Raw genomic sequence first — 144,179 nt, forward strand, 5'->3', positions numbered from 1 at the left:
GGGTACCTGGAACACAGTAATCACTTAATAAATGTCTTATCTATTTATTTATCTAGACATCATTATAGCAGCATATACTTAAGAGTTAGAAGGGACTTTAAAGGCCACTGCTCCAACCCCTTCATTTTACAGATGAGGAAACCCAGAGAAGTAAGTGACTTGTACAAGGTATAGGCAGTAAGTAGCAGAATTGGGAATTGATCCCAAGTCCTCTGACTTCAAATCAAGCTTGCTAATGCTTTTCATCTTAGACATACTGAATTTGAGGTAACAGGAGCACACAAGGAATTTGGGATGTTCAGTGAGAGTTCAGAGACACGGGGGCAGCTAGGTGGCACAGTGTATAAAGCACCAGCCCTGGATTCAGGAGGACCTGAGTTCAAATCTGACCTCAGACGCTTTACACTTACTAGCTGTGTGACCTTGGGCAAACCACTTAACCCTCATTGCCCTACACACAGTAGATGCACTACAGTTCATAGAGCCCTCACCTTGGATTCACAAGACTTGGGTTTGAATCTTAGTTCTTCCATTTAAGTCCTATGTGACAAGGACCATGATTTAAGAAAACCTCAAAGGACCAAGCTATGATGCAATGTGCATTTTTTTTATCCATAAGCAAAGAAAATAGAGATAGCAGGATGAAAAATTTTATTCCGAAGTAAGAATATGTTTGTGTTCATTGATGTAATCGGTCCTTCTGGTATTAATCACTATGGGCTTTCATTTTCTCATCCAAAAAAATAAGGAAGTTGGAATAGATGACCTCTAAAGTCACTCCCAGCTCTAAATCCACAAACCGGTAATCGTGCTAAGTTCTCATGAGAGGCATGGGTGGCAAATGTATAGTTGGCAGTCATTCAACCGGGTTTAAGTCAGGAGAGTTAATAAAATCTTCAAAGGAGAGAGTACATAGAAGGGGAGGGGAGCTCGGGAATGGAGGCATAAGGACTGAGTCTTGAGGTCCCAGATAAAGGAAAGAGGAAGAAAAATTGAAGGCACTAAATGAGGCAGAGGATTGGCCATAGAGGAAAGAGGAGAAACGAGATAGGCGAGAATGAAGGAAGAAAATGGAGGAAGAAAATCAGAGAACATGCGGCAGAGACAATCGTATTGAATATCACAGAGTAGTCAAGGAGAAGCAGAGCTAAGAAAAGGTTACTGGATCTGGAGGCTATTCAATAGACCAATTTCAGAAGAGTGATTGGATTAGAAAGCAGCTTGCGGAAGGCTAAAAGAATGGGTGGGTGGTAAGCAAGGAGAGGCAATGAATACAGACCATTCCTTCTATGAGTCTGAAAGGAAAGAAAGAAAACAGTAGTTCAATGGAACAAAAAGATCCATATCCAAGCAAAGACTGACCCTGATTACTGTCAATAATGAATCTTGTAAAGTTACATGTATTTGGTTTACCCTACTTGAAGTTTGTTGTTGTTCAGTTGTTTAAGGCATGTCTGACTGTTTGTGACACCATTTGGAGTTTCTTTGGCAAAGAAACTAGAGTGGTTTGTGATTACCTCCTCCAGCTGATTTGACAGATGAGGAAACCGAGGCAAAGAGGTTTAAGTAACTTGCCCAGGGTCACACATCTAGAAAGTATCTGAGGCTGGATTTGAATTCAGGAAGATGAGTCTTCCTGACTTCCAAGCCCAGCATACTATCTACTTGTACCATCTAACTGCCAAATAACAATCTAAAGTTATAATTGTGTAAAATATGGTAATTGGTTCCATCCCAATGGAACTGTGTAGTATGAATTTGAATAAAGCAACCGCTTCACAGGATTCATTATTCTCACTAATTGGGATGTTGCCGTACCTTGCTATAGGTTGGATAGAAAAGCCTACCTGCTCTATGGAGTTAAAAAAAAAATAACTTGACTTCTATTCATCCAATGAATTTCTGTAAAGCCCTGACTACCCATCAGGCATTGTGCTAAGCCCTGGAGAGACAAAGGTCAAAATTAAACAGTGCTTATTCTCAAGGAATTTATAAGCTACTGGGGAGAAACAACATGTATATGTATAAATAAATGCAAACTATATACAAACTACTGGAAAACAAGGTAATTTGTGGGATGCAGGGAAATACTATCACCTGGAGGAAACAGAAAAGTCCTCATATAGGAAGCTACACTGGAGCTGAGCTAAGTATTTAAAAGAATTTGAGGAAACCTAAGTCCAGTTTCTAATAATCTACAGGTGACAGGTTCTAAATGCAGCCAGTACTTCTCCATTTTCTTTTAATCTTTGGGGAAATGTTAAAGTCATGAGCAGAAATTTGTAGGAAGCAAGGAATTCTAAGAGATGGTGCCAAGAAGAGTGTACATTCCAGGCATGGGGGGGATGGAGGAATGAAGGGAAATGATCTTGGGAAGGGAGGCTGGATCCGGATTGCAGAGGGCTTTAGATGCTAAACACAGAAGTGTGTCTTTTGTCTTAAAATCTGCTGTTAAAAAGTATGTATAGGGGCGCAGCTAGGTGATGCAGTGGATAGAGTACCAGCCCTGGATTCAGGAGGACCTGAGTTCAAATCCGGCATCAGACACTTGACACTTATTAGCTGTGTGACCCTGGGCTGGTCACTTAACCCTCATTGCCCCACAATAAAGAAACAATTAATTAAATAAATAGAGGAATGGATAGATAAATAAATAAATGGTTTGATAAATAAGTGGATGGAAAAAATAAATGAATGAATGAATGAATGAATGAACAAATAAATAGGCAAATGAAAAAAACAAAGGGATGGATGGATGAACGAATGAAAGAAAAGTATGAATCATAGTGGACACAGAAACTTCCCTCCCATAGCTGCAAAGAATACATAAATAGCCTCTGGTAAGTCACAGACTGCTTGGCTTTGTCGAGTCTTCCACTGACACACAGGAATGTGAGGCAGAAGCTGTGGGTATGGCAGCACCATTATCCATCACCACTCTATTCACCGAACAAAAGCAAAGCCTGGAAACAACCACCATTCATAATGTCATCTTTCAAGGCAATATTCACAATTGTACTTTTAACTTAATAGTTTAAGTTGGAGAGAAAATGTGATGTGCTTAAAGTTGTTATTTGTTTTTAAGAAAAAGATAGACAGAATGTGGGAAGAGTTGAATAGTATGTATTGACTCTGACATCAAAGCAGACACTTGATCCCTAAGACAGCCAGGTTAGGTGTAGCACTATCTACAGATGGATGAATTTAGTTCCCCAGAGGCATGCCCCTCCTCAGAGCATAGCAGAAGTCACAGCCAAATTTCAAATAGGGTAATAATCCCCAGCACATGGAAGTGTACTGATTGGCCCTCAACCATTTCATAAAGAGTTGGGGCTCGAGTCCTGTCCTTCAGTTCTTAATAACAGGCTGCCAACAACTTTTAAAGCAAGCAGGAAGGAACGGGGGAGTGAACGCGTGATCAGTGGAGGAGATACTGTATATTTGGAAAATTCCATTTACAGATAAATAGCCTCCTTCTCTCCTTGTATTAAATCCCCTTCACAGATTCCCACTCTAGGAGCCTGGAAAGCAGTAATTAGAATGGGTAGGCTGAAGAAGTCAACTAAACTCAGATTGACAGACATGCCTACCAGAGGAGGCATCCCCTGAGCTTCATTACTCCAACAATAATGTCTTTATTTACAAGCATATTGTGCTCAGCAAAGCTTTTCAGTGAGGGGAACAGAGCACACAAAGGCGAGCCCACCACTGCAGCAAACTCCTAATTTGCAGATACCAACCCATGCGATTGTGATTTCTATCAAGCCCTCAGAAAACCAACAGAACAGTGCTCAAAAGCAGGCCCCTGGCAACTTAGCCACGTGCAAGGCCCCAGGAGGGTGAGCAGCTGCGTGGATGGAGACCAGGGCATCTCTGGAATGGAATCTCCTGCGGAGAGAACGCAGTCTGAGTCCACTTGGCCATGCAATGAATTTGCCTCCGAGAGCAACCTGGGAACCTCTGAAAGCAATGATGTATCCGTGTGTATGTGTGTGTGTGTGTGTGTGTGTGTGTGTGTGTGTGTGTGTGTGTGAGAGAGACAGAGACAGAGAGAGACAAAGACAGAGAGAGACGGGGAGAGAGGGAGATGCCTTAGTGTGTCTTTTAACTCTCAGATGGCTGGTCTTACAAGTCTTCTAACCAATTCAGGGGATCTTGTGTGGAACAGAGGGGTTCTCTGATGAAAGTTGTCCAAATGCTTTGGGGAGAGTCAGTGAGAGAATTTTATAGGTCCTGGCATTTTGTGCTTGTATGTGAGTCTCTGTGTTTCAGTCATTCAGTCAATTAATTAATATTTATTAAGTGCTTACCATATGGGAGGCACAGCACTAAGCACTGGGGATTCAAAAGGAGGCAAAAGACAATCCCTGCTCTCAAGGAGCTCATAGTCTAACAGGGAGATGGAAAGTAAACAAATATGTACAAATTAGCTATATACAGGATACATAGGAACTAAGTAAGAGAAGGAAAGCACTAGAATTAACAGGAGTTGGGGGGCAGCTAGGTGGCACAGTGGATAGAGCACCGGCCCTGGAGTCAGGAGTACCTGAGTTCAAATCAGGTCTCAGACACTTAACACTTACTAGCTGTGTGACCCTGGGCAAGTCACTTAACCCCAATTGCCTCACTAAAAAACAAAACAAACAAACAAAAAAAAAAAAAAACAGGAGTTGGGAAGGGCTTCCTGTAGAAAAGGGGGTTTGGGGTGGAATTTGAAGGAAGCCAGGAAAGACAAGGAGGGAGAATACTCCAGATATAGGGAAACAATTAGAGAAAATGCAGCAAGCCAAGAGAAGGAGCCAGAAAGCCTTTGTCACTGGATCGAAGAGTGCTGGGAGGGAGCTGGGGAGAGCAAGGTGTGAGAGGGCTAGATTATGAAGGGCTTTGAATTCCAAACAGAAGATTTGTATTTGATTCTGGAAGTGATTGCAAATCACCAGAGTTTATTTAGCAGTGGGGTGACATGATCAGAAAATGACTTTAGTGGCTGAATGGAGGATGAATTACAGTGGGGAGAGACTCGAGGCAGGCCAACCCACCAGTAGCTATTGCAATAATCCAGATGTGAAGTGGTGAGGTCCTGCACCAGAGTAGTGGCAAAGTCAGAGTAGAGAAAGCAACATATTCAAGAGATGTTGCAAAGATGAAACCCGAGACCTTGGCAACAGATTGGATTTGGGGGTTGAGTAATGGTGAGAAAGCGAAGATGATGCCTACGATGGGAACCTGAGGGATCAGGAGAATGGTGCGGCCCTGCACAGTAACAGAGAAATTAGAAGGGTGGGAAAATTTAGGAGAAATGCGTCCAGTTTGGGACATGCTGAGTTTAAGATGTTGATTTAAAATTTTATCTAATTCATGATGTCTAAAAGGCAGGTGAAGATGAGAAATCAGAGGTCAACAGAGAGGTTAGGGCAAGATCCAGGAGATTTGAGAAATGTTAATAATAGAGGGTAATTAAATCCTTGGGAGTTGATGAGATCACTGAATGAAATAATATAGCAAGGGACCAGGACAGGACCTTATAGGATGCCTATGGTTAGAAGGCATGATCTAGATGAGAATCCAGCAAAGGAGACTGAGTAGGAAGAGTCAGATAGGAAGAGAATGAATAAAGAATCATGTCCCCAAACCCTGGAGATATGTTTGTGTGTATTGGAAGTGAGGGAAAGGAGGGTGGAAGGGAAAGGGGGTGTATTGTTTAAAATCTAAATGTGGGTCCTAACCTGCCCCCCCCAGTTTTGGGGGGGGCAGCTGGCTAAAATCACTGATAAATTCATCAAGAGTTTAGGCTTTTAAAGATTTATTAAAGTGTATTAGAAGTTAGTGAAGAGAGAGTCAGTATAGCCAGAGAGAAACCTTTGCTTTTCCTTGTAGTCCACGTGAAGTCCCTCACCACGCCAAAGTCCTGAACGGAAAGGGGGTCCCTCCTGTTCTCCATCTGCCACCACCAAGCCAGTTCCATACCAAAAAAGGCCGATTCAGCCAGCGAGCCTCACCTTCCTACTTCCTGTCTCCCTCCCCAAAAGGGGAGGTCTTTCAAGCTGATTGGCTGAGGGTTGTCTCCTGCTGATGTCAGTAGTCCACAGCCTCTGAAAACAACAGCCCACTCAGGGCCAGCCAGGCACGGTCTCGATTTAATCATTCTTAAGTAGATACTCAGTCAGTTTCTCAGTCTCACCCAATTCAAATAATTCTAAATCAATCTTCAGGTGGGGCCCCTGGGCCCAAATCCCATTATTTTATCACATTCACCCCTGTGCTTCCTTAAGAAACAATTGTTTCCTTAATGAAGCAATAACATTAGATACTTATGACTAACAAAGTAAAGGGAATGAAAAGAGAGAAAAGAAATTGAGCAATGGGGCACATTAACAAAGGCTAAAGGGGCACTCCCCTTTGAGCAGGAGGACATTACAAACAGAAAAACTAAAGGGGGCATTCCCCTTTAGTAAGTGAACTTTATAAACAGTGTATACAAGGGGGGGGGGGAAGGAAAACAAAAAAATGTCCATTTAAGTCTTTGGAAGTCTTTTCTCAGATGATTCTTGGGATGTCCTCTGGATGTAGTTGTGGAAAGGAAGTTTTTCAGGTGTGGATGCTGAAGATCAACTAACAAGTCTCAGCTGTAGAGTTTTGGATATGGTTGTAAAGTGCCGCAGGTGTTTCAGATACTGGTAATAAGCTGGGAAAGTTTCCTACAAAATTGAGTTTAGCACAACTTTAAATAGTTTTGCCCCAGAATAGCTATCCCAGATTAAAAATACTCAATGTATCTGCATCCACTCAAAGCAATAGCTCATGAGCCCCCACCAATGGGCTTATTTTTCTCAGGACACAATTAATTCAAAGGTAAGGCATTTAACGAAATAGTATCATAAGAAGATTTGCAGTAGAATACCACCACCACCACCCCATCTCCCTACCATAAATCTATGGTGTACTGCATCATTCAGTGATGTGAATATGGGAATCACTCATGAGGAGTATGTATGGAATATGAGTATAGGGGCAACTTTTACTTTTATTGCAGGACCCCCTCATGTTTCCTGTTAATGTCATTATGCTTTTCTCACTAAGCTTTTCTGGAGTCTCTGCTATGCATGTGGCTCAAGTGAGATAAACTCCTCCCTGCTGCTCATAGAGACAATGCTATGTAGAAATTATACTACTACGTACATACTTGTAATCTCTACATGGTTATAAGCACTGCCTTGTCTTATCCTCTTTGCTGGACACTTTACTGGACTTATCCCTGTATGGTCAGCTCCACCAACTCGGCTTCACCAGGTTTGTAGAATATAGTAGCTAGAACCTTTCCCTCCAATGAAATCTTTGATTTCCCTAGATTGTCCTTTCCTTCATTTTCAAACTTATAAGAGTAGATTGATTATTATACTCACCTATTTCATGCCTTTCAAGGTAACCACAGGGAAAGAATATGTTGGGATTTTTTAAATTATTCTTTCTATGTCTGGGCAGAGATAAAAGTCTTCTATTAGAGATAATTTTATAACTTAGGGTTGGATACTCAGATACTCCCAAGGTCCTCTCTGTCTTTGATGCAAATGAATTTGAGTAAGAAAAGATAAGCAAAAAAAATTTTTTAAGAGATAAGAAAAAGATAAAACAAAATAAGATCCACCTGATGGAGGAGGCTAAAGGGGTTAACACATAACCTATCAACTGTAGCTAAAAAGGGTTAACAGATAACCAAAGAAGTGATCAATAGTAGCTAGAAAGCTTAACAGAAAAACTAAGACCTGAGTAACCAGAAGGTTACCATCAACCAACACTATCAACAGAAGCTTAGGGAAGGTAACTAGGGACCATTAACCATTAATAGACATTAATATTCCTAGATGACAGGACACCTAGAAACCAGATCTTAAAGTAAAGGGATACCATAGAGAGACCATCTGGCTCTGACAAGTTTAGGCATGTCTTTAGGAACTTGTGCAGAAAAGACCAAATGTGTCCTTAGGGTCACCTTATGACGTTTAAACCCCAAAAGCACAACCCTACAGAAAAAGGTACCCACCTTGGAGAACGTCTTAGGACCCCAGGAAGTCCAAATTAGGATATGAACCTCCCATGAACCTCCTCAAGGAGGAGATTAAGATAATGAGAAGATAACCTAATTTTCTCACTATAAATATAACCATTTTCCTCTCCCTATTCAAGACATCTCCTTTGGGTGCTTCTCCCTGTGGCCTCACAGTATTATAATAAAACTTAGGAAACTGAGTCACTGAGTCTTGTAATTCTTTTGGGATGCCTCACGATCAATTTGATCAATTAAAATCCATTGCTGCTATCACTACTACTTCACACCCACCTAACCCTTATTTCTTACAAAAGGTAAGTTAAAGAGGTAGTCAGCATTCTTCATCTACCTAATCTTTATTATGTATATCTGATCAAAGCAAAACTTAATTGCTTTGGTGCTATATTTTGGTCAGCAAAACAAATGCTCCCACCCCCAAATTATGCTGGTTCAACCCACAAAAAGTCAGTTCAGGTTGGTTCTGACTGTTTGAGAAGGTGCTATGTATATTCAGTGGCTATGGGAGTATAAGGCTAGGGAATTTTCCATAAACACTGTCTAAAGATAGAGAATCAAATCATCCAAGTATCACCTAGAGAGCCAGGTCATTTCAAGAAGCGAGCTTTCATTTCTAGAGGCATTTTAGTTGCCCACAGACAAATTCATCAAGAAATAAACCCACATACCAGCGCCTTGTTTATTACAATTTGTGAGCAGCAAGTCTGTTCTTCCTATTTCTGCTGGCCATACACGCTGATACAGTAAGCTGTTGTTTGGGTACTGTGGTCTCAGAGATAACACGAAGGTCTTCCTAGACTTTCCACCATTACTGGGGGTGAGTGGGGGAAGCAAACTTCTATCTTCTGAGGGTTTTTTTTGGGGGGGGGGGAAGCAGTGGGAGGGGGGCAGTGGAAGGGGTGGAGTCTGAACCTATAATTAAATTGCATCAGAATAGGGAACTCTCACTGGGAAAACTCTGATTGTAGCTGAGTCATTTTTCTGCAATTTATAATCTTAGAGGATTTCCTAGGATATGGAGAATAAACGATTTTCCTAGGGTCACACAATCAGCATATGTTAGATATAGGACTCAAACCCAGCCTGTTCTGACTCTGAGTTATGCCTCAACACATTACACCACAAAGCTAGCTTATACCTGAGGAACATGACATCAGGAGGTGATGTCATGACTTGTAGTGAATTGGATTTAAGTGAGAGAGGGCTGTGCAAAATCACCAACCTCACTCTCTCCTCCAGAGCTATCTGGGTCCAGTGGCACAACTTACTTCAGGACAACTGGAGATAGCCCCAGATGTTTAAGGCAATTGGGGTTAAATGACTTGCCCAGAGTCATACAGCTAGTATCTGAGATGAGATTTGAATTCAGGTCCTCCTAACCTCAGGGCCAGTGCCCTGAGGGCAAGTTGCTTAACACCAAACACCTCAAACATCCAGGGCCATCTCTAGACATCCTAATGTATATCTTGCCACTGGACGCAGATGGCTCTAGAAGAGAGTGACTTTTGCACAGCCCTCCCTCACTTCAATCCAATTTACTGTATGTCATGATATCACCTCCTGATGTCATGGTCCTCTTCAAGAACAAAGGACAAACAACAACAGCTCATGCCTAAAAATTCCTTTAATAGAAGATTAAATCTTCCATCTTACAACTAGAGATTTTTTTAAAAATGAAATGTAAAAGGCCTGGGAAATGGCACTGTCTGCCATAAATTCATGCTAAAGTGAAGAAGGTTGATATAGAATCTTTTTGTTTTGATTGGGGCAGATATTTTGTCCTTGATAAAAATGGGGAGAGTCATAAAAACATGATAACAATGAAAAGGAAAGTCATGAGAAGGAGACTATATGAATGTAAAAGTACTTCTCAGTTCTACTTAGGAACTGACCCTATCTCCCATGGTTTTAGAAGTCCAGCTTAAAAAAATATATATATATATCCATCAGAAACAGAAGAATCATGACTGTCAGAGCCAGAAGAAGAGAACTAGGAGTTTCATTTCCATACTGTCAGAACTCGATAATTTAAGAAAGGGATCTGTCCTTGCTCCCAATTCCACATCATCATTCATCTGCATTTACCTAATAACCTTGCCTGGTTTCATTTGTTTTAGATTTCTTTTACATCACTTCCAGCATTTGGCATCTTTTTCAGTGGCCAAGAAAAGTTCTAAAAATTATGGATTCAGTGCTATGGAACTATTAAACTTCAATTTGAACATATACAGCATTCTTCTTATATATTATATTTTTGAATGCTGTCATGAATCTAACAACATTTTTTAATCCTCTACTACTTTCATAAACTGCCTTTTAAAAAAAACCACTCATCACAACCATTTAGTAAGAAATATGACATTAAAAGGAGGTAAATTTCCCCTGGATTACACTGTGATTTAGTTGTGCTCTCCCATTAAGTCTAAATCTGTCTTCCAACTGGTGTGAAGTAGTGATGATTTATTCAAGCCTGATGGTAAAGGTCTATTAAAACAATAACTTGAAAATAGTCTTCATCACTAACATGTCACTCATCAAAGAGATTAAGGCAGTCAATTACTACAAAAGACTTTGGATCTATCTGTGAGATATGTTCACAGTTGCAGCCAAAGGGATTAAAGATGCTTGACTCATTTTGTACACCATGAAACCCTATATCAGAGAATCTCAAGGAACTAGAAACATACAGTGAGGGGAGAGAACAGCCAATAACTAGGAGAGTCATTTATAGGTCGTGTACCTTGGAACATAAACATTACATTCAAAGGGAAGAATGTATTTCTTTAGCTATGAAGTGGTTCAACTGTTATGGGGGGAAATAGAATTTCACAAGAAAAGTAACTAAAATGTTTAACCCGTAGGATCATAGATTTAGAAATAGCAGGGACCTTAGAGGTTATTTAGTCCAATCATGTCATTTTACAGATCAGAAACTGAAACCCAAAGTGACTTACCCAAGGTTACACAGGTAATAAATGGCAACACTGAGATTTGAATGCAGCACCTCTGATTTCCTTTGACTCCAAATTTAATGCTATTCCCACTAGATAACATTGCTTCAAATCCAGAGTTACTATTATAAGACATATACTCCCAAATAGATCAAAGATAGAGGGAAAGATTACATATCCACCAAAATATTCATAACAGAATTATTTGTGGCAACAAAAAAAATGGAAACAAAGTGGGTATCCATCAATTGGAGAAAGGCTAAACAAATTGTGGTACATAAATCTAATATTAACATGTCGTGACAAATGACAAATATGAAGTACTTAAAAATATATATATATGGGAAGGCATGTAAACAGATGAAGAGAGAAGAAAGCAGAACCAGGAAAATTATATGCATGATAAATATGCCACACACGCTCTGAGATCTTTCTCCCAATTGGGCGGTTGCTACATTGGTAGAGAAAACTGACATGGTGAATGGAACATTGGACCTGGAGATAGGAAGACCTAAGTTCAAATCTGGCCTAAGACACTTATTAACTGTGTGACCCTGAGCAAGTCACTTAAACTTTGTCTACCTCAGTTTCCTCATCTGTAAAATGAGACTGATGCTGAAACATTTCCATTTTCTTCATAGAGAGGTAGAAGATTATGGGTACATAATTCAAGACACACTATTTGACATGGTCAATATGTTGGTTTGTTTTGCATAACTTTTTTTGTTATGAGGGGAGCCATTGCAATGTTTAAAAATAAAAAGTATAAATAAAATTGGGATTCAAGAGTATAAAAGTGTTGTCAATCATTTGGGAGTATGTCCATCCCAAAAAGAATGCTGTATCCCACTATTGTTATTATTTTCTGAGGGAACCCCAGGTAGACTTGACCTAAATGAAAGCCTTGCTGAGAAAAGTAATGGCATCTCCTATAAAAGTCTGATAGCCAAGATGTATAAGGAATTGTCACAGATAGATAAATAACACCAAGAGCCATTTCCCAATAGATGTAGTCAAAGAACAGGAACAAATAGTTTTCAAAAGAATTGTGAACTATAAATTATCACCTGAAAACATGCTCCAAATCATTTATAGCAAGAGAGAAGCAAAATAAAGCAACTGAAAACTCACCTTACATCTTGAAAATTGGCATAGATTATAAAAAACAGGAAATATTAGTGTTTGACAGGCTGTGAAAAAAACAAGCACACTCATATTCACAATTCTTGGAAGAGCTATGAATTAATCCAATCATTTTGGAGAATAATTTGGATTATATGAGAAAAATGCCCATATTTTTTGACCCAGTGATCCCAGTACTAGGTTCATATGCCAAGAAAGAGACAGAAACAGAGGTCCAAATATACCAAAATATACTAGAACATAGTAGCTCTCATTGCAGTAACAAAGAAGTGGAAACAATCAAGGAATGACTAAAAATAACTATAATATATGAACGTACTGGGATATCATTATACAATGAAAAATTATAACCATGAGGAATGGAATTCAGAGAAACATAGGAAGATTAGTATAAACTGACGTAGTGAAATAAGCAAAATCAAGAGAACAATATATGCAATGACCATAACAAATTAAGTGAAGAAGAGATCACTAAAATAAAATCTTATAACTCTGAGTAACTGAAAAAGCAGTGAAGGTCCCCTGTAACAAAATAAACCTCTTGAAAAAAAAAATAAAGGATTTCAAGAACAGAATGTTTCTGTATACATTGTCCAATGCAGTAACTGTACTGATTTTTTTTTTTTGCTTAATTTTTACTCTTTGTCACAATGGAAGATTCATGCAAGAGAGATTTTTCAAAGGGCAAAAGGGCTTCAGAAATGACTGGTGTAAGGACAAAAGATATCAATAAGATCTTTTTAAAACAAAAAGAAAGGAAAAGCAATAGGTCTGTAATCCAAAAAATAAATATCATTTTCACCCATAATCAGTGTTCAATTCCTCCCCAGAAGTAGGCTTCATCCATATCTATTTGAGCAAGTTTTTGTGAGTTAACAAGGCAGTGTGCAAGAGGCAGTGTGAGAACACTGATCATTTAGTCAGGAAAACCTCTTGGTTTTTGTGAGCCTAGGCAAGTCACTTAACTTCCCAGAAAATCAGCTTCCTTAGCTATAAATCAAGATACTAAGAGCACCTTATACCATATTCACAGTTGTTGTGAAGATCAAATGTAATAATAATGTATGTGAAGTACTTTGCAAACCTTATACTACATGAAATCAGCTATGATTATTATCATTATTATCATTATCTGATAATATCCTTATTCCTTTCTAGCTCCAGGAATCTACACTCTAGGTTCAGTTAATGCTGTAAAGGTACTTTCACTTCTCCCTTCACCTCCATCAGTACTGTTCTCAGAAGGGTCAGAAAATCAAACTTTCTGGAAGCAGATGATAATAACAGTAGAAGTAATTCTGTGCCATAAGCAATTAATTAAATGGATGGCATTCAAAATGCTAAATGTTACAGACAGGATTGTTCTAGTTTCTGATATTCTGCCAAAGCCTCCAGGATTAGTGCCTTTTAATAGGGAGATTTGACTCCAAAGATGAATGAATGGATCAATGAATCAAATATTTATTAAGTACCCATTGTGTGCAGAATACTCTGATAGGTGCTCAAGGAGATGAAAAATTTAGATAAGGGACCAATTCAACCTTCATGAGGGCTATCATCTAGGAGGAAGATTAAAAAGAAAAGTAATAACTAGTATTTATCTAGGCTTCAAGATTTGCAAAGCACAGTGCATGTGTTACCTTATTTGTTCCTCACAGGAACCCTGGGAAGAAGGTGTTATTATTATTCCCATTTTGCAGAGGAGGAAACTGAAGCTAAAAGAGGTTAAATGATTTGTCCAGTGCCACAAAACATTAAGTCGATGAGACAGGATTTGAACTTGGGTCTTTGACTCCAGGACCAGCACTCTTAGTCACTTTCCCCCCTAGCTGATACAAGTATAGATAAATATATTAGAAAGTTGGAGGAGGAAAAAAAAGGAGGGGAGAGTTAGGTGAAATCCAATGAGAAAGGTCATTATTAACCAGGCAGGGATCAAGGAAGACTTCTGGAAGTTGATGACCATATCTGAATTAGGTTTTGAAGAGTAGAAAGGAATTCAACGAGTGAAAGCCAGAGAGGGAAGAAAGCTATTCCAGACACAGAGAACAATATGAACAAAGGGACTGAGATAAGAAATATTTTTTTTAAAAGAGTAGGGTGAGGGGCAGCTAGGTGGTGCAGTGGATAGAGCACCCATCCTGGATTCAGGAGGACCTGAGTTCAAATCCAGCCTCAGACACTTAACACTTACTAACTGTGTCACCCTGGGCAAGTCGCTTAACCCCAATTTCCTCACAAAAAAAAAAAAAATTGAACTCCCACTCCTAAAAGGACAGCTAGGTGATGCAGTGGATAGAGCACCGGCCCTGGAGTCAGGAGGACCTCAGTTCAAATCCAGCCTCAGACACTTTATACTTACTAGCTGTGACCTTAGGCAAGTCACAACCTCAATTGCCTCACTAAAAATAAATAAATAAATAAATTTTAAAAAAATGTTTAAAAAAGAGTAGGGTGATAAAAACTATTCTAATTTGGCTTGAATGTAGATTGAGTGGAAAGGAATACTGTAAGATGGGCTGGAAAGACGGGATAGCATTACACAGCAGACAACCTTCAATGGCAATCAGTCTATTAATCAATAAGTATTTATTAAGCATCTACCATGTGTCAGGCATTCTGTGAAGAAGTAGGGTTGCAAAGAAAGCCAAAAAACAGTTTCTGCTTTCAAGGGGTCTAATTAGGGAGAGGACACACAAACAACTATGTTCAAACAAAGCATGTACAAGATAAACTGGAGATAATCAACAGAGACAAGACACCAGCATTAAAAGAGAGTGAGAAGGGGCAGCTAGGTGGCACAGTGGGTAAAGCACCGGCCCTGGATTCAGAAGGACCTGAGTTCAAATCCGGCCTCAGAGACTTGACACTTACTAGCTGTGTGACCTTGGGCAAGTCACTTAACTCTCATTGCCCTGCAAAAAAACAAAAAAAAAAAAGAGAAAATGAGAAAGACTTCCTATAGAAGGTAGTATTTTAGCTGGGACTTGAAAGAAGCCACAGAAGTCAAGAGGTAGAGATAAGAAGGGGAGAATTCTAGGCATGAAGGGCAAGCAATGAAAATGCCTAGAGTGTCATGTGCAAGGAACAGCAAGGAGGTCACTGTAACTAGATTGTAGAATACAAGATGGGGAGCAAGATATATGAAGCCTGGAAAAGTAGGAGAGGGCTAGACTTTGAAGGGATTTGACCACCAAACACATGTTTGATCCTAGAGATGCTAGGGAACCACTGGAGTTTGTTGAATAGGAAGTGACATGGTCAGACCTGAGTTTTAGGAAGCCGAGTGGGGAATGGAATGGAGTAGGAAGGGAGTTGAGACAGAAAGACAAATCAGAAAGCTGTTGTATGAGTCCAAGTATGTGGTGATGAAAGCCTGCACCAGGGTGGTAGCAGTGGGATAGGAGGCAAGGGGATATATAAAGGCGATGTTAGGCACGTAAAATTGACAAGACTCAGTTATGGACTGAATATGGCGAATAAGAGAGTGTGAGCAGTTGTGGATAATATCTAGATTGTGAGCCTGCGTGATTGGGAGGATGGTGTTAACCTTGACAGTAATAGAAAGATTAAGAAGAAGGGAGGGATTTAGGGAAAAGATAATGAGTTAGGTATTAGACATGTTGAGTTTAAGGGATGTCCAGTCTGAGATGTTGATGAGGCAGATAGATACACAGAACTAGAAGTGAGAAGAGAATCTGATCTGAGAATCATCAGCATAGAGATGATAATCGAATCTGTGGGAGCTGATCAGATTCACCAAGTGAAATAGTATAGACAGAAAAGAGGGCCTAGGAAAGAGACTTGGGGAATACCCATGGTTGGAGGGTATGGCCTGGATACAGATCCCTCAAAGGAAACTACAAAGGAGCAGACAGGTAGGGGAACCAGGAGAGTGTAGTCATGAAAACCTAAAGGAAGTTGTATCAAGGGGACAGCTAGGCGGCGTAGTGGATAATGCACCAGCCCTGGATTCAGGAGGACCTGAGTTCAAATCCGGCCTCAGACACTTGACACTTACTAGCTGTGTGACCTTGGGCAAGTCACTTAACCCTCATTGTCCTGCAAAAAGAAAAAAAAAGGAAGTTGTATCAAAGAGAAGAGGGTAATTGATAGTATAAAAGGCTGCAGAGAGGTCAACAAGGATGAGAATTCAGAAAAGGCCATTTGATTTGGCAATTTAAAAATCATTGATAACCTTGGAGAGAGTAGTTTCAGATGATAAAGTCAGAAGTCAGACTGCCGACAGTCAAGAAGAGAATAAGATGAGAGGAAGTGGAGGCACCAATTATAGATGGCCTTCTCAAGGAGTTTAGCCACAAAAGGAAGGAGATATATACATAATAGTGAGTGGGGATGGACAGATCAAGTGAGAGTTTTTTGAGGATAGAGGAGGCATAAGTGTATTTGTAGGTATTAGAGTAGCAACTAGTATGCAGGGAGAAATTAAAGATTAGTGAGAGTAGGGATGATAGAGGGGTAAAAAAAAGAAAAAAGCATAGAGAAGAAAGCATGGGATAGGATCATTTGTGTGTGTAAAGCGATTAGCCGGTAAAAAGGTTCCATTTTTTATTCAGTGTTAGGTAATAAGGGAGTCACCGAAGACTTTTGAGCAAAGGCACAGATGATGCCTTCCTCTAGGCAAAGCTATTAATTAATAAACAAAAAGCAATAGATTCCAAAAGGTTCTACCTTTATTCTCAGCAGGATCATAACTGGGTTAGACTGAGTGCTGGCATAGCTTCCCTTCCAGTCATGGTGCTCCCAATCCCAAGATTGGTGAACAGAAATCTTCAAATGGGTTCTTTTTTTTTCAAATGGAAATGGGTTCTTTCCTTCTTTCTTTCTTTCTTTCTTTCTTTCTTTCTTTCTTTCTTTCTTTCTTTCTTTCTTCTTTCCTTCCTTCCTTCCTTCCTTCCTTCCTTTCTTTTCTTTCTTTCTTTCTTTCTTTCTTTCTTTCTTTCTTTCTTTCTTTCTTTCTTTCTTTCTTTCTTTCTTTCTTTCTTTCTTTTAGTGAGGTAATTGGGGTTAAGTGACTTGCCCAGGGTCACACAGCTAGTAAGTGTTAAGTGTCTGAGGCCAGATTTGAACTCAGGTACTCCTGAATCCAGGGTCGGTGCTCTATCCACTGCACCACCTAGCTGCCCCTCAAATGGGTTCTTGACTTGAAACTTTTAACCCTAGGGATAGTATGCTTTGAAAAGGATATAAGGTTTTATGATTGCAGAAAGCTGAACTCACTCAATATTGTATCTTTATACATTTGGAAGTTGGGTCACCTGAATCCATCTATTCATAAATAAATATTTACTAAGCATCTACTCTTTGCAAAATACTTTGCTAGTAAGCTATCAAGATAACACATACATAGTTGTTTCAAGCCAGAAGTTTCATCTTTCTTTTCCTTCTAATACTAAGTATCATTTACTAAATATCATACTAAGTGCATTTACAGAAAACTAGTAAAGAATTTACCTTGTGTTCACAGGGCTTTCTCCTTGGTAGAGATGCCCATAAGTGCAATTAATTCTTTACTACCACCTAGATTTGCATTCATGTAGAATATACTTGCCTTGTTTCCCCAAGGAATGTTAACATTGTATATTTCATCATATCATGTCACACATCATACTTTCTCACCACCTCTATTCAACTGAACATTTATATAGCACCTAAAAAGCATTGTATCTTATGTGATAGGAAAAGAAAGACAAACTCCCTCAATGAGCTTACAGTCTAATAGAGGGAATGACCTATACAAAAATAACTATAATACAGTAAGAATCCACTGGAGCTTGGGGCTCACACAGACCAGACTCAATATCGCAGACTTCTCTATAGTAACTATGCCTTGTGCCCCAATCTAGGGAACATAAGAATGTGACTTCTTGAAAAACTTTGACAGGCAGATGAAAAGAAAGGTTCCAGCAACTCACAGAATAATTGAATTTTGCAGACTAAAAGAAAGCCTATTAGGCATCTAGTAAAACTGTCTTCATTTCACAGGTAAGAATACTAAAACTCAAAGGAACTACTTGCCCAGATTTGCAGATAATTAACAGTAGGTACAGCTGCCTAAATCACCTGATTTTCAGTCTGCTGCTCTTACCACCACACTTTACATTTTGAAATTTTTAATAGATAAAAAGACTTGACAACTAGAGATGAAAGTATTTCATGGGCTTGTTTGACAGCTACTTTGTCCCCAGTTCCCCTTCCCCATCAACCACGAAAATACCTAAGTAAAATAGTGATTGAAGCAAAATTTCATTCCCCCCACAGTCCCTGTCCTATGACCACAAAACATCCTGCCAGGAAACTCATCTTGCTCCCTAATTCCTCTCCAGAGTACCCTCCTAGAATGGGCACCATCTCATGTTCCTTGACTTCCCTTTTTCTCTTCCTTCCCCTACCCTGAAATCCATAGTTCCCTAGCCTTAATCCTGCTCCCTAAAGGGCCTAATCTCTGCTACAGTCTTGACAAATTACTTGGAGCTAAGACTCAAATTAGCTGATAATGGCTTGATGCTACCCTCTCTCAGATAACACTTACATGCTAATAGTTCCATGTAGTTATCCCAAGAACTGACTAATGTGGTTATATATGTGGCCCCTTGGAAGGGCCAGTGTGAGAGAGATTAGGGAACAAGGTTCTTTTCACAGTATTCCTCAAATCAAATCAATGGGCAACTGTCTACTCCACTAGCCCAGTCCTCTTTGTTTTCTGTCTCAGTGATTTCATCAGCTCTCAAGATTTAAATTCTCATCTCTATACAGGTGAGTCCCAAATTTACATATTGAGTTCTTATTTTCTCCTAAATTTCAATCCATCAATGCCAACTGTCTCCTGGACATTTCTACTTTGAAATCCTATAAGCATCGTAAACGTATCCACAACAGAACGGCCCCAGAATGCTAATCCAAATCAAGCAGACTCATAGTCAGAGAACATGGATTTAAATCTTTCCACTGTCACTTATTATTTGCGTAACCTTGGTCAAGTCTCTTGACCTTTTTTTTTTTTTTGCAGGGCAATGAGGGTTACGTGACTTGCCCAGGGTCACACAGCTAGTAAGTGTCAAGTGTCTGAGGCTGGATTTGAACTCAGGTCTTCCTGAATCCAGGGCCAGTGCTTTATCCGCTGCACCACCTAGCTGCCCCTCTTGACCTCTTTAGGCTATAGTTTTCTCATTTGTAAAGAAGAGGCTGCACTACTTGGCCTCTAAGGTGGAGATGATCTCAGTAGAATTTTCAAGGCAAAAGAGGATCACAGAAATTAGAAAGTGGCATTTATAAAATCAAGAATCATAGGCTATAAATCTAGAGCAATCTACCTAGAAAAACTCAACAGGATCTAAAAAGATCAAACAGAGATGTTTGGAAAGGAATCCTACTTTTTAGGGTAAGGTAATTGGGGTCAAGTGATTTGTCCAGGGTCACACAGCTAGTAAGTGTCAAGTGTCTGAGGCCAAATTTGAACTCAGATCCTCCTGATTCCAAGGCCGGTATTCTCTCCACTGCACCACCTAGCTGTCCCAGGAATCCTACTTTTTGAAAAGTTTACATCGAGGTGTACCTGTCCACTTCTCTGCCCACTTCCTTTGTTTACACTCAAATCCAGGACCTCATCTCATCCCCTCAAACCTGGGTTTCTGTAATTGCCTCTAAGTTGGCTCCCCTACTTCCTATTTCCATCAATTCCACTTCCAATATATACCTCAGACAAATCTTTGAAATTCTGCTTTTAACAAGTGCGCTGCTATTAGCTTACAATGACAGAAGAGTACATCTCAGAAGCCATGGGGAAGTAGGGGAACTGTACTTTTTGCATTTGGTAAAAGAAAGGGGGGGGAAGGACAAAAAGAAAGTAGGAATGCCCTTCAGCTCCTGAATATTTTGCTTAGTAAACTGGCATCAAGGGAATTTGTTCAACTTGCTTTATGTCAGCGATCCAAGCCTGAATTGAAAACATACTTGAAGAGTGAGGCAGGCTGTATCTGGAGCTATCATCTCTACCCAGAAGTGGCATCTATAAGTGATGCTAACCATCAGGCTATGTTTCCTAAATGAATGGAAGTGAACATAGGGCTTACTTTGTCACTTGCTTTTCTAAAAGTTGCCCACGGTTCTGTCATAAATAGAAGAAATATTGAGGCAATATTTAGAAATTTTATCACACTTATTAAATATGTATGCTACCATTTCAGAATGTGTGTCCTTTCTTTAGTTCTATACAATTACCCTCCGGTAAAGCATAAATTCCTGAAGAACAGATACTATTTCATCCTTTATCCCAGGTGTCTATTACCTTACACATAAAAGGCTCTTAATGTTTGTTCGATTGAATTGAAAGATATTTATTGCACTTGCAAAGCATATGTGGTGCCTTTTCTGAATATCTGTCCCTCCTGTTCTTTTGAAAAAAAAAAAAGAAAAGAATACTTTGTTTTTTAATCACTTGAAAAATTTCATTTTGGGAAATAAATTGATTTCTCTTTAAAATCCCAAGTTTTCAATACAGGGAGGGTTATGGAAAATCAGGTACACTCATTCATTACTTGTAGAATTCCAAATTGTGAAATCTTTTTTGAGCCTAATCTGGCAGTATGCCATAAAAGTTATGAAAGTAATCATACTCTTTGACTCAATAATTCCATTGTTGAGAATATAACCAGGAAGTGTTATCTTTTTTTTAAGAAAGTAATCCATTCAAAGATTTTCACTGAAGCACTATATTTGTAAATGCAAAAACCTAGAAGTAACTTAAATACCTAGGTATAGATAAATGCTTAAATAAATCATGTATGTCATATAGATTTATTTTAAAATATAAGGAATTAGATTGCAATATAGAACAATGCAAGTAACACTACTTCTGGAAACAGAGAATCTAGATTCAAATACCACCTTTACCAATTAGTAGCTGTATGACCTTGAGGAATTCACCTTACCTCTCTGGTTACTCAGTTTCCTCATCTGTAAAATGAGGGGTTAAACTACATGACCCCTGTCAGAAGTCCCTGCCAGTTCTAATTCTATGATTTTGTGAAAATAGTAAAGTCTAGGGGACCTTTATTAACAAGGCAAAGCAAAAACAGCAACCTGCAGTATACATTGTAAACACAGGAAGAAGACAGGTGAATAGGAATGGACAAAGAATACTGATTTGAGACAGACATTTTATGCATTGAAAATTCACTTAATTAAATGTAAGTAGTTATAAAAAAAGGTTTAATTGGTTACATTGGTGTTGAATGTTGCTTATAAAAAAATTTCCTTAATTCTGAATTTCCTTTCTATTCCAGATCCAAATCAATTTGAATGTGGACAAATATCCTGATAACCAGTGATGCTAAGGAAGGTAGCTGGCTTAAGTGAAAGGCGCTGCTAAACCAGAGACAAATTAAGGATCTATACCTCCTTATCTCCAGCCCTACTATAACAATTCGACTTTTCTTCATTGTGTTTTAAAAGGTAAGTGAAGAATACAAAAGTGAAGTAGAATGGAAGGATCCCCATATCTGCAATTAGAGGAGCTGAATTTAAATCCTATCAGTGACATGTAAAAGTTGTGTGCCCTTGGGCACTCTCGGGGTCTGAGGGTCCTCATCTGTAAAATGCGGGGTTAGACTAAATGGCTTCTTAATCTAAGACTTAATGCTATCACAAAACCCACAGATCATGCTTTTGCACATTTCCATTAGAAACACATACACTCCCTAGAAAGGTACTTAAATTCAAAAAGTTTGACAAGAAAAATGTGTAAAACTTTCCTTGGCTAAAAATATCTTGGCCAAATTGCAAATATGTATAGGAAGTTTGTCACTTAATAATAGCCACACAGGCGCTTTCAAATACCTGAAACTAATATAACAATAATTATTATTCACTTGAAAGCTCTGAGCTTGGCATGACTTCTGCATTTGTGTGGGCTTTAGGTGATCACATTTGGTTCTGCCTCACTTCATAGTGAAGCAATGTCACATATAATGAGGTTATCAACCCCAGAAAAACACATAACTGTTGTAAAAGAATATCTTAATCCTGCTAAATGAGTGGTTTGTCACTAATTGGCTGCCGCACTAATTTTATCAAAGTGCAAACATTACTTAGAGGAACCCACCTGTATTTCCTAGGATTAACAGTATGAACTTCTTTTCTGCATCAATACTGCCACCTTCTGGTTATCATAGAATTTTACTTTTATCCTTATGCCATCAAGAATCAAGCAAGTTTGCACAAGGGTGATAATGGAAGGAGCTTTATAGATCACTAACTGTTGCCACTTCATTTTACAAATGAGGAAACTGAGGAACAAATAGATGAAGTGAGTTGCTCACAGTCACACAACTAATTAGTAGACAAGCTAGCTTTCTGACTCTTAATCTGGTGGTTTTTTTCTATTTGCATAACTACTCTTAAATTGTACAGTTTGCTGTCTTAAATGGAAACAGATTGTATAATGGGCCAAAATAGCAGGTCATTCATCATTAAAAAAAACACATTCAATTTCTTTTCCCCCAGCTTTTCCTCCCTCTTTTCACAAACGCTTCTGCCAAATCAGGTATGATAGCAACGTTAATGCTCATATGTCATGTTCTAGAGAAACAAGTGGAAAGAGAAATATAGTATTTATTCAAGCATAATGAAACACTAAGATTAATGTTTCAAAAATATATGGACCTAGTAAAGCAATAGGATTGTATTTCAAATGTATTATTTTAAACTTACAACAAAATTACTTTGAATAGCTTTTTGGCTTGTTTTGCACTAATACTGTTTCTTGATCTTAGGTTGGGTCTGCACCCGAGCTAAGCATTTTGGGAAACTGTTGTCTTTTGTCAAAACAATGGTATAAGATCTTTTAAAAACTCTAGAAAAAGAGCAGCTAGGTGGCACAGTGGATAGAGCACTGGCCCTGGATTCAAGAGGGACCTGAATTCAAATTCAGCCTCAGACACTTGACACTTACTAGCTGTGTGACCCTGGGCAAGTCACTTAACCCCCATTGCCTCACCAAAAAAAAAAAAACCCTCTAGAAAATAATGCCACAGAATGGAGCAGCCCACCAGCAAGCAATCAGAAGGATTTGATTTTTAAGTTCCCTCCCCATACAGTAAAAACAAATTCATAGGGGCAGAGAGAGGAGAGGCAAAGACAATTGCCCTGTTAATATGCTGCCATGCTATATAATACAAGTAGTCCGAGAGCCCTCCCCAAAAAAGGTTTCATATATACCATGATTCATAGCAGCATTTTTTAATAGTTTCAAAGAATTGGAAACAAAGTAAATGCTTATTGACTAAGAATGTAAAGCAATATTACTGTGTTATATGAAACTATGAATATGAGGAATAGGGAGAAACATGGGAAGATTTATATGAACTGATATAAAGTTAAATAAGCAGAACCAGGAAAATAATGTTCATAATGACTACAACAATGTAAAAGTTAGGTACAAGAGCAAAATAATCATAATTGAATGCTGCAAAATTATAATTATCAAGCTAGGTACCAAAGAAAAGATATAAAAAGGCATTTCTTCTTGGCAGAAGTTGGGGATTATTATGAAACATGACATATAATGTCAGATATGTAAGTTACTTTTATCACAGTGCTTTTCTTCTTGTTTTAAGGCATGGCTCCCTGGGGGATAAAGGGAGAAAGCAGAGAAGCAGTATGGTATGTTTGTCAGTGTTGAATTTGTAGTCAAAGGTGCTGATTTCACATCCTGGCTCTGCCACTTACTATGTATGTTTCCTTGGGCAAGTCACTTAATTACTTGGGGGGCTTCAGTTTCCTCAATTGCAAAAAAAGGGCTTTGAACTAGATGACTTCAAAGGACCTTTGCAGCTCTAAATCCATCTTCCTACATATACATTGGAAAATATGTTATTAAAAAACTAAATATATTAATTAAAATTAATTTTAGGATTTATATTTTGGTGTTTAGGGGTTTAATGTGTTGTTTTATTGGTTTTTATAGTTATATGCCTAATTCATCGATCTGTTCTTTCTTGTATTAATATAAGCATTTAGAGATACATCTTCCCTAAGTACTGCTTAGGCTGCATGCCAAAATTTTGACACATTGTTTCTTTGTTATCATTATCTTTAATGAAATTATTCATTGTTTCTATAATTTATTTTTGACTCACCCATTCTTTAGGATTAAGTTATCTAGGCTCCAATTAATTTTTTATATTTTCTTCAAAGACCATTTATTGGATAAAATTTTATTGTATAATAGTCATGAATAGATATACTTAATATTTCTGCTTTTCAGTATTGGTCTGTGAGATTTTTATGCCCTAATATATGACTCAATTTTTGTGAAGATGCCATACATAGCTGAGAAATAGGTATTCTCCTTTCTATTCCCATTAAATATTCTCTAGAGATCTATCTTATCTAACTTTTCTAAAAGTCTATTCATCTCCTTAACCTGTTTCTTGGTTATGGTTAGATTGATCTAGGTCTGAGAAGGATAAGTTGAAGTTTCCCTGCCATCTTAGCCCTCATGTAATCCATTTAAATTTTCCTTTACGAATTTAGGTACACAGGCAGGCTGAGAAGAAGCCCAATCACCCCCTAGGCCATGCTGTAGCACAAACAATGTGTCCTGGAAGCAGTGCTACACTTTAAGAAGGAATAAAAAGCCAAGAAATAGTAAGCCAGGATGAGTAGGCAGAGAAAGCAGAAGACCATAGAAAACTTCTTTGGGGGAAAGGTAGACCACAATACATCCTCAGAAGAAGAAGATAATAACAGGGTCAAAGCTCCAACATCCAAAGCTTCCAAGAAAAATATGAACTGGTCTCAGGCCATGGAAGCTCTCAAAAGGGACTTTGAAGAGAAAGTAGGAGAGATAGAAAGAAGATGTAGAGAAAGAGAGGAAGGAATAGAACAAGAAATGAGAGCAATGCAGGAGAGTCATGAGAAAAAAGTCAACAGTTTGAAAAGCCAAATGGAAAAGGATATTTAAAAACTGTCTGCTGAAAATAATTGCCTAAGAATTAGGATTGAACAAATGGAAGCTAGTGACCTTATGAGAAATCAAGACACAGTAAAGCAAATCCAATTGAATGAAAAAATAGAGGGCAATGTGAAATACCTCCTTGGAAAAACAGCTGACCTGGAAAATAAATCTAGGAGAGATAATTTGAAAATCATTGGACTACCTGAAAACCATGACCAAAACAAGAACTTAGACACCATCCTCCAAGAGATTGTGAGGGAAAATTGCCCTGATATTCTAGAATCAGAAGCTAAAATAGACATTGAAAGAATCCACCAATCACCTCCTGAAAGAGATCCCAAAAGGAAAACCTCCAGGAATATTATAGCCAAATTCCAGAACTCCCAGGTCAAGGAAAAAATATTGCAAGCAGCTAAAAAAAAGGAATTTAAATACTGTGGAGCTCCAATAAGGATAAATCAAAATCTAGCAGCTTCTACATTAAAGGACTGGAGGGCATGGAATATGATATTCCAGAGGGCAAAGGAACTGGGACTACAGCCAAAAATCACGTACCCAGCAAGACTAAGCATCATCTTTCAGAGGAAAACACGGAATTGCAATAAGAAAGAAGACTTTCAGGCATTTGTTATGAAAAGACCTGAACTGAATAGAAAATTTGACTTTCAAATACAAGACCCTGGAGAAGCATAAAAAGATAAACAGGAAAAAGACTTCATGAGGGATATTAAAAGATCAAACTGTTTATATTCCTACATGGGAAGATAATACCTCAAACTCATAAGAACTATCTCAGTAAGGAATTCACAGAGGACACAGGTCTGAACTGAATACGAAGGGATGATATCTGTAAAGCATTTATGTTTTGTTGTTTTGTTCTTTGTGGGGTGTCTTATGTCTGGGGCCGGATTTGGGCTTGGGGCCTCCTGGGTCCAGGGCTGGTGCATTGTCTACTGCGCCACCTAACTAACCCATAATGACATCTTTAAAATACGGTTGAGGTGTAGGAGAAATAGACGGGGGGAGGGGAAAGGGGAGAGATGGTCTGGGGAGAGGTTGTTCACATGAAGGAAATGAGAAAAAAGCTTACAGAGGGGAGGGGAAGAGGGGGAAGGAATTGGGGAGTGAGTGAACCTTAATATTATCAGAATTGACTTAAAGAAGGACTAACATACATATTCAAGTGGGTATAGTAATATATTTTTGCCCTGAGGGAGGGGAAAGAGATAAGGAGAGGGGGAAGAGGGGAAGGAAGGAAGGGCAGATTGGGGGAGAGAGCAGTAAAAAGCAAAATACTTTCAAGGAAGGTAAAGATGTTCTGCGTAACTGTAGAAGTATGACATATTGAATTGCTTGATTTCATAGGGAGGGTTGAGGAGAGAGGGAGGAAGAAATATTTAGAACACAGAATTAGCTCAAAGACCTTAAACTCATCAGAGTTGGTCATGAAAGGAATAACATTCACACCCAGTTGGGAGGAGTAATCTATTTAACCCTACAGGAAAGGGGAAGAGGATAAGGAAGGAAAGGTGAAAAAAAAAAAGGGAGTGCAGAGTAGGGGAGGGGATAGTCAGAAGTAAAACACTTTTGAGGAGGAATAGTTTAAAAGAAGATAGAAAATAAAATAAATATCATGGGAAGGGAATAGGATGGAGGGAAATAGTTATGATGATTGAATATAATGGCAAAACATATGGTACCTACTTTGCTGGGCTAATATGAAGAAAATTCTTTGTCAAGTCTAAGGTACTTTATTTAGGCTATGATGAACAGGATACTATCAGAAAAGCCTGGAAAGACCTACATGAACTAAAGCAGAGTGAAATGTACTATATACAAAATAACAGCAATAGTGTAAGATGATCTGTTGGGAAGCATGTGGTTATTTTCAGCAAGGCAATGATCCAATATAACCCTGAAGGACTTATGAAAATGGCAACCCATCTACAGAGAAAGAAGTGATAGTATCTGAAAATAGATGGAAACACATTTTTTCTTTTTTTTTTCTTTTTTGGTGAGGCAGTTGGGGTTGGGTGGCTTGCCTGGGGTCACACAGCTAGTGGGTGTTGGGTGTCTGAGGCCAGATTTGAACTCAGGTGCTCCTGATTCCAGGGCCGGTGCTCTGTCCACTGCACCACCTAGCTACCCCTGGAAACACATTTTTAAAAAATTTCTTTTCCTCTTTGACAATTCCTCAATCTGAAGTTTGGGTAGTTTTTTTGACTGTTTTCTCTCACAACCTAGCTAATGTGGGAATGTTTTCCATGACTACTCATGTATAACTTATTTTGAAATGCTTGAGTTCTGGTGGGTGGGGGTGGGAATGGAGGAGGAAGAGAAGTTGGAACACAAATTTTTTTTAAATTGATGTTAAAATTTGTTTTTACATATATTTTGGCAAATAAAATTCTATTCAATAAAAAAATAATGTAAAGGAAAAAAATTAAAAATTAAAAAATAAAAATTTTTTAAAAAGAATTTGGGTGCAGGGGCAGCTAAGTGGCACAGTGGATAAAGCACCAGTCCTGGATTCAGGAGGACCTGAGTTCAAATCCAGCCTCAGATACTTGACACTTACTAGCTGTATGATCCTGTACAAGTCACTTAATCCTCATCGCCCCACCAAAAAAAAATAATAATTTAGGTGCAATGCCATTTAGTGCATATATGTTCAGGACTAATATTACTTCATTGTCTGGGGTACCTTTTAGGCAAATGTAACTTCCCTATTGCTTTTAATTAGTTTTAGTTTTGCTTTTGCTTTGCTTAAATCATGATTGCTACTCCTGACTTTTTTTATTTCAGCTAAAACAATAGATTATATTCTAGCCCTTTATTTTAACTTTATGTATATCTTTTTGTTTCAAGTGTATTTCTTATAAGTAATATATTGTTGAATTCTGATTTCTAATCCATTATGCTGTCCTTTTTCACTTTATGAGTGATTTCATCTCACTCATTCACAGTTTTATGATATTAACTGTGTATTTCTCTTCATCCTACTCTCTTACACTCTTCAATCTCTTTTTTTCTCTGTCCCCTCTTTAAGAATCTGTTTTGCTTCTAAATACTATCTTCCTTATTCTACCCTCTCTCTCATTCCCTCCTTTTCCCTTTATCCCTTTTTCTTTTAGTTTCCTCTTGGGTAGATAAATTTCTATATCTAATTGTGTGTGTTTAATGTATATTTTTCCCTCCTTGAACCAGTTCAGATGAGAGTGAGGTCCAAGTATTGCCAATTCTCTCTCAATGTCCCATCTATTGTATATGTTTACATTGTGCACCCCATTTATGTGAGATGATTTTCCCCATTCTTCCTTTTTATTCTCCCACCCTTCTCACAGTAAAAGCTAGGCCACTTTATCTCCTTTAGCCTATTCTTCATCTGGTACTCTATACTTCTAGGACTATAACACAATTAGAAATTTTAGGGGTAGCTGGTGGCACAATAGAAAGAGTGCTGGTTCTGGAATCAGTAAAATCTGAGATCAAATCCAACCTCACACACTTTCTAGCTGGGTGACCCTGGGCAAGTCACTTGACCTTGTTTGACTCAGTTTCCTCATCTATAAAATGACTGGAGAAGGAAATGGCAGACCATTCCAGTACCTTTGCCAAGAAAACCCCAAATGGAGTCACAAAAAGTTGAACACAGCTGAAACAACTCAACAACAATAACAACAAAACACTTTCCATCCACTACTCCTTGTTTGACTCTCTGGGACCAAGCAGAAAAGGTCTAATCCCTCTTTATATATAACAATCCTCCCATCTTCTATTTTTCAGGATAGTTCCCTCCTTGAATAACATGCTCTTAAGACCCTTCACCATCTTTTTTGCCCTCCTATGGACATTGTCTGGTCGACCAACACTCCAAACTGAATCCACATATGATCAATCAAAGCAAAGTGCAGCAGCACTATTACCTTCTATGTTCTGGACACTATTACAATATTTTGATTCTCATGGCATACATACAATCAATGACTCATTTACCTTGTTGTCTACTAAAACCCTCAGATCTTTTTCATACAAACCCTTTTCTCATTTAACAATGGTTCAATGCCAACCCAGTGAGTGTTCTCTAATAGAGTATACTAGGGATATGTCCTTAGCTTTTTGTTAATTAAAATTTCTAGTAGTGACTTGAAAGAAGGTCAGGTAGCAAACATCAAATTTAAAGACAACACAAAGCTAGAAAAAATATATGACACTTTAAATGACAAAGACAGTATCTGAAATTATCTCAACAGATTAGAACAATGGTCCAAATAACAAAACATTTCATAGGGATAAATAGCAATAAAATATACTCAGTTCCAAAACTATACTCAGATAGATTTAATCTTAATTAAGGATCATTTGGAGCATCAAGATGACCATTCTAAACCTTCACAATGACTGAAATATCAAGGAACTGGAATAGAGCTTATGAGACAATATGTGAAGAAGAGGTCAAGATGACTGGGCCAAATCTTTCATAATCATACCATATCCCTGACTTTTAAAAAGATAAAATCCAGCTAGTAGACAGTATAGTATCTTGGAAATAGCGCTGGGCTTGCTGTCTAGAGACCTAGATTCTAAACACTTACCAAAAGCCCATCACATGATGTGGATAGAGCATGACATACCATTTCTGGCCCTCAGTTTCCTCATTAGTCCAATGAGGAATATTTAAGGCCCCTCCCAATTTTAACATTTTGTGATCAATTAGTTTGTTTCTTATTCATCATAGGAGAGTATAGAAAGATTTTATTCATTTGAGTATTCTAAATGTTTGAATTCTGGTTTAATAAATAATGGTAAAAGGTTGGCTGTGACATCACTATGATGGACATATGTCTAATGAGATGAGTGGTAGATCTGTCATAGAAAGATACAGTATAGATTAACATTCAATGCTAAGCTACCCATTTGCAATAGTTCTTCCAAAACATGGGTCCAAATTCTTCAAACCTATTGTAGAATTTGAGGGCCATAGCTCTCAGTTCCAATATAAAATCAAATTTGCCTTGAACTTTATGTGCTCAGTTCATAAACCACAAATTAAAATGCAGTATTAAAGTATTTGAAAAGCATTCCTATGGAAAATAGAATAGACCAAGGGCTTCTTGAACCAAAATTCCAAGGGCCTTTTGTGTCATGAACTCCTTGAGAAGTTCTGGTTTTATTTTATTTTATTTTATTTTATTTTCTTGGAGCTGATCAAATAATTTTATTCTAATCATTTTACATGGTCACTGAATAAGCCTAGAAAATAAATTAGTAATTTTCTTATAGCTTCCTGTTGATACTGTCCTAGTTATTTCCACTACAAATCGTCAGTATCCATGTTTAATAGACCACCTTCTAAACACAGCAGATGTGTCCTCTTGAGTTTTCACGCTTCTGCCTATGTTCCCCCTCTCAGAATATTGCCTTTAAATGTACAAAATAAAATATATATGATTACAATGAAAACCAATTATGCTGAAATATAGTTATAATTTTTTTTAAACCAACAACACAACTTCGCAGACTTCAGATTAAGAACCCACAGAAACAATCCTTTTCTCTTGAGTCCCAGAGGGCATAACAAGGAACAAAGGGTGAAAATTTAAAAGATACAGATTTACATTTGATTTAAGAAAATTAAAAACTATTAAAAAAGAAAAAACTACTAATCACTAAAGCAATTCCAAAGTTAAAGGAGATGTCTTGGGGGTAAAGGTCCTCCCTCAAAAGAGGCCTTTAGGCAAAGGCTAAAAAACCCCTGGTCCCTTATGTTGTCAAGGGATTCTTGATCTGGTTTGGATAGTACTAGATAGATGGCTACTATAGTTGTTCCAACAATGACCAGGTAATTTCATGATTCTGTGACCCTGCCAGTCCCTATGTTGCTACTATTCCACCCTGCTGGTTCTGAAATAAATATGCAGCCTTTCTTTAAGGTCAAGGGTTTTCACTGCCAGAAAATACAAGAAAATAAGGATGTTTATGGGGAGAGTCTGCTTAAAATAATGAATGGAAGGGCTTAAATAACAAGTAAAAACCTTTTAAAATCTCCCCATTTCCCACTCAGTAGGTGTTAAATAACAACCCTTAAAATCCTCTTAAAACCCACTTAAAAATCATTGACTTCTCCAAGGAAATTGCACTGGTGTCCCAGGCTAAGGAATTCTTTTTGATTCCTAAAGTTCAATGTCAATGGCTCACATCCCTTTATTCTTATGGTTACAGGTAAAATCATTCTGGACTTACCAGTTTCTCATAAATAGCAACATAAGTGACATTTTCTCTTTATAATTGATTGCCTTTTCCTCAATTCAGAATACCTGGGTAAAATCATTCTTCATTGTCTCTATTATCTGTCCGTCATGCTCTATAATATAAAGTGACCTATAGAATTATTCTCTGGCATAGTAAAGAGTTATCTTTTTCTGTAAATATACACAGATAAAGTCCTGGTTCTGTGGAGTACCTAACTTTCCTTACTTTGAGAGAAATGTCCTCCATATCTTTTCTCCATCTTCCAGTAACCAGCAATTCTGCCACCAAGGCAACTGACACTTGGATCAAGTGGCTCTCGCTGAGGCAAGTAACAGGAAATACATACATCCCTAAATTAACTCTGTGATTCAACATGCAAAAATAATAATAGAAATAAATAAGAAAAATACATTTGAGTGAAAGGGAGAATGAGTTACTATAATCATGTATAAAAATAGAATCACAAAGTTAAAAGTAGCTTCAGAAACCAGCAGATCCAGTCCTTGGGATTCAGGGCCAGGACTGTGGAAGAGAAGGGAGTGTCAGAATTACTGACCCTCGGTTGGGAGAAGTGTGACCTCTTGAGAAGGATGGGGTAAAGAAAGGCTGATTTGTGTGGAAAGAATAGTGAGAAGGGAAACACTGTGGAGGATGGGGGGGAATGGATTGAAGATTACTTTAAAGAACAAAGGGACAGAGAGGGAACCAGCAGTAAAGTTTCTGCTACAGCCACATTTGCCCTGAATCTGAACCTCCTCTCATTTATTGCTTGGCATCTAAGCTCATATTCCCTTCACCAGCTTCTACCCTACTGGAGAAGTGATTATGTTAAATTTTTGCACCCTTTAAATATTTTTCCTTTGGGCAAAAATCCAACAGCTCTGCCTGGTTAGGCCTCTGCCTCTACCTTACCCCAATCCCAAACTCTGAATCTTCTTCATGTTGAAGGATCTCCTGTTGGAAGGTCTTAGCACCATTTACCTCTAGGACTAGGGGAGTTGTGCTCCTGGCATCCAAACTTGTAACTCAGAATGGATTCTCCATAAAAACAACATTGCAAATAATGATTAGCAGAAAGCGAACAGAATTATTAGTTCTATATGCCAGGTACATCATAGTTTATTTTGTTTTGTTTTGTTTTGTTTTGTTTTTTGGTGAGGCAATTGGGGTTAAGTGACTTGCCCAGGGTCACACAGCTAGTAAGTGTCAAGTGTCTGAGGCTGGATTTGAACTCAGGTCCTTCTGAATCCAGGGTCGGTACTTTATCCACTGTGCTGCCTAGCTGCCCCCTTACTACACTTTTTAAACCTGCTAGAAGTATGGCCAATCCTTTGGCCAGCCAATGGCTATCAGGCCTATCATCTGGTTGAGTTGACTGAGTTCCAAGAAGAGTACAAATGCTTTCTTACACGGGTCCAGAGTATGAAAGGGTTGAAACCTTTACAAAGCAAGAATGGTCCCCTCCCAATTCTCTCCCTTCCTGGGCTACAAACATTTTTTACAAGCTATGAATGCAAACACTCAAAGTCTCATTTTCTCTACTGCCTGTCCCTTACCTCCTTTATTTCATCAAGTGGTTTGGGGAACTACAATGATAAGGGCCCCCCAGTCCCGTGACCAACCCCATACACTATTTAACATAAAAAATTCTGGGGGATGTTCCCAGGGAGTATTTGCAAAGTGGGGGAAATGGCAAAGAATGAAAAAAAATGTTTTCTAACTTTACTTCACTCCAAGGGAAACCTGTTTTGAGATATTTGTTTTAAGAAGTCAAAGGGTTTTCAAAAGTCAAAAGAAATCTTGTTTTTATAAGCTGCTTCAAGGTAAATCCGAAAAAGAAAAGTCAAGTGCCAATATGCTTTTAAATGCTAAAAGTTGGTTGTCATGGTGGCTGTTTTCAGGTTTTTTTATTATTGAAAAGTATAAAACTGGAATGAAAGAGCAAATAATAAGACAAATGAAAATCAGAGGGATATTTTTCCTACATCCCACCTTCTAAAAGTATAGAAAGAAAAGAAAATCAGCATTCACTTTGGGGAAAGGCTTATTTAAAATCAAGCTAATTTTTTTCCCTCTCTCCCTCTTTTTTTTAGCACACTCTGCATTCTCCTTGCTTCAAAGAGAAATAATAATTCAGAGACAAGCCCTTTCCCTATTCCTCTGAGAAGCATGAAGAACAATGACTGAAATGACTTTGAGAGGAGAAGAAAGAACTCCCAGCCAGCAGGGAGAATGGCGACTGCTGTGAAGAAAGGTCTTAGATGAAGGGGAAGCAAAGTTTCTAATGAAAGGGAGCATGAGTATAGAAATGGGGAATGGAGAAGTGTAGAAGAAGGGCTAGGTGAGGAAAAATCTTCACACCAGGTTGCAAATACAGAGGTGCTCCCCTCCTCCAAGAATGTTACCTCTAAGTCCTCTGAAATTCCAATTATGAATGTCTCTTACAACTTCGCCCATCGCTGCTTTCAGATCTAGAAGCATCCCTCTGTAGGATGCATGTACACTATCCTCCATAGCATATCTTTTTAGTTATATGAAAATAACTCTGAAATGCATTCATTTAAGGCAAAAAAAAAAATCTAATGAGGAACAAAGCAAAAACTAGACTTCCCTAAGAGATTAATTTTGTTTCCCTGATTCCATTGTGCTGCAAAAATCCATCCATTTTTTTTCACCATAAATAATAGGTTATTAGCACCCAATTCCCTATTCTTCCCCACATACTCTGCCTCCCCAGATTCTGCTTTCAAACTCAACAAACAGGCACCAATTTACAGGAAGGATTATAAGTCAATTGTTCATTTGTTAAGTCAGTTGTCCTAGAAGTTCAAACGTGTTGTACCATAAAAAACAATGTAGGGGGCAGCTAGGTGGCTCAGTGGATAGAGCACCGGCCCTGGAATCAGGAGTACCTGAGTTCAAATCCAGCCTCAGACACTTAACACTTACTAGCTGTGTGACCCTGGGCAAGTCACTTTACCCCAACTGCCTCACTTAAAAAACAAAACAGGGGGCAACTAGGTGGTGCAGTGGATAGAGCACCAGCCCTAGAGTCAGGAGTATGTGAGTTCAAATCTGGTATCAGACACTTAACACTTACTAGCTGTGTGACTCTGAGCAAGTCACTTAACCCCAATTGCCTCACTAAAAAAAAAAAAAAAAAAAACCAATGTATATAAGGTCATTAGATTTCCAACCCACCCTAAAAAAGCCAGACTATTGCATAGAAAGAAACTCATCAGTGCATTGAACAATTCTTCTATAGCCAAGTCCATTCAGGTTTCTATCTTGTGGGACTGAGGGTTCTACTGATTATGGTTTAAAAAATAAATTTCAATATTTGTAAGATACTGTTTAAAAGTTGCTCCAGATTCTTAGAAAATTTGAAGAAGGAAACATCACAAATACATTTGGAAAGTTCAACTACTTTAAGATTCAAGTATGATTTGCATTGGGCAGCTAGGTGGTGCAGTAGATAGAGTTCCAGGCCTAGAGTCAGAGACTCATCTTCCTGAATTCAAATCTGACCTCAGAGACTTGTTAGCTGTGTGACCCTGGGCAAGTCACTTAACCCTGTTTGCCTCAGTTTCCCCATATGCAAAATGATCTAGAGAAGGATATGGCAAACTGCATGTAAGGTCATGAAGAGATGGACATGACTGAAATGACTGAACAACAATGAAAACACAAGTCAGCATATCGTATTAGACCCGCAATAGGGAAGTTTTCTTCTGTTCACATCCTGCCTCTGATATTTACTATGCAATACAGAACACACATCCAAACTATGTTCTGATGAAGAACTTAATCAATATTCATTGAATATATACATTCATATATGTATACACATGTATGAGGATTGTTGTTGCTTTTTCTTTGTATCCCCATCATTTAGTACAGTGTTTGGACTTTAGTAAGAGCTTAATAAATTTTCGTTATCTGGTTAATACTGTAACCACAAATAAGTAACTCAAATTCTCTGAATCTCACTCATATCTATAAGTTTAAGCATTAAAACACAGCTTACAATCTGCTTTAGAGAAAGATTTTCCACACTGAGTTAAGCCTCTCTCAGCTTTCTAAAGCCAAATTACAAACACATTGGGATCTGCCTTTGAGGGAATTTCTACGTCTAATTCTGACTGACCTTTGGTCAAGTTGCATGACCTCTCCAAGTCTTAGACATCTTTCTAAGACTCTAAAATATAGAGGAGGTGGAATCATCTTTGGAGAGTATTCCCACACTGGGAGTTCTCATATACATGTACCCTTGAGACCATATGTCTATCAATCCAAGGCTTACCTTGAGAACAAGGCAGAGTGAAAGAATGAGATCCTTAAGAAAGGAAAATTATATAAATACACACTAAAAAAAAAGTAATACCAATTATAGGCTGAACTTAGATTTTATATCAGCTAGATTTTAAAATGGATAAATTCAAACCAATACATAAAATGGTGAAACACATAAATATTCTTTAAATATGTCCCCTCTAAATTTTATTATTAAGAAAAAGTTTCGGGGCGGCTAGATGGCGCAGTGGATAAAGCACTGGCCCTGGAGTCAGGATTACCTGAGTTCAAATCTGGCCTCAGACACTTAACACTTACTAGCTGTGTGACCCTGGGCAAGTCACTTAACCCCAATTGCCTCACTAAAAAAAAAAAAAGAGAAAAAGTTTCTCCTGCATAAGGCAGTGAAAAGGTAAAAATTAAGTAATACCAAAAGTACACAATATTATTTTATGTTTCTTAAACTTAAATCTCTTTCTAAAAGTGTGAAGTGAGAAAGAGAGAGAGAACAAGGATCATGAAGATTAGAAGGAAGAGTTACGAAATTGGGGTAAAGGACTGATTTAGGGAAAAATATTTTAAGAAGTAAAATATATTTGTCAGCAGATTATGATAAATAATATTAAGGAATGATGAAAACCGTTGACCAAACACAAGTCAAGTCTATAGGCTTTCATTTTTTGAGAATCTCTGGATGATTAGAAAGGAAACAGAAAAAAAAGCCAGTGCCTTTATCAATATTTTTTAAAAGACTGGAGGGAAAAAAAACCCTACAGACAAGTGAGTTTTACTTGAAAACCACTGGGGAAAAAAATCACAAAATAAATTTACAAACACCTAAGAAAGAACAGCATACTTGCCTTTATAAAAAACAGCCCCTGTCAGACTAGCCTAAATTTGCAATGTGGTGGAGCCTGGCAGATCAAGAGGAAGAGATAAATGGAATCTCTCAACTTTATCAAGACTTTTGATTCTGTTCCACAAAGCATATTCATCAACAACATGAGAAAACACAGTCTAGACCAGTGGTCTCCAAAGCAGGGGCCATGGCCTGAGCTGCTGCAATACATGACCCAAAGAGTTGTGTAACCAATTGGGGGCAGGGAATGGGCGGTGGGGGTGGGGGGGAGACAAGTCTCATCCCACTTATCCCATAATAGTCTGTTGTGAGACAGGTCGCTAATCCAAACACAACTCTCCTGATCCCCCAACATTTTCCCACTCTGCCCCCTCCCTCCACTCGCAAGTTCCCAGTCTCTCCTCTTCTGCCCTGGACCTAGGTCTTTCAGGACAGTTATATTCTTTTTTAAATTTAATTTATTTTTAATTTCTATAACATAATAAAAAGGTTATTGTAGAGAGCAGTTAGGTGGTGCAGTGGATAAAGCACCAGCCTTGGATTCAGGAGTACCTGAGTTCAAATCTGACCTCAGATACTTGACACTTAGTAACTGTGTGACCCTGGGCAAGTCACTTAACCCCCATTGCCCCGCCAAAAAAAAAAAAAAAAGGTTATTGTACATGAAACAGCGAATCTATTATGTACAATTTGTTGTTTCTTTTAGATATATAATAGTTATGTAAATTTCCTTTTTTTCCCTTTTTTCCCCTCCCCCTGCCCTGCCCTTGATATGGTTACCATTAGACACAAATAGGTATATCTATGTAAAATGATTCTATACATACTTCTATTTAGCAGTTCTCTCTCTGCATATAAATAGCATCTTTCTTCACATGTCCTTTATTTAACAGTCAAAGTGACTTAGTCACTCAAAGTCATGCTTAAAACAATATTGCTGTTACAGTCTGCTCACTTTGCTCTTCACCATTACATGCAAGTCTTTCCATACCTCTCTAAGATCATTGAGCTCATTTTATCTTACAACACAGTAGTATTCCATCACAACCATATACTACAACTTGTTCAGCCATTCCCCAATTGATGGGGATCCCATAAATTTCTAGTTCTTTGCCACCACAAAGAAAGCTGTCGTAAACATCCCATTCTCAATCAAAGTTATAATTACAATCTGTGAATTTCACTCCATCTTATTTTTACTGACTATTTTCTTCCTCAGACTCTTTTTACCCTCACCTTATCTTCTCCTCCCACCCTTCCCCTCCCCATCCCACCATTCCTCCAAGATTTCCCCCCACACCCTCCGAATCCCAATCTATACACCCGTCTAAAAGTCCTTCCTCCACCCTATCTTCCAGTTTTCTTACTTCTCTACATGTTCAGAAGACTTCTACAACCTTCCAGATGTCTATACCCTTCCAACAGTTATATTAGGGCATTTATAGTCTAATCACTAACTAGGCAAACAAAGCAGCAGTTTCACAGATACCATTAGGAAAATATACATACACATACATACACACACACACGCATGCACACACACACACGCACACACAAGCTGACCCACATACTCACCAGTATACTTATCCATTGTCCCCCAGATCACCTCATGACCTTGTGGCTTCACCAGAGATCCCCCAGAAAACAAGTTCTGTACTCTGGGACACTGGGCACTCAGTAGGAAGTCCGTTTTTTCCCTTTTCATTTTGGGTTAGAGTCAGTCAAACAGAATGATGAACAGGCATGCTTGGATTGCAATCTGAATTGCACGTTTCATTACATTATCTTAAAAAACAAATACCTTTCTTTCTAATGCCCCTATTTCTGTCAAGGGTACTTCAAGTCTCCCAGGTTTGTAACATCAACGTTATCCTCCATTCCTTATTCTTCCTCACCCCACATAACCAATCCATTTCTCAGGATTGTTAGTTTCCATCTACCTCCATCTGCTTCTCTCCTCTCACACAGACACCAAAATTGTCCAGGCCCTCATCACTTCCCAAATGTACTATTACAATAGCCCCCTAATTGGTCCACCTGCCTCTAGGTTCTCTCCTCTCCAAATTCCTACTCTACAGAGCTGCCAAATTCCCTAAAATTTCCCTAAAATGCGTGTCACTTGCCTGCTCAATAAACACCAATGTCTCCCTATTAACTAGGATTAAATAGTATTTCTTCTTTAGTTTATCCTTTTATTAATTTATTGACTGTATAAGTTTTGTAATGAATGAATGAACGGGATTGATTAAGCACTTACTCTATGCAAAGTGCTATACTAAGCACTATGTATTAATATAGAAAATCAGAAAGTCTCAGCCCTGGAGGAGCTCACATTCTAATGGGGTAAATAATACACACAAAAGACATTTCAGTAGTAAATCAGACAAAAGATCCCATGGTCCTTAGTTTGCAATAGCAAATCATATGGCATTTTTTAATGGTTTTTGCATTGTTAAAATCAGATCCATTTCTCATCTTGAATTCACTTGTCAGTTCCAAAGATTTTGGTATCTCTAGTAGTATACAGATAAAATTTATCAATAAGTGAATATACATATGTTGGGGGAATGCTCAAAAATATTTATTGATGCAGCATATGATCAAAAAAGTTTGGAGATAACTAGTATAGACTTTTTTGGGGGGGCAGGCAATGAGGGTTAAGTGACTTGCCCAGGGTCACACAGCTATTAAGTGTCAAATGTCTGAGGTTGGATTTGAACTCAGGTCCCCCTGAATCCAAGGCCAGTGCTTTATAGTGGTACACAACTACCTGGATGGTTGCTCCAAACAAAGGGGTTGATCAGTGTCAACTTCAGGGGACTTAGTGGTGATCTAGAGTGAGCGTGTGACTCTAAGGAATGTGGACAATGAACCATAAAGCACATTCACTAAGTTTAAAGATCATGCCATAGGGGCAGCTAGGTGGCGCAGTGGCCCTGGAGTCAGGAGTACCTGAGTTCAAATCCAGCCTCAGACACTTAACACTTACTAGCTGTGTGACCCTGAGCAAGTCACTTAACCCCAATTGCCCCACTAAAAAAAAAATTTAAAGGTCATGCCATGGTGCCCAAGAGATGATGTAGGAGAATATCATTATTTTGGAGGACAGATACAAATCCAAAGAAAGTTTAGTCAATTGGAGAACTGGTCAGAACCAACATAATGGGACAGCTAGGTGACGCAGTGGATAAAGCACCAGCCATGGATTCAGGAGGACCTGAGTTCAAATCTGACCTCAGACACCTGACGCTGACTAGCCGTGTGACCTTGGGCAAGTCACTTAACCCTCATTGCCCCACAACAAAAAAGAACCAACATAATGAATTTCACTAAGACAGAGGAAAGAAAAAATGAATTTAACAACTCATATACTTAACTCATATACATAACTTAACTCATAAATGAATTTAACTTAACTCATATACTATGTAACACACAGTACAAAAAGGAGAATAACTGAGCATGAGCAAAAAAGAAAGAGAGAAAGAGAGATCCAAGGGTCATGGGGAGTAGCAAATTGATTAAATATCAGCATAGCACTGTAGTTTAAAATACCATATTTTTTTCCCAAATGGAAACAAAGTAGGTGTCAATCAACTGGGGAATAGCTAAAGAAATGTTGATATATGAAAATAAAGGAATATCATTGTGCCATAAAAATAGTGAAACAATAACTCTCTGATCATAAATATCAGGCAAGAAATAAAACAGGGAAATGCATTCTCACCATAGGTGTTCATCACTGTGATGGAGGACCAGTGTTGAGCCCAAGTAAAAGAGGGTTTCTCTGCAATAGTGAGGTCCTCCCAATGCTATTTGCAGATGATATGCTGGGTGCTGAGGTTCCCAGAAGAGATATAGAAGCACTGAAGAGTCAGGCTTGACCAACCACACAGAAAAGACCAGATGGATAGAAAATGTCTATTGCCCAGATAGTAACATTGCAATGGATGGGCAACCTTTAGAGTCTGCCTCTCAATATATTGAACAGGAGAAGAAGCCCTTTGAATGACCCCAAGCTTCCCACAGAAACAAAGGTCCATCTTTTTAACAACAACATTTTACCATTTTTGATGGCAGCAAGACATGGACTTCAAAAGTTTCAAAAGAATTAAATTGAATGACACATAACATAATGAAAAGATGCATGGTGGGTATGCTACAATATATAAAAACATATATTACTACAATATAAAACAAAATATATAAATATAATATTTTAAATTATATAAATATATAATATATTAAGAAATATATACAATATATAAAACAGCTTCAAAGAAAAACAAGAACAAGAGATGTCATCAGAGAAATATGATTGGAAAACAAAATGGGCTAGTCATGTGGTTAGATCTAGATATGATAAGGAGGTATCTTAATACTTCTGCTGGCACCTTTATGATTTCAGGGGAAAGAGAGGAAGACCTCTGGTACATTGGGTGAGCTCCCTGTAGTCAACTTATAAAAACATATAGAGGGCAGCTAGGTGGCACAGTGGATAAAGCCCCGGCCCCGGATTCAGGAGGACCTGAGTTCAAATCCAGCCTCAGACACTTGACACTTACTAGCTGTGTGACCCTAGGCCAGTCACTTAACCCCAATTGCCTCACCAAAAACAAACAAACAAAAAAGATATAGAAGTGTTACTCAGGAGTCAATACAAAGATGAATTGCTATCAGTATCACTGGAGAAAAATTCTAAATTCTCACAGATCCATGTGAGAAGAAAAAGAAGGAAGGAGGAAGAGGAGGAGGAGGAGAAGGAAAAGGAGGAAGAGAAGGAGAATTCATGGAAATTTGGAAGACTTGGAAATTCTATTGAATATAAAGTCCTTAAATGGTTTGGTGTGGGTAATTAATAAATATTTGTTGATTGATCAAGAATGTAAAACCAACCAAGAGAACAATATACACAATGACTATAATAATTTGAAGGGAAATAGCACTAAAAGACATAAAAATTTAGACTGATACAATGATCAGTCTTGGTGCCAGTAGACTGACTAATGGTGAAACTACACTGGATAGAGAAGTGGTAGACTATACATTGAGCCAGCTAGGTGCACATAGTGCACAGAGTACCAGGCCTGGAGTCACAAAGGCATCTTCCTGAGTTCAAATCTAGCCTCAGATACTTACTAGCTGTGTGACCCTGGGCAACCTGGGCAAACCCTGTTTGCCTCAGTCTCCTCATCTGTAAAATGAGCTGGAGAAGGAAATTGCAAACCATTCTAATATCTTTGCCAAGAAAACCCCAAATGGGGCCACAAAGAGTCAGACACAACTGAAATGACTAAACCATAACAGACTATACGAACATACAATATGTATGTATGAGTACAGTGTTAAATACATATGGATCTTGATATCAGGACACTGAAGATGAGACTCATTTTACTACTTTTGATAGAGAAGTGGTGGACTACAGATGCAGAATATTGCATATGATGATGAACATATTTGATGTGTTGGTTTGTTTTGTCTAATTATTTCTTTCTGATACAACAGGAAAATATATTTCTGGGGAGAGGAGGAAATATAAGGAAGCCAACAGTGGTAGGGGAAAAAAATCACAGCATAGCATATTTAAACAAAATATTGATGTATCATTACAGTACCAAGGAACATAAAGAATTCAGCAGTAAGTTTAGGGAAGTTTCTAAACCTCTAGTAAATGGATCAACAACAACTGATAGAAAACTTTTATAAGTACATAAAACATTTCTTGTCAAAGGACCTTACTACTTCAAATCTATAAACTTAAAAGGCTGACTCTTTCTCCTCCTCCTCTTTCTCCTTTAGTCTAGTTTGCTCCTACTACCTCTGCATTCCTTCTTCTCCTTAAGTCCCAAGTCTCCCCCCCATGGACCAATGAGAAAGTAAAGGTGTGGCAAGTGAAATTGTCCTCAGTAGAGACTACAGATTTATTTTAACCAAACTATATTCTAGTGTGGATTGGGAAATACTGAGTGAGGCTTCAGTTCTAATGAAGGATAGAGATCTCATCATGCTTGAAGGCAGAGCTAGAATTTGAAACTTGGACCTTGCACTCTTTCCACTGGAAATATGATATACACATGTTTCTTTCCCTTTTGCCTTTATATTCCTAGGAACAAGCCCAGTACACAGCACATAGTAGGTGCTTAATGCAGCCTGGATAGTGAATAGAACAAGGAACTTGGGGTCAGGAAGGTTCTACTCTCACCTCAAACATTCACTGGCTATGTGACCTTAGTGAGTCACATAATCTCTCTGAAGCTGTTTTCTTAACCATAAAATGAAGATAAAGCTTCTCTAATGGCTGTTATGAGGATCAAATGAGATACTATGTATAATGCTAAAGCATTGTTTAAATGTTGATGACGATGGTGGTGGTGGTGGTGGTAGTGGTGATGATGATGACGTGTAATATCAAATAATGCATAAAAAGCTGGTTTCAGAGTCAGAAAGTCATAGGTTTAAGTTCTACTCTGAGACATTCTGGTTGAGTAATCCTGGGCAAGTTTGTTTGACTGCACTTAGCCCCAGGAACCTCTCTAAGATGCTAAGCGGTGGAGCATTGACAGAGGAAGTTCCTCACTGTGAGATCCCTCCACCAAATGATCACAAGTGCAGACAAAAATTATCATTATTAACGCTTATGGAATAGTAAGTGCTTGAAAGATCTTTGATTTCATCCAAGTAAAGAACAGTAAAGATCCCAGCTGAATGGTTGAAGTCATAAAATTAATCACCTAGCAGCTGACCAGCAAATCCCTAAGTCTCTCCACACTTACCCCAGGCCAAGCCTCAGATGACAGATACATAGTTTGTCATAGGGCCCATACACAAAGCCTTTTCATCTTGTCTGATCTGCCCAGAGACTCTGTTTCCCTCCCATATCTGTCAAGAACTCAAAGTCACCTCCTCACCATGAGGAATAGGACTGAATAGAGGCATACTCTCTAAATAATCCATCTTTGTTTAGGCACATGTATAATGTCAACACTACATATCCATATATATAGCCTTTTGCAGTATAACTTCAAGTGGGGTCTCTCTTAAATAGACCACCCTGTATTTTCAGTTATTCTGCTTCTTTTCTTCCAAGAAGCTGAGAAGAGATTGATGTCTGTACACACACATGTCCTGTCACATGAACACATGCAAGTATACATAACAGGTTCTTACAAAGTGGGAGGTATACACAATATAAACAGCACTTTTGGAAATGATCTAATGGGTAATAAAATCCCCCTTACTTTCATTGAAGAAAAAGATGAGGAACTTGCCTTAAAGAAACACGTCTTTAAAAATAATCACAAAGATCTGGGCAAAAGGCTAGAAATAATAAATGATATTTTTAAGAAGGAAATTTTTCAGCTATGTTATGAGGGAGGTAAAAATATCCAGCATCAGAGGAAAGCCATGCTTTTTTCCTTGTGTCTCCTAAATCTAAATCTAATCTGAAATTCAATTAAATCAACATGCACTTATTATTTATTAAGTACCTACTATGCATCAGGTTTTGTACTAGTCAATCAATTGGACCAAAAAGGAAGAATGAACTGACACCTCAACCAAGCTGCAAACAGTATTATCGCACACATTTCAACTAAATTAAAGGATTGTATAAGATTTAGAGTTGAAGGAACTTTTGATATCATCTAGTCCAATACCTACATTTTTATAAATGAGGAGAATGAAGCAAAACACCACCATGAGCTAGGTCATGTGTGGGGGTACACATATGAAATGATCTCTGCTCTCAAGGAGTTGACATGCTGGGGGAGGGGGAAGGGATAACAAATATATACATGTATATCACGTGCCATAATGTAAACGTATATACACACATATGATATGTAGATTTAGGTGTAGGTGTAGATGTAGGTATGGGTGTGGGTATAGATAGAAGAATCAGCATAAATGTAGGTGTAGGTATAGATGTGGATATGGGTGTATGTATAGGTATAAGTGTATGTATAGATGTAAATATAGATGAAGGTTTAATATATATTCATAATAGATATTATGGATATTATATGCATCCATATGCACATATAAGCAATAATTAGCAGGAAGATAAAAATTAAATCCAGTCACCAAGAGAGCTAGGTAACATATATTTATTAAGCACATACTATGTGCTGGACTCTTTATACATTATCTCACTTGAGCTTAACAACCCTCTGAGGCATTTTACAGTTGAGAAAACTGAGTCAGACAGAGGGTAAGTGATTTGCCCAGGATCACATAGCTAGCAAGTGTCTAAGGTGGGATTTGAACTTAGCTTTTCCTGAGTCCAAGTTCAATGTTCTATCCACTGAGATGTCTAGCTACAAGAGAGAAAGTGTAGAGAGAAAAGAATAATGGGTCTAAGACAGAGCCTTGTAGAACACCAACAGCATACTATGAATGATGAGCCAGCAATGGGGACTGAAAATGAGTGATCAGACAGGAAGGAGGCAAGATAGGACAGAATAGTGTCATGAAAATGTAGAAGAGAAAATAGGCAGGAAGAGAGGGTGGTCAGGAGTGTCAAATGCAGCAGGTTGAGAAAGATAAAAAATGAGAAAAGTTTGTAGGAATGGCTACTTATAAATCAATGATAACTTTGGAGATAACACTTTCAGTTGACCTATAACGTCAGAAAACAAATTACCAAGGCCTGAGGAGTGAATTAGAGAAGAGGAAGTGGAGGTACTGAGTATAAACAGCTTTTTTATAGGTGTTAATCTAAGAAAGGGAGGAGAGATGGAGCATGAAAGGTCTAGTGATAGTAGAACCAGTGACATTTTTTGTTTCTTTTTGTTTTGTTAAGGATGAAGAACTTTGGGCATGTTTGAAGGCAGGAGGAAAAGAACCAGTAGATAGGGAGAGAGTGAAGATTAAATGTTTAAACACTTATGGGGGGGCAGCTAGATGGCTCAGTGGATAGAGCACTGGCCCTAGATTCAGGAGGACCTGAGTTCAAATCTGACCTCAGATACTTGACACTTACTAGCTGGGTGACCCTGGGCAAGTCACTTAACCCCCATTGTCTCACCAAAAAAAACAACTTAAAGGAGATAGGGTGGAGATGGTTGAGGTTTCAGTCTTCTGGAGGAAATGGTGTCATGGAGCAGGGTAGGGAAGAAGGGTCACCCTATTTTCAGAGATAAAGGAAATGAAGAGGGAGTAGGAGATGATGTCAAAGAATTTTTAGATTAAGAAACAGGGAGAAGAGTGAACTTATGCAAAATAGCCTCAATTTTCCCAATAAAATAGAAGCTAAATCCTTAGCTGAAAGAGTGTGTTGGGAAAGGTGGGGAGGAAGCTGGAAGGGGGAGCTTAAGGAGAAAAGAGAGCTAGTTAAGTATCAGAAATGAGATTCCAAACTAGACTCCAGAATACAATGCTTTATCTACTACGGGAGTGTAAGGGTGGGGCATAGATAGAATGGAGCCATCCTCATTTGACCCCAATTAAAATAAGCAATAAAATGTCCTGGCAATTTAATAAAGTGGGAGCAAATCTCAATCAACCAAACAATCTCAATTATAGCTTTTGCTTCCGTCAACCAAGTAAGCATAGGCTTGAGACTAAAAATCCTTTAGAGCTGGAGTGATTTTTGCATTGTATCTTCTTCGGACATGCTAAGGAAATGTCCTCATACTCTAGGAATCAGCTACAACATATCAAGCTAGTTGAGAGCCAGAGTTGTTCAAGAAATTGGAATAAGTGTGGCATTCTAGTAAGATCCTCCTGAAGGGGTGGGGAAGAGTAGAGAAGGAAAGGTTTTTGTTTTGGCCTTTCCCCATATCCATCCTGATCTTGTGTCCAGAGGAAGCTCTTAAGATATTCATAGGGTCTGGAGGATTGGGGATTTTCCATCTTCTTCTTGGCATCCTAGTGGTGTTCCAAGATGTATTAGCTCTACCAGGAGCACAAAAAGATGCTACGCTGGGCCTACAAGGAATGTCTTGAACACCCCCAGGGAAAAAGGACTTCCAGCTACTGTTACTGTAAGTTACACCTTTGCCATATGTGTTCTCCAAGCTTGAGCCCACTTTCCCTTGGACTCTGTATGTACTTATGATAGTATGACACAAAATTTGGTAGGGGCTGGGGGAGGGAGGAAATGTTTTGCATTAACTCTCCTTACTGTAACACTTTGCTAAATAAACACTTTCTAAAAACATTTTAAGTCTGGCTGACCAAATTTTCAAATAATAATCAAGGTGGGGAGCTCACCTTTTGGAAATCGTGAGCTATAACACTAGAAAAGATTCCCTGCCCCCATCTCCTCAGAGATGCCCCTAGAATCCTAGGGAGACTTTGTAGTGGTACTCTGGGGACTTGACTCATCAGAGCAAATGGGAGTTAAGATAAGAACCCTCAGATCATGTGACATACCAAAATGGATATTTCTGCAATCTTGTCTTCAATTATTTATTTACAGTTTAGTTATTACACTATAAATAACTACTATGGAGTAAAAAAAAAAACCCAAGTTAAAAATCCTCTCTCTCTTTTCCTGCCTGTGTAACCTGGGGCAAGTCCTCAATTTCCTCATCTGTAATAAAGGGGGTTAGACTAGATGATCTCTGAGGTTCCTTCAAGCTCTAGATTTATGAACCCACGAGCCATTCATCCATGAAGAGGTTGCTAAGCAAAAGTAAATGATTGTGCATTCTGAATGAGTGTCATGATCATTAATGACTTTTTAAAAATAGCTGCTAGCATCCTGAATAATAAGTATTCACAAGCTTGTCAGAGGAAAAAGAAAAGCTTTTCATCTAAACACCAAGAACCACTCCCCATGCTGTTGTTCTGCTTTGGTTTGACACAAATGGAATGGGTTTAATCTCTTTTTTTGTTTTGTTTTGTTTTGTTTTGTTTTTGTTTTTTTGTGAGGCAATTGGGATTAAGTGACTTGCCCAGGGTCACACAGCTAGTAAGTATCAAGTGTGTGAGGCCCAATTTGAACTCAGGTCCTCCTGACTCCAGGGCCAGTGTTCTATCCACTGCGCCCCCTAGTTGCCCCGGATTTAATCTCTTTAAACCTACTTTTCTGTGGATTCAACATCACAGTGTCAAGAATGTTCCCTGGATGGTGCTGTCCATTGCCTAATGATGCTCCAAAGGCATCCATGTTGGTTATAAAATGACAGTGATACAGTGGGCTACCTTTTTACATTTTTTACGAATGGCTAAAGCATACCAGGATCTCTTCAAGCCATGATGGCAGGAACGTGGGAATCAAAAGCAGCTACTATTTAGCAACTACAAGAACTTTCAATAAGTAGGACACAGATACTGATAGACCCAGAGTATAATTGGACCCCAATTTCAGAGGACAATATTGTTCAACTTGACAATGTCCATTTCAGTGCTTCAATATACACAGAAAACACCTGTTTCCTGGCTGACTCGCTATCTCATTTCCCCATCACTGACCCTCCTTCTTTAAAAAGATTGGTAATTTTTTCAAAGTTGAGATATTCTGGGTAAAAGCTAAAGTCACAGGGTCAATCCTAGAGCTGAGTGATTGGAGATTTGTCCCAGGGTATCAAAATGTAGTATGGGTAAACACATAGTTAACACAAGCTATTTAAGTAACCAGTCTTCCTCTATCAGACAACTAAATAATTACTTATAATATTATCATGAATTACAAAGCCAATTTGAAAATATGTTTAAGGTATTTGCCCACAGGCACATTTTATGCTATTTGACTCTTAGTGCCAAGATTGTTGGGTAAAGCTCTGCAAAATTCCAAACCAAAACTTTCTTGGATACTTCAGGGCATTCAGGAAGCAAAAGAGAAAAATGTTTGTTCAGGTTTGTTTGTTTTTAAAACATCCCATTTTTGCTTCTAAAGATGAAACTCTTGAATTAAACAATGTTAGATTCTACTGCAGCTAGCCATTTTTCCCATGAACTAGGCTGGGTAAATCTTCCCACGCTACCTCTGACTTGTATAAGTGGAATATAAGTGGTATTTATGTGAACACTTGGTTCCTATTATTCCATTCCATGACCATGTAGAACTGAACAAGTTTTTCAAGGCATTAGCCCATATTTACTCATTAGATGAATGTTCCCCTCATCCTAGGGAAAGGGTGGTAGGCAACACATCCTTCACATTTAACAGAAGCATGGCCTACATCAATAAGGTCTATTATTAGTTTGCACCCAAAATAGTGTAGAAAGATGCCAAATTGTCCACTCCCTAACTCCTACGTACTTCCTCTCAGTCATCCTGCACTCTTACTTTCCACTCTTTGAGCCATTTTAGGGAGGTATCAATTTCCAGACCAATTGCAGACTCTCCTTCCTGAGTCTCTGCAGATTGATTGCATTAATCAGTGAAGGTGGTTTCCCATAGGAAGCATTACTTCAGCATCAATTCCCTGTCTGGTGAATCTGTGAATCAATCCAACTATCCTGGAAAATATTTTTTGAATTATGTAATGAAATTCATTAAACTGTCTATAACCTTTAACCCAGAGATGTCATTGTTGGGCATATGTCCCAGGGAAAGAAAGAAAAGTCTGACATATACTAAACTACTCATGGAGGCACTTTTTGTAATAGCAAAAACTAGAAACAAGGATAGCATCCATCAATTTATCAATAACTGAACAAATTGTGGTAAATAATGTTATAATATACTGATGTTATTTTTTTTAATTGAATATGAGGAAGTAAGGAAAACATGGAAAGATTTATATGAACAAATAAAGAATGCAGGGTGCTTTGGTGGAAAGAGGACAAAAGTTGGTGTCACGGGGCAGCTAGGTGGCGCAGTGGATAGAGTACCGGCCCTGAAAACAGGAGGACCTGAGCTCAAATCCGGCCTCAGACACTTGACCCTTACTAGCTGTGTGACCCTGGGCAAGTCACTTAACCCCAATTGCCTCACCAAAAAAAAAGTTGGTGTCACAGAATCTAAATCACAAGACCTGAGTTAGAATCTCAGCTCTGCCACTTACTGTTTATGTGACAAGTCCCTTTCTGTGACTCAGTTTCCTCATCTGTAAAATTTGGCTTGTACCAAATGACCCCCAGGGTCCCTTCCAGCTCTAATACATAGGTTCTATGATACTTTGAAGTAATCAAGATCAAGAAAATAATATGTACAATTATAATAATGCAAATTAAAGGAACACCACAATAAAGCCAAATAATGAGCAACCGTGGCCCTAAAGAAGAAAAAAGGAAATGCATCTCCCTCCTTTTCTGGGAGACAAAGGGGACCATGGGTACAGAATGTTGTACATGTGGCAAAATACAGTCACTGTAATTTGGTTTGCTTAGCTGTTTCTCTCTATTACAAAGTAATAAGTCTCACTGGGTAGTAGCTAGGGAAATATATATATATACAAAATGACTGCGCTACAAAAATAAAAGGCAACAATCAAATATTAATTTTTAATTAAACTACTAATATTTTGATAGCAAGATTCTACTATTCTCTAAAGTTATTGTCCTCTGTTTCTCTTCCATTTGCTAGCCAAACTCCAAGAAAAAGCTTTCTACATTTGTTGCCTCCACTTCCTTTCCTTTCAATCACTTCTCAACCCTTGCAGTCTCATTTTATAACCCACCACTTGACTGAAACTGCTTTTTCCAGGGTTTCCAATAATCTCTTAATTGATAAATCAAATACATTCTTCTGAGTTTTCATCCTTCTTAACATTTAGCCAAAAATTAACTATCCTCTCTTCTTGGGTATTCTTTCTTCTCTAGAGTTTCATATTTCTTTCTCTTTGTTCTTCTGTGTATCTGGACATTCCTTCTCAATCTTCTCTAGTGGATAATCCTCAATGTCCTATCTTTAACTATGGGTAATCCCCAAGATTCTGTCTTGATCCCTCTTCTTTCACTATAATCTCTCAGTGACCTCATCAACTCCCATTGGTTCAATTGTCATATCAATACAACTAAATACAAGAACCATCTATCCAGCCTCAACTTCTCTCCTGTGCTCCAATCCCATATTACCAACTGCCTTTTGGACATTTCCAACTAGATAGGATGTCCCATAGGCATCTCAAATTCAATAGGTCCAAAAAGGAACTCTTTTTTTTTTTTCTCTAGACTCATCCTTCACTCTTCACTCTTCACTCTCCCTCATCACTCATAACCAATCAGTTACCAAGTCTGGATAATTCTATCTCAACAACATCTCTTATTTATTTATCCTTCTCTGTCTGCTCACACAGCTAACATCTTTTCTGGCTCTCATCATCTCTCACCTGGACTGTTGCAATAACCTCCTAATTTATCTCCCTTCCTTCCTTAAGCAGCTCTCCTCTCCAGTTGAAGTGTTTTCATCTTTATCCTTTCTTTTTGTGCTAATTTTGCCCTTTTCTCTGGTTCTGTTGCATGCAGACAGCGGACTTGAAATTACTTTACACCAGGAACCAATCCCTTCTTGTCCTAAGATAGTCCCAATGCTTCTGAGTAGCCTATAAATCAATTAATCAACTATCATTTATTAAGCACCTATTAGATTCACTTTTCTAAGTGCTGGGCATAAGAAGAAAAAGCAAAAATAGTTCCTGACATTGCTTGGGGGGGGGGGATAAACTTTGGATCTTGGGAATATAAATAAAAATGTTTATTTTTTTTTAATTCCTGCCCTTAAGGAGCTTACATTCTAATGGGGAAGGACAACATATGCATGATACATATATGTATATATTGATGTGAATGTATGAACATAACAGAGCAGACTGATGGTAACCTTAGAGGAGATGGCACTAGCAGCTTGAGGATACCAGGAAAGACCTCCGTGAGGAGGTAGTGCTTGATCTGTAGGGTATGATGTAGTGAGGAAAAAATGACCTGGGAATCTAGAGGTCTAGATTCAGTTCTGGACTCTGCCACTACCTAGTTGTGTACCTTTGGCCATGTCATTTCTTCAAACTGGGCTTCAGTTTCATCATTTGTAAACTAAAGGTGTTAGAACAGATATTTTCCATGGTCCCTTTAGCTTTATGTCCTTGTGATAGAGTGACCTTATACATCAGCAATTCCTTCTGGCGTTAGGTTCTGTATTCCTATGTATTGTGCTGCTATAGCTACGTTTCCTCATAGACCAGGATCAAGATTCAATGGGCAGGGAAAGCTAGGTGGCTGCACTGGCCCTGGATTCAGGAGTACCTGAGTTCAAATCTGGCCTCAGACACTTGACACTTACTAGCTGTGTGACCCTGAGCAAGTCACTTAACCCCCATTGCCCCACCAAAAAAAAAAAAAGAAGAAGAAGATTCAATGGGCCTTTTTCTTCCTATAAAGGCCCCAAAAAAGAAAAATAAGAAAACTAAAGGGAAGGAGAAAAGAGAGAGGACAGAAAGAGAGGAGGGAGAGAGAGAAGGGAGAGATGGAAGAAGAGAGATGAGAGAAAGGAGAGATGAGGAGAAAGAAGAGGGAGAAGAGCAGAAGTCGTGAGAGAAAAGAGAGAGAATGAGAGGAGAGAAAGGAGTGAGTAAAATGAGAGAAGGGAGAGGAGGAAAAGGATGAGAGAAATGGGAGAGAAAAGAAAGAGGAGGGAAGAGAGAAAGGGAAGTGAGAAGAGAGAACACATTGAGAAAGAAAGAAGAAACAAAAGGAGAAAGGAGAAAAGAGATGACAGAGAAGAAAGAAGAGAGAAGAGAGATAGAAAAGAGAGAGGAGGGGGCAGCTAGGTGGCACAGTGGATAAAGCACTGGCCCTGGACTCAAGAGGACCTGAGTTCAAATTCAGCCTCAGACACTTGACACTTACTAGCTGTGTGACCCTGGGCAAGTCACTTAACCCCCATTGCCCCGGAAAACAAAAAAAAAAAAGAAGGAAAGAAAGAAAGAAAAGAGAGAGGAAGGAGTAGAAAGAGAAAAGAGAGGAGGAAGTAGGGGAAGGGGGAAAAGAGAAGGGGGTAGAAGTAAATGGAAAAGGGATAAAAAGGGAGGGGCTTTTTTGCCTTGCTTTGTTTTTATTGTGTTTGGGTGTTGTGCTGTTTTTTAGAATTATTAATAAAATGTTTAAGATAAGATACTCGCATATTGCTACCCAATCTTTCCACCCACAAAATAATTTCTTAAAATGCTGAAATTGGAAGAGATTGCTTAAAACTACAGCAATCATTGCATCTCAATCAGACAATGTAATTTTGTCAGAAGTTCTTTACCAAATAGCCTAGATAAAGTCAACTGGGGAAACGTAGGTGCATTCCTATATCCTAGTTGAGAGGAGAAAAAATAATGGGAAGGACTGCATTAAGAAGCCAGAGGAATTTTGCTGTCAACTATTTCATGCTGCTTCATTCAAGGATAGAAAATATAAGGTATGCTGGCACCGTTGCAGCATTTTATCTGATTTTAATCCAAGCTCTATGCTCAGAAATATAAGGTTTAAAAGTGACTCCTGGGAGCAGCTACATGGCACAATGGATAGAGCTCCAGCCCTGGATTCAGGAGGACCTGAGTTCAAATCTGACTTCAGACACTTGACACTTACTAGCTGTGTGACCCTGGGCAAGTCACTTAGCCCTCACTGCCCTGCAAAAAAAAAAAAAGTGACTCCAAATGTAATGAGAGCAAAACCCCTTTAGGTACCTTGTCTGGGACTCTGACAACCACATCCCTCTAACATTGTGGTGAGACCTTCTTCCCCTCAACCTCTGACACCTCTAATTTCTCCCTTGCTTCACTTTCTGCCATCTATCTTCTGTAGCATGGAAAGAAAATGAATCCTATGCTGCAAAAAAAAAAAAAAAAAAAAAAAAGCTAATATAAAAAGGGATTTGTCTCGATCCAAGCAAAGCAAAAGTCCATGAACATTATTCAGAAAAAGGCAGCATCACACATCATAGCTCCTCCCCAGTGTTGGACATAGACCTCATGAAAGTGCATGACAAAAAGAAAGACTTTCTAGAGCTACCCAAACTATAATGAAGTTCTATATAGCAAAGGTTATATTTAGTGGGTTGGGAAAAGTGAATTGGCCTTCTTTCATAAGATCTCTGATCCATTTATGAAAATGAAGGTTGTCTATGTCTGTTTGACACAATGGAAGATATACAAATGTCCAGAAAAGATAATGACTTTCTTCATTTTACATAATATAATGTTGATTTCAAAAGTTTTTGCCCAGTTCTCTTACTTTGATAGATCTGTGCATTCATTGATAAGGGTATGCAGACTCCCTATCACCTTTTAATCTCACGCAATTCTTATCTTTTTTTTTCTCTCTCTCTCTCTTTATCCTCCACAGAGGATGCATCCAATGTGTTGGAGGCCTTCCTCTGAATCAGGTTATAGTGAGAATATTAATAATGACGTGGCTCGGTTTCTCCAATGGTATAGCAACTAAGTCCTCATTGGGCAAGAATTTCCTGTTCTGAGCACCCACTGTTAATATTCAAATAGACATAGAAAACCTGATTCTTAGCACTTTGTCTTTTCCAAAACCCCACCACCTTCACTGCCAAAATTGGAAGAGGCCACATAGGACTGGAGGCCATATTATAAACTTCATTTGATTGGTTGGTGCAGTAAAAAAAAATAGTCATCTGTGGAGAGGTAAGTCAGACCAATAAATAATCAACAGCCTCTTATTAAGCACAAACTATTTACTGGGCCAACTTTCTAATGATATACCTCACAATAGAATTCACACAATAGATACCATGTTTCCAGACTGGTACTTGAACCCTTTCCATCTTGATAGGACCTGACAGAATTTCAGAAGGTTTGGGGTTTGAAACTGGAACTATCTTTTAGGCTCTTGGCACGGCCTTCAAAAACCCAGTGTTACTTTCATGCCACAAAGCCCTAGAATGGGACGTGTGCTTGGTATGATGGATAGTGACTAATTCTAGAGACAAAGAACCTGGACTCACATCACTACATGTATGTATGACCTTGGGCAAATCATCTAAACAACCTTCTTGGGCCTTATTTTCCTCAACTGTAAAGTAAGCGGAGCATTGGTCTACATCTTAACCTGAGTCAGTCAATTTTTTAAAAATATTTTTATAACTTTATTTCAATACATTTGGTTTCCTTTGTTGTCCTATTTATTTTATGCTTTTAAAAACACTATTTTGAGAAGGATCCATAAGCTTCACCAGACTGACAAAGGAGTCTATGACACTGAAAAAGTTGAAAATCCCTGCTCCCGGTAGTTTCTGAGGTCTCTTCTCCTTCTAGAGCTAGGATCCCTTTGACTTTGAGAGAAGATCTACTCTTCATAAAATCGAGAAAAAGAATAAAAAGAAGAGATCATAGGTGAGCAGCCTGCAACACCATTTGTGAGAAACTTAAAACATTTAAAAGCATATTCACTCAGAACATTTAGAATTACAGTCTGAATAAGCTATAATTTTACATCTAACATGACCAACCATGATAATCTAATGGGGGAAAAAATCAAGTAATAGAGTTTTACATTTCAAAATTAACAGAGTGGCTTTAAATCTATAAAGAGCATTGGAGAAAAAAAGTAATGTCACCTTTTTCCCCCAAAATTTCCTTTCCAGCTGCTGCCTGATATTGTATTTTTCCCTTGTCCCCTCATTCCCCAACTCATTATGGCAGACATGGAGTTTCCCGTGGCTTCCACAACATCCAGAAATTTTACATCTTGATTTAAGGATCGGCTGTTGTTATCACATCCTCAAAGCAGCTCTCCTTCTAACACTCCTTCTTCAGGGGCCCTTTTTTTTCTCAGTGATTTCTTACAGCATATTTTTCTTGACAGCTGCCCTGGCTACAACCTCACAGTTTCTCTTGGCAGCCTCTCTTCCTGTGGCTCCTCCAGTCTCATTCCAACACGGTTACTTTTTCTCCAGGCCCAAGGGGTATATCCTGACGGGAAGTCTGTCAACGGCTTTCAGGTGACACATAATAGGAATTGTTTGATGGGGACTGGATGTGAGGCAGGGCAGAGATTGTCACGTGGTGGTTGTAAAATGTTTACCTTCCATACCTAGAGAATCCCTTATCCTGAATTTTAAATGTGATTTTTTAAAAAATAAGTGCATGCCTTGAAAAGTAGCATAAATAATAGGAAACACCACAGATTTGGAGAAAGGGGACCTGAGTTTCAAAACCAGTTCTGCTACTTACCAGGGGGCTCATTTTGGCCAAGTTACTTCCTGGGCCTCATTTGCAAATCAGAGGGCATTTTACTAAAGGGGAGCTCTTCCAGTCTTGTCTTCTCTGACCCTTTACTGTTTGTGTGACACTCAGCACATCTTTTAACCTCTGTGGGCCTCAGTTTCCTCATCTGTAAAATGAGGAGCACAGACAAGCTGGTACCCGAGGGCCTTTCCAGCTCCCTGTGCATGGTGCATGGAATGTTTTGGCTCAGTGGTATTTGCAAACATTAGAGATAATAATTAAAAGATCCCTTAGATCCTGGGGGATATAGCCTAGGACCCAGAATCCAAGGAGTGGTAATGCTGAAAGTCCAGGGTCCTCAACTCCTATCCTGGGTGGTTTAGTAAGTAGAGAGGGAAGAAAGGGAGGGAATAGGCATGTATTAAGTGCTTACTATGTGCCAGGCAAGTTGCTAAGCTCTTTACAATTATTATCTCGTTCGATCCTCCCAACAAACTTGGGAAGTAAGTGCTATTAGTTTCCCCATTCTATAGTTGAGGAAATTGAGACAGATAGAGGTTAAGTGACTTGTCCAAAGTCATACAGCTAGACTTCCAGATGCAAGGCCCAGTAGTGCCCTATTTACTGCACCTGCCTCGGAGAATTGAACTTTAGTGAGGGAGTCATGGGTTCAAATCTGGCCTTAGATACAGGGAAAGTCATGTAAACTGTCTGCCTCAGTTTCCTCAATTGTACAATAGGGATAATCGTAGGGTCTACCTCACAGCATTGTTGTGAAGATCAAATGAGACTCTGGGGGGCAGCTAGGTGGTGCAGTGGATAGAGGACCGGTCCTGGATTCAGGAGGACCTGAGTTCAAATCCAGTCTCAGACACTTGATATTTACTAGCTGTGTGACCCTGGGCAAGTCACTTAGCCCTCATTGCCCCACAAAAAAAAAAAAAAAAATGAGACACTATTTGTAAAGCACTTAACATAGTACCTAAGACACAGTAGGTGAATAATAAAGGTATGTTCCTTTCCCCTTATCCTGAGAAGCAACCCTTGTGGAGATGAAGCCAGCCAGCTGTTTTCACAGGTACAAAAACTACAGTTAATGAAGATCTTCAAGAAGAGTTCTCACTACCATAGTTCTTTGTTCTAGCAAATTGTTCAACATCAGAAATTCATATGATTTTTATCAGTGGAAGCTACATGAAGGGAGAGACATTACCATCTCCTTTGCTACCACATCCTAAGGACCATAGGCCATTCCATTTAATCTACAGATAAAACCATCCATATGTGTTGTCTCTACCATTAAAAATGTGAGCTCCTCGAGATCAGGGCCTGTCTTATTTTTTCTATTTGCATTCCCAGACCTTAGCACATTGTTTTGCATGTATTAGGTATATAATAAATGCTTTATTCGTTTTTTCATTCCTATTTCTAAACAGTACTATGATTACAGTTGATGTTCAATATATGTTTATCAAATGAATAAAGGTTCTGAGGTGTTCTTATAAATCTACATTAGATTTTGCCTAAAATATCATATTGTTCATTTAAAATCAGACTATATGATCTTTCAGTGCTTGCTCTAGATACTACCATCTCAGACTGGTCTTATCCAATACAGAAAAACTAAATGTCATTGGTGCCAAAAAAGACAGGCATTGTTCACAATATATGTTAAAAACCAACTTTTTCTATTGCTGGCAAGTATACTATTTCTTTTTTTGTTGTGGTTGGGTTTTTTTGTTTGTTTTTGTTTTTTTGGTGGGGCAATGGTGGTTAAGTGACTTGCCCAGGGTCACACAGCTAGTAAGTGTCAAGTGTCTGAGGTCAGATTTGAACTCAGGTACTCCTGAATCCAGGGCTGGTGCTTTATCCACTGTGCCACCTAGCTTCCCCCAAGTATACTATTTCTAGCTTAAAATAGGTGCTACTGAAAGCTTTATCTTCAGGTACACATCCAGAATTTGCATCTTAGTGATAGAAACACTCATTAAAATGAGTTGTTTTATTTTTTCCCCACCAAGGACCATATTTATTTCATGCTCACCTAAAGTGAAGGAAAAATCCTCAGACAGTGTATAAACATGGTTTTGAAATGAACTATTTTGGTGATCCCATGTTTTTGAAAGCATTGTTGTTTTGAAGAAATACAAAGGTACTTTGAATTCCCACAACTTAGTATAGAAAGTGGGGTGGAGAATCATCTACCATCTTTAATTAAGGTACCAATCCAGGTGCTGTCAACATCAACACTTTTACTAAAATCCAAAGACCAGGGTCAGCCTGGAGAAGATTTTTTTATAAATTTATTTTATTCTAAGCAGCCCAATTCCTCCATAAATGCTTTCTAACTACCACATACAGAATCATCATTGGAAACTTCTAGTGATAAAGAATTCACTATCTCCTGAGATAGCCTATTCCACTTTTGAATAGCTCTATTAGAAAGGGTTTTTCCCTACATAAAATCCAAAGTTGCCCGTCTACAACTTCTACCCATCACTTCTAATTTTTCCCCTGGGTCAAAGAGAACAAGTTTAATCCCTCCTCCAAATCCCTTGAAATACTTGAAGATAGCTAAGATGTCCCCACCTAAATTTTTGTAGTTCCTTCAACACATTCAGCAGCAGCAGATCCTGGTTAGGAGTCATCTGAAGTAAAACCAGCTGAAATGCTGGTCTTAGAGGTGTTGAGTCTTGTATATGCATGAAGAGATAGCGCAACTAAACATCAGACCCACAACTCTACATTGAGTTGAGTTGAGACTTGTCTTGAGCATTTGTATATCTTACACATATACCTCAATGCCAATTCATTTTACATTCATTCTCGCTCTTTACCCTTCTTAGACTCTAGATTATTTGTGGGAGAGTATATTCTTAGTTTTGGGGGGGATTCTTTGTAACTATTATTCTTGCTATGTCATCCATACCTTTGCTAAAAAACCAAATGAGCCTACTGGCTGACTGTCAAGGGTAAAAACCTACTGGGGGCTCATAAGCTAATATTTAGGTGGATAGCCACTTACGAGGTTATCCCCTAGAACTCTGGGAATAATAACAGCCACCACTTTGGGGAGCCACGCTGCCAGTCAGTGTGAATTGGGCAAATGAGGCCTAAGATGGGTTTATATCACCTTTACATGTCAAGTTCTTTCATTCAGGCCAACACAATAGGCTATCATTTTTGGAGTGTGATTTTATGCTTATGCTATATCTTCCAGCCTTGAAGACCCAAACTCTTCAAGGTGCAGAGATGATATAAGTTAGAGAGAAATCCATTTGCAAAAATTGCTTTAGCAGTCATCATCTAAACCAATTCCATCACCTCCATGTCATCTTAGCAACCTTGAGAAATGAGAGATCCCCAGGGTTACTTCTGCATGTAGCACAGCATTATAGATATGAAACCAGTGGTTATAAAGTCACATTTAAAAACAACAACAACAACAATACTTCTACTTAATCTTGGTTTGCTGCACTTGGTTGTTTTTTAAAGATGTAATCATTCACTAATCTTGTTTTATGGCTGTTTTCAACCCATACAAAATTAAATGTTGCAGCTAGTATTGCCATTAGCAGCTATCTGAGCAATTGTGCTCTTGGCCATAGACCATACGCGAATTTCCTCCTGTCTTAAAAAATACCAAAGCTCATATTAGTTTTAGATTTTTAATCATCTATTATTGATGGAGCTGGTCAATGATAGGGCTGGGCTAGGTGATGTTTCAGGTTCTTTACTGCTTTTAATCCAACAATCCCATGATGAGAAAGGAAGACAGAGATAGGGAGGCTGAGAAAGGAAGAAATGAGGCTAAGGAGGGGGAGAGAGAGAGAGAGAGAAGAAGAAGGAGGAGGAGGAGGAGGAAGAGGAAAGGGACAGAAGGAGAAAAGAAAGAGAGAGAGAAAGATGAGCCCCAAATAAAATTAACTCTGCAAACGAAAGCCACAACACCATCAGAATCCTGACTTTTCCTGCTGGGAAGAACACCAGAAGAGAAAATTGTACAGCACTAAAACAGAGGTCTTTCTATAAAGTACTTATAAGACAGAAGGGGAGAATCGGGAGACTCAGATAGAAAAAGGGTTTTTCATTGACACTATTTTAAATGACTCTACATGCACAGTATGTTTTTAAAAGTTTACTGATCCCACACTTTAGTAATAAACTCCCCAGGATGCCTGGCAGAGCTTTCCTGCCACAACAGTTTACAGAGACCATCTGTGTCTGTAAGCAGTTTCCAGAATATTCTGCCACCTGACTTGATGGTCTCCAATCTTCCCACTTCTATTCACAAGCTTCTTTTCATTTTTCTTCTGCACTATGTCGAACCAGTGTGCAGGAAAACATTACCCAAACAATACATTTACATTAAGTTCCAAATCCAAAATAGAGTTAGAGGAAGAACCAGGACCTCCTTCCCATGCTATGCCTCAGCAGCAAAATAAAGATTTGATTTTTTATAAGGCAAATAGACTAGCACTTCGGTCATCACATCTCCCACTAGGACAAGTAGGAGGGTGGTAGGTGGGGGCAAGTGGTATATACTTGAATCTGTCTCTGGTGGTCCTGTTCTTTTGTACCTGGTTTGTTTCTGGGTTTTGTTTTTTAAATAAACTAACAGGGATAATAGAGGCATTAATGAATCATCTAGTTCAAACTTAGAGTTTCCTCAAACTCTCCTAACTGCAGAAGTTCACACAACCTTTATACATAATGAAGCCTACTTTGCAAGGAAAAAACATCCCCTTGTTGAATATTCCCTTGCTTAACCCCCTGCCATCAATTTGGGTAAACAATGACACATTGTAATACTGTTTTTATAGGGAAATGACACATAGAAAACACCATCCCACAGACTAATGTGCAGATAAATTAACATTAATGTGCATATTTCATCTTTCCATTGCCTGGCTGTTTACCATCCTAGTCAGATATTGCAGTCTCCCAAGGAAAAGGAGTGCCTGCTTCCTTCCAAGGCAGTTGTTCCCCTACTGCAGAGGCCCGGCTAAACTATCCTAAAGGTATGAGACAGTGTCTTATTTTTAAGAGACCTCCCAAAAAGGAAATTCTGTAAGTTGCCTCAGATACTCACCCCAGTAGAGGAAATTCGAGACAGCCATGTTGAAAATGGCACAATCAGGAAAAATATCAGGCATTGTCTTCTACTAAAATCAAACTTTTCTGTGATTTAGAACTATTATGTTATGTACACTACTAACCTGCATTAGATTCACATTTCATACTAAGACAAGGAGAGTGGAAGGTGGGGGCAAATGATGTATACTTTAATCTATCAAACTGCCCAGGAGATATGTTATCTCTTTAAATGTACTCAGAATCGATTGCCATATTTGACTCTATTGGCTGCTACAATAGACAATTAGATGCAACCTCGTTATAAAATGTGCCAACACTTGGGGTCCTAGAATTTAGAGCTTGAAGAGTCCTTGGGAATCATATGAGTCCATCATCAAGTCCAATCCTCAGTTTGCAAATGGCTAGTTACCTAGAAAGTATTTTAATAATAGAACTTTGAGTATCATGGTGTAGTGGAAAGAGTGCAAGTCAGAGAACCCAGGTTCGAATCCTTCCCTCGGCATTCACTATTTCTATGACATTAGACAGGTGACTTAATGTCTAGGTCTCAGTTTCTTACTTTGTAAAACGAGAGGTTTGGACAAGATGACCTCTAGTGTCCCTTCCTTCCACCTCTAAACCTGTGATTCCATGATCCTACCAAGTTGCTTCCCAAAGCAAAACCCCATGGACCCTTACAAAATATGTGATTAGGAGCAGCTAGGTGGCACAGTGGATAAAGCACCAGCCTTAGATTCAGGAGGACCTAAGTTCAAATCTGACCTCAGACACTTAACACTTACTAGCTGTGTGACCCTGGGCAAGTCACTTAACCCTCATTGCCCTGCCAAAAAAAAAATGTGATTAGGAAGTCATGATCTACCAACTCATTTTGCATTTGGGACTGTTGTAATAGTTCTAGCATTGCTAACAACCCTTCAATTATTTCTTAATACATTTTTATACCATATCTACTTGATCAGTGAGGCAGCTGCACCTCTCATCCTGAGGTCAAATGAACCCTTCTAAAAAGTGATTGTAAACTGGGGAGGGGGGGCAATTCCCAGACAGGAGACTAAGAGTTATACACTAAAATGTAAATGAAGCACTTTCAGTATTAGGACTACCTCAGGGAAGGCAAGTTAGCCACTGTCTTGTCCATATAAGTCAATATAAGAAGCATTTATTAAGGACCTTGGGGTATCTAGAGATGAAAGGAAGGGAAAAAGAAAGGAAGGAAGGAAGGGAGAGGGAGAGGGAGAGGGAGAGGGAGAGGGAGAGGGAGAGTGAGAGGGAGAGGGAGAGGGAGAGGGAGAGGGAGAGGGAGAGGGAGAGGGAGAGGGAGAGGGAGAGGGAGAGGGAGAGGGAGAGGGAGAGGGAGAGGGAGAGGGAGAGGGAGAGAGAGAGAGAGAGAGAGAGAGAGAGCGAGCGCTGGCAGCTAGGTGGCACAGTGGAGCAAGTCACTTAACCCTCATTGCAAAAAAAAGAAAAGAAAAAATATGGGAGTGTTTATCTATGTTCTAGGTTTTAGGGAACTTAGCTGGGGTTTCTAATATATTGCTATTTATAAATTAGAGGCTATAGCACCTGTCTTTGGCATGCAAAGCTCAGGCTCATTGATAGTTTGTCGGGAAGCCTCCTCCCTCCTGCCATGATGAACATGGGTACAAATCCTCACCTTCTAAACCAGAGATCAGTCAAATTGGTATTCCTCAATTAAGGATTAAGAATATCCTTACCTTAGAGATATAAGTCCTCGAGACATTTCCCCTCAACTGATATGTAAAAGAACTTCTGGGTCACATGACCAATAAAATGGAGAACTAGACATTTTTTTCCAAAACTCGCAACTCAAACCTCTCCAAAACAGAAAGTATCTGCCAGGGATAAAGCACTCTCAGTTTTCTCCACCAAACAAGGTAAAAATCTCAGTGATCTCACCTGAAGCCAATATTCCCTACTCCCAAGGAGCACTGCCTCCCCACCCCCTCCCCACCACTTCTCTAGAAAACAAAGTTGCACAAGGCAGACTCATGGGCTTGCAACAGAAATCAAATCCACACCATGACCCACCAGCACTGGCCCCCAGGGCAGTAGAGATCAATCTCCAAGGGTCAATAAATTTGCTCAGACTGCAACAGTCATGTTCTTTGTCACAACCGAATTCTGTAGGAGTGGGGAAGGAGAGAGGGAAAAGATCAGGATGAGTGTCTGACTTATAATAGAGCTCAATTCTCCATCCCAACCCCTCCTTTTCTCAGTGCCATGGAGATCCAAACTCCAAACAGCAGAAATGGGCTCAGGCTTGGGAGACCAGTGCCATGAGACCTGGACCTCAGCAGAGGAAAAGAGGAAACATCACAGGAGACACATCTGAACTTATAGACTTCAGCTCTACAATCAGACCCCACACAGCCACCCATCTACCTCCTCCCAGTGCCTTGGAGATCCAGAAGCAGAAATTTGTTCAGACTGATATAGAAGAGAACTGGTAAACACAAAAAAGGCTAGACCCAAGATAGAACCTGTATGTGGGGAGCTGTGTGGCACTCCCCTAAACCTGACGGGGAAAGCTGAGCATCCAGCAGGGACCAGTTATGCTCCCCCGCCACCCCACCCCAGAGGTCACTTGAGGCAGAGAGACCCAGGCTGATGAAGCCAGAATTGTCTGACCAGTGAGGTAGAGAAGCTTCAAGAACTAGGTGGGGGCGAGGGGGGAGGGAGACTGAACAGTGAAAGTGAAGGGAATGAGCATTTCTATAGAAAAAAATACTGAAATTACCAAAAATCTCAAGAGAAAAAAAATTCAGACCTTGAGCATAAGTGCGTAAACTAACAGTGAAGACATTTACAGCAGAAGGAAATATGACCTCCATATGGAATGAACGCTTTTATGAATAAACCTACAAAACAAAGGAAAAGGATTCAGTACCTGATAAGGTACTGTGGGTTTTAAAGAGAGAACAGAACCATAATACACTGTACCTGAATGATTTAAAAGACAAATAAGAATTATGAGAATAAAATTACTGTCTGCACAGCAGAAATAATTGGAAGAAGAGGAAAAACTTAATCGATAGTGGCAAACCTTACCAAAGAAACAAAGAAAGGATAACTGTTAAGAAATCCAAATATAGGGCAGCTAGGTGGCGCAGTGGATAGAGCACTGGCCCTGGATTCAGGAGGACCTGAGTTCAAATCTGACCTCAGACACTTAACACTTAACTAGCTGTGTGACCCTAGGCAAATCACTTAACCCCAATTGCCTCACCATTAAAAAAAAAAAAAGGAAATCCAAATATAAAGAAGTAAAGGACAATCTAGAAGAAGAGAAGTAAAAAGCAGTAACATTAAAAGAAAGCATACTTTCCATACAAGCAAAACATAATTATCTTGAAGACAGAATGAATAGAGACAACTTAAAGAGGGTAGATATTTCAGAAGAATATGGCTGGGATCGAGAAATTTCCTCATTGGTGGTGATGGTGATAATATGAGTGGCATTCATCCCTCATAATGATAATAATGGTAATAATTTAAAACTAGCCTCAGGCACTTATTAGTGGTATGGCCCTGGGTAATGACTTAACTTCTGTCTGCTTCAATGTCCTGAATCATAGAATGTGTATAATAATAGCACCTACTTCACAGGGTTGTTGTGAGAATCAAATGAGATCATCTTTGTAAAGTACCTGACACATAGTGGGTGCTTAATAAATGCTTCTTCTCTTCCCTTAATAATAATTACAACTCACTAATATGCCATTCTAAGGTTTACAAAGCACTTTATGTTATTCAATATAAATGCAAAAATTATTCCTATTTTACTGATCACTGTTAGAGAAGTAACACCAAACTAGTTGGCTCATTCTATGTCCAAATCTGAATTTACTCATTCTCCTCTGGTTTGGGATCGCTAAAATATTATGTATCGATAAGATTTTATTTGTTCAGCTTAGGTCCCCAGCTGATGGTCCCAAAGATTAAAAGTCTCCTGCTCTGCTCCCTTTCCTTAGGAAGAGGAAGAGGATGGTCTTATACTTTTAATCACATTGATGAACCTCCATTTATATTCACATGGCACTACTTTTTGTGGTAACAAAGAATTGGAAACAAAATAAATGCCCATAAATTAAGGAATGATTAAATGAGATTAGCATATGAATATTGTTCAGTAAAGAAAAGATTGATTTGAGAAATTTAGAGAAACATAGGGAGACCTGTACGAATTAACACAGTGAAGCAAGCAGAATCAAGAAAACAATATACACAACTACTTCAACAATATACATAAAAAGAACAGTAAAACAAAGCTGAATGCAACTATTTGATTAGAATGACCAATCTTGACGTCAGAGAAAAAAATTAAGAAATATGCTTCCCTATATATGAACATAAGAACTTCCTAATACAATGATCAAACATGATTTCTGTCAGCTATGGCCTAACAATGAGCCAATTCCCACAAAGGAATTACCAGACCTCAAACTATATTACAAATCAGTAATCAACAAAACTATTTGTTAGTGGCCAAAAAAATGTATATATCATTCAACAGAACAGATTAATCAATACCCAAAAATAATCAAACACAATAGCCTAGTGTTCAATAAAGCCAAGAATGCAACCTACTAGAACAAGAACCACTAGAGATATCATATACCACAATAAGTTCCAGATGACTTTGAAACTTACATATAAAAGGTCATGCTATAAATAAAATTCTATCCATCCTTTAAGATCCAGCTCAAATGCCAACTTTTCCATGAAGTCACTCCTAATTAATGTAGCTAAAAGTGAAATGATCTCTACTTTTACTATAAGACTATGAATCTCATATGTCACTTACCATTTATCTACATCTTACCACCCCTACTAGATTGTAAGTGCCCTAAAGACTGTGAGTTTATCTTAATTCTCATTCAAATTACTTACAATGCCACATATAAGCATATAAACAACATGAACATAAATGCTGAGTAAAATCTGTTGGATAAATGGAAACTATGTTCCATATTCCAAACAAAATATTTAGAAAGCTTTTTTTCCAAAAGTTTGGTTTTAAGTTAGGAGGGGACCTGCATTATCATCTTTTATCTCCAAGCAGTGAAATATATGTCCTTAATAATAAAGAGGTATATCCATAATTCTTTGCATCCCAAACGGTGACTAATGGGGTGTCTTGCACATGATGTGTACTCAGTAAATGTCTAATGCTTAATTACTCAGTGTGTAATTAATAAATGGAAGTTTACCATTGGCTCTTATAAATGTCAAATCACATACTGTTAAAATATATAGGACTTCCTTTCCTTCACTGGTGCTGAGCAAATGCAAGAGCTTCGGGAGAAAAAACAGATTTGGGAAGTAAGCAGCTGCTTAATAAGATAGTTTCAAACTGGATTTGGATTTCTGGATCACAGCTTAAAATATAGGAATAGTGACTTGTAGGCAAGAGATTAAAGAGCTAAAAAGAGGTGGTAAGAAGTAATATGAATCTAATCAAAAGAGCTTTAAACAGAAAAGCAAGGACAAGGGAGGAAATTATTTTTATCCACTAGCCTAGATACCATAGAAAGTAGTTGCAGGTAGGAAGAAGAATAGCAATGAAGATAACCAGAAATTCACAGAAGATAAACTCAAAAAAGAAGCCAGTGATCAAAAGCCTGGCCTTAGAGGTCTATTCACAAATGCAGAAAGTACAGGTGAAAAGTGGGGTGAATTAGAGAATATAAGAGGTAAATTGGACCTCATAAGTATCACTGAAGTTGAGTGGGATAAGTACTAGAGACTGAAGTAAATGCAGTAACGGTGGATGAGTTTTTAAATGTGGTATAGTACTGTACAAATGATGTGTAGAAAGACCAGCTGTTCTGTTCTGACTAGAAGGCTAAATAATACTCAGTTATTTTGTTGAAGATGGGTATGCATATTAAAGGCAGGACAGTAGAACATAGAGAAAGGTGTTGTCCCATCAGCTTCATCTAGCAGTTTTGTTACCTCCTTCATTAACATGGCTACTAGCCATTAGTGTGGCTATTATGGGAACTGAGTCATGCCTCATTGTCATAGCTTTACACAATTCTTGTGAGGTATCATTAAGAGGACTCCATAAAATGCTTCCTCGAGCCAAAAGAAATTTTCTAACCCCAAATCAGGTAATTGATTGCGGCTAGGAACTTTGAGTCAAGACTAGGAGAAAGGTAGTCAAAAGAGTAGACCTAATATTAGCTGGAAATTTCTCCAGGCTTTTGCTCAGTGCTCATATGGGTATGGTGCTTCACAGTCCTAGCATATACATTTTAAAAGTCTTAATCTCCTTTACCAGGGAGAGGCTTACTAACCAGCAAATCCCAGTCGATGATAGACAGCAGCAGAGAGCCCTGAAAGTTCTGAAGAGCTAAAAATCAGAGCATGTCAACAGAGAACAGGTAAGTGACCATGAGACCAGCAGCAACATCTAGCAGAGATGACATGACAAAGAGAAGAAACATAATGCCTGGCAAAGGCAATTCAGTGAAGAACAAAGAATGATATCCCATATAGACGTCATCAAGCCCAGAGTTGTGATGCTCATCAGAGAACGGTACCCAAAGACATGGGTGACTGCAACAGTGGAGACATGAGTTGCTCAGACAAACATGAACCTTGACCACATGTCCCTAAATGTGTGTCCTGCATGCACATTCCCTAGTCATGTTTCCTGTTGTGAGAACATAATGGGGTTTGGGGACTCCCCAGAGGCCCCCTGCTAAGCCTGGCCTGACCTTTCTTATGATCAGGTTAGGGTCAGAAAGTTACCTCATTCAAAACCACATCTAGGGGTAGCTAGGTGGCGCAGTGGATAGAGCACCGGCCCTGGAGTCAGGAGTACCTGAGTTCAAATCCGGCCTCGGACACTTAACACTTACTGGCTGTGTGACCCTGGGCAAGTCACTTAACCCCAATTGCCTCACTTAAAAAAAAAAAAGTTTAAAAAAAAAAGAACACATCTACATGAAAGCCTTGTTTCCACCAGAGGAGCTGTTCTCTGACCTCAGCACAACTGCACCGAACTACCCTCAAATCCAGTTAACCAATAGATTTGAGTGAAGCTAGCCAATTAGCTTCGAACAATGTGTATGGACAGGCTCTGATCCCGCCCTCAGCAAGCTTGCACAGACACTCACCCTCTTTGGCCTGGGAACTCAATCAGAACAAATATAGCCCATTAGGGTTCCCCATTTTCTCTCTTCTCTCTCTTCTATTTCCTAGCTGGGCTTTCCTATCTTCCAGAGCCATGTGCACTCTCTTTACTAATACTTAATGTGCTTTAATAAATGCTTAATGCCCCAAAACTGGTGTAGTAGCCTCTAATTTCTAAGTAACAAGTATATGATAAACCCCAGCTAAAATTCCCTGCATTTGGGACAGAAATAGGGTGACCACATATAGTTTTACTCGCCACACTATATATATGACTCTTCATGTATATCCCTTGACCATGCATGTTATATATGTACATGACCCTTTATGTATATTCTCAGCCATGTTTTCTCTACAATATAGCCAGGAATATTCCTTTATTAGCACTCTTCATGTATGCCAACCCTCACTAATGGTGTGGCTACTTATGGGACAGTATACCCCATGATTTTTTTTAACTTTGAGCTAATTGTGTTCTTTCTGACTGGCATAGTAAAAGTAAACAGATAATTGAAGATTCTTTTTTTGTTTGTTTTTGGGTTGGTTTTTTTGCAGGGCAATTGGGGTTAAGTGACTTGCCCAGGGTCACACAGCTAGTAAGTGTTAAGTGTCTGAGGCAGGATTTGAACTCAGGTACTCCTGAATCCAGGGCCAGTGATCTATCCACTGTGCCACCTAGCTGCCCCTAATTGAAGATTCTTGAGCTGTGATTTTGAGTGGATGCTGACCCCCTCAAAAATATTTCTAACTTACATTCACTTTCTAGGGACCCCAGGAGATAATTCTGTTGCAAGTATTAAAATTCAGAATGAGCTGAGATTATGAAGGAAATCTAGTTTCAACAAAAAGCTCTGGGTTTTCCAAGCTATATTAGAAGACAGGAGAGAAGCAAGATCTTGTGGATGTCTTGACACTCCTTTGTCATACCACTTGTAGAGGGGATTTCTGTTCACCTATTGACTGAGCAAGATGATCTCTGAGGTCCCTTACAATTGGATCTTATGTGAAAAAGTAAAACATTTTTTAAAGTCAGAAAAATCACAAAACTTAAAGAAAAATCAATAAAAGGAGAGAGAGAGAGAGAGAGAGAGAGAGAGAGAGAGAGAGAGAGAGAGAGAGAGAGAGAGAGAAAGAATCAATCTAAGAGGTAGGAAATCTCTGGATAGTGACCTGTCATCCTCTCATTTATAGAGATGACTATCCTAAAACTTATCTAGCAACAACTGCTTCTCCCTTCTTTCTCTTCATTTCATGTATAGATATATGTGTGTGTGAGAGTGTGTATGTATATGTATATGTATATGTGTGTGTGTGTGTGTATATATGTATTGTGTGTGTATTACCTCTTACACTCATCTTTCCTACTTCCTACCCCAACCCCGTGGGGACAAGCAATTTAGCAAAGGAAGACATCGTAGCTAGGACACATTCACCCAATGGCTTTTTCACCAATGATGGGGATGCCAATGAGCATGGGGTGCAAATGAGAGGTTATTAAGTTCATAATAAAATAAAAAACAATTTTCTGAATCTAGAGGAAATTGCCATAGCCATGACTTGCACTGTGCAAAACAACAATTACAGCTCACATATTTACTGAAGATGCAACGTCTGCTGCCACAGATGAGACTTTATTTCCAGGGTGTGATATGGCATTTGTGTTTGCATTCACCATATAAAAAGTGGGGAATTTTAAATTGAATGTCACTCCATAAGAAGCTCTGGCACAACTTGGTCAAATCATGACATGAGCTGTCAATAAATCAAACTCGAAACAAATAAAGAAAAGTCTCATTTCCTGATTTTTTTCCAAAAAGCAGCTAGAAGGATTTTGTAGCCTTCAAATTTCATCAATTATGTCCTGCTCTTAGAAATGCATTAATTCTCTTTCTCTTGGATCCATTTGTATGTAAAACTCAACATCAGGAAGGAAAAAAAAACGGCAGTGACCTTTGACATTTAGCCTTGGAAATTTGTCAGAATTCACTCTCCTTTTCTTTGAAATAAACTAGAATGAAGCAACACTTATTAAAGAGCTTTTACTGTTCATCTTCTGGAAGGGTCTCGAGTCTCACTGACTTTTTACCTGGCACATTTACTGTACTGTCAGCTCTTGTGAACAGATTGTGAGATTAGCAATTTCCGAGGCAAATTTTCATGTTGTGGCAATCACTTCCCCAACACCCCTCACACACACACACACACACACACACACACACACACACACACACACACACACATACACACACACCCCTCTCACAACAACCCACAATCCCTCTCAATTTTTCTGTTGTCAGGCTGCTCACTTCTTCTCATCCCAGCTGCTCCCTCCACCTGCTTCCCTTGAACATAATTGAATGCCTCCATCTGATGCATAGAGGAAGTCCAACCAAGATAAGGGTAAACTTCAAGGGATGGGTGTTTTCATGATTGAGGTCAAGGGTAGAGGAAGAGCAGTGAAGCCTGGCAGCAGAAAGAATACAAGATTCCAGGCATGGAAATAAAATGGAATCAAATAAAAACGAAGGCACAGGTGTAGTATTACAGAAGGATCTTTTCCTGTGACTAAAGTGTCAAGTCCAAATCCCTTTCCTGGAATAAGGACATTTTGTGGTACAGATATTAGTCTTTTCTGTGGAGGTCACTGGATCCCTGATTAGAATTCTTGGCTAGATTTCAATTTCTTGGTTCCCATTTGGTAAGTGAGCTAATGGGGTGACTAAAACAGTCAATGCACCAGTGGTACATTTGGCCACTCTGACATCTCTGAGGAATAGTGTGTGTGTGTTTATTACTTGCAAAATTAAAGGAGATTTAGTTGTGTCTAATAGAATGGAGTATACACCAGCAACAATTAATAATTGTTCTGTTTGCTTCATTAAAACATGTTACTGATATTAAATTCTGCTAGGATCAGTTTCATTTTATTGTGTGGGGATAAAGTTTGTTGTGGTGGTGGTGGTGGTGGTGGTGGTTGTTCAGCCGTTTTCAATTGTGTAAAATTCTTTGTTTTCTTGGCAGAGATCCTGGAGTGGTTTTCCATTTCTTTCTCCAGCTCATGTTACAGGGTAGCAAACAGGGTTAAATGACTTGCCCAGGGTCACATAGCTAGTAAGTGTCTGAGGATGGATTTGAACTCATGAATCTTTCTGGTTCCAAGCCCATTGATCTATCTGCTGAACAAGCTAGCAACCTATTGTGGTAAAAAATGGAAGTTTTAGCTGAATTATTTGAGAGTTGAGCACATGCTACTGAAGCAGCTTTTGAAGGAACTCCCTTTTGGGGTGGAGATTGCGACGAACTTCTGGGACACCAGCTTAAAACTGAGGGAGGACCGGAAGTTCACTGTCTTTCTGGCTTTTCAGCTTAGCCCGTGGCGGGTGCACGCATTTTTGTGTTCAGCTTTTGGCTGTGCTGGTTCTCAGCCTGGCAGGCAGTTTGGGATTTGGTGAGTTTTATAAAGGAATATAGACTAAGCTTAGATCTAAGGTTATTCATTTGTATTTCTACTTTCCTGTTTCCCTAATTGGTATCACCTTTGTTGTCTAATTAATTCCCCAAGCAATAAAAACCAATCCTCAGTGATTAAAGCTCAGAGGCTTCTTTTTCTTAGTGGTCTGGGAGATATATATATATATATATATATATCTCCCAGACCACTAAGAAATATATATAGATATAGATAGATAGATAGATAGATAGATATAGATATAGATATATGAGGGAAAAGTTAAAAGGGGGAGTTTAATGCTCGTATATCCATTTTTAAATCTCACACTATGTGTAGTTTAATTTTGGTTAATTAAATTACTTTCCTTTCAGTTTGGCCTTGTCTGCCAGTGGACTTTAAAGACAACCTGTCAATGTAATAAATAAGAGGAGGAAAAGAAGAAAGGGTCAGTCATATGATAGCATGAACAACAATAGTAATAACAGAAGCACACATCTATATGGTGCTTTATTATCACAAAGCACTTTAGGGGCATTTTCTCATTGGATTCTAATATTGCTGGCATGTAATATAAAGGACTGTGTCCTCTTTTGGCTTTATATCCCTAGAGCTTAGTACAATACCTTGTTCATAGTAGGTACTTAATATATGCTTTTTGATAGAGACATGGTTTACATATGTGGAAACTGAAACTCAAAGATATTAGGTGACTTATCCAACATTACACAGCTGGTAAGTGACAAAGCTAAGGCTCAAACAAATTAAAAGGCTCATAGGAAAGAATACTGCAGGAAGTTGTCCATTAAACCATGCTGCCTCCCATCCTTAACATGGTCAGGGGAAATGGGACTTTTCCCCAGGTTTCCAAATTTTGAAGCATTTACAGTCCTTCAGTAATATAGAAACAACAGAATTTGGCACCTAATTAGCAAGGAGTAGTAAAAAAAAATAGGGTAGCTAGGCAGCCAGTGGATAGAGCACTGACTTGGAATCAGAAAGACTCATCTTCATGAGTTCAAATATAGCCTCAGATACTTAACAGCTGTGTTACCCTGAGCAAGTCACTTAACCCTGTTTGCCTCAGTTTTCTCATCTGTAAAATGAACTGGAGAAGGAAATGGCCAACCACTCTAGTATCCTTGCCAAGAAAACCCCAAATCAGGACTTGAAGAGTAAGACATAATTGAAACAACTGAACAAAAGCAATTGACTAAGTAATAGAGATAGAAATGGTTTTTTAAATGAAGCAAACTGTATTCAAAATGAACTTATGTAGCAATGAGAAGACAACAAACACATAAATAAGTATAAATAGAATCAATAAAGAGATAAAAATGCCAATGAATTAATTAATCAAAAGGCACCTACTAAGCACCAAGCATTGTACCAACTTCTGGGAATACAATTTTTCAAAAGAGAAACAGTCCCTACTCTCAGGAAGCTCACACTTTAAGCAGGGAGACAACACATTTTTTAAATGGAAGAGAAGGCACTAGCAGGGGGAAAATCAAGAAAATCTTCATGCAGAAGATACTATTTGAACTATATGCTTGGGAGGTAGAGGAAGGAGAAGAAAGAAGAAGAATTCTGAGACAAAAAATGAATAAGAAGGAAACATACAAAGCTTAGAAAAGACATTGTTCCTTAACCTCCAAAAACTTAGAGCCCAATAGAAGAATGAGACACTAAAACAGATTGCCATCTTATATAATATAAAAATAATAACAAAATAGCATTTTGGTGATTTAAACAGAGGTGTGCTAATAAAATTTGACAACTGGCTTTCCAGAGGGGAAGAAACTTGTATACACTGACACACTTCTAAATTTAATCTACATTATTAGCATTTCCCCATTACTTTTTTAAAAATCTAGATAACCAACAAAACAATAATCAATTGTTCATGTCCCTGATTTTATAGTATTTGCAGATTTCCAAAGTATAAATGCTCACACTGAAAATTTAACAATAGACTTTCACAGTCCCAGCTGTCTCTAACACATCCCTGGCTTTAAGATTGGCAATGTCTTCTTGACTCCGGGTCCAGTGTGCCACCTAGCTGCCTCTATATTAATATAATATTCCTGGTAGAAGTAAAGAGGTTCATTATCAGAAGATTCGACACCAAGGGAATCCTCACAAAGAGAGGCAGCATGGGGTAGCAGATAATCCAGTCACAATCTTTCTGTATAATTGATAATAATAACAGCAACAATTTACATCTATGCAATGCTTTAAAGTTTGCAAAGTGCTTTATAAATATTATCTCATTTGATTCTCTGGGAGAAAGGTGCTATTATTATATTTATTTTACAGATGAGGAAACTAAGGCTAATGGAGGTTAAGTGACTTGCCCAGTATCATACAGTTATTAAGGGTCTGAGGACAGATTTTAAACTCAAGTCTTGTTGACAATCTCTGGTTCCAGTGCTCTATGCACTGTGGCACCTAACTACCTCTCTCAATTGCCTCATCTATAAAATGAAGGGCTTGAACTCAGTAACTCCTGAGGTCCCTCCTTCAAAGCTCTAAGTGCACTAAGGTATAGAGGGAGCCAGGTTGTGAATTAGTCTTGCAAACCTGATAGTATTTTACCCAAAAAGTAGGGTTGGAAGGGTGGGACCAAGTGCATTTATTGAAACGTGTTACTGGCTGCTATTTTCTTTTTACTTAACCCTAATGTTATCTGCTTCATCCGTGGAAAAATTATACACACCAAAGATAGCAAGATAGCAAGGACACTTTGAATTGGTCAAATTTATCATATTAGCTTGTTTGGAAAATCAGTGAGCAGAAATCTGAACCACTGGGACACAGATCCATCTTACTGTCTTGGGAGTAATTTGATCATTGAAATGAGTAGGGCTGGAGGCGCTGGAGCTGCCCAAGAGCTGAAGTATGGGTGTGCAACAGTAAGTAGCTTCACTCACCAGATCAATCAACAAGCATTTATGATGTGCCTACTGTGTGCCAAAGCTGAAAATACATAGACAAAAAAATGAATAAAAATGATAAAGGAAAAGCATACGTGGCAGAGGGGGTGGCAAAGAGTAAAGAGAAACTTTGGGTGGGGGAGGCAATGAAGACAAACCTCCAACAATGCAATTTCTCAATTCTGCTTAAATCCAATCCTGATTAACTATGTGGAAGAATAAAATAAATCAGACAATTCACTGTGTCAACAAATGATTTTATAAACAACTCTGCTCACTTATGCCAAGAGGAATCTGAAAACACATTTAAATCACCAGCAGCCTTGTCTCTTGGGAATGCCCTGGGTTATCTTCGAACCACAGCATTTCTCAATCACAAAGCTCCATGTATCAAAATCAAAGGATTTTGATCTAGAACAAATTTTAGAAATGAACTAGTCCAACCTCCCTTCATTTTAGGGGGAAGGAAATAGGCTCAGAAGGGGAAGTGACTTTCCCAGAGTCCCACAGTTAACAAAAGTAGGATGCAAACCAAATCTTCCAACTAAAAATCACAAAGTACCTGTTTTTAAAACTAAATGAAAAATGAAAGGCAAGACATAATGGTGCATCCATATTTTAACCGTTAAAGATCTCCCTGACACTTCTTGTGTCTGTTCATCATTTGCTGGGAGAGGAAACATGAGCCATTGATGAATGTCCTGGGTCAGAGATCATGGCCTCTATTCCCAGCTCAGTCATTGATCCACTGGATGAATTTGGGTAAGTACTTCACCTCTTGGTCTCCATTTCCTCATCAGTTCATATTTCACGTGTGGTACATGTAATACTTACAGCGTCTTTGTACATTTAGCGAGAGACCTGAGGTCCTACCCATTTGAAAGGGGTTCATCCTAAATACCTTATAAATCCCAAACTCTTGGAATGTTGGATTGTACCTGTGGCAGGTGGAGAAGTGCCCTCAATTAGGAGCAAAACTACACAGTATTAATCAATCAATAACTATTATACAGAACATGCTCTTTGATTTAATTAATCAGGGACCAGGTTACAAGGTGCTGACAAGAAAGATTAGCAGCTTTGAGCTATGTCTGTGGAGTTGGCTACTGGTACCACAAGTTTTGTGAGTTGGCAGAGCATACCCTGAATATAAGAAAGTAGATGTGGACAGTTCTTTGAGTAATTATTAAGAATTAAATGTGAAAATGTTAAGAATGCACATAAATTACAATCTAAAGATGTGTTTGTTGTAAGATATAGTAAAGTCCTATTTTGCTGGGTAGTTGGAATTGAAAAACGTGGTTTAAAAATTTTTTTTCCTTATACTGAAAAATTAACAATTTACCTTAAAATGGTCATTCACGAGTGCCTAAATTTCATTTGTGAAGTTTTGATTGCTGTAAACAAGATCATTTGATACTCAATTCAGCAATTCAACAGAGGCATCATTTATCAAATGCCTACTATGAGCAATGATCTGTGCTAGGAAATGAGCATACAAAGACAAACCCAAAATAACCCCTGTCTTCAAGGAGCTTATGGGCTCCCTAGCAAATGTCTAATAAACACCTTGTAATAAAGAAGCAGAGAGGCATAACTGACAAAGCAGGAAGCTTAGAGGCAATTCAGACCTTTGTTCAAATCCCATGTTAGACATTAATTAGCTGTGTTATCTGGGACAAGCTGCTTCCTCCTTGACACTCAGTTCCCTCATATAAAAGATAGGAATAAAGGCAGTAAGTGACTAACTCATAACTTTGTTACAAGGATCAGATGAGCTAGTGTATGTAAATCACTTTGAAAACCTTAAAGTGCTCTAGCAAATGTGAACAGTTAAGTACCCCTCTCTTGAGCAAAGAACTGCACATGCAAAGAAGAATAAAGCATATTCCCTGACTTTAAAGGGCTTATCATCTAATGGGAGAGACAATTCAGATACAATACAACAGAGAAGATAGAGCATGGAGCTCATGAAGGAGAGACAATAATATGGCATCAGAATGGAATTGGTTCAGACTGTGAAGGACCTTGAGTGCTACAGGCAAAAGAATTCAAATTTCCTCACTAGGCAGCAGACTCATTCTTACATCATCTTACAACATCTTACAACATCTCTTGTGGCTGTGTCTTGCTTTCTCTCCACTCACATTATCACCACATGACTTCAAGTTCTCATCACTTCTCCCTTGGACTCTTGCAATAGCCTCTTAATTGGTGCCCCAGCTTCCAGCCTCTCCTTTCTCCAATCTATCATCCACATGTAACTAAAAAATTTATGGTGCTAACACACAGCTCTTACTATGTCTTATGCTAAAGCTTAAGTGGCTACCATTGCCTCTAGCGTAGACCTAATTGTCAAGAAATATTTCTTTATACCAAGCCTAAATCTGCCCTTTTGTACTTTCTACCTATTGTTCCTGCTTGTAATCCCTCTTTCACATGACAACTCTTTAAATATTTGAAGACAGTCATCGTGTGTGCACATGTCCTCTGCCCCCAAATCTTTTCTTCTGGCTAAGTATCCTCTTTTTTTTTTTACCAATCCCCATGATATCAAGTTTATTTTCTGTTGACAATTTTTCCTATTGCAAGTAAAAGTATTTGGTAATATTCTATTTTACAAATAAATCCTATATAGTTAGATTAGAAGGCTAGGTGGCGTAGTAAATAAAACACCAGCCCTGGATTCAGGAGGACCTGAGTTGAAATCCAGCCTCAGACACTTGATACTTACTAGCTGTGTGACCCTTGGCACAGCCCCACCAAAAGAAGAAGAAGGAGAAGGAGGAGGAGGAGGAGGAGGAGGAGGAGGAGGAGGAGGAGGAGGAGGAGGAGGAGGAGGAGGAGGAGGAGGAGGAGGAGGAGAAGGAGGAGAAGAAGGAGAAGGAGAAGGAGAAGGAGAAGGAGAAGGAGAAGGAGAAGGAGAAGGAGAAGGAGAAGGAGAAGGAGAAGGAGAAGGAGAAGGAGAAGGAGAAGGAGAAGGAGAAGGAGAAGGAGAAGGAGAAGGAGAAGGAGAAGGAGAAGGAGAAGGAGAAGGAGAAGGAGAAGGAGAAGGAGGAGAAGAAGAGAAACACTTAACTGGGAGAAACCATTTTTTCAGCATGTTTCTTGGACAAAGGTCATTCCCAACACAATGAAAAACATGATTCAAATTTATAATAATAAGAGCTTCTCAGTAGTTGATAAATGTCAAAGGGTAAGAACAGGGAAGAAATTCAAGCTATATTTACCATGTGGAAAAAGTTATCCAATTCACTAATATTAGAAAAATGAAAATATAGCACTTCTTAGGTTTTACCTCCCACTGATAAGATTAGCAAAGTTCACATTTTTAAAAATGACAAATATTGGGAGAGCTGAAGGAAAACAGACTTAGTGGAACATTGAATTGCTATAATTACTATTAAGAAAACAGTTTGGAACTATGCCCCAAAAGTTACTAAATGAAGCTTACCTTTTGACCCAGCAATACTACAAATAGACCTATACCCAAAAAGATAAAAGAAATAGGGAAAGGACAGATAGATGATAGATAGATAGATAGATAGATAGATAGATAGATAGATAGATAGATAGATAGATGGATGGATGATAGGTAAATGGATAACAATGTGTAAATTAGTTATATATAATTTACATACACAAAACATATATAACATATATGCAAATTATTTGTATCTAACATATATGTGAATTGTTTATAGCATTTCTTTTTCGTGGTGACAAAGAACTGGAAACTAAGTGGGGTGCCTAATTGGGGACTGGCTGTACAAATTATGTATAGCATGTGAATTTAATGGAACATTGTTTAGCTATAAGAAATGGAGAAAGAAATGGTTTCAAAGAGACTTCAGAGGACTTTTATAACTGATGCAGAGTGAAGTGAGCATAACTAAAAGAACAATTTATGCTATAACATCAACATTGTAAAACTGAACAAATTTGAGCTTAAGACCTTTTATCAAAGCAATGATCAACCATGATTCCAGAAGACTAGGGATGAAGAATTCTACCCATCTCCTGATAGAGAGGTGATAGACTAATATGGAGCATGAGACATTTGTGACCAATACAGGAATTTGTCTTGCTTGTCTATGCTTTTTGTTGTTGTTGTTACAAGGGTTTTTCTTCTTTTTTCCTTCAGTAGAAGAGGAGGAAGGAAGGGAAAATATAAATGTTTAATCATTGAAAAAGGTAAAATATAATTTTTTTAAAATACATTCTTTTAATCTTTACAATTATGCTTAGGTGTGGAATCATTCTTCTAAAAACAGCCATTGCAGGATCTGAATATTTGAAAGCCTCATTATAGATTTTAGCTGTGAGAATAGAGAGAGGTCTTGAACTTTGTCAATTTATTCAACATCCTTTCTTTGCTCCATACCTGGTGCTATATAAATGTGCCACCCTAGGAAGGTACCTCTCAGGACCTCTCTTTCCTCAACTCTTTGAAGATTCAACCCCCATGAATTTCTCTTTTGCTCCAAATGCTGCCTGGAAAGTCTTCCAGAAAAAGAGGAAATAAACAATTATGTAGTATTTTCTCCATTCCAGGTATTGTGCTAAGTGCGTTTTACAAATTCCATTTTATTTGATCTTCACAACAACCCTGCTGGGTAAGTGCTATTATTTTTTTTTAACATATAAGGTATTTTATTTTTTCCGTTACATGTAAAGATAGTTCTCAACTTTTGTTTATACAAGCTTTACAATTTCAGATTTTTCTCCCTCCCTCCCCCTCCCTCCCCCCCTCCCCTAGACAGCAGGTAATCTGATATAGGTTATATCTATATTTCTATATATCTATATACATATACATATATATACACACACACACATATATATATACACATAATAACATTAATCCTATTTCTGCATTAATCCTGTTACAAGAGAAAAAATCAGAACAGTGATGCAAAACCTCAAAATAGAAAAAAAAAAAAACCAGCACCCAAAACAAAAGAAATAGTATGGTTCAATCAGCATCTATACTCCACAGTTCTTTTTTTTTTTCTTGGATTTGGAGATCCTCTTCTATCATGAGTTCCCTGGAACTCTTCTGTACCATTGCATTGGTGAGAAGAATATAGTCCATTACAGTAGGTCAACACTCAATGTTGATGATACTGTGTATAATGTTCTTCGGGTTCTGCTCATCTCACTCATCATCAGCTCACGTAAGACCCTCCAGGTTTCTCTGAACTCCTCCTGCTCATCATTTCTTACAGCACAATAGTATTCCATTGTATTCATATACCACAACTTGTCCAGCCATTCCCCAATTGATGGGCACCCCCTCAACTTCCAATTCCTTGCTACCACGTAAAGAGCAGCTATAAATATTTTTGTACATGTGGGTCCCTTTCCCCCTTCCATGATTTCTTTGGGAAAAAGACATAAAAGTGGAATTGCTGGGTCAAAGGGTATGCACAGCTTTATCGCCCTTTGGGCATAATTCCAAATTGCTCTCCAGAATGGTTGGATCAGTTCACAGCTCCACCAACAATGCATTAGTGTTCCAATTTTCCCACAGCTTCTACAACATTTATTATCTTCCTTTTTTGTCATTTTAGCCAATCTGATAGGTGTCAGGTGGTACCTCAGAGTTGTTTAAATTTGCATCTCTCTAATCATTAGAGATTTAGAGCATTTTTTCATATGGGAATAGATAGCTTTGGTTTCTTCATCAGAAAACTGCCTGTTCATATCCTTTGACCATTTCTCAATTTGGGGAATGACTTGGATTCTTATAAATTTTATTTAATTCCCTATATATTTTAGAGATGAGGCCTTTATCAGAAGTACTGGCCTCAAAAATTGTTTCCCAGCTTTCTGCCTCCCTTCTAATTTTGGATGCATTGCTTCTGTTTGTACAAAAAATTTTTAATTTAATATAATCAAAATCATCCATTTTGCATTTTATAATATACTCTATCTCTTGTTTGGTCAAAAACTGTTTTCCTTTCCAAAGATCTGAAAGGTACACTATTCCTTTCTCTCCTAATTTACCTATGGCATCACCTCTTATGTCTAAATCATGTATCCATTTTTGACCTTATTTTAGTATAAGGTGTAAGATGTTGGTAAGTGCTATTATTATTCTCATTTTTCAGTTGAAGAAACTGAGGCAAATAGAGGTTAAGTGACTTGTCCAGGGTCACACAACTAATAAGTTTTTGAGGCTGCATTTGAACTCAGGTCTTCCCGTCTCCAGACCCAGGGCTCTATAGCAATACCATATTCCCATAACCCATTATCCAGAACCAAGTTCCTGTAGAAAGTCCAAGCAGGGCTACAACTAACATGCTTTTCCCTTATAAATTTAACCATTAGACAGTTCTGTTAGACAATAACTTAATTCTATTTATTATGAACAATCTGGATTTATTATGACAATTCTGGACCTGAGCTATTTTGTTGCTACTAAGTTAAACATAATATATACTTTAAAAAATTACAGATAATAATTTATAGTTTCACATACAATCTTACGTTCTTGTTATATATTTAAATGTTCTTGTTTGTTCATTTCACAATTTAAAAAAAGGTCTGACATGTAACCTAGGCGGCACCACAGTGCACAGAGCTCTGGGTTTGGATTCAGAAAAACCCAAGTTTAAATCTGGCCTCAGCTGTAGGACCCTGGGCAAGTCACTTGCCCTCTGTTTGCTGCAGTTTCTTCATCTGTAAAATGGAGATAATACTGGAATGATAGCACCTACCTCAAAGAGTTGTTCTTAGGATCAAATGAGATAAGAATCATAAAGCAAGGGGGCGGCTAGGTGCACAATGGATAAAGCACCAGCCCTGGATTCAGGAGGACCTGGGTTCAAATCCGGCCTCAGACACTTGACACTTACTAGCTGTGTGACCCTGGGCAAGTCACTTAATCCCATTGGCCCCGCAAAAAAAAGAAAGAAAGAAAGAAAGAAAGAAGAAAGAAAGAAAGAAAGAAAGAAAGAAAGAAAGAAAGGAAAAGAAAGAAAGAAAGAAAGAAAGAAAAGAAAGAAAAGAATCAGAAAGCATTTAGCACAGAGCCTGGCATATGATAAGTGCTATATAAATGATAGTTTCTGTTTTCTTTATTATTCTTTTTATTAATCTTGTTCAACAACTCATTGAGTATCATCAAGTGAGGCACAAAATAAGGATACATGCATAGTTTTGTCAATGTCGTGGAGAATCTCTTCTGAAAACTCCAAACAAATGAAGGCTCTCATTACTTAAAGGTTGGAAATGTTCATGTTTTCAAGTCACCAGATACTAATTTCATCAAAGCTTTGAAACACTAAATCTTTCTCATTCAAATGTAGAATTATTCAAAAGAGATAGATGGGACTGTCCAAACGGGGAAAACAAAATTCCCACATTATGATGTAATGTCTACAGTCCATTGAGTTAGGTGATATGTGTGTACACACATGAACTACATGCACAGATATACATATACATGCTTATGTGTATGTATGTATGTATTCGTGCATGCACGCATGCATGCATGCATGGGTACGTACATGAATACATATACACATACATACCTTAGATAATTGCTACCCAGCAGATGGGGCAGCTAGGTGGTGCAGTGGATAGAGCATTGGCCCTGGAGTCAAGAGGACCTGAATTACAATCCCACCTTAGACACTTACTAGCTATGTGATCCTGGGCAAGTCACTTAACCCCAATTGCCTTAAACATCTGGGGCCATCTCCAGTTGTCCCTGATATCTCTATGTCTATCTCTACCTCTATCTCTATATATCACCACTGGACCTAGATGGCTCTGAAGGAGAGAGTGAGGTTGGTGACCTTGCACAGCCTTCTTTCACTTAAATCCATTTCAGTGCAAGTCATGGCATCACCCTGATATCATGGTCCCTCTTCGAGAGAACAAAGGACAAACAACAACAATAACAACAAACCTCAGTTTCCTCGATTGTAAATAAGGATAATAACAACACGGACCTTACAGGGTTTTTGTGAGGATAAAATGAGATAATATTTGTAAAGCACTTAGCACAGTGCTTTATAGTTACTATCTAAGTGCTTATTTCCTTCCCCTTCCCTTCCTCAATATCTTTCACAAAACCACGAGATGATTTGACTAAAATACAGCCACACTAACTGACCTCAAATACAATATTTTACCAAAGCATTGTTAAGGGTTAAAATTCTAGCTAGTCTGTCTAAAATATCTAATGAGTGGTCGCCAATAAATTATAAGCTTTAGCAAGAGTTAGACTTTTAAGCATTTATTAAGGAGAATAAGAATTTGGTAAAGAGAGAGAAAAAGGCCTAGATTCCTATCTATTAAAGGGAGAGCACATTTCTAGCTCCACTCTCCACCAGAGTCCAAAGGAAAGAGCGCGAGACTGAGCGCCAGTCCTCTTCCTTCCTCCTCCCACTAGTCCCGCGTCACTTCCTGACTCCTGAAGAAAAGACTCCTGGTCTTGCCCTCAAAGACCTTCCCTTCATGGGCAGAACTCTTCTACAGTAAGTATCCAGCAGGTGGGCGTTATTCCAATCGTTACAGTCCCCCCTGTTGTTCCTCAAGAAACAAAATGTTTCCTTGACGGAACAGTAAAAAGAATATAATAACTATTGCTAACTAATAATATGTGAACAACAATATAGAAAAGGAAGAGAGGAAAGTTTTGTTCAGAGGGGCGATTTTTTTTTTTTTGTCCTCATGAACCGACGCTTTGACATTAGTCTTGCAAAGGGAGGGCCTCTGCAGAGAATACATGTTACAGATGGTGTATATATAACAGAAAGAGAAAAAACAACAACAAAAACAACAAATCAAAACTGTTCATTTAAAGTCTCTGAAAGTCTTTTCTCAGATGTCCTCTAGGTGTAGTCGTGGAATGGAAGTCTTTTCAGGGGTTGATGTGTGGATGCTGGTAATCAGCCAGGAAAATTTCCTACAAAATTGAGCTTAACACAACTTTAAAATAGCTTTGTCAATAATCAAATCAAACAATGAAAGTTCTCAAAAACATGTCTAAGGGAATTCAGAATCTTAGTTGTTACACATGAAACATATAATAAAACAAAAATTGAACCATTCTTTAAAATTTAATATTACTATAGTCCCCCCCCCTTATGGAGGGTAATTGAGAAGACAATTGCTACGATATTAATTATTAAAAATAATTTTTATCTTTGTTTCATCACTTTTTGCATCATCTGCCTAATTATCCTCATGCCATTATGAGAAATTAGAAAATCTAATATAATTGGTAACAGGTGTCAAGGCCAAATTCAACACTGGTATTTATCATGACACCTGAGATAATTATGGGGGTTACCATAAAAGAACAGAGAGAATGATGGGATATGAGCATTCCCACACTTGAGCAATATATACTGCCCATTACAGTATGCCAGGCTTAAAATAGGTGGATGAATATACGTCCATGCCACCGAACATATTGGAGGAAACTGAGTCAGACTTAATCAGATGCATGGGATTGAGATGTCCATGTCATCAGGCATATAGAAGGGAGCATAGAAGCCAGGTGTAGAAGTGAGATGGGTGGGATGAATACTTCCAGCCATCTGTACAATATTGTGGGGAAAAAGAGAATAAAATATTAAACCAAGAGAATCCAACCTCAACATTTGTCAAAAGCCGTTCCCTCGGCCATACCTTGACTTCATGCATGTCTCTCCCCTCATGTGACAGTTCAGTGTCTGCTCTTGCATGTATTCCTCTTGTGATTGGATGGCATCTTGGCCAACTGGCATCTGATAACTCAGAATAAAGGTAATTAGTGTCTTAAATGATAAGTTCCATAATCCAAGTCTCATATGGATTTAAAAATTGAGGATAATAATGATTGCAAAAATGTGAATACATCTTGACTCAGAACACAATATATAGTTATGCAACAATTTCAAATAATCTTTTTTTTTACTTAGTATACATTACTTTTGTGAAAAAATCCTGAACATATTTAAATACATAGTTTAAGCACAACAGAATCTCAAAGAAAACTTTTTTTTTTGAAAAAAGAAAACTTTTACAAATGTTCCCCTCTTTTTTTTTTTTTTTTTGGAATGTGCTTTACTTCTAGAATCAATTTACACTTGCCATGGCAAACAATTTGCTAGGGAAATGCTTTAAAGAGTTTGATCAAATAATCAGTTGAGAAAAAATAACAAAAACAAACAACTCAGAATATGGGAGCACAATACTCCTAGAATTAACATTGTATAATAAAATCAAAACCATCTTGCAATGTTTCAAATTAGATAGACAAATGAATAGAAGAAAATACACATGGAACAATAAAATACAGTGAAATTCCAAACTAAGGAAATCTAAATGAATATGAACTTAATATTAATAAGAGTATTACAAAATATAACTTGATCACATGATTATAAAAAGCTTTTACAAATATTCTCCTTGTTTTAAAAACTAAGTATAAAACACAATCTCAAAAGCATGAAAATCTCTATGAAAATAAACCCATACCATTAATTTCAAAATGTAGGTGTAATAGCATAGAAATCCTATGTAACCTCTGAACTGACATTAATACTCTGAGTGAATTCAGAACACTTTTGATTCCGATATCTAAAATCCCCAATACTCATATCAATACCTTGCTGCTTACTTCTACATTTCTGTAAATATATACCCTTCCATGGCAAAAGAAGCAGAGTCTTGAACTATGTTGATTGTCATTCTTATTCAGCTTAAGTTTTTCTTCTTTAACCCCTCTATATTGTCTGTCAGGCTTTTTCACCATACAAATGCTTTATAAGATTACTAATTAAAGACAAAAGCAGGTAGCAAAATTATGAACAAAACGAGCATATCTGGAATTTAAAGGGCTTTCTAAGGTTGTCTCAGAAGCACAGCCAGGCTGGGGAAGGGCTGAGCCTGAAGCTGCAAATGTAGTTAGAGAAAGTTGCGCATGAGCATCAGATCTCTGGACTTCCCAGACAGGGGAAGCTATGGGCTTGGCCATAGGAGGAGTAGAGGGTGGGGTTTGGAGAGGAGGGGAGGGACCAGCCCAATTAGAATCAGACTTGATTTTGAACTCAGGCCTGGATTCCTCTTCCCCCACTTTGCCTCTAGGTACTAGGGGATTAAAAGCTTCTAGAGGGGTGGGTCATTGCCTCCAGGCATGCAAAATTAAAGCAACAATTACTGTTAGAACTGGGAAAAGCTGCGGAATCCTCTTCAGGTTTCTCTGAAAAAGCATGGTTGGGAGAGTGGGAGATATTTCCTTGTGTGAGTATGTTGCTGGCTCTTCTAACAAAAATAAAAAGAAAAATAGAAAATCCACAAAAACAAAGCATTAACATGATCTTATCTCCCATTTGTCTGGTTTAAACAGACTAAAATCAAAAATAGGGTAATTAGGGAGTTTAAAAGGTCCATTCGAAAAAATTTAAAGGAAAACACAGCCAGTACGCCAGTACTTAGCAGTTAAAGGGAGAGGGAGGGGAAATTTCTTACCCAACCAGAAGATCAGAAGACTGAGGGTTAGCTTTCCTCTTCGTGGTCAGCCATCTGTTAAGGGTTAAAATTCTAGCTAGTCTGTCTAAAATATCTAATGAGTGGTCGCCAATAAATTATAAGCTTTAGCAAGAGTTAGACTTTTAAGCATTTATTAAGGAGAATAAGAATTTTGTAAAGAGAGAGAAAAAGGCCTAGATTCCTATCTATTAAAGGGAGAGGCACATTTCTAGCTCCACTCTCCACCAGAGTCCAAAGGAAAGAGCGCGAGACTGAGCGCCAGTCTCTTCCTTCCTCCTCCCACTAGTCCGCGTCACCTTCCTGACCACTGAAGAAAAGACTCCTGGTCTTGCCCTCAAAGACCTTCCCTTCATGGGCAGAACTCTTCTACAGTAAGTATCCAGCAGGTGGCGTTATTCCAATCGTTACAGCATTAATGGTTTCTGTTATGAATGCATTATTCTTATTAACTAAGGCAAGAATAGATTCCTCTGTGATGGAATACTACTGTGCTGTAAGATACAATCAGCTGGTTGATTTTAGAAAAACATGGAAAGACTTGCATGAAATATGAAGAGTGAAAATGAGCAGAACCAAAAGAATATTGTACATGGTAACATTATTGTTCAAAGAATAACTGTGGACAACTAAGCTATTTTGAGTATCATAAATATTTAAATGAACTACAAAGGCGCTACGGAGGAAGATGTTATCCACCTCCAGAGAAAGAACTGATAAATAGAAATATGCATAATGTGGTTGTAAATATATATATATACATATATTATGTGTGTGTTTTACAGATATATGTGTATATAGGTATGTAAATATAGGTATATTATATATATATACACACAAACATGCATGCATATATTTTATATATGCATCTGTGTCAAATAGTGGTCTTTTCTAGTGTGGGGGAGGGAGGTAAGGAGACAGTTCAGAACTTAAAATGTAGCCAAAAAAACTAAGTTTAATTTTTAAAAAATAGATTCCTGACTCTCTTTCATGTCATTTCCATTTTCTCACATAGAAAAGAATGGATTGCATTTTGGAAATTGTGTGGCACTTTCAATGATACCAAATTGATCCATGACATAAATAATGCTATAGGGCTACAAACGATTGGAACACCACACTCTCCAAAGAACCAGAAAGTCATGTGGCCCCAAAGGTGATGGAGGAGTATATGCTGGCTATAGGGAAGCTGCAGTATAAATTGCCAATGATGATTCATGAACCGGAAGTGGTATTAAAAGAATCAGGAAATGCAGGTTCAGAAAAGGAGATGTCACATTGCAAGAGCAAGGGATGATAGATGGACAGTCTAAGGGCTGGGCTGGTGTCCATGAAAACTAAAAGCCCTAGAGGAAGGCTTTCAACATTGTGGCTTGTTGATCTATGAAAGATTTAGGGGAAAACATAGAATGCTGAGGGAAATCTACTCAAGATTTGAGTTATCTAGAAAGACCCATGCTTATTATTTTCCTAGGCTTTTGGTACAGAAATTTTCCATCATCAGGGCCAGTAGCACCAGTTCATCTCTCAAATTCCATGCTCCTAAGGGATATAGCACTGTAGTAAAGGCAGTTTTTTTTAGAGGAAATGAGAAACAAAGGGGAGGCAGAAGGGTATAGTAAAATATGGACTCCAGTTCTGACTCTGACACGTCTTGGTTGTACGACTGAGCAAATCATTTAACTTCTCAATGCCCTAAGCAACTCTCCAAGACTAAGTTGCAGAGAAGGTATTGACCAGCATTGGTAAAGAAAGTTCCTAACTACACTAATGAAATCACAGATAGGAGAGGGGAAAAACAGAGACCAGCAAGGCATTGTCCAGATTTTGCTAAAAGATCCCAGTGAAGGGAAACCCACCACTTCCTAAGGTAGCTCATTTCTCTTGAACATCATTCTAATTGCTAGATCTCATCACAGAAACTGTTTTACAGTTGTAAAGACCAAAAAAAAAAAAAAACCCACCAAAAGATAGAATCAGTTCTTGATCCCTTCTCTTTATGTTCTACCTCTATTTTTTTTTTGTCTGTTCATCCATTTATCTATTCATCCATTCCTTTATGCACACAATCACCAACTTATCTATCTATGCATCCATTATTTATCTGTCTATCCATCCATGTATCTGATTATTTATTTGATTTTGGAGTCTGGTCCTCCCTATCTCACTCAGGCTGGAAGTGTAGTGGCCAGTCCTGCTATTGCTGGTCATAAAACCTTTGACCTGCTTTGTATCTGACCTGTGCTAGTTTGTACTTCCTTAAATAGCTTGGTGGTCCCTGTTCCTATAGTCCCACCCTCTTTGTGCCAGACTTAGTATGGACAAGGGATTAGATTTAGCCTGTTCAGGTATCCATTGGACTGACGCCCCTAGAGGTCCTTTCCAACTCCAAGATGCTATAAGTTTGTTTACTCTGCAAACAAATGCAAACCTAATGTGAGAGGCAGTGTGATACCGTGGCCAAGGACACTGACTCTGGAGTGAAAGGGCTTGGATTTAAACCCTGCCTCTGATTACATCCTGCCTCTATGACACTGGGCAAGATGCTCTACCTCCCGGGGCCCTAGTTTCATCAAATATAAAATGAATGGATTGGACTTTGGGGCTTCTAGGGTCTCTTCCAGCCATGGCCATTTCTATCTATGACCCTATCAATGCAACCTTGATATTGAGTTTGTGAAGTTCAAGTCTATAGGTTAATGTCCTTTTCATGCTTTCAACCTAAAGCTAATGTGGACATTGGAGTAAGAACAAAAATAGATTAGAAAGGCTTTTCTAAAAGTTGTTTTGTTCTTCAGAGTGCCTTCAGATATGGTACCATGGTATAAACATGATGGCCACAGGAAAGAAAACCAACCCCACTGGTCCCACCAGCTCCAGGAGAGGGTCTGTCTCATTGTTGGCAAGAATAGACCCCAGGTAATGGCCAGGTGGATATTGACTCAATTCCTAATGGCATCCAGAGACTCTCTAATCCTAGTGAGGCAGGGGATGGGAGAAATAAGGAATTAAACATTAGATCCAACCTGACTTAAGTAATTTCTAGTCTATGGTTAATAATAATAATAACCTAGCATTTATGTGCATTTTAAACTTTGTAAGCTCTTTACATATATAATCTTTTTTTGTTCTGCAAATAATATATAATCTTTTGATATTCACAATCCTATGGGGTAGATAGGAGTATTATTCCTTTTTTATAGATGAAGAAATACTAGGCACGGAACGATTAAGTGACGTACCCAGGCTTACACCTGGGTAGGCTAAGTAAATGTCTGAGGAAGACTCAAACCCTGTCTTACTAACTCAAGTCTATACACAAACTAAGGCAATTCTTGGACTAACAAAGGCTTTGGTTCCAATTAGGGTCAATTAAACCCTATCCCTGGAATCTTCCTCTCTATACCTGCACTCAATTCTATTCCAATTCCTGGGATGGTACAGTAACTAACTCAACCACATGGGGTCTTAAGGGACAGGGAAAGAGAGTTTCTACTAGCAGAGTTCAACTTTGAATGCTTCTTCTCCTTTTTAATCATTTTCTAACTCCAGATCCCTATCAAGCGGCCAGGTAACAGTAAATAATTTTAAAATGTAAAGACCAGAATGACTTTTCCTCTTGGCCACCCAAAGAAAACCTTAATTAGAAGGCACTGCCAAGAAATCACATTGTGCAGGTGCAGGATTATGAACCAGTCTGCTTTCTTTTCATTTCAAATTGTTATTTCTTCATTCTGCAAGCCTGCATGCTTTACTGATTCTCTACAGCAGATGGCAGAAGTGAGCACCCAGCTCACTGACAACTGGAAAAGTTAGATTTCTCTCAAGGTCTAAATCAGAAAATCAGAAATGTTTCTAAAATGGCTGATAAGTACAAATTTCCAGCACACAGTACCCTCACCTCTCCCTCATTCACGTAGATGGAATCGATCCTGATGGGCAAAAATTGAAATGCATTTTTTTAATGCAGGGACCCAAGTATCAGATTTATCTCTTACACCAAATGATATGGTGTTAGTGGAATAAAATCAGAGTATGGTGACTGGGAGAAGAGTATAAGAGAGAGTAATGAGTAGTATTATCTCTTCAAATCCAGTCCAGTCTCTAAAAATTATTTTTTTTATATCAAGGACATAGAATTCTAACATTGAGGGAAATGTGTATCTAGATTCTTTGTCTCTGTCCTCAATATCAAATAATTGCTGATATTCACTTTCTTCTAGGAACAATTTCCTAATGTAGTTTCTCTCCATAGCAACAATTATATTATACAGATATAGGATCTGTGGCCCAGAGTGGAGTTCAGGGCACAAACAAGATGAGATGTTTCTGTATGTCAGGTTTGACTTAACAGCATATTCATGTTATTGGGATTACCCAGCAAGTGAGAGAAAGCTTCCTCAAATGGTATTAATGGGGGAAGCTAGGTGGCACAGTGGATAAAGTACTGGCCCTGGATTCAGGAGGACCTGAGTTTCAAATCTGGCCTCAGGACACTTGACACTTACTAGCTGTGTGACCCTGAGAAAATCACTTAACCCTCATTGCCCTGCAAAAAAAAAAAAATGGTATTAATAACTTTTATGAATTTTGTTGTAAAGGAGCATCAATAGAGCTCAAAGGGTGCTTAGAAATCTTCCTGTTTTCTGGAGTTTCTTTCATAATTGTGTATGATATAATATTCCATTACGTTCACATAGAGTAGTATAATGGATAGAGAGCTTAAACTTGGAGTCCCAAAGACCCGAATTCAAGTCCTACCTCTGACAAATACTGGCTGTGCGTACCTGTTACTTGACCTCTCAGTGCTCTGTGGAAACTCTCTAAACACTGAAACTTACAGGTACATTCTCAGTCTGCATTGGTAGAGGGAGTTACCTCACTCGGGAATTCCCTATACCAGTAAACTCACAGCTCCAGTCCTTATTCTCTACATTCGTAGACCAGAATTTGTTCAGAATCTCCCCCAATCCCAGGGCTCCCATTAGATTATGAGTTTCTTGAGAGCAGGGACTGTCTTTTTGTCTTTCTTAACACAATACCTGGCACTTAGGGGTGGATGTTTACTAAATACTTATTGACTGCCTGACTGATTCCAAAGCCAGCATTCATTCCTTCCCACTAATCTAACTTACCTCTGTAAGGATTTAATAATTAATATTTTGTGGCAGAGTGTTTAGGTTGTTCTTATAAGCATAGTCAGGGACCCTCAAGATGCAGGAGGTAAAACAGGATAAAGGTTAAATGGAATATTGGCCATCACTAGTAACTAAAGAAAAAAAATCTTTCTTTTTAAAAAGTAGATATATAAAACAGAATAAATCCATTTCCAACCTGAGGGAAGAACACGGGGAAGACCAGCTTTTCTCTGTAATGATAGCAGATAGAAAATCATTTGGGCGAGGCTTCCGTGACAAAAACATGCAGTTTGAAAGAGAGGGGATTTTTCTCTTCTGCTTGAACACTCCAGTCATCAGTGCTGTCCCATTAGGCAGCCTGCTCCCTGTAAAAATCCACAGGCTGAGAAGTTATTGACCTTTCTTGGCACAGCTTGGTGATACAGCGGCCCTCATTTCATCATCTAATGTGGATTTGGGGGCTAATACCTTCAGCCTTCCAGAGGCATGATTATCAATGCCATCTAACCTCGGAGAGTAATTACATCCTTAATGGCTCAGATCCATGTTCTGGGAGAATCAATACACCAGCCAGGATGGAGGAGGGGGAGGGGGAGGGGGCGGAGAGGAGGGTGGATATTAGGAGAAAGGAATTCCCTTGGCTCATGGGCCACTTAAAAGATTAAATTCCAAAGGAAAAGCTTCAAACCATTTTTGCGAGGGTATTCCCTAAAAATCATGACGATGTAATGGGGAAAATATCCCATTGGTCTCCTATTCCCTAATCTGAGAAGTAACATGCTGTAGCAAAATACAGTATGTGATTTGTCCAGCTTCCCTGTGTGGGAACTCCCTCTACCAACACATATAAATCCAAAGGAGTTACCCCTAAGGCATTGAGAACTTAAGTGAGTTGCCCAAGGTTACTTGAACTCTTATTGACTTGAGAAGCAACTTGCTTCCTAAGAGTCAGCATGGTTTAGTGGATAGTGTTGAAGTCAGGAAGACCTGGGTTCAAATTCTGCCTCAGATATTTATTAGCTGCGTGATCCTGGACAAATCACTTAGCCTCTCATTCCTCGGTTTCCTTTTCCGTAAAATGGGGTGGGGAGAGGGAAATGGGGATTTGACCACTCCCAAAGTCTCTTCTGGCTCTAAATGTATGACCCTATAAATTTAGGTCCAATGCTCAACTACCCCCATGACACCTCTGAAAAGGATATATACATCATAAGAATAATAGGCTATTACTGAGAAATCCCATAATCAACACCAGTCCCAAGACTCTACCCAGAAACAGAAGAAAGGAAAGAAACAAGCATTTGTTAAGTACCTACTATGTGCCAGACACTGCGCTAATTGCTTTACAAATACTATCTCATTTGATTCTCACAACAACCCTGGAAGGGAGGTGTTGCTATTATCCCCACTTTACAGTTGAGGAAACTCAGACAGAGAGAGGTGAACTCCAGTCTTCCCGATAACAAAGCCCAGCAATCTACCTGCTGTGCCACCTAGCCATCTCTACAAAAAATAACCTCATCTCTTTATTAGCAAATATCAGCAGGTGACAAGCATGCTATTCCCCCAAAGTCTTAAAATCTTCAACAGAGAGGGATCTGTATATGTCTCAAAACATTTCTGCTACTTCCCCTATCTAGTTTCAATCAAACAAAATACTCTAGAAAAAATAAATGAAAAAAGAGAGATAGCTATCCATCAGACCATTAAGTTGTCCCCTCTCTCCAAAACTTTTATATCACCTTTTTTTTAGCTATCACACTTTTTCCTACTATAGTGTCTTGTGCCATCTTAATTTGTGTAAATCTCTAGATTCTAAACTCCTTGTGGGTAGAATTTGTGTCATTTTTCATCTTTGAAACCTCAATACCTAGCACTGTCCTTGTGCTTAGTAGGTGCCTAATAAATATTTCACAGGTTATGGAGTTGTCTACTCTTTTATCTCCCTATTCACCTCAAAAAAAAAAAAAGGCCTATCTGAACCTAAAAGTTGGAACTAGGGGATGAATGTTACCCATGGGAATTAGAATCTGTCGGAGATGCTACACAAGGAAGACAGCATTTGTCCAAGGTCCAGAATGGACTCCCCGCACCACCACAGCTGGGGTCCCATGGAAGTGGATTTCTGCCGTTGACTCGAGAAAATAAATGAAAAGATCTCCAACATCCCTTGTAGCCTAAATCCAATAGGTCTTACAATACCTTTTTATCTCAGTCTTTACACCCGAAGCCATTGGCCATTCACTTCAGTATTTTAGTGCAATAGTCCACATTCTCCTCCCGCTCTATCCACCAGGCATTTTCTTCCAGGGTTAACCTTCCTTAAAAGCCACTGCTTTCATCATTTAAACCTATTCAAATGTCAATCCACAGGGAAGGGAGAGTTTCATTCTTTTTATTTGCATCTAAAGAGACCCTTATTAGGGAATTTTTTTTTTAGCCTTGAAAATCCCATAGTTGCCTAATACATACAATCGCTCTGAAGGCCTTTTACTAAATATCTATGACTTTAGGTCCCATCTAGCTCTAATATTTATAATCCTATAGCTTTTGGTCCAACACTCTATCACCCTACATCTTGTTTGTTGTTGTTTATCCTTCATTTTTGAAGAGGAGCAGTGATATCACATATGACATTTTGGACTGGTGCCCATGAATTGGGATTTAAGTCATCAGCCTTGCTGCAGTGACCCTGGTGATAGGCTCTTCTGAATTAAACTAGGTTTGTCTTTGCATATCCAGATCCTTTTCCCAGCTTGCTAGGATTTTCTAGAGTTTATAGCTTTTGATAACCCAGGTCATCAGAACACTACAATGAGGCATCCAGATAGGACTTTAGTGTATTTAGCCCAGCACTTAGTATTTAATAAATCTTATTAAATGGATGAATAGTTTTTCTTCCTTAATAATTCCTTTTTTGTTTCTTTGTTCATTCTTGGGGAAATTCAGCCCATTGCAGATTCATATTCCTAGATGCAAAAATGTCACAAGACCCATAGTCATTTCTAGATGGAGTTTAGAGCCCATTTTACACTCAAGTATTTGAGGTTCTGCTACATTTTTGTATCCCAAACAGGAGGAAAAGACCTATATTTGGAGATAGAATCTCACCTCTGCCCCTTTTATTACCTATGTGACCTTGAACAAAATCACTAAACCTTTCACTCACTAAGTTTTCTCCTCTATAATTTGGAGGGGGTTGAATTAGATAATGTCCTAAGATCTCTTTCAGCTTTAGGTCCTATGACCACAATGTACTTGGGAACAAAGATGTCACATTATGAAAAGAGGAATGGGGGGAAAGGGAAATTGCAATGAGCATTTCTGATTTGCTTCTTGAGACTACTATTCTTGCTACTAGCCCACCTCAGCCCTCCTGTCTGGCCTACAACTAATGTTGTAAGTAGGATCGGTTCTTTCCTTTTTAGCTAGGCTCAGTTCTCTCAGCTCTATTGTCCCAAGTTAAGGTAAGATTCCAGAAGCCTCCCATGCCCCCCCCCATTTTGTGGGCCCCATTGGCTCTGTACTCTACTTCATTGCCCACATCTGTGGCACTCATTTAATAACAATTATACAGAGAGCCAACATTTATATAGTGCCTAAAAGTTTGCAAAAACAGTCCTTGCTCTCAAGGAGGTTTCAGGCAGCGTGCCAAATGGCTAAGCTCAGTGGTCCTTAGGGTGCAGTAACAAAGCAGATGGCAAGGCATCTTCTTCAGTGTCATTTCTACTGATAAAAGTCTATCAGTCTCTGACATTGATGGCTCCAAGGACTTTTCTGGGGAGAGTCCTTTTGGGGAGTTCCAAATAGTTGCATCATTTTAAAGATCTACTTTTCAATCCCCTCCCCAATGTTCAAAACAGGCCCACCGTCCTTTCCCAGTATCAAAACCTGTGTCCCCTCTGGGATATCCCACTAGAACCTTACGTGGGATTTTTGGTGACTAGGACAAACTGAGGAAGGAGAGGAGAGAGGAGGGGAGAAAATAAGGAGCATAGTCGGCTTGAAATATTGCAGTCCAAGACATGAATCAATACTGAAAGAGAACATGGGTGTAGACATCCCTCAGAGAATTTAGCAATAAAAAGGAAGCAAAACTTGGGAGCCCGGCAATGGAGAAAGAGTTCCAGGGGGGGCTGCTCTGGAGTGGTGCCAAATTTCATGCAGCCAGTGAAGGACTATGAAGCCCAGAGCTGATGGGCCAGAAATGGAAGGAATCACATCGTCCTTTCCTCACTGTTTGGATCTTAGGGCAAAGCCCCAGTCACTTAGCTCTATTAATACTTCTTTCCTCTAGGAAGTCCCCTCAGGGGCTTTAACCCTGTCCTATTTGAAACCCTGAAAGTGACAGCAAACTCTAAGACTACAAATTGCAGAGCAGATATCAACCTGAAATGATAAGGAGAAATTCCTCATGTCGAGTTCCATATACCAGCGAAGAAAACACAGGGCTGGCCACCCCACCCCCAAAAAAATCCTTAACCTTCTAAAATAGGGGTCACTTTTGTGCCCCTAGGAGATGTTAACTTAGAGGGCTTAATAAAGGCTTTGTGATTTCAGAGGGAAAAGGGCAGCACTAGTACCAAAATTCTTACAGAATTCACATCCCTAAAAGTAGGGTTCCAAAGGGAAGGGGGGGCCAGTTGGAAAATGCTTCTTCTACCTAGCCAGCTTGGCTAGTTTGGTCTCAACACTGGAGCATCATTTAATTATCTTTCTAGAACTCAGTGAAAGTACTTTAGAATTGATTTATAGATTTGTTGGGGGGTGGGGTGTAGGAGGCCTGAACATTCAGGCCTTTCCAAGTCTAAGTGCTCTTTATCAGGTAAGTGGAAAACATGATGATCAGGAAAAGCTAACTGGCTATCTGGAACTTCAGGGCGGGGAGCTTTTTCATTCCCTACACACCTTTACCTCACTGTTTCTGTTTAAGGGATTCATACAAGTCATTGGGGAATTTGGCTTGCCATCCAGAAAAAAACCAACAAACAACCCCACAGTAAAGCAGAAAGGAAAATGAGTCTGACAGATTTATTCCCTTCTGCATTTCCTGTCTCTCTGCTTTCCAAGACTGGCTTTCAAAAGAAAGACTTTGTCCCATGTGAATACCCTCTACAGTGAGGGCAACAGTCCTCTAAGAAGGGGTCTGTCTCTCCCTTTCCATTCCTTGAATTTTTTTCTTAATTTTGTGAGCCAAAACTAGCCCCAGGTGTCCCTTTGTGTCCAATGCCAACATGTAATATTCTCCTTCCTCTGCTTTTTTTTAAGGCCTTACAAAAAAAAAAAAAAAGGAAAGGGGGAGGGAAGGCGGGAAGAGGCAGTAGAAGAATCGACAGAGCCCAAAGGACAGAGAAGGACAAGAGAGTTCCCAAAGGGAGAAAAGAAATTGCAAGTACATTCTGTAGAACAAATGGAAATAATGATGTACTAACACTTCCAAGAAACAGAGCCCTTCTCATGCATGTGTCTCTTTAAAAATGTATGTGTTTTTAAGTACATGTAAGCGATACCCAAAGACAGATTCGGTTGATTGGAGATAGGCATATATATAAGTGCATATTCAAGCAAAGGATAAAATGAATCCATGGGGGGTGGGAGAATGGTGGACTAATGTGTATTACATGTCAGAGTATCTGCCAATTGGGTATGTTCTTATAAAGAATTAATGTTTCACTCACATTCAATACAGGTTGACTTGCTTCAGCTGAAATGGGTCTGGATAACTATTTGTTATTTGAATGACTTTAACACAGATCTTCGAGACCACTGCAGCTGAAGACTCCAGAGTGCCTAACATGTGGCATTCATTAACAGAACTCCTGGAGTGTGATTGCGGTAGATTTTCGGCATAAAGTTTCGCAATGAAATACTGGCAAAAAATAAATATAGATTTATTTGGATTCTCTTGAGTTCTACCACCAACCACATCGTGGAAATCACACCAAGCTTCCTCCTCCTTTTGCCTTGAAACATATGTCTCATTGGATTTTTGTGGAAGGAAAATTATTTTAGTAGGAATAATTTGAATTCCTTTTGCAGTCAATTTTTTTAAATGCCATAACAAGATATTCTTCCTGAAAAGTATTCGAAGAGTAGAATTCATTCCTTCTTGGTACTGTAGCAGCAGAAATTTCCACATAGAGTGGTTAGTAATTCTCAATTTAAAGAGAATTCGAGCAAAATGAAAAAAAAGCAAAGTCATTGCTATGACCCAGAACTGCATCTGAAGAACATTTTTAATTTCACTAATCAGCTCATTTTCTTTGATCTCTGTTCCTTTAATGTTTAAAATAAATTTCACAACTCACACACATTACCTGTTTTTTTCATATAATTGTTTTTACTCCATGGAATCAAAATAAGAAATGTGAAAATCCTAGAAAAAATGGAAAAGTTGGAAGAGAAACAGTTTGGTTGTTTTGTTTTGTTTTGTTTTTATTCAAAGCTATCTTCCCTCCCAACAAAAGAAGGGGAGTTGAATGTATTGATGTTTTTAGAATGATGAATAAAGGGTTTAATATATTGCTACCCAGACCTTACTCCCCCAAAATGATTTCTAAAAACCATACAAAAACATTTTGGAACTTATAGGTTCTTTTCCTTTTTCCAAATAATTCACACACACACACACACAGACACACACACATATATATATATATATACATATATACATACACACACTTTTTTTGCTTAATGGTACCATTTCTAGGGGGAAAGGAAAAAATTTACATGATAACTTTATTATATATTTAAAAGGAATAGCAAGTTGTACATAAAAGATTTACTCGTTTCATGTGCAATTGTATTTTTATTACACTATGTTATGGGGGAAAACCCCATCCAATAGAAAGGTTTTTATAGTAATGCCTAGATCCCTCCTTCCTACCTTCCAACAGGGACCCTCCTAAAATCACCCCAAAATTTAAACTAGTCTTTGGGGTTATCATCTATTCCAAAGCACACTTTTGGAGCCCACAGCAACATTCCTTTTTACCAGCCAACCAGAAGACAAACAAAGCAAATTCAAAACAAAAGACATTTATTCAAACAGCATAGCAAAATAAATGACAAAGAAAATTCTTCCCACATACTTTTTTTTTTCCATAAACTGGAGCTTTTATTGCATCAGACTGTGTGATTTGTGACAGGATAAAGCTACACACTGAGATCAACAGCCATTCCATACAGGAATGACTCTCATGCAGCTCTTTGTCCCAGGGGGCTCAATGGGATATCCAGGTTGGAACCGTAGCAGAAGTCAGTCAACCTTTGTAAAAGCCATTCCTGTGGACACACAGCAAACAAAGCACACATACTTATGTCCTGTGTACAAAGCCCAAAGAAGGGGCCCCCCATAGATGTGGAATTCCAGTCCACAAAACAGAAGGACAGCTAAATGGGTGCTGGTCAGAGTAACATCCAAGGGGACCTTCTCCCATGTATTCCACAGATGCAAAAGAGAAGGCAAGTAGGATATATGTCAGGTCAAAGAATGTGAGTGCACATGTATGACAGACACACATAGCTGGGGGAATATGGACCGGCAGAGGAAACATATATAAGAAACAATTACACAAGATCAAATCATGCTCCAGTCTTTATATACTAGTTGGGAAAACTCTATGCCTCTGATGCTGACACTTGCCCTTCCCATAGAGTAATTGATGCCACCTGCTGGTCTGGTTGATGCTATCTAGAAGTAGTGATTACAGAATACTCCCTGTCTTCTTCTGGGCTGGTCTCTCTACTGCATCATCCTACTGATTCTCTACACTCTTTGATTGCTCTCCATGCCTTTTGCTGGAGTACTGGCAACATGCAGTTGCTCGTCAGCTTCTTCCTCACAGGGAAGGCAAGGATTTCAATTTTTTTTTTCTAATCCTATAACCACCACCATTACCCCCACCCCCCAGCCCCATCTTACTTTTGCTCTTTTGGTGAGTCAGACCTACAGTCACAGCTAGCAAAATCCCTTAAACTAAGGTCAAATATGTCCTCTAAACTTCTTTGCCTCTACCTGAGCTCAGTCTACAAACTGACTTAGGATAAGTATGTTCCTCTCAATTTCAATTCTGCTCCTAGTGGCAAGCCCTGAGTCACTGCAAATCACCCCCAGGGTGTCACCTAACAAGACTGGAGGAAAAGGGTAAGGCTAGTGGACTTTGCTTGTTTTCCTATAAGCAATAACTATCTAGAGCATTTTATCATTATAATTGTGGTACACTGAGGGGTGAACATTACAGTATAATTCTCAGATGTAAGAATAAGATGTATTCTTCCTCTAGAAGGTGCTGCCCATGTTCTTTTGTTTTGGGGTGGTGTTTTTTTTTTTTGGTGGGGCAATGAGGGTTAAGTGATTTGCCCAGGTCACACAACTAGTTAGTGTCAAGTGTCTGAGGCTGGATTGAACTCAGGTCCTCCTGAATCCAGGGCCGGTGTTTTATCCACTGCGCCACCTAGCTGCCCCTGACATTTTCAAAAGAGAAAGAAGCCAGTGCCTTCTTTGTAGGCTTCTCCTTATTGCTTTATTCTAGAAATTGGTAGGTTTATTCCTGTCTTCCTCAAAGGCAGCATACTAATAGCACATTAAAACTTCTGATAGAGGTAGAATAAAATTGCCCTGCGATCTTGAAAGACTCTATCTTCTGCAGGATGTAGAATAAGTTGGCCTATGTTTGGAAAAATACTAAAGCAAGAAATAAATTAATATGTGAAAGAGCAGAAAAGTTGACTTACCCAGGGTCACACAGCTAGTAAATGTCAAGGTGTCTGAGGCCAGATTTGAACTCAGGTCCTCCTGAATCCAGGGCCAGTGCTTTATCTACTGCACCATCTAGCTGCCCCCTCCCTGACTCTTAAATACAGGAAGCCATCCGGAATGCCACCTATTCCCCTAGCTCCTAGTTTAAAGTTACTTTCCCCCAAAATCTCATCAGGCTGTGGGGCCACATTACAGGTAAAATCCCATTACATAAACTTTTGTTTGTTACTTCCAGCTCAGGGCCCTTAAATGGTGTTCAAGTCAGATAGCGAGCAGGCTGAATTTTGTGCTGCGTTATGTTTAAGTCAGATGTCAAAATAGTACAGACAGTACAGACAAATGGGGCATGTTCCAAAAGTTTGTTTTGTAAGTCAGTTCCTAGGAACTCCAAACACATTTTTCCTAAAGAGACAATGGTGATAAATGGTTGTTAGGGTCTTAGCAGAGCCTCAGAAGCCTATTTAACTTCTAATTCAAACTAAGCTGTGTGATACAAATGCTTTCAACTTAGTTCTGAGAGCAAGGGAGGGGCTGTGTTGATTCAGGAGGAAAGAAGATCATTTTTTTCCCTCTTTTCCTAGGCTCTGGGCCAGCTCTAAACTAAATTTGAAATAGGTGGTTTGTCTTTAGTTCCCCCCACTTGCTTTCCTTTCAGAGCCTTTTCCCCATTCCTTTCCCTAGACTCCTAATGGACTGCCTTTCACATCCCAGGAGAGAACTGTCCCCAGTTCTCCCTCTCTTCATCAAAACTCTACTTCTCTATTTTTAAAATTTAGTTTTATATTTATTTTTGGAGAGCAACGAGGGTTAAGTGACTTGCCCAGGGTCACACAGCTAAGTAAGTCGTCAAGTGTCTGAGGACAGATTTGAACTCAGGTTCTCCTGAATCCAGGGCTCTGCTTTATCCACTTCGCCACCTAGCTGGCCCCTAAAACTCTACTTCTTCACAGTAGAGGACTTTCAATTCAGTGTTGAGGAAATCAAATCTCTTGAAGTAAATCACATCACTCTATGAATAACTGATAGCTACTAACCCAGCAAAGGTATTAATTAACACAGAGGCTTTAACCTAGAGTCTATGAGCTTGTTCTTTAATATCTGGGTAATGCTATTTTAATATATTTATATCCTATAATCATAATTAAAATATATTTGTAATCATAAGTATTTTATTTTATATATTTAAGGACATTATTTTGAGAAGAGGGACCATAGGGCTTCACCCAGACCTGTATACAAGAGGTCTGGAACCACAAAAAAAGTCTTAAAGATATGAATTATAGGGGGCAGCAAAGTGACACAGTAGATAAAGCACCAACCCTGGATTCAGGAGGACCTGAGTTCAAGTCCGGCCTCAGACACTTGACACTAGCTGTGTGACCCTGGGCAAGTCACTTAACCTTCATTGCCCCACCCAAAAAAAAAAGAATTATAAATATCAAAAAATTCAGGTAGTAGACAGTATAGATACTAGGGGGGGGGGAAGAGGACACATTGAGCAGGTTGCCTGTGACTAGGAATTAATACTCCTAAGTTGTTTCTGATTTTTATAGCTTCATTTTGTTCCAACAAATATTTATATGATCATAAACCCATAGATTTAGAGCTGGGAGGAAGTTTAGAGGTCAACTATTCCAAACTGCCACCGCCATTGTATTTTACAGATAAGGAAACAGAAACTCAGAGATGTTTAAGTGACTTGATCAAGGTCTCCAGAGTCAGAGGATTTTAACCCAGGCATTTTTGGTCCCAAATCCAGCACTATTTACCCCCAGGCTTCTGCTTCTTTCATTCATTAAGTAATTGCCATGTGCCAACCTCTTTGTATATCTAGAGGTTACAAAGACAATAAGGAAATATGCTCAGCCCTCAAGGAATATACATTCCACTGGGGGGAGATAATGGGTGCACAAATAAATTCAAAGTACATGCAAAATTATTCCAAGAGGGAGAGTGGCACAATCTTCCATTTGGGGATTAAAGGGCCCACTGACATCCTCAATTCAGAAGTATAATGTGGAGGCAGAGAGGTAATTGGGAACAAACACTCAGAAGCACTAGAGTTCTCCTGTAAGTCCATTGATCAATAAAAACAGAGCATCTTGTCTTCCTCCAATTCTGAACACACAGATTCTCTAAAAGATTCACTTATGTTCATAACGCTCTCCAGACAGCTGCTTGTTCTTCAAGTGCTTGTAAGCCAAGGAACTGCCTACACAGCTCTATTTGATTAGGAAACATGGGTTTTGTCCAAGGAATCTGATTGCCCATGACTCCGACTAAAGTAACTTTGATTTTTTGTTTTCATTCAGGTGACAGACCAAGTTGATTGCAGGTCCTCACATCAGATGTGATTATCTATTTAAAGCCTGGAGAGACTAGACCATGAGCTCAATAGGAAACAATGTGATGTGGCAATGAGAAAAGTGAATGTGATCCCAGGCCAAAAGTGCCCAGCAAGGAGAAGGTAATAGTTCCAACTGTTCAGCATACATCTGGAGCACTATTCATCGATAGAGCTGAGGAACAAACAGAGGAACGTGATCAGCATGGTAGAGGGTCTGGAGATCATGCCATATAAGGGTCAGCTGAAGGAACTTGGGGTGCTTATTCTGGAGAAGACTTGAGGGGGAAGGGAGGGCAAAAGGGATATGACGGTGGCCCTCAACTATCTGAATGACTGTCACATATATAGACTTGTTTTCCTTGACCCCAGAGGGCAAAACTACTCAGTATTTGGAAACTGCAAAGAGCCAAATTTAGACTCATGTAGGAAAATCGTCTGAACAGAGTGGTTGAGGCTACTTGGCTAAGTAATGAGTTCCCCATCATGGGAGGTTTTGAAGCAAAGGTTGGATGACCTCTTGTCATGTCAGTGAAGTATAGAGTGTTGAGTCACGGGAGGTTGAGAAGAGGCTCTTTTTTCAGGTGTGCCTAGTGGGACTAGATGATCACTAAGATCCCTTCTAATTTATTTTCAGAGAGTAAACCCTTCGTCAGCTCTTAGGGCTCCTTGAGTTTGGTTACTTCAGTGAAAGCTGAACCCACCCAACCAGAGGCTCAATTAAGTATTTACTGAACCCTTAACAGACAGAAGTGAGAAAGTCTAGAAGCTTCCATTCTATTAAGGGGAAAGCAACATGGACAAAGATTAAGTAAATACAAAACAAATTCAGAGAAAATAACAAGTAATTTGAGGGTACATGGAGAAGGCTATCTAGGGAGATCAAGTAAGACACCCTGTAGGACAGGGTATTTAACCTATACTTTAAATGAACCTGAAGCATGAGAGACAGTGTGATAGAGTGAGGAAGTTGTATGATGTGGAGTCAGAGGACTTGGGTTCAAATTTCTGTTCTGTTTACTAGCTTTGTGACCTTGAGTGAGTCTTTTAACCTCCAATTTCTTCATCTATAAAAGGCATTGGACTTTGTGATACAAAGGTCTCTGTGAGCTCTAAATATAGGATCCTGTGATCCTAAAAGCTTTCCTGGTAGGGGCCACGCAGAGGCTACCCATTCATATTCATTCAGTCACTTCCTAGGAGCTGTTCAGTTTCTAAACCACTCCTTGAAAATTACTCAATAGTATAAGTCAGCCAGGAGTTCCCATTCTTCTTTGCTCATATCTTTTTTCCTTTCATTAAATTATCTGCCTTCGAAAAACTCTATCTTACCCTCATTTCTCTAGGTAGTTTAAAAAAAAAATCTTTGTAGAAAAACAACTCATGAATTTGACTGAGGGCCAGTGCTGTGTATTGGATGAGGGAGTTTCTGACCAGGTAAAGTTACTATACATGTAAAACATTTCATTCATGCCTTTTCACAGGGGTCCGAGGAGTATCAAATGGCCAGTTATTCACCAGATGCATTTCATAGCTTTCCTCAGACGATTTTATACCTCCGGGTCATGATCCAGTGCCGAGTCTGTCTAGAAAATACAATGACTTCTGGAAACTGGAGAAATAGCAGGGGGCTTTGGTCACTCAGTCAACATTATTTATTGATTGCCCACAGAGTGCATAGCACTTTTGAGGGTAAATTACCAGTAGTCTTGCAATTTCCATTATTTGGAAGCTATCAAATAAATACTCTAACATGAAGAAATATTTCGTTCTGCTTGCAAGATAGGCCTTGGAGAACGCTCAAGACATCAGAACAAATCTCTCTGTTTGACAGCAGGGGGCACTAGAGCTATACGTGGGAAAACTCTACTTAGAAAAGAACAGAAAACTTATTTGCAGAAATGGCTAGTCTTCCAAGGGCTTGTTAGAATTGAGGATGATGTTTTTATACACACACACACACACATACACACACACACGCATCAGTCTGTGGACCCATTTGTGTGTTTAGAGTCAAGATCTCTCTGTGATTCACTCTATCAACCAATATTTGGAGAAGATTCTTCTATAAAGTTTCATTAAAGCCATGTTAACAGAGTTCTTACAAAATCTTAGACTACTAGAACTAAAAGTCCCTAAGAAATCATCTCATCTGAACCCTTCATTTTACAAAGCTGGAGACCATGGGGCAGAGAGATGAAGAAACTTAACCAAAACAACAGCTAATGTGGGGCAGAGTGGCTGAAGAGATAGAGGGTCAACCTTGGAGTCACCCGGGATTAATCTCTGCACGACTGTGGGGAGGCCACTTAACTAAGCCAACTCTCTGAGACTATAAATTGCTGATTTGTGTTGGTGAAGGGAGTTTTCACACTGGGAGTTCCTCAGAATGACAAAATCCTAGATCCAATCAAAAAATAAGCAGATAATGTTGGAGCCTAATCTCTTTAGTTTGTCTGTTTACCTCACTGAACAATATCTTAGCTATATTTTTAAAACAACTTCTATTTAAAACTAAGCTGTATTTGCTTCAGATTCCTCAATAAAAGAGGAATATAATATAAGAGCCTTTGTAAAAAGCGGATAATAATTGTACCTACTTGGCAGGGTTGTTGTAAGGATCAAATGAGAATATTTGTAAAAGTGCTTAGCATATAGTAAGTACTATATAAATGCTTGTTTCCTTCTTCCATGGAACAGTTCAGGTCTCCTGATTCCCTCTATTTTTTCACTACACCATTCTTCCCAGAAGTATTTTCTTTCCTGATATTTTACTCTTTAAAATCCCCATGTCTATTATTATTCTAACTCCAAATTTAACAATATGCATTATGACATTGAATATCTCTCTTGACCAACATTAGACCATCTCTCCAGGGCTTGGTCAAAGCTTGCATATATATCCTCTGATTTTCAAGGCTACTGAAATGTAATAATGATGGTGGTACTGGTGCTGCCTGTATATGTCTGGGTACTCGGGTTTGGTTTGGTTTTTTAATTCTTCCATTTGCTAGAGTATTTCTTGGCTCTCTTTCCTTGAATAAAGGAACTGACTACTAACTATACTATCATCCTAACGATAGTAATTCACACTAAATTAAAGTGTGAACATAAAATGTGATCTGAGGCTGAGAACTAGGAGTTGGCATCTGCAGTTTGAAGCTCAAATACCCTCAGCTCTGCTTTCTGCATTACACCTAAACCAGTGGTTCATTATCCAAGAGAGAACAGAATGGTCTAGATTTCTGAATGAATTGGAGGTGAACAGGATTAAAGGTTTAATCCCTAAAAACTTAAATGAAGCTTTTTTAAAAAAAAATTAATTATTATGATCAATGAACAGTACATCTTACCTATCTGACTTTGGACAAGTTCTTTCTTCCTTCTAAGCTTCAATTTCCTTATCTGTAAACTGAGGGAGTTGGACATAAATCATATATCTAGAGTCTCTTCCCACTCTAAATTCTATGAGATTCTTGAGCTAAGGATCATTGTTAATGTCTGTGCCATTTTATTTTTTTATTTATGTTTTGTCTTTTACAAGTGGATTTGGATCACCTAGAGCTATTAGCCCCCCCTCTTTGCAGATTATATGGTAACTAGATTAGGATCCCATGAAAATGCAGCCCAGTTGCCTTTGGAAAAAAGCAGTTCACTCTCCTCTAAGCTGATCAGCTGTGGCTAAAAATACCACTGTTTTCTAAATAATTGCTGAATAGCCCAGGCATCTGGTTGTTTCTGCAGAGCTAGGTATTTGCTCCACTGGAGATAGATGTCCAAACGATTCCTTTATGAAGTTATTTGATGATTTACCAAAAATACAGTGGCTCTAAGCAGGAGTGAGTGCTCTTATCAGAAAGCTTTTAGGGATCTTGCTGTTACCTTTGTTCTTAGAAAATGTGCCAAGTCAAATGTAATGTAAGTCAAAATTTCAATTAAATATTAACTGCCATTCAGAGACTCCCTATCTGGCTCTAAAGCTGGGTGGAAGCCAAGGGTGCTTCTTCCCTTATTTGGAGGCGACCGAGTTTAGAAACCAGACTTGGGGAAAATGACACAGAGTTACTGGTGTTTCTTGTTCCCCAATAGACGATTTCTAAATATTTGCCTAGTTTAAAAAAAAAAAAGACTAACATTTCCCCTAGGTGGCCTATTAGACAGTCTAGTCTAATAATTCTCCTTTTTAAAAAATACAGTTCAGTCATAGGAATTAAAAACCAAAAGGATATGTGTATATGTGTGTGCATGTGTGTATATGTGAGTTACACAGGATAGGCAGGCATGAGTGTTTAGCAATTGTCATCTTGGAGAGAATCTTCCAGGTCAATGTCCCCATAGAGCCATCTGAATTTAAATCTATTATAAACATCCTTTTTAAAAATGTAGGTGATTCTTGCAAAGAATATTCAAGTTTTGATAGTCATTGGCAATATTTTATTAATTAGACACTGCATGTTATAGCAGAAGAGTGACATCAAGGTTTCACATTCCAATTCTACTAGCACTTGCTCCCTCAATGACCTTAAGCAAGTCATTTTACCTCTAAATTTCTGGGGACTTAAAACTGGAAAGACCATCAGAGGCCAGCAAGTCAAATACTTTTTTTTTGACAGTTGAGGAAACTAAGGTCCAGTGTCTGGGCCATGCTGGAGCCAGCTTTAACGAATTAATGATGAAAAGATTAAATTATTAGTGTATGCATTTGTACCTGGGAAATCAGCAAAAACTATAAACTAGGGCTCGATTCATTGTTTTGTTGTTGTCAACTCTAGACTTAAGAAAAGTGATGGAGAAAATGATAATGATGCAGTTTAAACTGAAAAGTGTGTTAGAACCTATAATTTCCCCCGAAGAGCTGGTTGTTAAATATTTACCCTGCTCAGGGGTATTGAGTGGTTTGATAGACTGCTCATTGTTACACTGGGTGTGAAAAATAATTTCTCTTCTATCTGAGAAACTATGAGAAGAGGCAGCATAACATAATGGATAGAACACCGGACTTCGAGTCTAATAGACTTGGGTTCAAATCGCACTGCAGACATTTAGATCATTTAAATTCTCTGTGTCTCACTCTCCTCAGCTGTAGAAGAAGATTGGACTTAACTGGGGTAAGCTGGTAAATGTTAAACTACTGGTCAATGGGTGAGGGAAATGTGTATGTATGTATGTATGTATGTGTGTGTATATATATATGTGTGTGTGTGTGTGTATGTGTGTGTGTATACATATACATATATACATACATATGCCATACACTTGTATCTGCATTATTAATACTTTCTTAAGTCTAGAAATCAATACAACAAATAATAAATAAAGGGAGCCCATTTGTAGCTTGATTTCAGAGATGTAAATGCCCACAATAAAAATTTAACAACCAGCTCTAGCAAGTGGTTAGAGCTGACTCCAACACATCCCTGCATTTGATGGCCTCAGAAGATCCTTCAATTTTAAATCTATGATACTATGACGCTAGGATTCTGTTAGAAGGACCTTGGTTTTTGTGGGGAGGGGGACTGTTTTATTTTAATAATTCATTAAGATTTATGATGGTGTCCCAGCTCTTTTGTAACTATTTGGAAATTTTATTTAAAATACAATGTGTTGGGATACAATCCAGGTTCCTGGATGGTACTGATCAATTCACATTTCCATGGCCTGGAGCAGATCATGAATATTAATGTCATTTCCTCCTCCCCCAGCTCAGTGTCCATCAGTTTCATGCTGAAAGCAGATAACAGGCACTGTCTGCATTTTGTCTCCAAGTACAACTCAAGGAGATGATCAGAATCATTCCTTATGACTCCCACCAGCTATCTAAGGTCATCATTCTTCCCTGCACAGCATAGAAGGTCAGGGACCTGAGGAACCACAAGGGATTTAAAGAGTCACTAGAGGTGACTTCAACATGGTGGAGTGGTGAGAGTATTGGATTTGGAATCAGAAGACCTGAGCTGAAATCTAGGCTGTTATTTAATTCTGTGTGACTGTGAGCAAGTCACTGAACACCTGGAGTTAGCTGATTTCTGCAATCCCTTCTATCTATAAAAGCTGATTCCTGCATGCCCTTGACTCACCCCTTCCTATTTGACTGGCGGTGACAACCCCTTTCCCAGATGATCCTAGGCAGCAGGGTACTTCCCAAGGAGAGTCTGCGCACTTGCTCCTTCCTGATCTGAGAATATTTTGGCTTTATTGACCTTCAGGTCATTTAACTAGACTAGACTGTTCAATAATAGCATGACTAGAAATGATTACACTGCTTTAAATAACCACAGAGTGTCATCCATTTTGCTCACATGGATTCCTGACTCTTGAAGAATTTTTAATTGAGAGCTTGCTTATGTAAAAATTCAAAAAACCTTGCCGTTACCCAAGGGCACAGCCATCCCTGTGTGGAGCCAGAGGAGAAAATCCTATATGTGGTAGGTTTGAGAGGCAAAATAAGTCAGAGAGACCAAAGATGACATCCCACACACAAATCAATTTCCCATCTCATACACAAACTTGTCTGAAATTCCCACCATTATATCCATTCCTTCAAGACCTTCTGGAGACATGCATTTTAATCAGGTTAAAATATAACCTTACCTAAAGATGAAATCTGAAAACTAGACAGGCAGAAGGGATGAATTTTCAAGGTAACACAAAGAAGTAAAGATTCCGAAAGAGTGGAAGAGATCACAGAAGGTATAGTTGTTCCCAAAATAGTTAACAAGAGTCATTATTTTTTTTTGTTTGTTTTTTTGTTTTTTCTTTTTTGTGGGGCAATGGGGGTTAAGTGACTTGCCCAAGGTCACACAACTAGTAAGTGTCAAATGTCTGAGGCCGGATTTGAACTCAGGTACTCCTGAATCCAGGGCCAGTGCTTTATCCACTGCGCCACCTAGCTGCCCCCAACAAGAGTCATTATTAACGATCTGTGTGATGGTCTTTTCCCACTTCCATCCTCCCTGACCTCTCTGCTATGTTTGAAACTCTTGACCAACCATCCACTCACCCAGAATCATCCCTCTCCCTTTGGCTTCTGGGACAGCCATTCTCCACTAGTTTTCCTATTACCTGTCTGACTGTACCTGCTCAGTCTCCTTTACTGGATCATTATCCATCTCCCACCCAATAAGCATGAATGTTCTATTATTTTTTCCTCCATATACCCTTGCTCTTAGTGAGACCATAAGTTTCCACGGGTTCATTAATCATCTTAACAAATATGGTTCTCAAATCTATGTATCCAGCCCTCATCTTTCCCTAATTTTTAATCCTGCTTGATCAATTGACTACTGAACATCTCCACCTCGATGTCCCATCTCAAACTGGTCCATTTCCCCCTAAAATGCCCCCCTCTTTCAGACTTCCTTTCTGTTGAGGATACAATCATTTTCCCAGTCACTCAGGCTTGCAACCTCAGAGTCAGCTTCCATTCTTCATTCTCCCTCATAACCTACATCCAGGTAGTTCCCAGGTTCTGTCAATTTGGCTTCCACATTTCTCACATCCATCCTCCACTCTCCAACCTCTATCCATTGCCCTAGTTCAGACCTTCCTCACTTGTCACCTGTACTATAACAATACCTTCCTAATTGGTTCCTCTGCTTCCAGTTTCCACCAATCCCAATCCATCTCAACACAAAGTTCCCCAAATAATCTTCCTAAGGCACACACTGACCATATCACTCCCCTGCTCAAAAACCTTCCTTAGCTCCCTATTTACTCTGCTTGGCATTTAAGTTTCCTCTCTCACTCAGCCCTCCATATAAGTCTAACTTACCATTCCTGGTTTATTTTGCATTCCTCCTTTTTGGCACATTCAATCTCGTGCCCCCTAAGCCTTTGCACAAATTTTTTGCCATGTCTGAAATATCCTCTCTCTCATCTTTGACTCTCAGAATCATTATTTTTCTTTAAAGTTCAACTCAAATACCAACTTCTGTAGGAAGTCTTCCCTGCCCCAATCTCAGTTATTAAGATCCTTCTCCTCCTTGAATTATCTGGTACCATATTTATTTGTTTTCATGCTATATCCCAAATTTAGAATGCAAGGTCTTTGAGGGCAGGGACTGTTTCATGTTTTTCTTTTATCTCCAAGTCCCTAGCATCATGCCTTGGACCATTAGACAGTAAACTCCTTAAGAGCAGGGATTGGGTTTTTATTCTATTTTATTGCCTTTCTTTACACCCCCAGGGCTTAGCACAGGGCCTGGCACATAGTAAGCACCTACTAAATGCTAGTTGACTATCAAAATGCTGGTTGGCTACCTGGTAAAAGCAAACAAAGACATAAAGCAGGAAGGCACATACTCACCAAAAGGGAGTATTCACCTTTGTCATGGAAGGTGTCTTCAGGCTTTGCCCAGCCTGTGCAAAGTCCAAATAGGAGAGGAACCCACAATGGAAGTAGAGGCCTTCCAGATGACAGATGATGTCATCCATTACTTATGAATGACATTGGCCTGATGGTATCAAGCCACAGAACCCTACAGATAAATGCTTTTTTATAAGAGTGAAAGTCACTGAAAAGAAATGTGTAGGACTGGGAATGGGAGAGAACAGAAAGATCCAGAGTATCCAGGGGCTACCCTCAAGTGATGCCACTTGTACAGTTTGTTAGTCTGTCTACCCATATAAGGTTTGCTCTACCCTCAGGCAATGGCATGATTTATTACAAGCAGGGCACAGGGGCCCTAATGAAAAATTCCCCGAGTCAGGAAACTTATAGCAGCAAAAATGGATTGCATGTTGTGGTTATTTAAAGCAGCATAATCGGTTCTAGGCATGCTATTATTGAACATTTTGGTCTCACTAAGTGACCTGAAGGTCAGCAACGCTGCAGCTCTGCAGATGAAGACCCTGGGTAGCCAAGGAGGGAGGGGGGAGTAGCAGAGGATTTGGAGGGCTTGCAGAGGAATGCTAAAGGGGATAGCTGGCCATCCTGCCACCTTTCTTCTCTTAATAGCCATCCTCAAGTGCCAGGCTCTCTGGCTATTCAAATTCTTACTGACAGCACCACCCTCAGATTTTAATATCTATGTAGACAAATGGGGGTCCAATGAACTTAATTCAGAAAGGCCAGTCACAGATACTTACTAGCTTTCTGACCTGTGCATATCACTCAACCTCTCTGGGTCTCAGTTTCCCTTATCTGAAAATGGAATAACAATAGCACCTATCCCTTAGGATGTTGTGAGGACCAAATTAAATATACAGGTAAGTCTTAGAGGACTATATAAATGCTAAGTCATTATATTGACCTTTCCCTTCACCCCCCAGCAAGCCAGAGCCCTAACTTGCAATTTTTGAAGGCTAGCTTCACAAAATATGCATGGTGGTAAGTGGCACAAAATCAAATCCACTTTGTACTCCACAAATTCAGTTGGGTAGAGGAATGGACAACAGGACATTTCTACTGGGGTAGCTGAAATAGGGGGAAGGGAGGGGAAGGAATAGGACAGAGGCCAGACCAAAAGAGAAACTCATATGAGACTACTGGTAGGGGTGGAGCAAAGAGAAAGCATAACATCTGGCAGTTTTCCATTTTTGCTAATTAGTTTTGCTAACAACTTGCCAAGTTCCTTTGTTTCTATACTACTGAAGGGACTGTAAGTGCTATCCGTATTCCCTAAATTTTGGTGTGCTGGAGCAAAACTCTAGTCACCTCCCCCACTAACTGTGGCCCAGCCAACAGCATGCTCTGAAATACCTCCCCTGCCCCCCAAAAGCCATTTTCTTGCCCCCTGTGCATTAGATCATTATCAGCAAACTCTAGGTAATATTTTCTATGTGTATGAACGTGTGTGTGAACATGTGATATTTAAGACTCAATGCCTGGAAATCATTTTTATGTATTAAAAGTTCATTTGGGAAACTGCATGGTCCTCTCAACTGCTCTCCGCTCTCAAGAAGTCCAAGTTTTTAATAACCTATATTCTCCTATGAATCAAAGAATGCCACCAACTCTGAAGAATCCCAGATCACATACTGGAGCCTGGAAGGGGAAGTCATGGGCCATCTAATCCAATACCTTCATTATAGAGATGAGGATCATGAAGCCCAAAGAGATTACGTGACTTTCTTAAGGTTGGAAAGCTCATATGGGTCATGGCACGATTTGAACCCATGCTCTCAGACTTCCTCGTTAGTTCTATGTCCCCCTATACCATGGTGACTCCAAAATCATGCAAATGGGGGATGGAGCCACACAGGTGACTGTAAAGCTACAACATATTACCAGTGATGACTTGTGCAAAGTGGCCTACTTCAGAAATTTCCATTTCTTACTTGGGCATATCTATACCTACTTACTCTCTGTGTTGTGTTGCTTACTTAACCTGCTTTCATACTAGGAGAAACAAGGTCCCCAAAATGGGCCATTAGTTAGCCAATTGATAAACATTATTAAGGGCCTACTATATACCATGCACTGTGCTAACCACTAGGGATACAAAGAAAGGCAAAAGATAATCCAAGAAGCTCACAATCTAATGAGGGAGACAATGTGCAAATAATAAAGGACAGAGAAGCTAAAATGATGAAGAATTAAAAATGATGAACAAAGGGAAGTTATTCAAATTAAGAGGGATTAGGAAAACTTTCCTGTAGAAGGTAGAGTTTTTGCTGGGATTGAAGGAAGTCAGGAAAGTCAGGAGGTAGAGATGAAGAGGGAAAACATGGGAGACAGCCAGGGAACATGACCAGAATCAGGAGTTGGAATGTCATCTTCAAGGAATAGCAAGAAGGCTGAGGCCACTAGACTGAAGAATACTTGGGAGAAGGGGTGTAAAGTGTAAGAAGACTAGAAAGATAGGAAGGGGCTAGGTCAGGAAGGACAATAGCCGGAACTGCTTGTGTTCTCTATTCAGCCAGTTAGGAGCTCACTACAAAAGCCTTCTTGAGAGCTGACTGGGACCTGCATATCCCGACTCTCTTAAAATAGCTGCAACAAACTGCTTTGGATTCTCTTCTGTTTCTTTCCTCTTCTCCAATTCTCCAGTCTCTTATCCACACCAACCTTAACCTTTCTCTTATCTCTCCTAACATCTTTGAATGGTCTAAATCCGTTCATCTTGGCTCTCAATAATTTTCCTTTTGCTTAAAGGGTAACAACAAAATCATCTTTTGAAATCTTTACTTCCTTTTAAAAATATACCTGTCTCTTAGGTCAGCTAGGTGGCACAGTGGATAGTGCAACGGCCCGGAAGTCAGGAGGACCTGAGTTCAAATCTGACCTCAGACACTTGACACTTACTAGCTGTGTGACCTGGGCAAGTCACTTAACCCCAATTGCCTCGCCAAAAAGAAAGAAAATTTAAAATATACCTGTCTCTAATGTTCGTTTTGGGGTGTTTTTTGTTGTTGTTTGTTTTTGTGAGGCAATTGGGGTTAAGTGACTTGCCAGGGTCACACAGCCAGTAAGTGTCAAATGTCTGAGACCAGATTTGAACTCAGGTCCTCCTGACTCCAGGGCTGGTGCTCTATCCACTGTGCGCCTAGCTGCCCCCTACCTGTCTCTAATGTAAAATGCATGTTTTCCTGAAAAGAAAAAATTAAAATAAAAAGAAAGTACAGCTAAAATAAATAATACATTACATAGTCTCCATATGCTTATGTGATTTTTTTTGTTTTACCCTCACCATTATATGCAAATGAGAGGACTGTAATGCCTTATAGCTCTTAAGTCCTAACATAAGTCCAACAACTATTCTGCATCCTTGAAACTGCTTTTCAAATAAAAATTGTTCAGTTTTTAATAAAGTCCTTTTCTCCCCTCCCTCCCCAGTTCAGCATAAAACCATTCCCACAAAAAGAGGGATCTTTCACAAGAAGAAAAAAAAAAGCAGCAACCAAAAAGAACAGTTAGTTTATTAGTTTTGGCAATACTTAAAGATGACATGTCTTAATTAAGAAAACTAAAGAAGTATATTCCAAATACTCCTTAACAGTTTTGATAAGCTGTCTCAAGTTGTTCTAACTACTTTTCCCATTTAGGCATCTTAAACAAATAATAGCTAACAGGCCAGGCAAGAATGTTTTCTTCTGCCCCTGCTCCTCTTCCAAATCTCTCAGGTTTTTGTTCCTAAGACTAGTACAAACAGTTTAAAAACCATTGTTGTACTGTTAGCAGAAAAACTAATCCCACTAGGCCAAATCCTGCTGCTGTAGCTATTATGTACAGGGTACTGGTTAGGTCACTTGGGGGAGGGGGAGAATTACTCAAGTGATTTAAGTCTTTATATCACTGTTAAGTTTCGGTCCAAAACTTCTCAAACCCCGATTCAAAGCTGTGTTTCTTCATACATATATACCTATACTTCATATACACATACGCTAAAATATACAAATATTTTGGCAGTTTTGTTAAACCAGATTTCCTTCCCTCCTCTATTCAGGCTTAAACGTTCATCTATAACAGCAATAATACCTTACATCCTTTAACAGTTGATTCATTTTTTTTTCTTTATGTACAAGTAACTTTTCTGTCCTTTTCAGCACTAAACTACTTTTTGTGAAAAGAACCTTAAAAGGATTGATTGGACCTTACATTTACATAAAAGTGTCATAGAGACATCATCCATGAAATGCAGGATCAAAAAAGGACCATGAACCCGTTGTACGGCAAAAGTAAAAGATAACAGACATAAGACCTGAGACATCCATTGAGGTAGAGCATTCATAGAACATTTAAAGACCCTAGAGAAGACTTCATCACTGAGCGGAGGCCATTCCCTGGACGGATCGATGAGAGGAAAAGACCAAGAATCCCAGGATAAGAAGGTCTATGGAGGCATAGGCAAGTCAGTGATATCATAGCTTTATTAAAGTAATGAAGTCAAATAGATCAAAAATGGTTTTCTCCTTCTTCTGGATTTCCTTACCTTCCTTTAATCAGAAAACTCTCAAGTCTCTACTTACTTCCATTTAAATCAATTAATTCATCAAAATCTAATTAGGTAAGCATTTTCTCCTTGTAAGTCATGTTCTATTTAATTGATTCTTTAGGACTGACCGTTTTCACTGAGAACAGGACAAAAGTTCTACAATTCAGTATTTAGGAAATATTCCAACAAGTTACATTTACAACACTGAAAAAAATAAGTGGGTGTGAGCTATGGGTAAGGGCAGACAGGGAGAGTTTTGGGGTGAGGGGAGAGGGGAGAAGAAGGTATATAACTTGTACAAGTGAAGTATAATAAGGTAGGGTAGATTGGGGGCAGAGGAGAGATAGAGACATAGTAGCTGAGAAAAAATCTGTGGAAGATGAAAATGCTTCTAGCTCAGAAGCACAGAATGAATAGAGCCTGGGCTAAATGAGCAGAATACCCTGGGAGAACATTCTCATTGGCCCTAATGCTTTCCTTTCAGGGCAAAAGCCAATAGGAATGTTCCACCAGGATGTGAACACTCTGGGACATACCACACACACTGCCCAACCTCTATCCACATTTATACCAGGAAGGATGGCAGTTTGGTGACAGAGTGGATAGAGCACTGGGCTTGGAACCAGGAGGACTCATCTTCCTGGTAAAATCTAGCCTCAGACACTAGCTGTGTGACCCTGGGCTCTACTTAATCCTCTTTGCCTCAGTTTCCTCATCTATAAAATGAGCTGGAGAAGGAAATAGCAAACCACTCCAGTATCTTTGCCAAAAACCCCAAATGGGGTCACAATTGACCAACAGCCACACCAGGAAGGATTGCAGAAGGCTTCATGGAGGAGGAATTCATCTGAGCAGAGCCTTGAGGAAGAGAGTGTTTTTTAGAGTCTGAAATGAGGAGGGAATGAATTTCAGGCATTAAAAATGGCTTTAATATTTAAATGTGATTTAAATACTTTTTCTTTATATACAAATAACTTTCTTGTCCTGAAATTCAGGACTAAGTGCTCTATATGAAACGGGGTCTTAAAGGGACTGACTGTACCTTATATTTGCATAAATATCATCCCATTAAATATATAGTCAGAAAAGGATGGTGGACCAGTCCATATAGCAAGACGTGAAGGCTAGCAATAACCGGCCAGATGTGAAAACAACCTAGTGGTTCATGATGTCTAGAGCCTTGGTTCTCAAAGTGTGATCAGGAGTCTGTGGGAGTCCCCAACTCTTTTCATCCTAATGAAATATGGATTATTTTCATAATAATACTAAAAATGTTTTTATTTCTACTCTGGTAAATGTTGATAGACAAAACCCCACATAAACAAAGCTCTTTGAGGGGGGGGTCCTCAATAACTTTTAAGAGTATAAAGAGGGGCAGCTAGATGGCACAGTGGATAAAGCACCGGTCTTGGATCAGGAGGACTGAGTTCAAATCTGACCTCAGACATTTGACACTTAACTAACTGTGTGACCCTGGCCAAGTCACTTAACCCTCATTGCCCTGCAAAAAAAAAAAGAGTATAAAGAGGGGTCAGCTAGGTGGCCACAACCAGGGCTTCAGCAAACAATTGTCACTGCAAACGCTCTTACTCCCTGCAATCCCCTCCTGCAGCTGTAAACTTCAGTTCACCCTTCTGCCTTGGAACTGAAACTAGGGACTCCACTATCCTGTGAATTCCCATAGCAGCAACCACACTCACTCACTCACTCACCAGCTGTGCTTGATCCTCCTTACCCCACAGCCACAGCCTGGGACTATCTGGTCAGTGCACATAGGCCCCACATTCCACACCTGCCAGCTGAGGGTCTGCAATCTTCCCCCAATCAGCCATCCAACCCCCATACTGTCTATGGGGCAAAAGTTCATGAAGCTGAGTTTTTGGCCTACAAGCTGTCCCAAAGGTTTGTTGCTTATTGATTCTTGGTATCTGCCCACAGATATGTGCATTTCATCAGGCTAAACCACCACCCAGGGAGGTCGTCTTTCCTAATGTCCTCCTAAGTTGTTATTAAACCAAACAACTGCTTTACCCTGACCTTTAATTATTTCTACCACTCAAAGATCACTTTGAGGACACTATTTTAAATTGTTTGGAGGGGAATTAGAGAGAGCCAGGTAATTTCCTGCCTTATTCTACCATTTCTCCCAGAGTCTTCTCCCAAAGTTCCTACATCTTACGACCAAGTTTAAATTTTAATCTAATAGGTAATAAATAAAGAGACAATGTATTTTGAGCAGTAGAGTGACATGGTCCGGCACTGCAGTAGCGAGGAGAATATTTTAGTCACTATGAGAAGGATGAATTAGGGAAGATTGAGCATGGAAACAGATCAGTTATAAAACTATTGTGATATTTTAAGTGAAAGTGATGAGGACCTAAATTAGGACAATGGCAGTAATAGCACGTGTGAGGAGAAGGAAAAGACATATTTGAAAGAACCACGCAGGAACTGGTCATAATACTAATCATAATAAATACATAAAATAATAGAATTTACCTGGTACTTTCTAGTTTATAAAGTACTTTAACAAATGTTTTACATTTTATACTCCTTTTATACTCCATCTTACTACAACCTCTGGAGGGTAGGTTCCATTATTATCCCCATTTTATAGATGAGGAAACAGAGGCTGAAGAGGTTAAATGACTTAGCCCACAGGTCACACAGCTGGTAACTGTCTGAGCCAGATTTGAACTTAGGTCTTCTAGACTCCAGCACTTTATCAACACACCATAAAGTCATAGGTGAGGTGTGAAGATGGTGGTACCAGTAACAGAAATAGCGAAATTGGGAAATGTGCACTTTTGACTTGGCAGGATAACTGGGATTGGGAATAATTATGTTTGATGTTCTAATGGGCTATCCAGGTCAGATTGAATTGCCAAAAACAGAACTCAAGGGAGAAATTGGAGCTAAAAGTAGAGATCTGAGAAATATCTGCTTGGCAATGATTATTAAAGTCATAGGAATAGATGAGATCAACAAAGAGAATAAGACACAGAGCAGAAAACAGAGTGTCAAAGACAGAGAGCCTTGTGGGATACCCACAGGAGGGTGTAGAAAAAAAAGAATGAACCAGTGAAAATGACCAAGATGAAGAAGACAGAAGCTGGAAGACAACAGGAAAGGAAGGGTAGCAGAATCAATAAATGGTTGTCTATAGTTTTAAATGCTACTGAAAGATCAGGATGATAACCACTAAGAAAAGGCCATTGGATTGGGACAATTAAGAATCATTGGTGACCTTGGAAAGAGTAATTTCAGTAAAATTAATGAGGTCAGAAGTCAAAGCTTTGAAGAGACTTGTGGGTGGCGAAGCAATCAAAGAAAGAGGAAAAGGACATGGACATATAAAAACATATATACACAGTACTTTTTTGTTTTGTCAAGGAGCTGGAAATTAAGGGGCACCCATCAATTTGGGAATGGCTAAACAAGTTATGGTACATGAATGTAATGGAACACTATTATCCCGTGGGCAAATGATGAAAGGGATCATTTCAGTGACTTATATGAATGATAGATTAAAGTAAGCAGAACACGAAACCCAATTTATATAGTAACAACAACATGGCAAAAAACAAACTACTTTGAAAGTCTAAGAAACTCTGATCAATGCAATGACCAGCCATGATTCCAGGGGACTGATGATGAACATGCTACCCACCTCCTGACAGAGAGGCGATGGCCTCAGGTACAGAATGAGATTGTACATTCTTTTTGGATATGGACAATGCAGAGATTTGTTTTGCTTTACTATGAATATTAGTTACAAGAAATTTTTTTTCTCCCCCAAAGGTAGGTGGAAGAGGTCAATTTATTTTAGAGGAAAAAGTAAATTTAATTTTTAAAAAGAATTGGCAGATGATGGAGAAATAGAAGTAGGCAGAGTAGATGCTCTGTTCAGACATCTACCAGTCAAGGGAAGGAAAGATACAGGATGATCGCATGAAGGGTTAGCAGCTTTGAGGGAATGTTTTTAGGATAAGGAAGGCCTAAGAATATCTGTGGGCCATGGATTGTGAGCCAGCTATTGTAAGGAAATAGAAAAGGAAAAAGGAAAATTAGAGTAAGAGAATAGTTAGGGGAATAAAGTTCAGGAAGAGCTCAAAGGTACAAGTGAAGAGGTTGGCCTTGGAAAGGAAGTAAGCCAATTCATCCTCTGAGACTGGAGCAAAGGAGGAAAGAACAGAGAGGTTATTAGATGTGGAGAATGAAAAATGAGGGAGCACATCATGAATGACCTCAGTCTCAGTAAATTAGGAAGTAAGGTCATTTGCTGAGGTAGAGGAGGGTAGAGGACAGAGTTACAGGAGAGAGGAAAAGGTTTGGAATAATCTAGGTACAGAGTCTAATAGAAAGTCAGATGCAGATAAAAGAATTGTGATCTAGCAGTGAGTATGAATTTGTAGTAGACATCAACAATACAATATTGTGATTTCCTTCAGCAATGCTCAGTGGTTGGGGGGGATGGGGTGTTCAGGGGGCAGGTAGGAATGAGCAAGGCAAATGGAGGAGGTAATCCAAGGCATAGGGAAGGAACAGCAAGAAAGGGGGGGGGGTCAGCTAAGTGGTACAGTGGATAAAGCACCAGCCCTGCATTCAGGAGTTCAAATCCAGCCTCAGACACTTTACACTTACCAGCTGTGTGACCCCTCATTGCCCTAGGGGGGAAAAAGGTGTGTGGGGGGGGGGAGGTGAGCAACAGATTCAAGACAGTAACATTGAAATACCTAACTATAGGACCATGGTGGTAAGTGAGAGAAGGAAACAATTATTTATTCAGCACAAACCAGGTGCCACTCATTGCACTAAATGATTTACAAATGTTACATCACTTTTTTGTCACCACAACTCTGTGAGGTAGGTGCTATTGTTATCCTCATTTAACAGTTGAGGAAACTGAAGCAAACAGAAGTTAGGTGATTTTTGCAGGATTGCACACAGCTAGTAAGTGTCTAAGGTCAAATCTGAATTCAGATCTTTCTCACTTCAAGGCCAGCACTCTCTCCTGTCTGCTACCTTGCTGACCAAGAGTTCAAAAAGAAAGCAAACTATAACAAGAGGTATGGAGCAGGAAAACATAGAAGGATCCTGAGATAAGAGACTGAAATGAGAGTAAAGAGTAGGCTCAAGAGAAATTAGGAAGATAAAATTTCAGAGTTCAGAGTCTTGGAGGTAGAACAGTTTCCAGAATAATCAAACTCAAGGTATGACCAGCTTGGTAGAGAGCTAAAGCAAAGGGGAAGATGGAGGAGATTAGGAAACTGATGATCTAGGAACCCAGGATGCTAGAAAAGTCAGTAATATGCCTATGAAAGTCATTGGGGGTGAGAGTAGAAAGAGGCTGTGAGCTACTAACTAAAGTCATTGAGGAAGGTCATAGAATAATCTTTATATATCTCTTCCTCCCTCAGTTACCTTCCATAAAGTTTTATCAAATCTCCGAGTTCTCTTGAACTTCTGACCTCTCATTCCAATTCTTTTGCTGTTATTATTTTTTCATTTCATGGCAGCCTACATAGTTATAATTACTACATATTTCAGCGATTCTAACACAGTGTTTGCAAAAATCCATCACGTCGCTCATACCACAAATCCTACGAGTATGTGATTTAAGGGATTGGGAGGGATCTCCTTCTATTTCCTCCTATTACCCTTAGGTTCACTGTGGTGATTTGGGGTAATCAATCACACAGCTCATGGCTTAAACCCCCATCCAATCTATTCTCAATTGCCAGATCATGCAAGGGACACATCAATTCAATAGCAAAAATCATTTAAGAAATGAAACTATCTCAATAACAGGGAAGGGAATCAACGAGTAAAAACACTCTCTTAACGCCTATATACAAATGTCAACAATCTCCTACACCACCGAGGGAGCTGTAAGCTAATTCCTCTTTAATCTCTCTGATTCCCCAGCCAAACAAGATGACACATTCATTTCAGAACTCATGGTTAAAATGGTAACCACTGCCTCTTGGACTAGCAGCTAGATGGGGTAGTAGATACAACTGGACCTGGAGTCAGGAAGACATAAATTCAAATCATGCCTCCCTAGCATTTAATGAAGAATTCTAAATATCCTAGCAATAGTGTTCAGACACCTCTGCTAGCAAATATTTATAGCTTTTGACTATAAGAAGTTGTGAACTGAAATCCAAAGGAAAATGTGTTGTGTTAGATACATAACTTTCCAATGTACCAGAGTTTAGAAGCCTATAATCTATAATCTAAGAAACCTATTTAGGGGACAGCTAGGTGGCACAGTGGATGAAGTGCCAGCCCTGGATTCAGGAGGACCTGAGTTCAAATTCGGCCTCAGACGTTTGACACTTACTAGCTGTGTGGCCCATGGCAAGTCACTTAACCCTCATTGCCCTACAAAAACAAAACAAAACAAACCCAGAAACCTATTTAATCTAAGAAGGAATAGTTTTATTAGTTGTTCCCTACACAGTAGAATCAAGCCTGGTCTCATAAATATCTAATGAATGATATTTGGAATTTTTTAAAGGTTCAGGTTTGTGGGGCAGGTGGGTAAAGAGCAGAGTGAGAGAGAAAGTTAAAAAGGAGAATATGCCAGGCCTACTATGTGCAAAGCACTGTAAGCAACATAAACATGGGATGTATACAAAACATTTTGTGACTGAAGAAGAGAGAAAAAAATAAGTATTCTCAAAATCTTATTTGTATAGAAAATAAAACTGTTGACATCCATCTGAGATCATAGGAGTTCCTATGATTTAGAACTGGAAGGAACCTTAAAGATTATCTCATTTTCTCAGAAGATGAAATGTATAAACTATATAGACCCAGAGGAGGGCAACTAGTCTGGTAAAAGACCTTGAGATCTTTTTTAGGAATCAGTAGAAGCAACTGAGCATGTCCAACTTGGAAAAGGGAAAACTCATAGGTCACATGATAGATACTTTCAAGTATTTGAAGGACTATCTTGTGGAAGTGAGATTGTTGTTCAGTCATGTTCAGCTCTTTGTGACCTCATAGACCATACAATCTATAGGGTTTTCTTTGCAAAGATACTAGGATGGTTTGCCATTTCCTTCTCCAGCTCATTTTGCAGATGGGGAAACTGAGTTAAGTGACTTGCCCAGGGTCAAACAGCTAGTAAGTGTCTGAGGCTGGGTTTGAACTTAGGAGATGAGTCTTCCTGACTCCAGACCTGGCATTTTATCCACTGGGCCCACCTAGCTGCCCTAGGACAATATTATTCATTGGGTTTTCTTGGCAAAAATACTAGAGTGGTTTGCCATTTCCTTCTCCAGTGGATTAAAGCAAACAGAGGTTGAGTGATTGGCCTAGGGTCACACAACTAGTAATTGTCTGAGGCTGGGTTTGAACTAGGTCTTCGTGACTCCTGAGTGCTTGATCTACTGAGCCACCTCGCTATCTCCAAAAGTGAGATTAGACTTGTTTGATTTGGCCCTAGAGGGCCAACCAAACGGAAAACAATGGTGAAAACTGAAGAGAGATGGGTTTGGGAAAAACCTACTAATGATAAAAGCCATCCAAAAGTTTAATGGGCAAAAAAACCCAATGCTTTCACTCAGCATTGCCTGCATGGCATGTATTAATCAATAACTGCATTATAGAGACAAGATCCACAGCAGACTGAATGAATTGATTTCTGTTCATTCCAAATGGGAAAGCACTTAGGACTGTGTTTCCCCCTGGAGAAACAAACAAACAAACAAAAAACCCCAAGCAAACAAACAAAAAACAAAAACAAAAAAACCCAACATCCAGTTCCCCTACAACTTCTTCTCTGTGTAGGCCTCTATTTAGTGAGGAGTTGGTTTTGTTTTTTTCCTCTTAGACAGAAACCACAGCAGGGAAAGGTCTTAGCTGAGGAAAGCACCATTTAAGAGGTTTAAAGCTGCCACCCTTTGATTCAAAGGAGAAATCAGGAGGCATGTTTGAAAAGATGGACCTCAAAGTATGCCTAAGTAGATTTAACTCGCCATCTCTTCACAGTTTCTGCCGTCCTGAGATGTGAAGTGAGCTTTCTTGCAGCCAATGCTACACTCAGTTATTACCACCCTTGCTCAAATATTTCCACGCTTCGCAGGAAGAAGAGCCTAGATTTTTTAAAAATAATTTTTCATGTTTGTTCTGTCCCTTCAGTGGCTCATGCAGAGAATTCAGATTGACCTCATTTTTAGAGATACTATAAAGATACAGGAAGACAACCTTGCCTTTAACCATGTAAGCAAGAAGTAAAAGCACACGTTATTGCAGCAGAATGCTACTTATGCTCCAGTAGCCAATTAATTGATTAGCATGTATTAAGCACCACCAATGACACTGGTGTATGTATTGGGTACTATACTAGGCAAAGGAGACACGAAGACAAAGAAGAAACTGACCTTGGGACAAGTGAAAAGTCTTGACCGAGGTCAATTTCCTGTTTCTTGAGGACAGGGATTGTCTGACCCCAAGTCTCTTCTCTGAGTCCTTCCCAAACTGTGGTGCCAAGACATTTCCCCTCTCTGTAAAATGAGAGGGCTGGGCAAGATGTTGGGCAAGGCCCCTTCCAGTGCTAAAACTATTATCCTCCAATCTTTCTTTTAGGCTTAAGGGCAAAAACCCTATCAATTCATGTCAATGCATTCAAAGGCAATGTGGTACCCCAGAACACTTGGACTTAGAGGGGACAGATCCAAATTCTGCCACTGACACTATGTGTCCATGGGCAAGTCATTTATCCTCTCTATGACTCAGTTTCCTGATCCATAAAATAAGAAAGTTGAACTAAATGACCACAAAAGAGCCTTCCAACTCTAGATCTATGATCTTAAGAAAGCAGTACTTTCTGGGTTAATGATATATTATAAGACATACGTACACAAATCTCTAATATGTCTGGGATCCTAAGATTTCAAACTAGAATCACAGAATTTCAGAGTAGAAAGCGTGATAAAATAATGGAATTTGGCAGATGCCCAGGGGTCCCACCTGATTGATTTAGTATTGTTTGAATTGGGTGAGAATGAGAAACTGACTAAGTACCTATTTGGGAATGATTTAGATGTAGGCCACACCTGTCCTGCCCTGAGTGATGTATACTGCTGATGTCAGCAGGGGGAACCACTCTCAGTCTTGCAACTTGAAGGACCTCCCTTTGGGGGGAGGGAGAGAAAAGGTAGAAAAGAGAATGCTGAGGCTGGGAGCTCTCTCTTTCCTGTAGGTGAGCTTCCGAGAGCAGACTGGAGTGGGACTGCACAGCTGACTCCCATAGAAACTATGGACCCATGGTGAGTTAATAGAAATGAGGCCAGCTCTTCAAATTAGCTGAGCTAGAAGCAAGTTTGGGGATTGAGTCAGTCTTTGCTAGAGTTAGGGAGCTTATCCTTTTTTCTCTTCCCCTATTCCCTTGTCACTGGCTTTATTAACTTCACCTTCATTGTATATTTTATTCCCATTAATAAAACCTGATTTGTTACTGGAAAAGAGGCTGTTAATCTCCTTTCTTATTAGCCTGGGAGAAATAACTAAAAAAGGCAGTTTGGAAGAGAGGAAACTTTGGACTTAGAGGTCCCTTGTTATTTTCTGAAGCCCAATATTATGGCGAGCCACCCAATTAACTCTCCTCATATTAAATTTAGCCCTTACAAAAGATACCTCAGTGACCATCTAATCCACATAGCACCCCCCCCAAAGAAGTTCTATTGTAACATACCTAGCAAATAGACGTTCACCCAACTTTTTATTATAGATCTCTGTTGGTGGGGACCCCAATATCTACCAAAGCAGCCTATTTCCCTATTGGATAGCTCTAATTATGATGTTTTTCCTGATATCAGTCTAAATTTGTTTATCTGCAATTTCCATAATTGGAAATAATAATAAGCACTTAGATCACAAGGATGTTCTAATAAGCAAATGAGATAACAAATACAAAGTGCTTTGCAAACCTTAGAGCACAATTTAATGCAAACTAGTAGTAGTTGTAATAGGAATAGGAAAAGTAGCAATGGCAGTGGCAGCAGTATTAGTGGTGGTGGTAGTGGTGGTAACAGTAGTAGCGGTACTGGTGGTAGTAGTAGTGATAGTAGTATACCAGTAGTAGTGGTATTAGTGATAGTAATGGTAGTAGTATTCGTAGTGGTGGTAGTCGTAATGATGATGTTAGTAGTGGTACTATTATAGTTGTGATGGTGGTATAGTGGTAGGGGTAGTGGTGGTGGTAGTAGCAGCAGCACTACTAGTATTAATAATAGTGGTGGTAGCAGTAGTAGTATTAATAACAGTGTTGGTAATGGTAGTAGTAGTATTAATAATAGTACTGGTAGTGGTGGTGGTAGTAGTAGTAATTGTAATAGTAGTGGTAGAGGTAGAGGTGGATGTAGTGGTGGTCATTGTCGTAGTATTGGTGGTGGTGGTATATAATAGTATTAGTAGTGATGGTGGTGGGGCAGTGGTAGTGGTAGTAGTGATGGTAGTGGTAGTACAAGTAGTAGCTACAAAGACTTCACAAAAAAGAATAGAAAGATGATATACATTCAAGAAATAATCAGAAAATTGAGACAGAACAAGTAACAATCAAGGATTACTGGAGTTAAGAAAAGGAAGAGAATGTATCCAATTAAGTAGAGATTTTGTTAACATATATATACTTTGTATATGCACATACACATATTGTTATAATTAAGAAAAACCTGTTTGTTTTGATTTCTTTTTTTTTTTTAATGAGGCAATTGGAGTTAAGTGACTTGCCCAGGGTCACACAGCTAGTAAGTGTTAAGTGTCTGAGGCCGGATTTGAACTCAGGTACTCCTGACTCCAGGGCCAGTGCTCTATCCACTGCACCACCTAGCTGCCCCAAACCTGTTTGTTTTTTCTGGCCTAGTCAACCTCTTCTCTATCAGGCTGTCCAGTCCCTACCTACACCACCTCCTCCTAATGGATAGCCCTGTCCTTTTTCTAGATACCTCCACTCCCAAAGCAGAAAATTTTATTCCAAGCTAGACACTTCCAGCTTTCTAGATAATGGATGCCCCTCTGCCTGGTTTTGCAGGAGGAGGAAACCAGTACTACTTGTCAGAGCAGGACCCCATCCCTTTCTGTAAAACACTCCACTAGTGAAGAATAAGCTAACAGCTACTCCCTGCGGGACCTCCAACTGAACCAGCCTCTCTGACTCTGGAGATGCCCTGAATCACAGACTTAGAGGACTCAATGGAGAACTTGGTGTAATCACAGACCCTGGAGACAGCTTTAGTCAGCCCATCTTGGGCCCTATCTTCCTTCCTATGGCTTGGAAATGAAGGCAAATATTTTCTCCTGCCCAAAAGACTAAGCACACAAAACTAACCATCTATGAGACTCACAGTCTGACCTCTGGGTGGGGGGGAAATGAATTGAATTAAATCACCCTAATGTGGTTAGGAATGAAAACCAAGGACTTCCAGGTTAAGAAGCAAAAATTGTACGAGTAGAAGATGCCTGATTGGCTGTTTTTCATGCATGAGTGGGTGGGACTGAGGCCTAAGGAACAATAGAACTGGGAATGGAGAAGCACATTGTCTCCCTCTAAAAAGAACTCACAGGGCCAGCTAGGTGTAGAAGTGGATAGAGCACCAGTCCTGGAGTCAGGAGGACCTGAGTTCAAATCCGGCCTCAGACACTTAACACTTACCAGCTGTGTGACCCTGGGCAAGTCACTTAACCCCAGTTGCCTCACTGCCCCAAAAAAATTAGCATCTAAAAAGAACTGACATCCTGAAGAATAAGCACCTTCAGCTACAGCAGCTAGAAAAAGAGGGTGCCATGGATTAACTAAAGAGCCTGGGTTCAGTAACAGAAAATCATAGAAAAAGTTCTTAAAGTGCTTAGTGAGGAAGGATATCTGGCAAGAGAAGCAGCAGTAAAAAAAAAAAAAAGTGAGTTTCATTCCCAATTCTATGGAATAACAAATGTTGTCTGTACCCTTCATTGGCTCTGTGAGTCATATGGACTGTGAAAGCCCTGATGGAAGGTGGTACCTTCCTTGGGGAGAACTGCAGTCCTCTCCAGCAACCCAAATTCTAATTCTATCTGGGGAGGTGTCTCAACTCCAGGATGGTGCTAAAGCTACAGTGATGGCAAAGGCCTCTGAGAAAGGTAGGGATCAAAAACTAAACCATATGAAATAGAGATGGACAGTTTCATTTTTTAAAAAAATCTTCTTTTTCTGCTCTCTTTATGTGAAAAAGTTCATGGTTGGTGGGGTTTGTCATATTCATAACAACCCCAAATTAAGGTATATTTGGGTTTTTTTAATGGAAAAGTTATGGCTTTGGCTTACTAAATGGGAAAGTTTTCCTGGCTAGGCATGGGCACAAGTCCCTTTTTTGTTCTTTATGATATGTAATAAACCTATTCTATGCTGCATACCTTTATTAACTTAGTGCTTTCAGATGAACCTAACAGCAGTAAAGGTTCACGTAGGTAAACAGTGATCACTAGGGAGATTTTTCAGTAGGTACCTTTTACCAGGTATTCAGAACACCGAGCCAGAGTATCAGACAATACATTTATCTGGACAAGCAAGAATTGGAGTTCAGGATAGGACTCCAGTTTAGGGGAAGAATTGGGGCAAGATTAACCCCAGCCTCACATTGGGTAAGCTACCAGACAGGGAGCCAATTACTTAGGAAACTGGAATACCAATCTGATCCTGAGGTGTATAACAGAATTCATTTCTGGAATTTAGCCAGCAGTAAGATACACTTATTTCCAAACACTGGATCCACTTCCCTTTCTCACATGGGTCCCCCAAACTGGGGCAAGATAAGCCACCAAGTGAGACTCAAATGCCCTCAGCTATGAGAGCTCAAAGCAGGAATATTATAAACACTAAGCCCAATACAGTCGGTCATTTTACTAGCCTGCCCTTTGGTTTCAGTATATATCTAGTAAATGACTAGTAGCCAGAAGATAATTACATCAGGAGTATGTAAGCAGGTTATTGAGCTTTTGATATCTTCACAACAGATGTGCAACCATCACCAGCTATTCACTACCTCTCTCACCCATTGTCCCACAATAACCTATCTGCCCAACTCATGGAAACTGTCTCTTCTAATATCCCTTCCTCACCAAACTTTTATATGTGCCACACTTCCCTAATTTCCCTCTGTCTTACCACTGCTCACAGATCAGATATTTTCTGAGACGATACATATAGTTATTTTCTTTTTCTTCCTAATTTTTTCTCTCTCCTAATACATACACGTTTAGTTCAGAAATATCTCTTTTTTTCCTCTCTCTGATCAATCCTTGAGCCAAAAACCAACCCTACTATATTTTATGCTAGTGATACATTTGTATCAAGCAAAAGGAAATATCTCCAACTCACTGTGGGTAGGTTAGTGGGTTTATTTTTTAACAAAATAAAATAGCACAATAACAAGCAAAGTTATTACCCAAGTTTCAATAATATGGGGGGGGGAGGGTCATCCTTGAAGGTATATTGGTTTCATGACATAGCAGAGGACATTGTGATGTAATAGAATAATGCCAGATTTGAAACTTCTAGGTTATCTGGTCCAACTCCCTCATTTTATGGGGACAAATAGGTGGCTCAGTGGATAGAGCGCCAGACTTGGAGTCAGGAAGACCTGAATTAAATTATGTCCTCAGACACTTACTAGCTGTGTGACCCTGGGCAAGTCACTTAACCCTGTTTGTCTCAGTTTCCTCATCTGTAAAATTAGCTAGAGACGGAAATGGCAAACCACTCCAGTATCTTTGCCAAGAAAACCCCAAATGGGGCCATGAAGAGTCAGAAATGTCTGAACAACAACCACATTTTACGGAGGAGAATATTGAATTTCAGAAAGGAGATGTGAACACATAGATAATAAGGGGTAGAAATAAAATGTGAATGCAGCATTCCTCTACCTTTAATTCTGTAAGTCTGAAAGTGAAATTAAATCATAATGAAAAGCATCTTTCTCTGAAGCTCATTAACATCTAAAAAGCAATTGTGTTCAGAATCTCCCCTAATGTCTCCATCTCCCTCTTTTCATGTCTGCTAAACAATACTGTACAGGCAGTCAAGATCAATTAAAAAGGAGTTCCACTGAAAATAAATAAATAATATTCCATGACTTACCAGCAAAGATAATGGATGAAGGGGGACTATAAAGTAGCAAAATTCTTGGTATGTGGCCAGTCGTATTACTTTATATTCAAGCCAAGTCTGAGGTTATATGATACTAGAAAGTGACCGTGACTTAGCCAAAAATTGGACATAAAATGTCATGCATTGATTGGCAAACCTCTGAATGATTTATTTCATAGGAACACAATACAATACTATATTAAGTGTTAAGAAATGATGAATATGAGGAATTCAGAGAAACATGGTCAGACTTATATGAAGTGATGCAAAGTGAAGAAAGCATTACTAGTACATTAACTTTACCAATGAGGAAACTGAGGTCCAGAAAAGTGATTCGCCCAATATTACACAGGTAGTAAATAGCAGGGCCAAGCTCTCTGATTTCAAATCCAGCATATGAATGGTAATAATAATAACTAGCATTTATATTGAACTATGTGCCAGGCACTGTGCTAATCAGATTACAATTATTATCTCGTTTGAGCCTCACAACAACCCTGGGAGGTAAGAGTTATTATTCCTGTTCTACAGACATGTAAATTGAGGCAAACAGAGTTGAAGTAACTTGCCCAAAATGACACAGCTAGTAAGTGGATGAGGCTGGATTTGAATTCAAGCATTCCTGACTCTTGGCCTGCTACTTCTCCACTCTACTATTCAATGATGGCAATAATTTAAATAATAAGACTAAAAGCAAACTGAGGAACTATAAAGAATAATCTCAGTCTCAGAGAGCTGATAAGAAAACAAATCTCCTTTCTCTTAGAAGAGAAATGTGGATTACAGATGTAGAATGTGGTATATACTCATGTAGACATGACAGCTGTGTTGACTGGTTTTCCTTTAATGTGTTTCTTTGGGGACAGCTAGGTGGCACAGTGGATAAAGCACAGGCCCTGGATTCAGGAGGACCTGAGTTCAAATCCAGCCTTAGACACTTGACACTTAACTAGCTGTGTGACCCTGGGCAAGTCACTTAACCCTCATTGCCCTGAAAAAAAAAAAAAGAAAGAAATGTGTTTCTTTGTTACAAGGAAAGGTTCAATGTTCATGGAGAGAAGGGGGCAGGGTTAATGAGAAATAAATGGGTTGAAAAAATATTTAGTTTTGATAAAACTTTCATCAAAATAAGTATAGATAGTTATAATGTATCATTTAATAAATGATTCCCTTGAAACAAATTAATTAAATGTCTACTATAGGTGTCTGTGTCTATATACCTAGAATGTTCTTCCTCCCCACATCCCTTCTGGCTTCCCTGGCTTCCTTCAAGTCTTGGTTAAAATCTTACTTCTACAAAAAGCCTTTCCTGCCTTTCCTGCCTCCCCACCTCCCCTCTCCTAATCCTAGTGCCTTCCCTCTGAGAGTATCTCCATTTTATCCTATATATCTTGTAAGAACTTAGTTTTTTGCAAGTAATCTTCCCATTTAAATCATGTGTTCCTTGATAGCAGGAACTGTAAGTTTGGTTTGGTTTGTAAGTACTGTTTGGTTTGCTAAGTACTGTATCCCTGGAACTTAGCATAGTGCTAAGAAACAATACATATTTGTTGACTGACAGACTCTGCATGTAGTAAACAAAATTACAAACACACAAGGTAACTTTACAGGAAATTGTCAAAGTGTTGCTAAGCACTGTCTGCCATACTTCCCATATCTATGACTTAACTTGTCGCTAAACACTGTGGAGTAACTTTCTTTTTAAAAAATATTATTTTTAATTTATGGAATAAAACAGGCATTTCCATAACATATTGCAATAAAAAAGGTGATTGTATGTGAAACGGCAAATCTGCTGTGCACAACTTGCTATTCCTTTCAAATATACAACAAAATTATGATGTAAATTTTTTTTCCTTGTTTTCCCTTCCCCACCCCTAGCCTAGAGATGGCTGCCATTAGACACAAATATGTATATAATATGTAAAATTATTCTACACATTTCTATTTATCAGTTCTTTGTTTGGATGCAGATAGCTTCTTCCTTCATATGTCCTTTATAATTAATTTGGCTATTTATAGTAGACAAAATATCCACATAAAGTTGTTCTTAAAACAATATTGCTGGGGCAGCTAGGCAGCACAGTGGATAAGGCACCAGCCTTGGATTCAGGAGGACCTGAGTTCAAACCCAGCCTCAGACACTTACTGTATAGCTGTGTGACCCTGGGCAAGACACTTAACCCCCATTGCCCTGCCCCCCCCAAAAAAAGTTTTTAAAAACCCCAATATTGCTGTTAGTGTATATAATGTTCTTGGTTCTGCTGATTTCATTCTTCATTATTTCATGCAAGTCTTTCCATGTTTTGCTAAAATCATTGAGCTCATAATTTCTTATAGCACAGTAGTATTCCATCACACGCGAAAATGTGGGCCTCACTCCCCCCCCCCCCAAAAGCTGATTGAAGTTGTCTGGGGAACAATTAATGTCTGGGAGGTGAATTTCAGCTAGGAGGAGGGTGCTTACTAATGGCTCCTTTCCTCCCCCTCCCCAGCAATCAGGATCATGTGATGAGAGAGACCCAGGGCTGGTCATGTGGGGGAGGAGTTTAGAGGGCTGCCCCTTTGACTGTACTGCATTCTGATTGGCTAGCGTTTGGTGCCAGTGTCTTGGCCTGCAGATTGTGGCTGAGGAAGAAGGGAGGGGCCAGCTGGGTTGAGATAAAAGGGCTCCAGAGTCCCACGATTGCTGCCATTTCCATTAGAGAGATGGCCCATTCACTCCAGAACATATAAATAAAGACCTTTGATACTTCTTCAACACTGAGTCTCAGAAATTTTTAAATGGGGTTTCCTCACAATCATAATCATGTACAACTTGTTTAGCTAGTCCCTAACTGATGGGCATCCCCTCAGTTTCCATTTCTTTGCCACCATGAAGAGAGGTGCTATAAACATTTTGGAACATATAGTTTCTTTTCTTTTTTCCCTAATCATTTTGGGAAAGACACCAAGTAATGCTATTGTTAGGTCAAAGGGCAAAGGTAGTTTAATAACTCTTTGGGCATAATTCCAGATTGGTCTCCAAAATGGTTGCATCATCTTACAATTCTACCAACAATGGATTAGTGTGTGAGGAAATGAGGGATGGGCTCCTCTCAATAAGAATATGGTAGTCACCATTCAACTTACACTCTTCCAGACCTGTTTTAGGACAAAGGTCTCAGATCCCCTCCTCCCCCTCTGGCAAACAAAATCACATGGTTCTAGGAGCCCCAAGCTGGTCTCAATTAGGTTCAACTGGTCTCAATTAGGTCATTTGGGTTAGGAATACTGCCTTCCAATTAGCTAGTCTTTACATATAGATTGTAACCCTTGAGCAATCAATTAGTGATGAAAAAGGGGCTAGGGACTAGGGGATAAAACGGGGCCTGTGAGCCTCCATTCTGGGCACCCACCAGCTGCACATTGGGTTGCCCATTCTTGTGAGAATGACAATAAATGAGACTTGACACATCACTACCTCTGAGTTCCAGAAAATTATTGTAGGAGTCATTTTCCTCACATCATGTCCCAATTGTTTAACATCCTCTCCAACATTTGGCACTTCCCCTTCTATCATTCTAGCAAATCTGGTAGACAAAAAATGATACCTCAGGATTGTTTTAATCTTCATTCATTTGAAAAGTAGAAATAAATGTTACTTATACAATCAGTTATGAGTTGTGATCAAATCATTTCTGCAAGTCAAATAATCTGCTTACCTCAGGTTATTTGATCTTTTATTTATTATTATTATTAATTATTATTTTACATTTCTAGTTTTCAATAATGCCTCAAGTGTCTCTGTGTTAGAAATCTACCTTTTTTATTGATGATTAAGGTCAGGTTTGTAGGATATGTCATTTAGGGTTTCCATGCTTTTTAGAAATATATTATTCAGTCATTTCAGTTGTAGCTGACTCGTAGTGAGCCCATTTGGAGTTTTCTTAGCAAAGATACTGAAATGATTTGGCATTTCCTTCTCCGGCTCATTTTACAGATGAGGAAACTGAGGAAAACAGGCTTAAATGACTTGCCCAGGGTCACACAGCAAGTAAGCCTCTGAGGCTGGATTTGGACTGAGGAAGATCTTCCTGACTCCAAGACTAGCACTCTATCCATTGAATCACCTAGCAGTCCCTTTGAATATATTATTCTATCCCTTCCTCCAATTTCTTCTAATTGTAAAAGAATCCTGTGTTATTTCAATTGATTTTCCTTTGTATCTGGAGGTCTTTCTCCTAGCCATTTGCAAAATGTGTTGTTTGTCAGTGATGTTGTTCATTTTAACTGCTCTGAATCCTGGAATTTGAAGTACACAGTTATTTTTCTATTGAAGATCTGTAGATTCTCTTGATTAATACAATGTTGTTAATATTCAGATACTTTCCTTTTGTTACTTCCTGTGTTATGGTATATTTTTAGAAATATATCATGTTTTTCTGGAAAACCTTAAATTTTCTCTATATATTTTGTCCTCATGGTCAGTCACTACAGCCTGTATAGCGTTTATATGTTCTTTTAAGACTGTTGCCTTTTGCTTCTCTTCTGCCAAATTTTCCTCCACTTCAATATTTTTGCATTCCAGACCTATGAATCTCTCTTTCACTTCTTCTTGAAAAAGATTTTCCATCATGGATTTGATCTTTCCTACACTTCTAATTGTGTTTTAAAAACTCTTCATTTGTGGTCATTTCTAAACCCTGAATTGGCTTTTGATGTTTATTATGAACCCTCTAGAAATGACAAAGCCAAGGCAGAAATTATTACATGTAATAGAAAGTCTGATTGAAAGTGACAAGGAGCTCACTCGGAGCCAAATAGAGAAGTCAGCGGAAGAAACAAAGGGATGAAACTGGACTTCTGAGACTGAATAATTAACTCAGGGTTCACAGACCTACATTCACCATTACTTTGCAAAAGGCATCTAAAGGGAGTCTAGGGAATAGACGGAAGTCAAAACAAACACTGAGAAGAGAGGAAGTGTGGAGGCTGAAGCTCAAAATAACATTCCTAAGTGCTACTGCTGCTCCTAAAAGCACTGTTAAAGCCAAGCAGGCGAGGAGACGACAAGGCTTGAAAGCTATTCCCAAAGGATGTAAGCCTGTGAGTTAGAGGATGTCAAATGTCACAGAAATAACAAAAAGAAAAAACAACAAATGACTAGCTACTTGAGAGTAGGATTCTGCCTTTGGATACAACCATACTCTTGGAGAAAAAAAGAATACCATTGAAAAGCTTTTAAAAAATGCACAGAAGACAACAGACAGAAGTTCAGAAGGAAGCACTGACAAGAAGGGCAGTTTTGAAAATAATCATGTAATTATTTACTTTCTGAAAATAATGAAATGGAAATGTGTGGTTTCTTTGAGAATTCTTTTTGTGTTCTGCTGTGTGTATGAAAATGCCCTTTTTGGTGTTTAAATTCAGAATTTAAAAATAAAAAATAAATGCTTGAGAGAGACTCACTATTTCAATTATTATTAGTTCCTGGAACCATCTCCTAACATCATCTGACAGCTAAAAGCAGAGACAAAGATACCCATGTTCAGTGAAATGTAATTTGTGAGCTAAGTAGAATAAATAAATCCGTCTTTAAAAATATGCCCTTGAGCTCGATTATTTGGAGGTCTGTATACTTTAGGCTATCAGAGAAAGAGCAGAAGAAATGTCATTTTCTCTAGAATATGATTAATGGTTTGAAAATCATGAGGAAATGGGAAATAAAACACAAAGCTGACACCCAAGGGTATTTTTTTTAAAGAACTGGAGGTCATTGCAAAAGGATTGTAATGGAGAGAACCCTATAATCACAGGGTGTGCATCTGACCTGAAAAATAACTGCTTTTAGACACACCCTGATCTAATTTGTGTATGCAAATCAAGGTGACTTGCTGGGAAGTCTTGTAAAATAAGGCCACATTTGCAAATACAGGCTTTAGTGGCCCTCTTACTAAGACAAGGCCTGAGAGTGCTGAGTCAGACCAGCCTGCCCGGGAATTCTGGATCCTCACAATAACCAAGCAAAGTGCTTACTAGCATCCCATTTTATAGTGACCAGGAAGCTATATCAACTTGGCCTGCACTTACCAGGAAGCTTCATCCATGGTAACATTGCTTGAACCTTAATCCCCTGGGCCAGTCAAGTCTTGGGAATATGGCAAAGAATTGTAAATTAAGGGGATGTCCATCAATTGGGGAAAGGCTAAATAAGTTGTGGTGTTATGAATGTGATGGAATACTATTGTGCTGTAAGGAATGACAAGCAAGCAGATTTCAGAAAAACCTGGAAAGACTTACATGAACTGATGCAGAGTGAAGTGAACAGAACCAAGAGAACATTGTACACAGCAACAGCAACACTGTATGATGATTAACTGTGATAGACTTGATGTGGGATGGAATTTGGGGTCAAACTGATCGTGAACCGTCCCAAAAGAATTATAAGACTCAGTGACTCAGTTTCCCAAGTTTTATTGCAATGCTGTGAGTGACCACAGGGAAAGAACCAGAAAAGTGGAAAGGTATCTCTTGAATGAAGAAAGAAAAGGCAGTTATATTTATAGTATGGATAAATTGATTATCAGTCTCATTATAATAATCTCCACCTTTGGGAGGTACAGGGGAGAGTTTATCCTAACTTGGAGTTCCTGGGATCCTAAGCCAACCCCCCCAGGCAGGTACCTTTTTCTGTGGAGGTGTTCTTCTGGGGGTTTACCTGTCATGAGGTGAATCTGGGGACAAATTTGGCCTCTTCTGCGCATGTCTCTTTCTGTTTCCCATGGCTAGTTTCAAAATATCTTCATCTATCATTTATTTCTAGTCTAAATTTCTATAGCCTGTCATTTTATTTAAGATCTTCATGGATTCCCTCTCTCTGTTCCTGTTACGGGTACTGATTACTGTGGGTACGTAGCATCCTGACTTGTAAGTTTTCCATTAACTGGCGTCTGAATCCCTCTTGGAGCTCATATCCAAATTAGAGCTTGGCCTCCTACATCAGACTTAGCTCTTCTCAGCAATACGATGATCCAAGACAATGCCAAAAGACTCATAGTGGAAAATGCTCTCTACATCCAGAGAAAAAACTATGGAGTCCAAATACAGATCGAAGCATACTATTTTCACCTTTGTTGTTGGGGTTTTTGTATGTTTGTTTCATCTTTCTTGTGGTTTTTTCCCTTTTGTTCTGATTCTTCTCTCACAACACGACTAATGTGGAAATATGTTTAACTTGATTGTAATGTATAACCTATATCAGATTGCTTGCTGGGTTCAAGAGGGAGAGGGAAGGGAGGAAGAAAGAAAAAACTGGAACTGAAAATCATACAAAATGAATCTTGAAAGCTATCTTTCCATGTAATTGGGAAAAATAAAATACTTTTTTTTAAAAAAGAAAAAGAAAAAAGTCTTGGGAAAAGTTTCTCCTTGACTTTTAGGGAAAGAACTACCCTAATCAACCTGAGAGTGGGGGAACCTTGGTAAATATTGATTCTACCACACCAAAAAAGAGAGAGACATTGAAGATTTATGCACAAAACAGTGACATGCTAAGATCAATTCATAAGAAAGATCTCTTCAATGTTCCCTGACCATGAGTGTTTTATGTTTGTGTATTGCCCCCTGCCTCAACTAGCAGTGGGGTAACAAATGAAAGAATGTATTCTGCAGACATGAGAAGAGCTTGTCTTCCTATACTATTTGAGAAAATTCCTTTTGCTTTGAATTAATACGTCCTTTCTGGTTGGTTTAATAAAAGTAAACATAAGCGGGGCAGCCAGGTGGCACAGTGGATAGAGCACCTGCCCTGGAGTCAGGAGGACCTGAGTTCAAATCCTGCCTTGGACAATTGACACTTACTAGCTGTGTGACCCTGGGCAAGTCACAACTCCAATTGCCTCACTAAAAAAAAAAAAAAAGTAAACATAAGTAGGGGCTCCTGAACTATGGTTTCAAGATTTGCCTTTCCATAGAATGCCTAGAATACTTCCTCTGGAGTCTCACATGTGTGGTTGAAGGAGGGGAGTGCAAATACCTTTAACAAATAGAAATTAAGTATTGTATTGACATTAAAGAGATAAAACTGTGAGAATATTGGACTTGCTTCTGAAGTCCAGAGTAGAAACATCACATAGGGTCATAGATTTAGAGCTAGAAAGCACCTTGGAGACAGATTATCTAGTCCAACCTCCCATTTTACAGATGAGGAAACAGACTTGGAGAGATTAAATGACTTGCCCAATTTCTCATAGCAGCAGAGTTGAGATTTAAATCCAAATCTTCTAATGCTGGGCAGCTAAGTGGCACAGTGAATAAAGCACTAGCCCTGGATTCAGGAAGACCTGAGTTCAAATTTGACCTCAGACACTTGGCACTTACTAGCTGTGTGACCCTGGGCAAGTCACTTAACCCTCATTGCCCTGCAAAAACAAACAAATCTAATGCTAAGTTCTCCTAATGAGACCTCCAGCTTCCACCCTGGGGCCACACAAAATAGTGAGAGTTCTCTACATCTAGCCAGTTAGAGCCCCTTCCTCACTGCCATCTTCCTGCAATGGACATATGCCAGTACATTCTCCCTCTTGCCCTTTGCTATGAGAAAAGCTATTATGTCATAACAACCATTGCTCCTAGAAAAGACATGACAGTCAAATGCTGTCTGGATCCCCTCTCCATACCAGTGATATCACCCTTTATCCAAGGTGTTTCAAAAGTCCTGGTGCCATTTTAGGGTTTAATAGTTTATTAAAAAGTTGTATGTCTTTTTCAATCTTAATAGCATTTTATTTTCTTCCAGTTACATGTAAAGATAATTTTCAACATTTGTTTTTATAACATTTTAAGTTCCAAATTTTTCTCCCTCCCTCCCTCCCTTCTCTTCCCCCTCCCCAAGACAGAATGAAATCTGATATAGGTTATATAGGTATAATCACATTAAACATATTTTGGTATTAGTCCTGATATAAAAGAAGAATCAGAACAAAAGGGAAAAACCAAAAAAAGAAAGAAAGAAAAGTAGAAATAGTATGATTCAGTCTGCATTCAGATGCCACAGTTCTTTTTTCTGGATGTGGAGAGCATTTTCCATCATGAGTCCTTTGGAATTGTCTTGGATCATTGTATTGCTGAGAAAAGCTAAGTCTATCGCAACTGATCATCACACAATGTTGCTGTTACTGTGTACAATGTTCTCCTGGTTCTGCTCACTTCACTCAACATCAGTTCATGTAAGTCTTTCCAGGTTTTTCTGAAATCTGCCTGCTCATCATTCTTTACAGCACAATAATATTCCATTACATTCATATACCACAACTTGTTCAGCCATTCCCCAATTAATGGGATCCCCTTGATTTCCAATTCTTTGCCACCACAGAGATACCTGCTATAAATATTTTGTACATGTGGATACTTTCCCCTTTTTTATGATCTCTTTGGGGTATAGATCTAGTAGTATTACTGAGTCAAAGAATATGCACAGCCCCACAGCCCTTTAGGGGCATAGTTCCAAATTGCTCTCCAGAATGAAAAGGTGTTTTAATAGCTTTAAATGGCACTAAGACTTTTGGAACAACTTGTATATGCATTATCTCCTCCTATTAGAATGTAAGCTGCTTGAGGGTAGCGACTATTTCTCTTTTTTATTTTTAGTCCCACCACTTAGTACAGTGTCTTGAATGTTAGTTGTTCAGTCTTTTCAGCCATGTCCAATTCTTCAGGACCCTGTAGACATCTGTCCAGGGGGTTTTCTTGGCAAAAATATAGAAGTGGTTTTCCATTTCCTTTCTCCATTGGCAAATAGAACTGAAATGATTTGCCCAACATCACACAGCTAGGAACTTTCTGAGGCTGGATACGAACTCAGGTCTTCCTGACTCCGAGCCCAGCCACTGCACCACCCAGATGCCTCACCTGGCATGTTGTGAGTATCTAATAAATCTTTTCTGGTGCATTCATTCATTTGAACTACAAACCCAGCATTCTTTCCACTGTACCATGCTGCTTCTAATGCTCCAAATTGAAGCCAGGATTAAAATGTTAAAAAATGTGGCAGGTGTGTGGGTGTATTTATTTGAACAGAGGGAGACAATTCTCCCCTTTGACAAAGGATCACGGAATCTTAGAAGGAGCATGACTCAGATCAAATGCACAAAGTTTGAATTGTGCTTTATTTTTCATCTTTTAGCAGAAATTATTCGTTGTCTGTGCCCAGTACTGTTGGAGTCAGTTTTCTCATTGGTGAAAAGAATCTAAATGAAGTTTTTGGCAGTCTGTGTAATTTTAAATTGTTCCAACAAGGCTTTTGCATTGGTAATATGTTCTGCCTTGTCATTCTCTTGACAACCAAGTATGAGTGGATATAGTTTTCTAAAAGGGCATATTAGTTGCAAATGTGCAATCTTTTTATTCAGATACCTCAGCTAAAGTCCTATTCCAGTTCCTGCATCATCATGATTTAGAGGTGATCCCGGGCTCTCAAAAGTCCTAGCTGGTTGATACCCTGCTAAAAAGGCTTCAAGTAGGGGTCAGGTGACAACTTGTGTTTCAATTTATCTGAGGACCAGTCTGGCAAGTCTGGAGGTGTTCACAATCGGTTGTGATCAAGTTATTTAATGTCCTTGAGCTCAGTTTCCTCATCTCTAAAATTGGCACAATAATACCTACAAAAAACCAAATGGGATAATGTATATGAAGTGGTTTGCAAACTTTCAAATTCTATGTAAATGTCAATTCTTATAATCATTGTCATCACCAGAAGGTGAACCACTACAGGATTCGTTTCTGGGACACAAAAACATCATGAAGACTATCTACTACTGCTATAATGCAAAAGGGGACTATCTCACTTTGGAATTTATATCCTCAGGGTCCAGCACAATTCCAGGCATGAAGGAGATGCTTGTTGCTCCAGCTGCTGCTAATGGTGGTGGTGTTAAGTCATGTCCAACTCTCTGTGACCCTATATGGGGTTTTCTTGGCAAAAATACTGGAATGGTTTGCCATTTCCTTCTCCATCTCATTTTATAGATGAGGAAACTGAAGCAAACAGAGTTAAGTGACCTGCCCAGGGTCATACAGCTATTAAGCATCTGAGGCCAAATTTGAACTCAGGTCTTCCTGACTTCAGGTCTGTCTCTCTAGCCACTGTACCACCTAGCTGTTCTACAGGTACTTAATAAAGGTTTATTAATTGATCAGTTCATTGTTTGATAAACAGATCTTTATTTTTCCTTCCTATATGTTTTTTTTTTTAAAGTGAGGCAATTGGGGTTAAGTGACTTGCCCAGGGTCACACAGCTAGTAAGTGTTAAGTGTCTGAGGCCGGATTTGAACTCAGGTCCTCCTGACTCCAGGGCTGGTGCTCTATCCACTGCGCCACCTAGCTGCCCCTCCTTCCTATATGTTTTGTTAGCTATTTCACTTTTAATTTTTTTTTCCTCTATGGACAAGCAGCATATCATGAATTACAGATGTATTACCAATTGGATCCATGAAAGAATTTTCCATGCTGGGCATTAACCCTTACTTATGAAATCCCAGATCTGGAGCAAAAGAACAAAAGCATTCATTACAAAGGCAAACATTTCAAAATGTTAAACCTCATTTAAAACAGATGGTGGTTCCTATAGGCTTCAATCATTTTGAAAAATGTGAGTTTTCCATAATAAAAATTCAAATACACAAGTTTTCACATCTACATCTCTCCTCCTATTGTCTCTAACTCATCCCTAAGCCATGAGTTAAAAGTCCTTCTGTCTCTAGAATTCCAGGTTTCAATGACAGTGAGTGCTGAGGGAGGAGGGGTGATTTTCTCAACCACTGATTTGCCTGCTTTTCTGGGACACGGAGGTAATGGGGTGAAGAATCGGGGTCATTCGAGAGGCAAAGTCAATACTTATATGGCTAACTCAAGCAAATCCCTGCTCATCTAATCTACATAATTTTTCATTTCATTGTCTACTAATTTTCTTTTTAAAAGCAAAACATATTGTGTGGCAAAGTGAAAGTGGTTAGCAGTTCTTTTTGCTTATGAAGTTGTGGAAACATTAGAAGAATGTTCGACATTTATCAAAGATAGATGTTAAGTCATCCATGGTAATGCTCAAATTCTCCAGCATCTTAACATCTTAATTTACTCTCTTGTGGCTTTGGGCACGGCTTGGAAGGGTAAAGTTGTTCAGATATATGTAGAAATTAAAACATCATATGATATTTTTTAAGTGTTTAATGTTACCTTTTTTTCAGGCTTATAAAAATGATTTTGGTTTAAAACAAACCAGAGGCTGAATGTCATTGTAGGAGGAAAATTAGACCCAGAGCCAAAAAATCTTTGATTTGGGGCTTGTGTCTGACAATGCACAAACTCAAATTAATAATCCCTGTTTTAACCCCCAGACCAGTTGGATAGACACTGGGTAGATTTATTGCAGGGATATGCGGGGGGAATTGAGGCACTCAGCAGTTCCCTCTGAGATTGGTAGGGAAAGCCCTATTTGGCAGCTCTTTTAACACAGTTAGCCACAAGCATGCTTCTAGGTGTGGGATGAGATATACTATGTTAGCTTGGCCAATGGGATGGTTTGTACTGGATTAACTGTTGTTGTTGTACAATTGTGTCCAACTTGTCCAACTTTTTGTGACCCCATTTGGGGTTTTCTTGGCAAAGATACTGGAGTGGTTTGCCATTTCCTTCTCCAGCTTATTTTACAGATGAGGAAACTGAATCGAATGGGGTTAAGTGACTTGCCCAGGGTCACACTGCCAGTCAGTATCTGAAGTCAAATTTGAGCTCAGTTCTCCCTGACTCCAGGCCGGGCTCTCAGTCCGCTGAACCACCTAGCAGCCCAATAAATATTCTATTTGGGGCTAAAAAAGAAAACATAGTCACTCACAAGTGGCCCCCTAATTACATCTTTCCTGTGCTAGTGACTGTCCTGGACCCTGAACAGCCAGAATATTTGGAGACCACTAGCAAGATGTGTCCTTGATCTCAGAGTCACTCATGCTGCTATGCTACAGACACACTCTCTAGGTCTGGCCAGGGACTTTTTTTTTTTAACTTGACTTTTGATGTCCTATGATGATGGTGACAAATTTTTTTCTACCAGTGAAGATGACTACCAGCTCTACAATTTATTTAGCTTAGAGTCTTAGAGAGTTGCCAGGGACACTGAGTCCCTAAGTGATTTGTGTCTTGGCAGAGGGGGGTGGTCATGCAGCCAGAATGTGCTGGAGGGATAACATGAAACCAGATCTTCCTGCCTCTGAGGCCACATGTATTTTTGTTAGTAGCAGCTATGGAAGTTGTTCTGTGAAAGGCACTGTGGCATACTGGAAAGATCATGGGGTTTGGGATCATACATCCTGACTTGGCTCTACTACTTCCTCCCTTTGTGACCTTGGGCAAAGGACTGCCAACTGGGCAGCCTTTGTGACCCTTCCTCCATAGGCTTCTGATACCTCCTATGTCAAGTGAATAAATAACCTTTCCTGATCTGAATACTGTAACCCTTATAGATTGTGCTTACACAAGCAAAGAGAAGAAAACTGACAAAATGATCTGGGTACTTGAACCTAAAAATAACTGCAATGCCTTGGACTGGTTATCTGAGAATTAGAAGTCAAAGAGGTTTGGAATGAGTTGTGCATAGTAGATAAAGGGGTGAAAACTGGAGTAAACACTTGGCTGTGGTAGGGGCCATGTGTGTGAGCATGACCAGAGCCGTGGTCACCTGGTAAGCCCATTGCTGGCTACAGGGCATGCTTTTGTTTCTCTCAGTAATAGCGTGCTTGTGAATTGTTTTTGACATCCATTGTAAAAATCATCACTTTGCATCAATTCATGTCTTTGCACGCTTCTCATCATATTTGTCATCTTACAGCACAGTCATTAATATCTATAACATTCACTCACCACAATTCGTTTAGTTGTTTTCCTACCAATGGGCATCTACTTTGTTCCCAGATTTTTATTTATACAATGTGTGCACACATATGTATGTATACATGGGCAGCTAGATGGTACAGTGTATAGAACCCTGGGTCTGGAGTCAGAAAGACTTATCTTCATGAGTTCAAATCTGGCTTCAGACACTCACCAGATATGTGACCCTGGGAAAGTCACTTTACCCTGCTTGCCTCAGTTTCCTCATCTGTAAAATGAGCTGGAGAAGGAAATGACAAACTGCTCCAGTATCTTTGCCAAGAAAATAGGGTCACAAAGAGTCACACATGACTGAAAAATGTCTGAACAACATGGAGAGAGAGAGAGATGTTATAAATATTCTGTTCATAGGAACTTTTTTTTTAATCACTAACCTCCTTGGATTATCTGCCTACTAGTGGAATCTCTGATAGAAAGAATGTAGACATTTTAGTCACATTATGGACATAATTCCAAATTGCTTTCCAAAATAGTTATACCAACTCAACAGTTCCGGCAGCAATGTATTTGTGTGCCTATCTTTCCCCAATCCCTCCAACATCACTTTCCCCCATTTTTTTGTCATCTTTGCCTATATGATGGATGTGAAGTGAAAACTCAGGATTGCTTTCATGTACATTTCTCTTATTATTGGTAATTTGGGGCATTTTTTCTCATATGGTTGTTGATAGTTCGTAATTCCTCTGACTACTGAAGAAAGACCAATGACTATTGTATTTTAATGCTGTTCTTAACTATAACATACACATATACATATACTTCATGTTCAATGAAAACCTAATTCTAAATAATGAATTGCAAACTTGTATCATAAACTGAGTATTTCTTGGTATTTTCATTGCTATGCCAACATTCACTTCTGTGCTTTGATAGTATGACATGGTTATTTTATTTTATTATGTTTGGTAAAAACTTTCCTAAGACAGTTGTTTTTTAAATATGTCTTTTATAAGCAAATTTGCAATTTAGAGAACAATTTTATTTTGATAAAGTATATATTTTTAATAAATTAATAAATAAAAATTAAATTAATTAAATTAAATCCATGATTGATAAATTAATAATTAATGAAGATATAAATATTTAATAAATACTAATAATAATGTATATTTATTCTAGTATTACAAAAGGTTAAATAATCTACATATATTGTCAAAAAGAAATAATTAAAAATTATTTTTTTTTGTGGGGCAATGAGGTTTAAGTGACTTGCCCAGGGTCACACTGAGGCCAGATTTGAACTCAGGTCCTTC

The sequence above is a fragment of the Dromiciops gliroides genome, chromosome 6, assembly GCF_019393635.1.
Source record: "Dromiciops gliroides isolate mDroGli1 chromosome 6, mDroGli1.pri, whole genome shotgun sequence".
NCBI lineage: Eukaryota > Metazoa > Chordata > Mammalia > Microbiotheria > Microbiotheriidae > Dromiciops > Dromiciops gliroides.